Source organism: Pyrus communis, chromosome 15 (assembly GCF_041283825.1).
Source record: "Pyrus communis isolate YQ-2024b chromosome 15, ASM4128382v1, whole genome shotgun sequence".
Lineage (NCBI taxonomy): Eukaryota > Viridiplantae > Streptophyta > Magnoliopsida > Rosales > Rosaceae > Pyrus > Pyrus communis.
The window spans coordinates 38,127,503-38,265,627 of NC_142579.1; the positions used below are offsets into that span (position 1 = coordinate 38,127,503).

The 138,125-nt window shown below is 36.7% G+C and overlaps 18 protein-coding genes, 1 long non-coding RNA gene and 3 pseudogenes across 46 annotated transcripts in view; 14 read left to right on the forward strand and 8 right to left on the reverse strand.

Moving 5' to 3' along the window:
- Window positions 1–1,580, forward strand: part of LOC137712126 (patatin-like protein 2) — a 2,561-nt gene extending 981 nt beyond the window's left edge. The window contains exons 3-7 of the mRNA XM_068451271.2: window positions 1–109; window positions 243–404; window positions 559–861; window positions 980–1,152; window positions 1,253–1,580. The exon at window positions 1–109 is cut by the window's left edge and continues 75 nt beyond it. Coding sequence (XP_068307372.1) covers window positions 1–109; window positions 243–404; window positions 559–861; window positions 980–1,152; window positions 1,253–1,334 — 829 coding nt within the window. The 3' untranslated portion in view covers window positions 1,335–1,580. The remainder of the gene's footprint in view (window positions 110–242; window positions 405–558; window positions 862–979; window positions 1,153–1,252) is intronic.
- A 9,706-nt stretch (window positions 1,581–11,286) lies between these two features.
- On the forward strand, window positions 11,287–13,712 carry LOC137715087 (patatin-like protein 2). Its single transcript, XM_068454312.2, has 7 exons — window positions 11,287–11,504; window positions 11,914–12,095; window positions 12,187–12,376; window positions 12,502–12,663; window positions 12,751–13,053; window positions 13,174–13,346; window positions 13,457–13,712. The coding sequence occupies exons 1-7, from the start codon at window positions 11,370–11,372 to the stop codon at window positions 13,515–13,517; spliced, it is 1,206 nt and encodes a 401-aa protein (XP_068310413.1). The 5' UTR covers window positions 11,287–11,369; the 3' UTR covers window positions 13,518–13,712.
- Window positions 13,713–16,199: 2,487 nt separating this feature from the next.
- LOC137741356 (patatin-like protein 2) lies at window positions 16,200–20,086 on the forward strand. The gene is made up of 7 exons (XM_068481080.2): window positions 16,200–16,446; window positions 16,573–16,754; window positions 16,882–17,071; window positions 17,168–17,329; window positions 17,431–17,733; window positions 18,656–18,828; window positions 18,926–20,086. The coding sequence occupies exons 1-7, from the start codon at window positions 16,312–16,314 to the stop codon at window positions 19,002–19,004; spliced, it is 1,224 nt and encodes a 407-aa protein (XP_068337181.1). The 5' UTR covers window positions 16,200–16,311; the 3' UTR covers window positions 19,005–20,086.
- Window positions 20,087–23,663: 3,577 nt separating this feature from the next.
- LOC137715466 (patatin-like protein 2) lies at window positions 23,664–25,807 on the forward strand (annotated as a pseudogene).
- Window positions 25,808–27,687: 1,880 nt separating this feature from the next.
- Window positions 27,688–30,476, reverse strand: LOC137742684 (patatin-like protein 2). Of its 2 annotated transcripts, XM_068482618.2 has the most exons (7): window positions 30,129–30,476; window positions 29,813–29,994; window positions 29,227–29,416; window positions 28,966–29,127; window positions 28,441–28,746; window positions 28,138–28,310; window positions 27,688–27,995 (listed from the first exon to the last, which is right to left on the reverse strand). In XM_068482618.2, the coding sequence occupies exons 1-7, from the start codon at window positions 30,276–30,278 to the stop codon at window positions 27,911–27,913; spliced, it is 1,248 nt and encodes a 415-aa protein (XP_068338719.1). In that variant the 5' UTR covers window positions 30,279–30,476; the 3' UTR covers window positions 27,688–27,910. The 2 variants fall into 2 exon arrangements, with proteins under 2 accessions (XP_068338719.1, XP_088543052.1); XM_088686926.1 differs by lacking the exon at window positions 27,688–27,995 and having other exon boundaries at window positions 28,134–28,310; window positions 30,129–30,398.
- Window positions 30,477–37,685: 7,209 nt separating this feature from the next.
- On the reverse strand, window positions 37,686–40,624 carry LOC137710126 (uncharacterized). The gene is made up of 5 exons (XM_088686752.1): window positions 40,221–40,624; window positions 39,395–39,628; window positions 39,136–39,228; window positions 38,902–39,003; window positions 37,686–38,556 (listed from the first exon to the last, which is right to left on the reverse strand). The coding sequence occupies exons 1-5, from the start codon at window positions 40,581–40,583 to the stop codon at window positions 37,924–37,926; spliced, it is 1,425 nt and encodes a 474-aa protein (XP_088542878.1). The 5' UTR covers window positions 40,584–40,624; the 3' UTR covers window positions 37,686–37,923.
- Window positions 40,625–44,521: 3,897 nt separating this feature from the next.
- Window positions 44,522–45,677, reverse strand: LOC137709056 (uncharacterized). The gene is made up of 3 exons (XM_088685063.1): window positions 45,460–45,677; window positions 45,255–45,357; window positions 44,522–45,160 (listed from the first exon to the last, which is right to left on the reverse strand). Exons 1-3 carry the CDS (start codon window positions 45,666–45,668, stop codon window positions 44,522–44,524), a joined length of 951 nt encoding a protein of 316 aa, XP_088541189.1. The 5' UTR covers window positions 45,669–45,677.
- An 8,976-nt stretch (window positions 45,678–54,653) lies between these two features.
- Window positions 54,654–56,840, reverse strand: LOC137715314 (patatin-like protein 2; annotated as a pseudogene).
- A 3,158-nt stretch (window positions 56,841–59,998) lies between these two features.
- On the forward strand, window positions 59,999–63,251 carry LOC137741811 (26S proteasome non-ATPase regulatory subunit 14 homolog). Its single transcript, XM_068481531.2, has 6 exons — window positions 59,999–60,215; window positions 60,490–60,667; window positions 61,171–61,252; window positions 61,799–61,975; window positions 62,053–62,220; window positions 62,879–63,251. Exons 1-6 carry the CDS (start codon window positions 60,074–60,076, stop codon window positions 63,068–63,070), a joined length of 939 nt encoding a protein of 312 aa, XP_068337632.1. The 5' UTR covers window positions 59,999–60,073; the 3' UTR covers window positions 63,071–63,251.
- Window positions 63,252–65,935: 2,684 nt separating this feature from the next.
- On the reverse strand, window positions 65,936–67,194 carry LOC137714392 (putative carboxylesterase 2). Its single transcript, XM_068453621.2, has one exon. The coding sequence runs from the start codon at window positions 67,150–67,152 to the stop codon at window positions 66,196–66,198; it is 957 nt and encodes a 318-aa protein (XP_068309722.2). The 5' UTR covers window positions 67,153–67,194; the 3' UTR covers window positions 65,936–66,195.
- Window positions 67,195–71,072: 3,878 nt separating this feature from the next.
- Window positions 71,073–72,902, forward strand: LOC137744554 (succinate dehydrogenase subunit 5, mitochondrial). Its single transcript, XM_068484341.2, has 4 exons — window positions 71,073–71,352; window positions 71,566–71,879; window positions 71,966–72,151; window positions 72,616–72,902. The coding sequence occupies exons 1-4, from the start codon at window positions 71,178–71,180 to the stop codon at window positions 72,670–72,672; spliced, it is 732 nt and encodes a 243-aa protein (XP_068340442.1). The 5' UTR covers window positions 71,073–71,177; the 3' UTR covers window positions 72,673–72,902.
- A 2,282-nt stretch (window positions 72,903–75,184) lies between these two features.
- Window positions 75,185–76,457, reverse strand: LOC137714797 (uncharacterized). Its single transcript, XM_068453935.2, has 2 exons — window positions 75,971–76,457; window positions 75,185–75,855 (listed from the first exon to the last, which is right to left on the reverse strand). The coding sequence occupies exons 1-2, from the start codon at window positions 76,235–76,237 to the stop codon at window positions 75,412–75,414; spliced, it is 711 nt and encodes a 236-aa protein (XP_068310036.1). The 5' UTR covers window positions 76,238–76,457; the 3' UTR covers window positions 75,185–75,411.
- A 2,239-nt stretch (window positions 76,458–78,696) lies between these two features.
- Window positions 78,697–80,415, reverse strand: LOC137715838 (uncharacterized). The gene is made up of 2 exons (XM_068455191.2): window positions 80,230–80,415; window positions 78,697–79,470 (listed from the first exon to the last, which is right to left on the reverse strand). Exon 2 carries the CDS (start codon window positions 79,443–79,445, stop codon window positions 78,912–78,914), a length of 534 nt encoding a protein of 177 aa, XP_068311292.1. The 5' UTR covers window positions 79,446–79,470; window positions 80,230–80,415; the 3' UTR covers window positions 78,697–78,911.
- Window positions 80,416–81,258: 843 nt separating this feature from the next.
- LOC137739428 (uncharacterized) lies at window positions 81,259–85,388 on the reverse strand. Its single transcript, XM_068478996.2, has 7 exons — window positions 84,750–85,388; window positions 84,437–84,525; window positions 84,182–84,317; window positions 82,662–82,760; window positions 82,400–82,525; window positions 81,946–82,208; window positions 81,259–81,847 (listed from the first exon to the last, which is right to left on the reverse strand). The coding sequence occupies exons 1-7, from the start codon at window positions 84,916–84,918 to the stop codon at window positions 81,734–81,736; spliced, it is 996 nt and encodes a 331-aa protein (XP_068335097.1). The 5' UTR covers window positions 84,919–85,388; the 3' UTR covers window positions 81,259–81,733.
- Window positions 85,389–87,596: 2,208 nt separating this feature from the next.
- LOC137718610 (origin of replication complex subunit 2-like) lies at window positions 87,597–89,985 on the forward strand (annotated as a pseudogene). The gene is made up of 6 exons (XR_015956484.1): window positions 87,597–87,826; window positions 87,903–88,002; window positions 88,653–88,785; window positions 88,882–89,173; window positions 89,373–89,600; window positions 89,691–89,985. The product of XR_015956484.1 is annotated as an origin of replication complex subunit 2-like (transcript).
- A 1,499-nt stretch (window positions 89,986–91,484) lies between these two features.
- Window positions 91,485–95,402, forward strand: LOC137728655 (uncharacterized). Its single transcript, XR_011067931.2, has 5 exons — window positions 91,485–91,756; window positions 93,609–94,372; window positions 94,486–94,584; window positions 94,671–94,750; window positions 94,852–95,402. It is a non-coding gene; the product is annotated as an uncharacterized LOC137728655 (long non-coding RNA).
- Window positions 95,403–97,140: 1,738 nt separating this feature from the next.
- Window positions 97,141–100,648, forward strand: LOC137738316 (uncharacterized). Its single transcript, XM_068477956.2, has 7 exons — window positions 97,141–97,746; window positions 98,270–98,327; window positions 98,450–98,530; window positions 98,666–98,701; window positions 98,980–99,219; window positions 99,305–99,446; window positions 99,897–100,648. Exons 1-7 carry the CDS (start codon window positions 97,565–97,567, stop codon window positions 100,406–100,408), a joined length of 1,251 nt encoding a protein of 416 aa, XP_068334057.1. The 5' UTR covers window positions 97,141–97,564; the 3' UTR covers window positions 100,409–100,648.
- Window positions 100,649–101,524: 876 nt separating this feature from the next.
- On the forward strand, window positions 101,525–104,224 carry LOC137713729 (B3 domain-containing protein At3g19184). Of its 2 annotated transcripts, none has more exons than XM_088685957.1 (6): window positions 101,525–101,725; window positions 101,815–101,913; window positions 102,014–102,214; window positions 102,753–102,959; window positions 103,229–103,317; window positions 104,000–104,224. In XM_088685957.1, exons 1-5 carry the CDS (start codon window positions 101,588–101,590, stop codon window positions 103,259–103,261), a joined length of 678 nt encoding a protein of 225 aa, XP_088542083.1. In that variant the 5' UTR covers window positions 101,525–101,587; the 3' UTR covers window positions 103,262–103,317; window positions 104,000–104,224. The 2 variants fall into 2 exon arrangements, with proteins under 2 accessions (XP_088542083.1, XP_068309176.1); XM_068453075.2 differs by having other exon boundaries at window positions 101,527–101,725; window positions 102,011–102,214.
- Window positions 104,225–104,643: 419 nt separating this feature from the next.
- On the forward strand, window positions 104,644–107,525 carry LOC137713720 (B3 domain-containing protein At5g42700). 2 transcript variants are annotated; one of them, XM_068453065.2, is made up of 6 exons: window positions 104,644–104,874; window positions 105,011–105,109; window positions 105,247–105,450; window positions 105,873–106,079; window positions 106,205–106,261; window positions 107,322–107,525. In XM_068453065.2, the coding sequence occupies exons 1-5, from the start codon at window positions 104,731–104,733 to the stop codon at window positions 106,259–106,261; spliced, it is 711 nt and encodes a 236-aa protein (XP_068309166.1). In that variant the 5' UTR covers window positions 104,644–104,730; the 3' UTR covers window positions 107,322–107,525. The 2 variants fall into 2 exon arrangements, with proteins under 2 accessions (XP_068309166.1, XP_088542084.1); XM_088685958.1 differs by lacking the exon at window positions 107,322–107,525 and adding an exon at window positions 106,555–106,965.
- A 2,142-nt stretch (window positions 107,526–109,667) lies between these two features.
- Window positions 109,668–114,586, forward strand: LOC137740361 (putative protein phosphatase 2C 12). 2 transcript variants are annotated; one of them, XM_068480235.2, is made up of 10 exons: window positions 109,668–109,924; window positions 110,207–110,534; window positions 111,049–111,220; window positions 111,920–112,073; window positions 112,154–112,217; window positions 112,430–112,537; window positions 112,805–112,930; window positions 113,108–113,346; window positions 113,560–113,762; window positions 113,878–114,586. In XM_068480235.2, exons 2-10 carry the CDS (start codon window positions 110,334–110,336, stop codon window positions 113,901–113,903), a joined length of 1,293 nt encoding a protein of 430 aa, XP_068336336.1. In that variant the 5' UTR covers window positions 109,668–109,924; window positions 110,207–110,333; the 3' UTR covers window positions 113,904–114,586. The 2 variants fall into 2 exon arrangements, with proteins under 2 accessions (XP_068336336.1, XP_088541949.1); XM_088685823.1 differs by having other exon boundaries at window positions 109,734–109,924; window positions 111,134–111,220.
- Window positions 114,587–119,700: 5,114 nt separating this feature from the next.
- On the forward strand, window positions 119,701–121,061 carry LOC137714636 (BRI1 kinase inhibitor 1-like). Its single transcript, XM_068453800.2, has one exon. The coding sequence runs from the start codon at window positions 119,910–119,912 to the stop codon at window positions 120,879–120,881; it is 972 nt and encodes a 323-aa protein (XP_068309901.1). The 5' UTR covers window positions 119,701–119,909; the 3' UTR covers window positions 120,882–121,061.
- Window positions 121,062–125,388: 4,327 nt separating this feature from the next.
- The window catches only part of LOC137749388 (phosphatidate phosphatase PAH2), a 16,153-nt gene continuing 3,416 nt past the window's right edge, over window positions 125,389–138,125 (forward strand). Inside the window, exons 1-13 of one of the 23 annotated variants that reach the window (XR_015956701.1) lie at window positions 125,389–125,657; window positions 126,127–127,334; window positions 127,549–128,434; window positions 129,013–129,320; window positions 129,420–129,493; window positions 129,714–129,798; window positions 130,192–130,278; window positions 130,379–130,451; window positions 130,790–130,833; window positions 130,988–131,116; window positions 131,215–131,313; window positions 131,456–131,605; window positions 131,707–132,047. Coding sequence is in view for 7 of the 23 variants with exons in the window: in XM_068489483.2 (XP_068345584.1) it covers window positions 126,288–127,334; window positions 127,522–128,434; window positions 129,013–129,320; window positions 129,420–129,493; window positions 129,714–129,798; window positions 130,192–130,278; window positions 130,379–130,451; window positions 130,790–130,833; window positions 130,988–131,116; window positions 131,215–131,313; window positions 131,456–131,512 (2,916 nt within the window). In the remaining 16 variants the exon portion in view is untranslated. Of the gene's footprint in view, window positions 125,658–125,764; window positions 127,335–127,521; window positions 128,435–129,012; window positions 129,321–129,419; window positions 129,494–129,713; window positions 129,799–130,191; window positions 130,279–130,378; window positions 130,452–130,789; window positions 130,834–130,987; window positions 131,117–131,214; window positions 131,314–131,455; window positions 132,048–132,481; window positions 132,622–132,980; window positions 133,073–134,711; window positions 134,823–138,125 lie in introns of those variants that run through there. The other 22 variants (XR_015956697.1, XR_015956698.1, XR_015956702.1 and 19 more) reach the window with 22 other exon arrangements.

The window sequence follows — 138,125 nt, forward strand, 5'->3', positions numbered from 1 at the left end:
GATCAGGCAAAAATTAGGCAACAACAAGTTGCACAACACATTGACTAATGTTGTCATTCCCACATTCGACATTCGGAATCTCCAGCCAGTTGTCTTCTCCAGCTGCAGGGTTTGTACTTGATCACCTTCTTCTATCTGGAAATTTCACTTCTTCATCATCTCCAAAGAAATAGTTCAGAAAATTACTAAAAATATGTAGTTGATATCTAATACGCATGGGCATTTATGTGGTTTTTTACCAGGTGGAAAAGAAGCCGTGCACCGATGCCTTACTCTCTGACATATGCATTGCAACCTCAGCAGCACCAACTTACCTTCCAGCTCATTATTTTGAAACCAAGTATGCTGCAGGAACAGTTAGAGAATATAACCTTATAGATGGCGGCGTGGCTGCAAATAATCCGGTAAATATTATAGCACGATTCAAACCCCTATTTTCTGTTATATTATTTTTATTATAGATTGCAGACAAGAGAATGTTGTACTGTATATCTAAGATTTCATTTATAATAAACTTGGTTTAATTAGAAAATAGCATAAACATTTTTTACCTTGCAGACATTTGTTGCTATTTGTGAAGTGGTAAACGAAATAGAGAAGGAGAATTCAGATATCATTCCTGTAAAACGTGTGGACTATGGACGATTTCTAGTAATATCATTAGGAACTGGCTCATCAAAAGCTGAACGGGAATACCATGCATCTGCTGCAGCCAAATGGGGCCTCTTGAATTGGTTAACCAGTGGTGGTTCCACCCCGATCATTGACGTTTTCAGTCAAGCAAGCGCCGATATGGTTGATCTTCACCTTTCTGGCGTTTTTCAAGCCTTTAATTCTGAAGAAAACTATCTTCGAATTCAGGTAATGAAATCATCATCTGAAATGTATTTTATCCATGGCTGCTAGTCTAATTTGTCTAGTAATATGGTTTAGACACACAAAACAACATTTCTGATACCCTTCGTGGAAACAAATGCAGGATGATACCCTTCACGGGACAATATCTTCTGTAGATGTAGCAACAAAGAAAAATTTGGCCAATCTTGTGAAAGTTGGTGAAGGGTTATTGAAACAACCAGTTTCCAGGGTTAATTTGGACAGTGGCAGGTTTGAGGCTTCTAAGCATGAGACTAATGCAGAGGCTCTTACAAGGTACATAACATAATTATTATTCACATATATAATACACATGTATATATTGTAATGATTATTTATTAATGAAAATTTGGAACTTAATTAATTATGATTTCAGGTTTGCTAAACTTCTCTCCGAAGAGAAACTGCTTCGCCAAGCAAGCAGGTCAACTAATGAGCCTGCTGGAAATACCTACTGATATATATTACCCTATGATTGATGAAGTCATGATTCTTTAATTTAGTAGTGTTTGGATTTGTAAATTGTAAAAAGTTATTGATGGTTCAAGAGTACGTGGGCAAATGCCATCAGACTCCATTCTTTTAATATTTGTTCGTGTTCGATTAATCCCAGTTGGGATATCACTGTAACAGATTTATAACATATACATTCTTTCTTTTATTTGTTGTTCAATTATCAATAAAATTAAGCTTTGATTTTCTTACTTGTAAATTTCTGTTATTAGTATTCTATTTGGGGTAAATAGAGCTCAAGTGTATTCATTTAATAGTCATGGTAGTAATGGTGTATATGTTGCCCTTGTGAATAGGTCAGCCAATTGGTCATGGCTTCGAGTAAAGTGAGTTTGGATGATGTGGGATTGAACTGGAGCTCGGATGAAATGGCAATCCACCTTTATGTGCTTGGTTCTTTCATGAAAGACATGATTGGCTGCGATGTGCATGGCATCTTGATTATCCCACATGAGGGACATGGGAGCTTTACTTGAGAACCCTAAATCTGAAACAGGGCTTTTAAGCCAAATTAATTCATTTGCAGTGGCTGCCATTGCTCGATACCTAGCTTTAGCACTGGACCGAGCAATAACTTGTTGTTTCTTACTCTTCCATGTCACAAGATTAACCACAACAAAGGTGCAATATCCTGTAGTGAATTTTCTGTCAATGGGATTACTTGCCCAGTCTGCATCTGTGTAGGCATTGATTTCAGTGGACTGATATTTTGATATAAGAACGCCTCTATCCATTTAACATTTGAGATAGTGTAGAATGCGTTTGACAAGTTGAAGGTGTTGCATTGTGGGACCATGCATGAACTAACTGACTAGGCTAACAACATAGGTAATGTCGGGGCGTGCAATAGTGAGATATATAAGCTTGCCAACCAATCTTTGGTAGTACCTTATATTGTTAAGAGGTTCTCTAGTCAAGTCAATCTTCATTTTACTGTCAAGAGGTATGATGGCAGGCTTGCAATCAGAGAACTCAGCTTTATTAAGCCGATCAACAACATACTTTCTTTGATTGAGAAATAACCCTTTGTGAGATGTGGCCATCTCAATACCCAGAAAGTACTTTAATCTCCCAATTTCCTTTATGGAAAATGTCTGGTGTAAAGAGTGTTTCAACGCATCAATTTCACCATCATTGTCACTAGTGATGATAAGATCATCAACATAAATACGAACCAAAAGTTTGCCACTTGAACTATTTCGAATAAATAAGGAGGAATCAACATTGCTTCTTGTGAATCCTACTTATTCTAACACAAAACTTAGCTTGGCTTACCAAGCCTGTGAAGACTACTTCAATCCATAATTCGCCTTGTGTAGCTTGCAAACCATTCCATTTTTCACTTGAGTATAACCCAGTGGAGGTTGCATGTAGACTTATTCTTGAAGTTCTCCGTAGAGGAAAACATTTTTTTACGTCCTTTTGTTACAAAGACCAACCACAATTGACTACAATTAATAGCAACACCTTTACAATATTCATCTTAGCTACAGGGACAAAAGTTTTCTTGTAATCAACCCCAAATTTCTGAGTGAAACCACGAGCCACAAATCTGGCTTTGTGTCTCTCTATGGAACCATCAGCCTTTAGCTTAGTTTTGCAAATCCATTTACTTCCAACTGCCTTCTTTCCTAGAGGCAACTTGACAATGCTCCAGGTGTTGTTTTCCTCCAAGACGTTTAGCTCTTTAACCATATCATGCTTCCAATGTGGCAAGAAGGTGTTTTTTGAAATGTTCTTGGTTCCACAATCTTAAAGACTTCTGGCACCCGAGTCAATTATCTAACAATCATAATTAACACTAGTTTATAGTGTAGTTGACAATGCTTTGAGGATACCTAGGGCTTTGTCTCGTGAAACATGCTCATGATCAGCTAGGAATCCTGCAAACTATCCAAGAAGTGCGGTGTGGTTGTCTTCTTCATTCTTCGGTATTAGTGTAGCTTATCCATGCCTTTTACTTAGCAAATAAGTTGCAAACTCATTGATAAGGACCGCATGATTAGCAGTGAAGTCTACTGTGCCATGAGTAAGCGAGCTGGATGCATGATTGGCAACATGTTGGGCCTTGAAAGAAACAACTAATGAATGTTTTTGAGTCAGCATCCTGTTGCCTTTAAACTTGGGCTTTAGTTCAGGGTGTAGCTCCCATCACCTTTTTTTCTGTGTGTCCAACAACATTGCAATACTTACACTTCAAGTGAGGGTTTTTTCCTTTGTACACCTTGGAGTCATGCTGCCTGTGGTTTACAGTATAGCTTCGAGCCTCTGGTAACTTGAGATTAGACTCCATATTCATCACCCTCATTCTTGCTTCTTCACGCTGCACTGTAGCACAAACAGTCTTGAATGGTGGTAATTTCATACTCATTAAGATGTGGCTCCTGAGATCCTCATATTCTGAGTTAAAACTTGCAAGCAGGTGATAGATCTTGTCTTCTTCAGCTCTTTCAAGAAGAATAGTAGGATTTGTGGTGTGAGGGAGGTACACGTCCAACTCATTCCACATAGTCTTCAAACTGCCAAGATGTTGGACAAAAGATTTTCTTTCTTGCTGAAGGCAAGCAATATCCTTTTTCAACTAGAATACCCGAGCATAATCATTCTGGTTTCCATACATATCCTTCATAGATTTCCACAAATCTTGTGAGGATTCAGAGTAATTGAATATCTCAACAACATGTTTCTCCATAGTGTTGAGCAACAAAGACATGACGAATTGATCCTCGCACAACCATGCTTTATAGGTTGAGGAAGAAGAATCTGGAGCTTTAGCACTTCCATTAATGAACCCTAACTTTCCCTTTCCTCCTAAGGCAAGTGAAACTCCCCTAGACCATGGAAGGTAATTTAGTTCATTCAACAGGACTAAACATAGAAGTTGGTTGGTATTGACCTCTACCTCTAAGAAACTCAAAAGGGATGCCTAAGAGCTATCTTCCTCAAGGTTAACTGAGCTTTCTTCAGCCATTACTGGAGCTCAAAAAGAACAACAGCGGAAACAAAATGGGCAGAGACAAGTCAAGGATGACACTGCTCTGATACCATATAGAAATTTAGGTTCAAAGTGTATTTCTATTTCATAAAAAGAGTCTGAATGTAAAAGGGCATATATGTAGGAGAAGGAAGTAAATGGTTACAAGCAACCATCTTTACATGAAACCCTAGAGACCGGGTAAACCTAGGACACATACTTTCCTTAATTTAAGGTGATTTACACCAAACACAAGACTAAGAAGTAATCAACAAGTTAAAGGCCTTGAATCAAGGAAAATAAGAAAGGCTGGCATTGACATTATGTAACCATGATTACTTGTGATACGAAGTGACTTGCTAGGGTTTAGTGACTGGTTTCCAACAAATGGCAATGCGATGGTCATGGCGGGGGATAGGGGTGCAACTTGGGTTGGACCAACTCGAACCCGCCCATGTCCAACCCGACTTTAAACCTGAACAAGTGGGTTTTTTTTAGTTATAACCCGCTCGTTGGGTTGATCATTTTCCCAACCCAACTCGATTAACCAAACCTGATTGGGTTGAGCTGTGCAACATGCTTCTCAATGACCTTTGCACCTTCGTGGAGGATTCACTAGTGACTTTTGATAGATTATGATAGAAAAATGCATGGAGTTGTGGAAAGCAATTGCTTTTCTGGCAGCCACACTTTGATTTTTGCTTGAAGGAGGCTTGTAATCTATGTCCGGTTGGGTACTAGCTTTGTTTTTCTGCAGGAGCTTCAACAAGACTTGAGTTGGGTACTAGCTTTGGACAATGAAGTGTTTTTTTTTTTTTTTTTTTTTTTCTTTTGGTACTAGCTTTGGTATTTCTTGTATTTTAATTCAAACTTTGCATGAACCCGATTAAAACTTGAAAAAGTTGGGCAACCCGGACCCAACCCAAGTAAACCTAAACCCAATTAAATTTGAGCCCGAATGAATCATATTAAAACCCAACCCGAACCCAATCCCGAATTGTAAAAGTTGAATTAGGATTGGGTTGACCTTCCAACCCACCAACACGTCCGAGTTGCACCCCTAGCGGGGGATAATGGTAAAGCACGTTGTCTTGGTCAGCTGAGTTAATCTACATATGTATACATATTTCTATACTACATTTGACATCTATATATACAACTCCTAAGTTGTGATTAAATCATCAGTATCTCGTGAACAAATTTGTCATGTGATACAAATTATGATTAAAATAACTTCTCATATTGATTAGTTAAAATTAAATTTATTTTTGTAGATGTTTGATTTCGATTGACAACCAAATAGTACATGCCAATGCTTCAAGGAAAGATGCCTAAAAAGAAATTTAATAAAAAATACATAAAATCTCTCCGATGCATATTGTAATTGCATAGAGTATCGCATAAGGGTAACGTATAAGAGTTCCGCATAAGAAGTCATTCCGCCAAAACATCATCAGGGCTCCCCACAACTTTTATCTCTTCTTCTATCATTCAATTACACAGAAACCTGCATTTTTCTTCAAACCATATCAAAATCCACGAAACCAGTTTAAGTACTAATGATACAAAATTCCGAGTTTTCTCGTGCCATACATATTTGCCAAAAATCAAATTGGGCTGACACGATATTTACTTTTAGTTTGCAGTTTTTTGTTTCAAATGCCGCTCGCAAATATGTCCGTATCTTTTCATTAGTTTTGTGGGTGGTACATTTAAAGGGGAGCAGAGGAATTTGTGGAAGTCGAAGTACTGGTAAGGGCTCATCTGTTGACAAGTTGTTGAAGTCTGTACTCATACAACCAGATGCTTGACAAGAAACCACGGTTTACAATTAAGCTATGTATCACTTACAATTTTATGTTTATGTTTCAATCTTATTTCTGATTTCTTATTTCCATTGCTGATACTTCATTTCTTTTTTCCGTTGCTTAAGATGCACCATTTTCAAGTATATGTCATTCTCCTTTATCTTATTGTTGTTGTTAAGCCGAACAATGCAGTCCCGCAATTTTGGTCCTCTATTGTAGAAAGTTAGGATTCCGTCATAAAATCAACTGACAATATAAAAAGTAGCCAAATTACTTATAAACAGATGTAAGGTCCCTCCTTTCCCTAATGGGGGATTCACTCTCAACACGTCTCCTCATGTGTGGAGAATTTTCAAGTCTAACACCTGAACATACAAATCGGGTGACGTGAAGCAAATGTGTCCGTTGAGCATACATGAGACAACCCGTTCTGATACTATGAAGAAAGTTAAGGTTCCACCATAATACTAATTGACAATATGAAGAATAACCCAATTACTTATACGCACATATACAAGGTCCACCTTTCCTTGATGTGAGATTCACTCTCAATGTCTATTACGTTTTCTTTTATTACCGCACATTCGACCTTTTAGGAGTTTCAAAGTGGAACAATGCAATAATGCAAGGCTTCTTTTATTACCGCACATTCGACCTTTTAGGAGTTTCAAAGTGGAATAATGCAATAATGCAAGGCAAAACACTATTTTGAGTTCGAAGGTACACTCAACTACCCTTTTCTGATTTCTTTGATGGCATAATTACAGAATAGTAGGTAGTATATGACCTGTCGATAAAATGTCTGTTTATTGCTCTTCACTGATGTTTTTTTTAATAATTTAATCTAGTCTAAAATATGAATTTTGAAAATTTGGATTGTTTTCTGTCAATGAGTTAATCTTAAACCGAATCACCGTTTTTTCTTCTTTTTTTCTTTTCTTTACACAACATTTGATTTGGATTGTATAGAAGACACATACGAATGGTGTTCTGCCATGTTTTCTCACTTTAGTTATGTTTTTAAAAGTATAATTTGAGAGGCAAAACTCAATTTTCCCAGAAAATCGTGTATGCTGGAACGATGCGACAAGGATTAAGTATATCATTTTATGAAATTTCATTCATTTTATGTTCTAACTCTTGATGCTTGGTATTTCAGAGTTTTGTTGGCCCTGTCTCCTCTGATACATGTTTTACTAATTGGATCTACTCCAAAAGCATGCCAATTTGTTTTGCTTGGGAAAACAACATATAAATACATGTTACAAGTGCCGATATTTTTACGAATCTGGATTTTTTTCAGTCGATTTTTCTAGCCACTCATATTTGCATGCATTTCTTCATTCATACTACAGGTAGGAAATTAAAAATATAAGTGCAGCTTGGAAAGACAAACGAATTTACAGGTGAAACTAGGAAATGCAACATGTCAAGAAAAATATCAGATTAGAGTCTTAAGGAGAGAAACCCTTCTTAGATTTCTACAAATTTTATTAGCTATTACAGATGAGGAGAAACTGAGGAAAGTAATGAATTGAGTTGCTAGAGTACCAACATTACTAGAACATTAGAGACACATATTTTCATTATTTCTTGTATTCTCTACAAACTACAATTCTTCTCAACAGCTATGGATGAGAAATTATTTGGGAGAAAAGTTTCAGTACTAACTTTGTAAATCTCGGTTTTTGTAAATCATGTATTTCCTGATTACACCCCAACAAAACATACCCCATATCATATAGTTTCTCATAATTATGGAAATCGTTAATATCCTGATTACAGTACAACAAAACACCCTACAAGACACCCTTCTATGCACACTTATGGACGTCGGTGCCTTTTCAAGCTTTGCATTCACCAATGTTCGTCATTAATTAGTGGCCTTCAAATTTGGGAAACTAACAAATTAACGGTGTGGCTTACACAAATTTGATTTACAATTGGGATTATATGAATTGGACGCGAAGTACGTATAGTGCGGATGAAGCAGAGCCAGATATGGGGAGTGCTTGGGTAGTTACTAAATGACCATTCTATTTCTACCCCATTAGTAGATGTATTAACTCGAGCAAGTGTAGATATCAATTTCGTATGTCTGTAGTTATCCCTAGCATCTGAATTTTTTGTTACCTTCCTTGGAATTCAGGTATCAACTGCTCAATCAGTCATCTATTATCAATCCGTAGCTTCATTTTATTATGTATTATTCAGCCTAGTTAGTAAATGGAATGGCTGAAATAAGTATAAAATGTAATCTTGGTAGATGCTAGTTGATGTTTCCACCAAGAAGAACTTGGAAAATCTTGCAAAGATGAGACTAATGAACAGGCTCGTATAAATTGTGTGAAATTATTAATTCTAGCTTGTTGATTATAAACCTCTGTCCTATGATAAATTTTATTTGAACAGTATGCAGGTCGACAAATAAGCTGCTTTCGCAAGAGAAGCACCTTCGTGATCAACCCTCATCATCGAGGAAACCAGTAGCATATTAAGTATGACTTGTATCAAATTGTGAATACTTTGTGATGCATGTTAGTATGAATAAAAGTATCACAAATAAATCACTTTGAGGCAGCTTTGATGACATGAAAATAAAAACTAATGCAACAAAATCTAATTGAGATAGAATTAGAAGGCAGACCAAATTTGTAGGACAGCAAACTCTCAAATTAATAATAATCATATATGCCACAGGCCCCTTTCATACAGTAAGAGTTTTGGATTCTATATGTTATAAGTACCTATACTGGATGGTTTGAAACTTTATTTTCTTATGTTTTGGGCACAAGAAAAAGTTATTCAATAAATGATGCTGGCGATGGCTTAATTTTTCTGCATGTTTAGAATTTTCCAGCTTCGTTACAAAACTTGTTGGATTGCTACCAACATTTGACGACGATAACTTGCAGTTCAAGAACTAAGACTAGTCGTCCTATATGATTTTCTTCTATGGCTGCTATGTATGTTTGAGAAGAGAGCAACTTCAGTAAAAACTCAGTATATTTTATTTCTTTCTCGAACTCAAACTCATAAGAATATAGAAGGAAAAGTTATAGTTTTGAATATTAGTATCGTGCACGTACGCAATGGAATATGTCACCAACTTGTAACTAAGAACCCCAGCGCTGCCAGTTCAATTTTTTTATGACTTGACAAAGAAAAAGACAAAAAAAAAGTTTTTTAATCTCAAACGAATTAATTGTCAAACATTTTCCATGGACTGGGAATTCTGAGTTTGATATTTCATGTACAGTGTGATACGTATTTTTTCCTCGGCATGGCGATCCACCTGGAGAAAAAAATATGTTCCTCAGTAGTATATTATTGCAGACTCAGTTAACCATGCCATAATCTTAATTATGGCATTTTTGCATCTGCGCATCCTTTTTTTATTCTCAGTTCATTCATCATGCATGATGATTGTCTGACACTTACAAAAAAATTTGAACAAGCTTGCACTAATTTGGACTGCATATATGTACAAATCTTGAATTTAGCATTTCAGCATATCGTTCTTATATCTTCCGGTTACCCTAGGGCAAATAATTAAGTTACAGCTGTTTTCATATGCGGAAAAAAATGATGAGAAGGCCAAAATCTTGAATGAGACTTAATTTAGAAAAGAAATATTTGTTAGTTATGCAAGAGTATTTAATACAATTACAAGATACCGCCATCCTATTTACACAGCGCACTAGAAGAAGGATTACAGTAACTTTGTTGTATCCGGATAAGATTAGAAACGCAGTGAATTCTTAATCGATGAGGAACTGAGGTGGAGGGATTAGCTTCAGCTAGCCTCTGACAGCTAATTACCTCTCTGATATAGTTTGCTTGCAAACCATGCTCAGTTAAAAACTTTAGCTTACGGAATGTGCCAGGAAATGAATGACCAGTAAACGTATGAAAAATTCCAAATTTATAGTCAGGGGAAAAACTAGTACATATGGTATGGGAAAATAAGAAGTGAAGCAAAATGTTTTTCTTCTCCTATTTATAGAATACTGTGTATTGAAGAAGACGATGCAGTGATGATCCGGATCCAAATGTTGACAATATAATAGAGTGCGAGATAGGTTATAGATAAATAACTTCTATCCTACCCAAGGCACAGAGAAACATATGACCATAGAATAAGTAAATTGTGAACATTTCCTTGAGATACCATACATCTTTTTATTACATCTTGCATGATAAAGCGATACATAGGTAGACCATTATTCTTGGTTTCGTGTGAGTACTGTAGACTAATATGTGCCACTGTTATTCATCCTAATTGGCTTATAAACCTGCTATGCCCCAGTTGATCATCGCCGCCTTTTGCGAATCAAACTAATTGTAGCACGTTATATGATATGATTTTCTACTAAACCTTTGAATGCAGCATCAATCTTATCATGATTCCTTCATAGAATGCTGTCCGCACAAAAGAAACGGATTTAGTAACCTGTTGATCATTGCCGCCTTTTGCGAATCAAACTAATTGTAGCACGTTATATGATATGATTTTCTACTAAACCTTTGAATGCAGCATCAATCTTATCATGATTCCTTCATAGAATGCTGTCCGTTCAAAAGAAACGGATTTAGTAATTAAAAATCTAGAGCAGTTGTAGTTTTCTTGATGGAGGTTCCTTTGGAGGTGAGGCAAATTTCATTAGCAGAGGTTTGGTCTAACAAGCTGTTTCCTGTATGTTTGCTAACCTCAACTGTTTCACCTAATCACTCTTACCTACAATTCTCCTGGAGTCTCACCTACAATTCTTGAATTCTCAAATATGTTTGTCCGTGACCTAGATAGGAGGGCAATGAACATTTTTTTTTCTTTAGCACAGGGCATTGCTGGACTACATATGAACAATTATTTAATTATATATCCTTTTGTTGTTTAGAAAACATGCCGTGTTCAGCTAAAACCATATCCAAGAAATATACAAACCGGGTCAATTTTGAATCGCATACATCCATTGACATTCTTGTTTATTAAATCACTTTTTTGGGGGGGCATGTGATCTATTAACTTGGATGAATCTTGGAGTGTAATAGGGAGTCTATAAATACCTATAGTTATCTCAAAGGAAAATTCGCCAAAGAACTCTAGCTAGCTATTTGTCTAAAAGCCTTTACTAGTTCAGACTCTTTCTCTTCAGCTCTCTTATACACACAGCAGCAGTTCAAAACTCTTAGGTGTCATGGAAAGAACCACTAGCATTCCCCTTCAGCCCCCAACTTATGGAAACCTGATCACTGTTCTAAGCATTGATGGGGGTGGAATAAGAGGACTTATCCCAGGAACCATCCTTGTTTTCCTAGAATCCGAGCTTCAGGTAGAATATGAATATCTTAGGTTATCTTATGCGGGGAGTATATGGATATAAATGTTATACGACCTTCATTTCACAAGATACAAACTCATGTGCAAATCATGCATCCAGTATGCATTGCTAGTTTTTGAGGATATATACATAACCTCACTGTGTGTTTTTAAGCCTTGCATCACAAGACATAAAATTCAAGACTTCTCAATCAAACGTTACCATTCAATTTTGAGTCTGATGCTCCAACTTTAACATGCATGTGCTAGTATACATAGCATAATTATCCAGTTCACATGTTAACCATCTGTATTATAATGTTAGTACTCTCTACTTTTTATTAAGAACTGTTGCAAAAGGATCTAATGTCGTATATCAATTTAATTACTTATCTATATTTATGTTGTGGATCATGTTGCAGAAGCTGGATGGTGAGGATGCAAGACTTGCCGACTATTTTGATGTGATTTCAGGAACAAGTACTGGTGGTCTTGTGACTGCCATGCTAACTACTCCAGATGAGAATAACCGTCCTTTATTTGCTGCCAAAGATATAAAGGACTTCTACCTTACTGAGAGCCCTAAAATATTCCCCCAAGAAACGTAATGTTTACATACTAATTTGCATATTGCAACATTTTTGGATATAAATACTTCCTGGTTACTAATCTTAGTTTAATGTTTCAATTGATAGTCGTTCGTTGTTTCCTCATATTGCAAAGATTATCAAACGTCTAACAGGACCAAAGTACAATGGGAAGTATCTACATAGCTTGGTTAGGCAAAAGCTTGGTGAAAAAAAGCTGCACCAGACATTGACTAATGTTGTCATTCCTACATTCGACATAAAAAATCTCCAGCCAACAATATTTTCTAGCTTTGAGGTTCACTTTCTCCTCTTCACCGCTTTAGTTTCTTCTCAAGGTTTAATTTTACCTTTACATGCCTTGCTGTACATATATGTTTGTTGCTGAGTTATAACATGCACTTTTCTTGGGTGCTCGATCAGGCGAAACATAAGCCACCTTTTGATGCCTTAGTCTCAGACATATGCATTGCAACCTCAGCAGCACCAACTTATCTTCCAGCTCATTATTTTGAAACCAAAGACCACAACGGAAATGTTAGAGAATTCAACCTTATCGACGGTGGGGTGGCTGCAAATAATCCGGTACATATTATAAATGCATCAAATAACGAATATTAATTTCTTTTATAATAATATTGTTCAGCAAAATAACTTCAAGACAATTTTCAGACTTTAGTTGCTATTGGTGAAGTGACAAAGCAAATAATCAAGGGGAGCCCGGACTTCTTTCCTATCAAACCTATGGACTATGGACGATATCTAGTCATATCATTAGGAACTGGCTCATCAAAAGTTGAATTGAAATATAGTGCACATAATGCAGCTAAATGGGGCGTATTGAATTGGTTAACCAGCGGAGGCTCAACACCGATCATCGATGTTTTCAGTCAAGGAAGTGCTGATATGGTTGATCTTAACCTTTCTGTGGTTTTCCAAGCCCTTCACTCTGAGAAAAACTACCTTCGAATTCAGGTATACTTTAATTCTCTCTATTCGACTAATAACATGATAAAATAATGGAGTCGAGACTAAGATTGAAGGTTCAGATTTATTAACAAATTACATTTAAATGATAATAATAATAATATGCAGGATGACAAGCTGCGTGGGGACGTATCTTCTGTAGATATAGCAACAGAGAGGAATTTGGACAATCTTGTGAAAGTTGGTGAAGGCCTATTGAAACAACCTGTTTCTAGGGTTAATTTAGATACGGGCAAATTTGAAGCTTGTAATCATGAGACTAATGAAGAAGCTCTTATAAAGTATACAGATCATATATTAATCATAATATATATTTCCACAATCTATATGCTAAATTTTTCCGTTTTATAACTCATCCACATTTTAAATATTGTGACTTATGATTTTGCAGGTTTGCAAAACTACTCTCTGAAGAGAAGTGGCTTCGTCTTGCAAAGTCGCCACATGGTTAATGTACTGCAAAACCCAACTGTTCATCAAAAACACATTTTAATCTTTGTGTACACAGCTAATGATCCTTTGATCCAACATACTAGATTCTTTAATATTCTTTATGTAATCGAATAAATCCCCTATTGTGGGGTGGCAAATGTATTCCTTAGTTCATCTATTATTATGTAGTGATTCATTAATAAAATTCAAAGTATTCCAAGTAAAAAAAAAATTCTGAGTCCACTTGCCAATATTTCTGTTTTATATTATGCACATCCATGTACCCAGACCGGCCTCTTGGAGATCTTTCGATAAAAACAGCCATAAATTCACCAACTCTTCTTAGTTTATTTCTAGATATAGTGATTAATTACAACATTCAACTTTAAGAACTTTTCTCGTTTGGCACTTTGTTGCTTGTTGTTTAAACAAAAGGGTTGAGGGTTTTTTTTTTTTTTTTCTTTCTGTAAAGGGAATGTTGCATGGGCAGAATAGTAGATGCATCACTGTTGAACACGTTGTCACAAATTAGCTTGACTATTTGGTCAGTTGGAATGAGACAGTTTTAATATAATTTTGTATTAGTCAAGTTGGAATGTGACTTTTACCAACAAGTCCACAAACTTAGTTTAACTGTGCAGAGACTTCAAAAATTAAGTGAATCATATTATATATTTAGAGCATTTTTTATAGTACCATGAACAATCCCATGGGATGAAGAACTGGTTTTTCTTGGCATCAATATATACGAAGCAGTCAGTCAGAAAGTACAGGCTTCCTTTATTGTTTCAAATGAACGCCCCCAAAGCACAGCATCTGACATGAACAAAAATTAATCAGTTAGACATAATGATCAAGAAAACATTGAACATGGAGCACTAGGGATGGACTTCTTTTTGTTTTTTTAACAGCATTTTTAAAGCATTGTAGATGAATCACTAGGGATGGCTTTCCTTTTGGTTCTTAAACAAAACCTGCAGTTTCAGAGAGGCGGGTCAGCACTACTTACAACACCGATATTGTCCTTAAATTAACCACATGGCTTGTACAGTCCGGCAAGTGTGAGTTTTCAGTACAAGTAGTAGTGGAACCACTTGAGATAAGTTGAAAATTATTTTGAAAGATTTCTGACGTGGGACTTCATATTATTCAACACCTGCCGCATCATGACTCATGAGCAGCAGTACAAATCAAGGCCTGCAATGTGAGGCTAGTTGCAGCTTATTCTAAAGGTCAGCTTTCTAACCAATTAACTGTCTTAGAATTTGTTACATCAGGAGTCTTGTCGATCCGTTTTCTTCATTGAATTTCAGTTTTTCCCTGATCTGCACATAGTTGGGTCTTGTTTTTTCTTCAGTAAATGATTGGAGTATAGCTAACAAAACAGCTTATATGTTGGAGCAGACTCATCAATCTTATGAACATACTGCAATCTTATGATTTATTTTTGCATCCTTCAATCTTGTCGAACAAATCCTCTAATAGAGTCATTGTGATTCTTCGCTCTTCAATATTTTCTTTATAAAATTCACTGAACTCACTGCGGCATAGTGTGCTTATATACACAATGGTTTTAAATACTTATGAACCACTGGAAGTTCTACCACTCACAACATCTAGTTTTGAATCATCACTTCAGCAAGTTCAGAAAAAATTAACTGGTAAGTGAATTTTCGCTTCAGTTATATTGGCGCCAAACTTAGGTATACCAGTCATGTGGTATGCTAAAAGAGAAGCATATGCCTCCAAGTTACTGCAGGGCACATTTAATCAAGCTGGATAATTTTTTGGAAAATTTTATTTTCTGAGAGTGATACATGGTATGAAAAAACAGATACCAAAATATTTTCCTCTTCCTTGTTGACAGGAGCATTAGAATCATACAATGATTCTGGTATTACTGAAGTATAAGGTTACTGACAGGACAACAAAATACTACAACTCCCTTAATCAAAGTACAAGAAAAACTCATGAAAATATACAACTTGATTAAATTATGCAGCATCACTTTACCATCAAGTTGAAGTTATATGCAGACATAATTGAATGGTAGACCAATTTTTTATTTCTTACAAGTGCTTTGCATTTGGCCAATAGATCAAACCACAATAGCAACTTTTGGCCTTCGAATTGACCTTCTTAAGTTACTGCTAATGTGCATCGCCGCCTTATACGAATCAAATTATATATAACGCGTAAATTTTTTCTAGCTAGTGGCCCTTTGACAAGGAATATTACATCATGTGGCTTCATTGTACGAAGCCGCACAGAAGAACTTGGTAATCTTAATAATAAGCTTGAAGTATTTAGCTGCATGCTTAATGGAGGTTTGCTTTAAGGGTAGGCGGCTCATGAGCGTATCATGGGGTTTCGATTTGGCCAAACTCAGTGCCTTGTTTATTAACCCTCCAATATGGCTTCACATTATAACCAACTAGTCTCTTGCTTGGAGTCTCACCTACTATTCTGCAATTATTTCACAGAGGTTAGTCAACAATTTATGACTAAATACGAACCAACTTTGTCCAACTTGATGAGCTGTATCCAAGAAGCTACTCTAAAGTTTTTGAATAATCAAATTCTTATCCACTAACATTGTACTTGTTTGGTGCATGCATGCATATGATCCAGTAACTTGGTTGATATTCTTGGAAACTTAATGAAGAGGAGTCTATAAGTACCCCGGTACCCTCAAAGGCTAACTCACCAAAACAGTCAGGCTATATATTTGCTTAAAGCCTCTTCTAGAATCCATCTCTCTCTCTCTCTCTCTCTTTCTCTCTCTTTCTCTCTTTCTCTATCTCTGAAAGTCTCATGGACAGAACCAAGAGTATACCATTACAGGCCCCAACTTACGGAAACTTAATAACGATTCTCAGCATTGATGGGGGTGGAATAAGAGGACTTATCCCAGGAACCGTTCTTGGTTACCTTGAATCTGAGCTTCAGGTAGCTAGGATATTCAATCTCGTCTTCATATGCATCCTTATTAATTGCATGTCATAGAATAGTTGCTAAATTATACAATGTTTCACATTAAGTACTAAATGTCGAATTTCATTGATCATGTTGCAGAAGTTGGATGGTGAGGGTGCAAGAATCGCCGACTATTTTGATGTGATTGCAGGAACAAGCACTGGTGGTCTTGTGACTGCAATGCTTGCTACCCCAGATGACAACAACCGCCCTGTGTTTGCTGCCAAGGATATTAAGGATTTCTACCTCACTCACTGCCCCAAAATCTTTCCCCAGAAACAGTAATGTTCACATCTTTATGTCAAATTTTTAGAATATTGACACAGAGCATATTGTTCTTAACAAAGAAAATAATTCTCTTCCTGCATATATAGTTTCTAATATGAACATTAATGTTTTAAACAACAGTTGTCCGTTGTTTCCGAAAATGACAAAGATTATCAAAGCCCTATCAGGGCCAAAATATGATGGGAAGTATCTGCATGACTTGGTTGGGCAGAAACTTGGTTCTAAAAAACTGCATCAGACATTGACTAATGTTGTCATTCCCACATTTGACATAAAACAGCTCCAGCCAACTATATTTTCCAGCTATGAGGTAGGTTTGTTACTTTGTTATTTTTCCCCCTGTTTATAGCAAAAAAGAAAAGGATATATATAGTTGAATTAATATCTGCTTTTCTTGGGTGCTTAGGTGAAAAGTAAACCATCCTTTGATGCTTTACTCTCAGACATATGCATTGCAACCTCAGCTGCACCTACTTATCTACCAGCTCACTATTTTGAAACAATTGACCCAGAAGGGAATGTAAAAGACTTTAACCTTATAGATGGCGGTGTGGCTGCGAATAATCCGGTATATATAAGAATTAATTCGAACTTAAGACTTTTTCTGATAGGTTAAATGTTATTTGGTTGATTTAATGACTTCCAACATTATTTTTGGTCATATTCCAGACTTTACTTGCAATTGGTGAAGTGACAAAGACAATAATAAGCGGGAGTGAAGATTTCTTCCCCATAAAGCCCATGGACTACGGGCGATTTCTAGTGATATCTCTAGGAACTGGCTCGGCAAAAGCTGAGTTCAAATACCGTGCGCATTCTGCAGCCAAGTGGGGTTTATTAGATTGGTTAACCAGCGGTGGTGGAACCCCAATAATTGATGTTTTCAGTCAATCAAGTTCTGATATGGTCGATTATCATCTTTCTGTGGTTTTCCAAGCCCTTCATTCGGAGAATAATTACCTTCGAATTCAGGTACATTAATTAATTTTACCAGTTATTAGTTATTACTTATTGAGAATAAATCTCACATTGATGGAAGAAGAAACATTGCATATATTTAAGTAGTTGGGCAATTTCTATATTGCTAATTGGTTTTATTGGAGGGACCTTGCACATGCTTTACGTCACCCCATTCCATTTACTATTTTTTGTTGATTTTTTTAAGTAAATAGAGTATTAAGATATATTATCTCCTAGACAAATTTAAACCACATTATTGTTATCTCATTATGAGGCTTAGCCTACCTCCTCCCTCTTCGTATAGATAATATCATTTGTTCAATAAAAATACAATATGTTATCTCATTTTATTAACACGGTGTAGGATGCATAGCATTTACTCTCAAACCTTCACCTGTCCTACACTCTCTAAGAGCCTGGCGCCTCTTCCCCCTCTCTTATATTCTAATAAATAGAGAAAGACATAGAACTAGAGGGGTACATAAATAAAACCAAAAGGAGGGCATGAACCCCACCAATGAACATCGTATTGATCAGCAGCACCATGCCAAACAGTCAGCAACTTTCTTGTCTTTATATAAAAATGCGAAATTTGAATCTACATATAGTCGATCACATTTACTAATTACATTGTTGACTACCTTAATTATCAATAAAAGTGATACAAAAAACACTACATTAATTAGGCGCATTTGGAATTTCTTTTGTAAGAATTGCTTTTGCTCATGAAGCAGTTTTATTATTAGGGTGTTTGTTACAAATATGTTAAAATTTCTGTTAAAAATTCAATTACTTCTTCAGAAAGCGTTTGTTTGACCCATATCCATGTTTTTTTTTGGCCAAACACTATTATAAGCGTTTTTAGTTACCAAGAGTCCAAGAAGGGCTCCTAATCTAATTGTAATAACACAATTAAATGGAAACAAAAATGCAGGATGACACATTAACTGGACAAGTATCTTCTGTGGACATAGCCGATAAGAAGAATTTGGATGATCTTCTCAAAGTGGGTGAAGGCCTGTTGAAAAAACCAGTTTCTAGGGTTAATTTGGAGACTGGCAGGGTCGAGCCTTCAAAACACGAGTCCAATGAAGAGGCTCTCACTAGGTACACCATATCAATTACCCAAACCAGATTTAAATTTCCACAATTTCTGTGGTAAATTTTTTGTAGTAATAGAAAGTTGTTACTTGCTATTTTGCAGGTTTGCAAAATTATTATCTGAAGAGAAGTGGCTTCGCCTCGCAAAGTCGCCTGTTGGACATGCCGCAAGGCCTAATTAAACAATGACCAGACTAGCCAAGATTCTTTCGTTTTTGATTTTTTTTTTTTTTTGATAAAAATCATAACTCTTTTGTTTTGGTAATTAATTTAAATGATAATTACATTGTTGTAATAAAAGTTGGGGGCAAATGATCCATCATACTGTTTATTGTGAGCTGTTTTAGAAGTAAGCCTTTTCCTAAATTGTTTATTATGAGCTCCTCCTAGACAAATCATCTCAATCCATTGGATCCACCCGCCAATTGGTAGATATAAAATCAATACAGATGGGAGTTGTAAGGACCCATTTAGGCACATAAGTGCTGGAGGTTTGATTCGCAATTCTGAAGGGGATTGGATTAAGGGATTTGCTGCTAATTTGGGCAGAGGAACCATCATGGAAGCTGAGCTTTGGAGTGTTTTCATGGGCCTTTCTATAGCTTGGGATGAGGGATGCAGGGATGTAATCCTTGAATGTGATTCCTGGGATGCTGTTACTTTGATCCAAAAACCTATTCTGGATTCGCACCCGCTCTACAACCTCATTATTGACTGCAAAGAAGCCATCGGAAAAAATTGGAGATGTGAAGTCACTCATATCTATAGAGAAATGAATGCCTCAGCTGATCACATGGCTGAATTGGGTCATGGGCTATCTCTTGGCCTTCATGTTTTTGTTTCTCCTCCTACCACTGCTAGTAATTGTCTAGTTTCTGACTCTATTGGCAGGGCCTTTCCTAGGGCTGTTCTTGCCTGATTCTTTTTGTTTTGCTTGCCGGGCTTTGCCCTCCGTTGTACCAAAAAAACAAAAAAAAAAAGAAATAAGCCTTTTCCTAAATTGTGTATTCACTTAGTCTAGAATATTGACAAGTGTAAGGCAAAGTGATGTAAGACTATGAATGCTATGTGTGAGAATCCTAGGTTATGATCGAATGAGAGGCTGAGATCATTTGGTTGTAATTGTGAAAATTCCAGCTGTGTAACTAACTGGGATACCGAGCATATATTGTTGCAGCCTCATGTTTTCAGTGTGAATGAAATGTAAAAATTCCTCTGCTAATTTGCAGAGAAGAGAATATCAAAATCAGTCTTTTGCAAACCACTCCTATCTTCTTCTTCTTCTTAGATCATCATTCCTTCTTTGAATTGGAAGTTTACATCTCAGAATTTTCAAGAACAATAACATAGATTATTCTTTTAGGTTCTTTTTTGTGTTGGAATAAGTTTTCTTCCGGGTGTTGGATATGCTAACTTAATGACTTTTCCAAAATAATTGTAAGCCGCTGAAAGAAAAAAAACTCTCTCTATGTTTGGATGAGGGGAAAAAACTTGGAATAATGCCGCTAAATTGGCCTTATTGAATTGGTTAACCAGCGGAGGCTCGACACCGATCATCGATGTTTCCAGTCAAGGAAGTGCTGATACGGTTGATCTTAACCGTTCTGTGGTTTTCCAAGCCCTTCACTCTGAGAAAAACTACCTTCGAATTCAGGTATTAATTAATTCTCTCTACTCGACTAAGATCATCATAAAATAATGGAGTTGAGACTAAGATTGAAGGTTCAGATTTATTAACAAATACATTTGAATGAAAAAAATAATAATAATATGCAGGTGACAAGCTGCATGGGGACGTATCTTCTGTAGATATAGCAACAGAGAAGAATTTGGACAATCTTGTGAATGTTGGTGAAGGCCTATTGAAACAACCTGTTTCTACTTTCTAGGGTTAATTTAGAGACGGGGAAATTTGAAGCTTGTAATCATGAGACTAATGAAGAAACTCTTATAAGGTATACAGATCATATATTAATCATAATATATATCTCCACAATCTATATGCTAATATTGCTCTGATTTATAACTTATCCACCTTTTATACATTGTCACTTAATGCTTTTGCGGGTTTGCAAAACTACTCTCTGAAGAGAAGAGGCTTCGGCTTGCAAAGTCGCCACATGGTCAATGTACTGCAAAACCCAACTGATCATCAAAAACACATTTTAATCTTTGTGCACACAGCTAATGATCCTTTGATCCAACATACTAGATTCTTTAATATTCTTTATGTAATCGAATAAATCCCCCGTCGGGTGGCAAATGTATTCCTTAGTTCAACTATTATTATGTTGTGATTCATCATTAAACTTCAAAGTATTCCAAGGAAAAAAAAAATTCTGAGTCAACTTGCCAATATTTCTGTTTATATTATGCACATACATGTGGCCAGACCGGCCTCTTGGACATCTTTCGATAAAAACAGCCGTTACTTCGCCAACTTTTTTTAGTTTATTTCTAGATATAGTGATATTAATTATAACATTCAACTTTAAGAACTTTTCTCGTTTGGCACTTTGTTGCTTGTTGGTTGAGGGGTTTTTTCTGTAAAGGGGGCAGAATAGTATGCATCACCGTTGAAAACGTTGTGACAAATTAGCTTGACTATTTGGTCAGTTGGAATGACACAGCACCAATATAATTTTGTATTACTAAAGTTCGAATGTGACTTTTACTAACCAGTCCACAAGTATAGTTTAACTGTGCAGAGACTTTAAAGATTAAGTGAATCATATTATATTTGGTAAAAGAAGAATGTTGGCCACCATTTATCTTGGCCTCTAGGGTTTGCACTAACTAATTTAGAGCATTTTTTATAGTACATGAACAATCCCATGGGAGGAAGAACTGGTTTTTCTTGGCATCAATATATATGAAGCAGTCAGTCAGAAAGCACAGGCTTCCTTTTTTGTTTCAAATGAACACCCCCAAATTAAGCACGGCATCTGACATGAACAAAACTTAAATCATTTAAACATAATGATCAGTAAAACATTGAACATGGAGCACTAGGGATGGCCTTCTTTTTGTTTTTTAACAGCATTTTTAAAGCATTGTAGATGAGTCACTAACGATGGTTTTCCTATTGGTTCTTAACAAAACCTGCAGTTTCAGAGAGGCGGGTCAGCGACCCACTACTAATCAACATCAATATTGTCCTTAACTTAACCACATGGCTTGTACAGTCCAGCAGGTGTTAGTTTTCAGTACAAGTAGTAGTGGAACCACTTGAGATAAATTGAAAATTATTTTGAAAGATTTCTGACGTGGGACTTTATATTATTCAACACCTGCCGCATCATAACTCGTGAGCAGCAGTACAAATCAAGGTCAGCAATGTGAGGCTAGTTGCAGCTTATTCTTAAGCTCAGCTTTCTATCCAATTGACTGTCTTAGAATTTGTTACATCGGAGTCTTGTCGATCCGTTTTAGTCATTGAATTTCAGTTTTTCACTGATCTGCGCATAGTTGCACTTTTTTTTTTCTTCAGTAAATGATTGGAGTACAGCAAACAAAACAGCTTATATGTTGGAGAAATATTGCAGACTCATCAATCTTATGAACATACTGCAATCTTATGATTTATTTTTGCATCCTTCAAATCTTGTCGAACAAATCCTCTAACAGAGTCATTGTGATTCTTTGCTCTTCAATATTTTCTTTATAAAGTTCATCCAACTCACTGCGGTGTAGTGTGCTTATATACACAATGGTTTTAAATATGTATGTACAGTATATGCTCTAAAAACAACTGAAATTTCTACCACTCACAACTTGTAGTTTTGAACCACCACTTCAGTAAGTTCAGAAAAAATTAACTGGTAAGTTAATTTTCGCTTCAGTTATATTGGAGCCAAATTTAGGTACCAGTCATGTGGTATACTAAAAGAGAAGCATATACCTCCAAGTTACTGCAGGGCACATTTAATTATGCGGGATAATTTTGTGGAAAATTTTATTTTCTGAAATGTGATACATGGTATGAAAAAACTGAACTAAAATATCTTCCTCTTCCTTGTTGACAGGAGCATTAGAATCAAACAATGATTCTGGTATTACTGAAGTATAAGGTTACTGACAGGACAACAAAATACTACATACGCCCTTGATCAAAGTACACGAAAAACTCATGACAATATACAACTTGATTAAAGTATGCAGCATTCACTTTACCATCAAGTTGAAGTTATATGCAGACATAATTGAATGGTAGACCAATTTTTTATTTCTTACAAGTGCTTTGCATTTGGTCAATAGATCAATCACACCAGCAACTTTTGGCCTTCAAATTGACCTTCTTAAGTTACTGCTAATGTGCGTCGCCGCCTTATACGAATCAAATTATATATAACGCGTGCAGTTTTTTCTAGCTAGTGGCCCTTTGACAAGGAATATTACATCATGTGGCTTCATTGTACGCAGCCGCACAGAAGAGCTTGATAATCTTAATAATAAGCTTAAAGTATTAGCTGCATATGCTTGATGGAGGTTTGCTTTAAGGGTATGCAGTTCATGAGCATATCACGGGGTTTGGCTTTGGCCAAACTTAGTGCCTTGTTTATTAACCCTCCAATATGGCTTCACATTATAACCAACTAGTCTCATGCTTGGAGTCTCACCTACCATTTTGCAATTATTTCACAGAGATTAGTAAACAATTTATGGCTAAATACGAACCGACTTTGTCCAACTTTATGAGCTCTATCCAAGAAGCTAGTACACAGTTTTTGAATCAAATTCTTATGCACTGACATTGTACTTGTTTGGGTGCATGCATATAGTCCACAGTTTCTAATATGAACATTAATGTTTTAAACAACAGTTGTCCGCTGTTTCTGAAAATGTCAAAGATTATCAAAGCCCTATCAGGGCCAAAATATGATGGGAAGTATCTGCATGACTTGGTTGGGCAGAAACTTGGTTCTAAAAAACTGCATCAGACATTGACTAATGTTGTCATTCTCACATTGGACATAAAACAGCTCCGGCCAACTACATTTTCCAGCTATGAGGTTGGTTTTGCTATTTTTACCCCTGTTTATAGCTAAAAGGAAAAGGATATATATAGTTGAATTAATATCTGCTTTTCTTGGGTGCTTAGGTGAAAAGCAAACCATCCTTTGATGCTTTACTCTCTGACGTATGCATTGCAACTTCAGCTGCACCTACTTATATCCCAGCTTACTATTTTGAAACAATTGACCCAGAAGGGAATGTGAAAGATTTTAACCTTAATAGACCCGCGTGTGGCTGCGAATAATCCGGTATATATAAGAATTAATTCGAACTTAAGACATAGGTTAAATTTTATTTGGTTGATTTAGTGACTTCCAACATTATTTTTGGTCTTATTCCAGACCAGACTTGCAATTGGTGAAGTGACAAAGACAATAATAAGTGGGAGTGAAGATTTCTTCCCTATAAAGCCCATGAACTACGGGCGATTTCTAGTGATATCTCTAGGAACTGGCTCGCCAAAAGCTGAGTTCAAATACCGTGCGCATTCTGCTGCCAAGTGGGGTTTATTAGATTGGTTAACCAGCGGTGGTGGAACCCCAGTAATTGATGTTTTCAGTCAATCAAGTTCTGATATGGTCGATTATCATCTTCATGTGGTTTTCCAAGCCCTTCATTCGGAGAATAATTACCTTCGAATTCAGGTACATTAATTAATTTTACCAGTTATTAGTTATTATTTGTTGAGAATAAATCTTACATTGATGGGTTCGACAAAAAAATAAAAAAAATCTCACATTGATGGGAGAAGGGACGTTACATATGCTTATAAGTAGTTGGGCAATTTCTATATTGCCAATTGGTTTTTATTGGAGGGACATTGCACGTGCTTTACGTCACCCTATTACATTTCATTTACTATTTTTCATTGATTTTTTTAATTAAATAGAGTATTAAGATATATTATCTCCTAAACAAATTTGAACCACATTATTGTTATTCCACTATGAGGCTTAGCCTACCTCCCCTCTCCCTTAGTGCAGATAACATCATTTGTTCAATAAAAAAACAATATATTATCTCTTTATCTCCTTTTAATATATAACACGGTGTAGAATGCATAGCGTCTAACTCTCAAACCTAAAGGTTAAGGTACCTACACTCTCTAAGAGCCTGGCGCCTCTTCCCCCTTTCTTATTCAAATAAATAGAGAAAGACATAGAACTAGAGGGGAACATATATAAAACCAAAAGGAGGGCATGAACCCCACCAATGAACATTGAACACCATATTGATCAACACCATGCTAAACAGTCAGCAACTTTCTTATCTTTATATAAATATGAGAAATCTGAATCTACATTTAGGGGATCACATTTACCTACTACATTGTTGACTACTTAATTATCAATAAAAGTGATACAAAAAACACTATGTTAATTAGGCGCATTTGGAATTTCTTTTGTAAGAATAGCTTTTGCTCATGAAGCAATTTTATTAGAGGTGTTTTTGTTACAAATATGTTAAAATTTCTGTTAAAAATTCAACAACTTCTTTAGAAAGCGTTTGTTTGACCCATATCCATGTTTTTCTGCCAAACACTATTCTAGTTTTTAGTTGCCAAGAGTCCAATACAGGCTCCTAATCTAATTGTAATAACACAATTAAATGCAATAAACAAAAATGCAGGATGACACATTAACTGGACAAGTATCTTCTGTGGACATAGCCGACAAGAAGAATTTGGATGATCTTCTCAAAGTGGGTGAAGGCCTCTTGAAAAAACCAGTTTCTAGGGTTAATTTGGAGACTGGCAGGGTTGAGCCTTCAAAACACGAGTCCAATGAAGAGGCTCTCACTAGGTACACCATATCAATTACCAAAACCAGATATAAATTTTTACAGTTTCTGTGGTAAAATTTTTGTAGTAATAGAAAATTGTTATTTGTGATTGTGCAGGTTTGCAAAACTATTATCTGAAGAGAAGTGGCTTCGCCTTGCAAAGTCGCCTGTTGCAAAGCCTAACTGATATATCACCCTTTGAGTCTATGACCAAACTAGCCAAGATTCTTTCGTTTTTGTTTTTTGGATAAAAATCGTGACTCTTTTCTTTTGGTAATTCATTTGAATGATAATTAAATTGCTGTAATAACGTCAAGTTGGGGGCAAGTGATCCATCATACTGTTGATATTATTCTTTTAGATTCTTTTTTGTGTTGGAATAAGTTTTCTTCCGGGTGTTGTATATGCCAACTTAATGACTTTTCCAAAATAATTGTAAGTTGCCGAAAGAGAAAATAAAAAAATAAAAAATAAAAAAAACTTATACTATGTTTGGATGAGGAAAATAAAATTGAAATTTTGACAAAAGATATAAATTTATAATTTGACATGCACTAATTTCCTTATTTGAATCATAAACATATAAATTTAGAATTTCTGTGTGAAAAAAATAATTTGAATTTGGGACCTCCATTTGTCAAGTTTGAAATCCATGTAAATAGGTGTCACTTCCAAATTTCTTTGAGTGAGAGTTTAAAAATAAAAAATAAAATTCATATTCAAGTGTCATTGTTCTTCTAGGTTAACCAAACAAAAAAATTTACAAATTCTAAAAAATAAAATTTCGTCATTTCTATTTATATCATTTTAAAATTACCTAATAATCTTAGTAATTATAAATTTCCTTATTCAAACAAAGTATTAGTCAATAACCAATTGCGGCTTAAAACTATATATGATCAATTGATCTAATTAAATACTTTCAACAAAATTTAAAATATAATTTTCTTTTGAAATGCAAAAACTCCTCATCCCTCTTGCTACACACACACACATACATATATATCACAAGATTGCTACATAATTGTCTTTCTTATGAAAGCAAGGTTAATTATATTTTTTTTCACTCATATGTGGTTCAATTTAAGCATGCCTAACCACTCTCGCCGATAAAATTCGATTCGTAAAGAAAGTTTTGAAAAGTTGGATGTGACATACGTGAGCGTTTGGAACGGTTGGAGGAGCATGCATATTTGACCAAATCACAAGATTGCTCCGTAATTGTCTTTCTTATGAAAGCAAGGTTAATTATATTTTTTTTCACTCGTATGTGGTTTAATTTAATCATGCCTAGCCACTCTCGCCGATAAAATTCGATTCGTAAAGAAAGTTTTGAAAAGTTGGATGTGACATACGTGAGCGTTTGGAACGGTTGGAGGAGCATGCATATTTGACCATTTGGTCAAGCTATGGTCCATGCTTGATGAGTCTGTCGTATAATGACTCTTACCAGCAAAATCCACAATTATAAGTAAAATGCTCTTAATTAATTATTGTTTAGATAAAGAACACGTGAGCTATCTATCATACGAGTCTGACTGCTTTATGGAAGTGGAGTCATTTCGTGATGGAACTTGTTTCTCAAAGACCCGCGAAAGAGACTTTAAAGATTGATTTTTCGTTCCAGCAAGCAACAAAACCAATGAAACAAAAACATAAAAGTCTGAGAATATTACGTAACAGAAAAGGAAATTTACACTTTGGTCGGAACTGTTCAAACTTTAGTCAATTGGCAATGTTGGGGATAGTTAATTAAACTCTGCATAATTTGGTTATATATGGCTCTTAGCCATATTGTTGTTTCAACTTTTTTAATTATATATAATATTATTATTGTTAGGAGTTGATTTTCACACACTTTTTTTAGTGTCCTGCACATTTTTATTTACAGTGTGAAAGGCTAAAAAAAATTAATTAAACAGGGTGAGTATTTATTTTTTATTTTTTTCTTTTCGGAAGAGAGTTAAGCGGACTGAGAAAAAAAAAAAAAAAGGAAGGAATACAAAACCTTGATAACTGTCGAAGAAAAAAATTCATAACCGAATCAAAAATTACAAGATGAAAAAATAATCAAAACCAAGAAGTTGAGCGGTATTTATTGGGGGAGAAAATAATGAATTTCAGTACTGAATTACAAGAGTAACTAATTAGCAATAATTTCACCATATGGTTAATTATTTTTCTATATAGTGCTTTATTTTATCTCAAATGACTTGATTAATCTTCCAAATAAAAATTGAATTTTATTAAAGGGAATACTAAGTGTTTGTGAGAGAAAGCAGCTTGATCATCAGTTGGACTTGTTGGTTACGGCCTTTCCATGTGGTGATTGCGTTTCACGGACCTTCCTCTCCCGAGACAGAATTCCAGCAATCCTGCAGCACGTGAAGATTAATTATTAGTCAAGAAAACAAATAGTAATTAGCAATTTTTAATCAATAGTATTACATATATGATCATGCTAAAATACGTATATAGTGGAAATATGTGGTGAATGATGATTAAATTATATATTACCTTACGAGAGCCTCTTCATTTGTAGATTGATGGGCAGGTTCAAAGACACCGGTATCCATATTCACCCTTGAAACAGGCTTTTTCAGCAATTTCTCTCCGACTTTCACAAGATTATCCAAGTTTTCCTTCGTAGCAATGTCTACTGAAGACACTGTCTTTTCCAATGTATCATCCTACAAACATAAATTTTACTCACGTAAATATTTTTTTAGCATATAATTGATTTATATAGCAATATAAGTATGCTCTGTTGTCAAAGTGTAAGTATTTTAAACATACATAGAAAGATCGATGTATATATACCTGGATTCGAAGATAACTTTTCTCACAGTTAAGAGCTTGGAAAACAGTGGCAAGGTGAAAATCAACCATGTCACTGCTGGCTTGGGTAAATACATCGGTGAGTGGACAAGAACCTCCGCTTGTCAACCATGCCAAAAGACCCCATTTAGCTACGTCATTGGCATGGTACTTCTCCTCACATTTTGCAGAACCAGTTCCCAACGATACAACTAAGAACCGACCATACCCAGTTGGTCTCGTGGAAAAGTTGAAGTCGGAATTTCCCTGGTGGATTTCCTTCGTGACTTCGTTTATGGCAACCAATGCCTGAGAAATGAACAAATTTAATTAGAGGAAATCGAAGTGCTAGTTGGTAATTATATTGTCATGAATAGCTAAATATATCTTTTACATAAAATATAGGTGTTTAGATTGGATTCCTAGATAGGTATTCCCATGAAAATTCAAAATTCTAACACTCGAGTTTTTAATAACAAATTAGTCTTATCCATATTTTAACTATGGAAACTACGTATTAATGTTTACCGGGTTATTAGCAGCGACACCACCATCAATGAGATGGAACTCTCTTGTTTCACCAGTGGAAGTTTTGGTTTCAAAATGATGTGCTGGAAGGTAGGTTGGTGCTGCTGAAGTTGCAATACATATGTCCGAGAGTAAAGCATCTACGCAACTCTTCTTCTTGGCCTAAAATCAACAACATACACACATTAAATATATATGTAGAGAAAGAGCAAACTTTTTCACAAAATTATTCCAAGAGAGAGTATTAAAAAATTAACCAACCTCATAGCTGGAAAAGATGGTTGGTTGGAGCCGCTTTATATCAAAAGTTGGGATTATAACGTTAGTCAATGTGTCGTTCAATCGTTTGTCTCCTAATTTTTCCTTCACTATATTATGTAAATATTTCCCATCATATTTTGGTCCTGTCAAATTTTTAACCATATCCACGGCTTCACCAATTAGTGGAGCGCTGAAGAAAAAAAGAAAAAAGATTATCTGATTGTTAGCAAGTGTAGACTTGTGAAATATAGGAAGGAAAAGAAGCAGAAAGAAAGGATTAACGAATGAAAAAGGTCGATAAGCTTATAAGAAGCAATTGAAAAAAGTTGTGATTTCATTATAAAATCAATTGGCAATATGGAGTGACTTAATTTAATTACTTATAAGTTCATGCAAGATCCTTCCTCCTACTCTGATGAAAAAAAAATTGGGTTCTACTATAAAATTAATTGGCAATATAGTGAGTAGCCCAGCTCACTTAAAACCTAGGCAAGGTGTCTTCTCCCATCATTGTAGAATTCATTCTCAACGCATGCAAGGTCCATTTCAAACAGATTTCAAGTTAAGATTGTAATTAAGTAGGTACCTGCCCTGGGGGAAGATTTTCGGGCAGTGTTCGAGGTAGAAAGCGTTAATATCTTTAGCAGAAAACAAGGGACGATTATTTTCATCTGGGGTAGTAAGCATGGCAGTCACAAGTCCACCTGTGCTAGTCCCTGTAATTACATCAAAGTAATCTGCCAGCCTTGCATCTTCACCATCCAGCTTCTGCATATGGCCAACAAATTAAAGTAAAGGTTAGTTCGAATGTGCAAGCATATGTTGTGCTTGAGATTAAATTAAAGTGACGTTTAACATTTTTAATTTGAAGTTAAATTATGGATTTAAATTGATATTTATACCTGAAGCTCAGACTCTAGGAAGCTGAGTATAGTTCCGGGGATAATCCCTCGGATACCACCTCCGTCAATGCTAAGGACAGTGACGAGGTTTCCATAAGTGGGAGACTGAAGAAATGATCTTGCTCTTTCCATTTGAGAAAACGAAGGCATATTATGAATGATAGTCGGCACAGGGAAGGGTACGTAGGAACGAAACGGTAAGTACTATTATGAACCGGAAACAAATGCAGAAAGCAAACTTGGGTGATGACAATTAATCTGGGGGATGACAAGATTAATTGAGTGTAAGAACTTTGAGTACCTATCTACGCCTTATATAGAGATCTTTTCCCCTCCAACTTTGACCCTAAGCTTATAGGTATGTATCCAAAACAAGTTTTAGTTGGACCATTATCTATTCCTGACTTTTCAAATTAGGTATTGCATTCTTGTGGACATGGTTGGTTAATCAAAATGACAGATGAATCTTCTAGGTGATTACACTATCAAGCATAACAGTCCACTTTAAATCTTATTTAAATTAGGGACTTTTGAATTTTAATCCTTGAAGAAGATTAAAATTTAATAAAAATTTTAGTCATTTAATATGTACTTAATTCAAATTCATATTATATTTTTGTTTTCATATTTAATAGATATCTTATTTTCTCAAAAAAAAAAAAAAAATTCTTATTTAATGTCTCTACATTAAATTTTAAATTTTAAATTTATTATTATACACATTTTAATTCTTTATGTCACATCCCACCCCGGAGCGGATCACTTCCCAGGCCCGCTCCATCACCGTAGCACGATATTGTCCGCTTTGGGCTTACCATTCCCTCACGATTTTGTTTTTAGGAACTCACGAGCAACTTCCCAGTGGGTCACCCATCATGGGATTGCTCTAGCCCCTTCTCGCTTAACTCCGGAGTTCCTACGAAACCCGAAGTCAGTGAGCTCCCAAAAGGCCTCGTGCTAGGTAGGGATGGGAATATACATATAAGGATCACTCCCCTGGGCGATATGGGATGTCACAATCCACCCCCCTTAGGGGTCCGACGTCCTCGTCGGCACACACGCGGCCAGGGTTAGGTTCTGATACCAAATTGTCGCATCCCAGCCCGGGGTGGATCACTTCCCGGGCCCGCTCCACCACCGTAGCATGATATTGTCTGCTTTGGGCTTACCATTCCCTCACGGTTTTGTTTTTGGGAACTCATGAGCAACTTCCCAGTGGGTCACCCATTATGGGATTGCTCTAGCCCCTTCTCGCTTAACTTCGGAGTTCCTACGGAACCTGAAGCCAGTGAGCTCCCAAAAGGCCTCATGCTAGGTAGAAATGGGAATATACATTTAAGGATCACTCCCTTAGGCAATGTGGGATGTCACACTTTAATTTTATTTAACTTCCTTTTTAGTGTACCTAAACGTCTGTACCATAATATATTTTACTAAACTAGTGAAATGAAATGTTCGCACCTAAATTGTGAAATCCCGTTCCTGGATTTCATTGTTCTAATCTACGTATTTGTATTATTGAGATTTTATATTATTTCTCGAGAATTTATTTTAAATTGTTTGAATTTAGATTTTAACTAAACTAGTTACAGTGAAGTTTGGAAAGTTATTATTTACTCATTGAGTTTGTCCGAGAGAAAGTCCAAGCTCTCCTTCTGCTCGGTGTTGGGAGAACTAGCAATGGATTGGTTTTTGGGAGTGTAGGCGAAAACTGTTTGCGAGTCCGGATTATAACGGTATAGTTACGAACATTTGAAGTTGTGATACTATAGATTTTAGGAATTAATTAATTCTCACTTTGTGGGTAAGAGGGCAATCAGATATTTGGGTTAAGGAGCCAATTAGTTACAAGAAGGAGGGGACAAATGAGATGTTTTTTTTTTTGTGGGGGGGGGGGGGGGGGGGGGGGGGGAGGGAGGGGAGGGAGGGATAGGCAGCAGCCAATGGAAAGAAAAAAGAAAAAGAAAAGAAAAAAAAAAAAAAAAAGGGGGGGGGGGGAGAGGGACCTTCCTCTTCTCGTCGACAAAACCGGTTTCGACCCAGTTCTAATTCCGGCCAATTTCTGCCATTTTTCAGGGGAAATTCACCCATCCAACACCTGAAAACTACTCCATAACCTCCCCTCTACCACCTCCACCGAAATTTGAGGGTTTTTAGGCCCAAAATCATAAGGAACTCCACTGGAGCACCGGAGGTGCTCGACGGTGATTCCGCCGTTCGGGTGAGTTTCACCACCCACTACCACCACCCGTAGTCAACTCCCCTTGGACCTAGGAACAAGACCCAACAGGTTGTGGGGGTGTTGGAACATCAAGGAGGTCGAATTGAAGAACACCCATCTTAGGGTTCCCGTTGTGTGACATTCAATTTATGAAAATGTTGTTAGTTGAATATATTATCGATAAGGTCTGCCACTTGATTATTCTAACAATTGACGATCTTATCATTGAATTGACACTAAATTTTAGTATGCTATGGTACATATTGTTTAAGGACCTTAGGAACTTACTAGTGAAAATCTAATGATTGGATCTTACGGAGCAATTGACGTAAGATCATGGATCCTACCGCAGAACAACGGTTCGATCCCTCATTAAATGTTGTTGTGGGAGACATATGAGAGTTTTTAAGTATGTAATATGGTTATTACCTTGATTTCTTATATTGGTATCATCTGTGAATATGACTTGGTTTTATAATGTGATTTCTATTGAAATGTGATTATATATATATATATATATATATATTTAGCCAGACCTATGTTATTAAACATGATTTGGCTTGTGTACTGATGTTGATAATGATATGTGATTGATATGCATATTCGAAAGGTGGTTGATGTGCATAGATGGTATGATATAATGAAATGTTAGTGACTTTAATATATGTGAATATGAAATGGTTTTATAATTATGTTTCTTATAAATTGTAAATTTTTACATTTAGCCATCAATGTAGTCATATGAAGTGGGATTTGACATGCATATTGGAAATATAGTTTGTTTTGTATGATTGGCTTGATTTAATGAAAGGTGAGGGCTACTAGTGGACCGTTAACTCATTGTCATGGGGTTTGTTGCTTCGAAACATGTGTCAACGCTCGTGTCATTATTTCATTCTCGTTCGTTGAGTCTTTGTAACTTGAGTAACTTGATTCATGTGTTGTTTCATTGATTGGTTGTTATGCATTGTGCTCCACGATTCCGTTGAGTGATGGTCTGGAGTCGTGTCCTGGTTTTGATTCCGTTGAGTGATGGTCCGGGATCCTTCCTACTCCACTTCGTGATTCCATTGAGTGATGGTCCGGAATCGTATCCTGGTTTGGATTCCGTTGAGTGATGGTCCGGAATCCCTCTTACTCTACAATTCCGTTTGAGTGATGGTCCGGGATCGCATCTCCCTTGGATTTCATTGAGTTTGGATTGAGATAACTTCAAGGATGTAGACTTCGGCTAAACTGTGTCGCTCTAACCCTACTTTCCATTGTGTGTATGAGAATATGGTTGCGAGATGTTGTGATTGTTTCAGACGAACCGTTGGATGGTTGGGTGACTTCCTCGGAGTTTTCAAAAGTTTGGTATTGATTTCTTATGAATGATTTATATTCAAGGTTTATAAATTGTGATTGATGGCTGGTTTTATTATTGTATCACATGCTTATATTATTGTCACAACCCTGAGCCTCGTAGCATATATGAGTGCCTGATTTGCCAGTGCACCAATCTCATAATGTAGGCATTGACTTTACATATGACAGGTCTGGGTAGATTACAAGAAACCGCTTGATATTTTGGTTCCGTTGAATGGTTTGGAACCCAATGTTGTTGGATTTCATTGAGTGGTTCGGAATCCTTGCTCTTGTTCATTTCCTTAAGGTGATCTTAGAATTCTAAATTCGAGTGGATGGGAATTACCCACAATAGATATTGTGAATATAAATTGGAATTACCATGTTTATTACTCATAATCCAAGTGGGGAATTATATAGAGTTCCTTGGTTAATTCGTGAGATGTTTTGTTATCGCATTGCTTGATTAACGTAATTAAATGCTAAGATTGTGCATCTTGATTCACGTATTGATTAATTGACGGGATTGTGGAATGACGTTGGATATGAGTGTTGTTATTATGATTATGTTAGTTGATTAATATTTCTAGAGAATAATAAGGTGCTTTGTCAATTCTTTAATACGTTACACGCTATGAATTGTGATTTCATGTGGGAACGTGATGATTTATGTGATAGATGAAGTGGAAATAGTATTCGTCTTATAGGATTATTACGTTGGATATCATTGTTATGGTTATGACTAAACGTGTTGATAAATATGGCGAGAGAATATGATTGTGCTTCGTCGTTTGTTCTTTGAAGGATTGCATGCTATACATTGTGATATTTTGTTGGGACATAACGACTTATGTGATGAATGTTCGAGTATAGTGAAATGGTGAACTACGAAGGGCTTGATCCCTGTTGAGGATACGTAGGCAGTCTAACGAGGAGGTTAGATGCAGCCATAAAATATTTGGAAATTACTATGCAATTTGGACCTTGAATGGTGATTTATTCATATCCCGGAGGCGGGGTATGTTAGATATACAAGTATTTGGTGGCGTCACGTGTTGAGATCGGGGCATGACATAAATATATTTTAATGAATTAATGGCATATACGAAAATATACAAAAACATAGGTGTACCGAAAAGTATGTACCTAAATAGATTACACTAAATTAGTGTATCGAAATGTCCGTACCTAAATATATTATACCAATCTAGTGTACCGAAATGTCCGTACCTAAACATATTATACTAAAACTAGTGTACCAAAATGTCCGTACCTAAATATATTGTAATGAATTAGTGGCACATAAGAAAATATGCAAAAACATAAGTATATTGAAAAGTTTGTACCAAAATTATTTCTTTGTTATATAAGATATTTACAATAAATTGGTGATGGAAAATGTCAACAAATAAGGCTAATTCATTTTAATTTCAAATGAAATTAAAATTTACAATATTTTACATAAAATGTAATTCATGGACACCATAAAATTATAAATATAAAAAGAAATTGAATGCATATGATGACATTAAATAGAATCTAGGGGACTAAAATCAATATTTAATCTTATATAAGACATTTTTCTAAACTTCATCTTATTTAAGAATTAAAATTTAGTTTTCTATTTAAATTATAGGCTTATTTATTGTTATGCTCCTGAAATTCAATTTCAATTTCATTTTGCCCCCTGAAACTCAGAAGCCACTACTTTATTCCATGAAACTCGATTTTGATCTCATTTTACCTCTTGAAACTCAAAAAGTGCTACTTTATACCCTGGAATTGATTTTGATCCCACTTTGCCCTTTGAAATTCAAAAGTTGTCATTTTACTTATTGAAACTCAATATGCACTCCACTTTTTGTTTTTTTTTTCTACCCCCCCCCCCCCAAAAAAACACCTTCTTCGTATGTTTTTAATGGCGGTGGCTGGTGAAAGAGATACGATGGTTTTTATTTTTTTGTTCTTTTTTACTATGCATTTATTTCAAGGTGAATTTTGGCATCTTACTAATTATAAATTTTGAAGGGATGAACTTATTTAAAAAAAATAAAAACAAGGCAATGTAAAATGAATTTTGAATTTCAGGGAGTAAGGTGACGATCTTTGAGTTTCAGAAAGCAAAGTAAGATCAAAATCTAGTTTCAGAGAGTAAATTGACGATTTTTAATTTTCAATGGACAAAGTGGGATCAAAATTAAATTTCAAAGAGTAAAGTGGTAACTTTTGAGTTTCAAATGGTAAAGTGGGATCGAAATTGAATTACAGGGAATGTGATAAAAAAATAAGCCTAAATTATACAAGGAAGATAATTACACATACAATGAACAGATCATTAAGCGTGTGAACGTGTTTTGGTGAATAAAGTTGGTGATTTTCAGCATTGTTGATTACATGCTATGTTCTCGCATGTATGAATGGGGAAGAAAATTCATTCAAACGAGTAATAATCTTATTAGTGATGATATTTAAACATACAAAATTGAAACTATTGATGATTAACTCTATAAAGTACTTGAGTTCCACATACAATCATGAAAGGTTCACGTTTTTATAGAGTGCTAATAATGATGTCGATCTTGTTTGTCAAAGCGTTATTGTAATAGTGCATGGCATGGGCACATACTTATAAACATACCCTTTATTATTCTTCATTTAAAAGTTTAAAATACAACCTATGCTATTATGCATGTCAATGTTTCAGAGAGCCCGATTAACGCTCATTCATAACTATATCAATAGTATCTCTAACTTGTATCTTAATTATCGGCTGGACAACACAACATGTGTGAACGTTTTAACACAAGAAGTCTTGATAGTAATAAAAGTGCAATCATTATTCATTATATATTATAATTTATTGGCCTTACGTGCAGCCAATTTCACAAGTAGCAAGATATTAAACTTGGTAATTCGGAAAGGGCAAGCTAAAGACACTATTAGGGCCTACATTAAACTCGATGGTGCAAGGTAAGGGCTCAGTCACAAAACTCAGTTTGATATCATGTCAAAATTTGAAGGAGACGGACAACTGTTCAATTCTAATCATACTGATATTGTTTTCGAACTTAGATTTTACTATGTGTATGTAAAATTTTATCATGAAAACCTGCACTAGAACGGAAACCATTTATCATATCTTGTAGTTTATTTCGCTAATTTTTCGATGTTTGATTCGTTTAAATCTTCAACATGACAAACTTTCTTGATTTTAATTATCCTTAACTGTTCTGAATTGTTGTTCAGCCAAACAAATAGACATACAATCGCGAGCCAAGTCAACTACAAGTCTACGAGAATTGGTCAGACTTTATGTGGCGTCTTAAAAAGTCATTACCTAGACGACTAAGTATAATTTTCAAAACACACTACTGGACTTTTATTTCTGAATGATTCAGTTCGAATCCAACACGACAATTCCAATAGAGCACTTGCATCTTAAAATAATTAACTATTAAATACCCACTACTAGAAATTTGGCTATAAGCCACTCTTTTCATTCGGTGGCTATTGTCAAGTGTTGCCACTCATATTGGTGGCAAACCTGTATGGCCACTAAGCACCCACTAAACTAGAGAGTGTGGCCTATGTAGAGGACTATATTGTTACAATAGCTACCAATATTACATTGGTGGGTATGTGAATAGTACAACATTTTTATATTTTATAATTATTTCTAAATTTCAAAGCATGTCATTGTCTCTCTTATTAGTGGCTAGGTTTGAGACTAACATTGGTGGCTTTTATACTCATACACCCACCAATCCTATGTGTCTCTATTAGGATTAGTGGCTTTTAAAGTTAGGCACCAACACTGGTGTGAATCTATAGCATTCCAAATGTCCGGTAGGTTGGAATTGTATTACATGCATTTTAGTAATAGCTATGTACTCTATTAAAACTCAGCTTCTTAATATAGAATTGGCAAGAAATTTAAATTTTCAAAAGGATTCACATTGACAACCAACCACACTTTATATCCCCATACATTTATCAATAACAAGGTTTGTCTCTATTAAAGACACCATATTACATTCAAGTCTGTTGTCCAACACATCCAAGTACCCAAGGATGATGACATTACATTTTGTTTCACCTATGTACCTATGCACATCCACCAACAACAAACTGAACAAACAACTCCACCCACTTGGATCTATGCCTTCCCTATGGCATTTGTATATATACATGAAGCAAAATTCACAAAAACGTATCACAGTTAGCTTATCACTTACTGAAGCCAGTGACATTCACCATGCATGGACGATACCCAAGCTCATCATCTGTGCCATTATTCTGTACCACAACAAAACCCTCATCTTCAACTTCTCCACTTGCTTGGATCTCCATACCATTCCCTTGTTCAATTCTATTGACACAAACTTGAGGCACATCAATGTGATTTGGTTCCACCATGCCTCCATCAGCAGCCCTCTTCAGCGCGAACATAATTTCAGCCCTCATTTCACGCTTCATATTCTCCACTTCCAATTCCACCTGTCTATTGTGTGCCACCATTGACTCGGCATATTCTTTCCTCAATTGTGCAACCACATTTGCTGCCTCAATCCTTTGCCTTTCTTCTCTCTCACTTGCCTCCATCTTAAGTTTCTCAATTTCAAAGTTAGCAGCTTTTCTTTGCTCCTCATACGATGCTTTAATTGCTTCAACCTCTCTACAAATTCCCCTTTTCTCAGTTATAATACCTGGCACATCAGACCACACAACCCCTGTCCCAAACCCTCTTACACGGTTGTCTCTCTCAGGCCCCAATACATTAGCGTACACAATATGCCGAACCTCATCAGTTATGATCTCATTCCTATCCTCGTACAACTTCAGGTTTGTATTGAATTCATCCTGCAAGTTGTTTCCAAAATTAATTACCAATGTATTTGCACTGTATATACATTTGAAAGCCTTCTAAATCAAAGATATTCCAACCATGTTTCTCAAAAAAACTAGTACTATTAGTTATTGTTCTGTTCTTCAGACTACAGTGCCTACCAATAAACTCATATGCATCAGAATCTTTCATTACTTCACTGTATTCACTAATGCAAGCTGCTGTTGCCTTATGCTCTTTGTTTCACTGACATTAAATAGCACATAATCTAATACACCTGATTGTTCACATTCCACAAACCTTTTATATATCTCACCTACAGATAAATTGTAGCAGCCGGTAATTGATGGCATACTTACAATTATTGCAGCTGATCGAGCATCCACTGGTTCCCCATTCTTCCGAGTATGTGTTAGCGTAAAGAATGTGATGCGGTCTGGTTTGCTTCCATTCGCTTGTTCCTGTTAACAGAAATTGTCAAACAACTAATTGACGAGTAATTTCATAACATTGTTTTCGACCGGCACCTTCATTCCATGTGCACTAACATGTAGTTAAGTTACCATAACACAGAACTCACGGCAGAGCCTTACATGTTCGTGTCTGAATTGCGCAAAAGACTTGGTTCCAGTCGTGTGATTTATTTGTAGCGCTTTCCTGTTCTTTCTACATGATGTAGCACGCTTCTACAGATGCCAAGTTTAGCATGCATTATTAGGGCTATGTGAAAGGAAATTCATCCTAATTTCCAATACATACAATCCATACATTTATCATCCACATTATGTCATAACTAAATAAAGCATATATGGTGCATAAAAAAGGAAGAACTTTGATCATTGTGTGTACTACCTGAGCATCTACAGTGTCCCATAGCTGTACTAACAATTTCCATTGGCCTTGGTTGACACGGCCATCATGACAATGGAACCTCTCCGCTAACGGTGAGTGCAGGCATGGCGTATAGTATGCCTTCTTCAGGTTTGCCTTGTAATCCTTCCATCTATCATTCAACTTCTTCTCACAAACCCGCCGAATTTTGGGCTCCAATTCGAGTGTTATACCATCTGTCCAATCAAGAGTCCCCTGCCCATGTACATATACATGATGTTGTTAATTATGCACCATCATTTAATACATGAATTATGAATTTGTATAGTGAACCCGTAATACCCATCCAGTAGGTTTGAAATATTTGTGTAATCGTACAAATTAAATTTACAGCAGACAAAGTTAAAAGAAGCCTCATTGCGCATCACCAATCTGCATAGATGCTGCCTTTTAGTGGTGTATAATGTGCTATACACCGTATTGTAATTGTCTATGGAGCCTCTTACGACATAATTGGTGCATCTCATTTCAAATATATCACAATGAACCCCAATTTATTGTATTGCTACTTTCTAAGTCACCAACTGCAAAATAATTGACATGGCCAATTATTTGTTAAACTTGTGTATGGATAACAGCAGTTCAGGTCAAAGTAGGTTTCGAATGCATTAATCATAATTAAAAGCCTAAGGCTTCAACCCTGCTTGTTGAGTAAGTCAATAATAGGCCATGTGATGCCATTATGTGGTTTTTTTTTTTTCCAGGGTTACAACTAAAAAGCAATGAAATAACTAGCTATATATATAGGAAAACCAACCAACCATTAATGCCTTTACTGTTGATTTACCTTAATCCTCTGCCAAGCACGATCCATGTTTGAAGCCCTGTAGAAATGCCTCCAATCAACTACATTAATTGGAAAATATGATGCTTCTTGAGCTAGCATTCCTAAGAACCTAGAAAATCTAGCAACGGTATGAGGAGGCTCTACCGGCTGCCCTTGCTCATTAAATTTCATCAGCTCCTTTGTACCATTTGGTGCCCATCGTGGCCTATTTATTCCCCTACTCGCCTGCACTGAACGGGTTATACGTTGACGTTCATCCACGATGCCTTCGACATTATTTGGAATTGTGAATTGCTGTATGTGGTCATGTTCCATCAGGTTGAATGCCAATGGTTGAGTTTCGATGCCTTCGTCAATCGACATTGATGCAACTGAGTTATTCTTGCTGACCCACAGCACCTTCGTAATAACTTTTCATGTAAACACAACACAAGAGTGTTTAATTAACATTTGTAAACAAAAGCATTTCAATTTAACACCTCAATTAATTTCCTAGTAAGAAGAGAAGAGTGGTAGATACCTGCTGCAATGGCTTTAATGTAACCTCTCTGCCTGAAGATAATTTCTTCTTTGAGTTGATAACTTGATGCATCTAAACAGCTAAAGTGAATAAAGTTAATTAAATGAATCCACACACGTTTCCTATTTGAGAGCAGCAAATTGAAAATTTGGCAGATACTTAACTTGAGCGGGAAATCCTCCCGCCCAGTAATCCCTAGGAAAACAATTATTTAATTCATACACACTTATGGAGGTCAGCAGGTAGCCACAAAAAATGGCCAGGTGTTGCTATTACCAAATAAAATAATTGGCAACCCATTAAATAATTGATCAGTCTGTGAGGTGGCAGATGGTTGATGAGATTGGCATATGCATTGTGTGGTCAAATTTGAGTGCTTTTGTAAGAAGAATCCCGGAACTATTAATTTTCCACACCCTAATTAAATGTTAATCCACTAAGTGGGTGTGAACTTACAATTAAGTGCCCTGCCCTCCATTCTAATCTCAATTATAAATATCAACCTTGAAGAGGTTTTTGGACGTACAGCAGTTTCAACTTCGTCTGAAATTTACACCTAATCACCAATGTCGCCTTTATTCCCAAATGCTCGCAGACAGCTATTTTGTAACAGAAGTGAAGACCTTTTTCCTACAATGGATCATGAAGTGCTTAGTCCCACGATGCGTGCCCCAACCAATAACATTGCAACCCCAGTTCCCACCCAAGAAAACCTTGTCCCTGTGCTCACTGCCAATCATGAAGATCCTGATTTTTGGCGTTACCTAGAAGCTAACTTTCACATTCAATTCGAGTACGAGCAAAACCCCACACTGGATTCAGGTGCTAACCAGCAGTTCAAATCCCCTGCAAAGACAACTACTGCTTCGGGTGAATGGAACGACTTCTCGCATGGCTCTAACATGCCTATTTACCCTCCTCAATCACCCAATCCCTTGATCAATATTTATTGTCCTCGTTATGATGAGGCAGCGAAAAATGTGATCTTGAAAGATGAGCACTTTCCATCTGATCTTCCAGGTTTCGGTGTGAATGTGATTCCTCCCTGGTCCAACGAAATCGGCTACATGAAGCATGGTAGCAGTGGAAAACATCCTTGCATCAATGGTGATATTGACAAATTAATGAGTAGTGGAAAGCAACCTTCCATCAGTGGTGACACAGTGAAAATAATATCATCTTTTTTCCCGGGTGATTCATACCGCTTTGATCCTATTGAGATTTGCAATGCTGTACATTTCGATTCTGATTCTGATTGTACCAGTACTGCGAGGACTCGTCATCCTCAAAAAAGGTACAAGGCAGTTAAGGAGTGTGCTGCGTGCGAATATGTGGGTGGTCAAGAACATTGTGATTGGATGAATCGTGCTACAGGTCAAGCAAAACAGGAAGTCATCCCCAAAGATATGCAGAATGCAAAATCACCATCCGATGATGCTTATGGTAAGAAGAGTTGAACCTGTTTGGGAATGGATGTTATATTATGCTATTAGTATTCACGTATGTCTAGTGCAATGCAAGATATCAACCTTTACAAAACAAATCTCTAGTCTTTTGCTCTATGTAAACATTCATACTCAGATTGTACCTCCGTACAAGATATGGATGTTTATCTTATGAACCTATGCAGTTGGTAACTATATAGACCGTTATGTTATTTTTGTTTCTGTATGGATGGTTTCTGGAATCAATATCATGTATGACTACTCTATGTATTTTGCAATTATAATAATGTGTAGTAGTTTGATTTATACGTATTCAGCTACAGTTGCGCTCATTAAATAGCATGACAGAAAAACAAAGAAATCTGAAGACAAAATATATAGTCAAGTAATGCTTACATCTTCCAGAGCAGATGAATGGTTAGAAACTTCAAAGTTTAGAGGAGAAAACGTTGGTTGCGAATTTCCTTCAAGATCCCTAGCTATACCATGTAGAGCTTTAATAGTACAACCAAACATGTTTTTAAGCTTTCCTAATCTTCCTCGTAGTTCTTCAATAGCTTTCAAAATTAAGCCAAATTAATAATGAAGTTGTATATAGACTGACAATTCAATCTCAGGAATGCATGCAAAGACAATCATCTTCTTATCTAGACCTTACCTCCGCCATCGTTGATACAAAGGACTGCATGTCCTCTTCCATATATTTTAATTGCTGCTCCTGTTGTGTCACTGCAAATGCCACAATGTTATGCAAGACTTCAAGGTGCTGAGTTAATGTGGACTGAAATTTCTTGACTAGTATCCGGTTTTCATCTTCAATTTTGTCATTCCACTCTACAAAACCATCCATGGTCATAATCATAAATAACCCGAAGTTGTGAGGGAGATCTGATGCAGCATTCTCTAGCTCTGCTCTAATTAGCTCAAATGCACGCCCAACGAGTGATTTCTCTGAAAGTTAACAATGGAATAATAGTAAGAAAAGGGCATTTAAATGTACCTTCCAGCTTTAAATTAATATATGCATAAATATAAACATGAACTAGTGTAGAATAATCCCGAATGTCGACTGTATAACTTTAAAGTAAGATGAAATGGAGAGAATCTATCTATGGTCTAAAAATGCAGATGGTGGCACGACAATTTGTTTTAGCAGCCAACTTTGCTCACCCAATTGGAGGAGATTGACTATCAGAAATTCCTTCTCTTTCATGGTCGCATTTGCTTGTCAACGCTTGTCGTCAAGATTATATAGTTCATGTCCAGTTTCCTCAAGCATTATCTGAATATAAAGTGTTTAATTATCTCAGAACAAGAGCAGAAAGAACAAAATGAGACTCTGTAAGTCCATATTACAAATGTATTACCTCAGTTTTTCCAAGTTTATCATTCAATTGTACAACCAAAAGTTGTTGACAACTGTAAAGTTCCTGAAGCTCCAGCAATTGCTGCTCTTAGGCCAACGTAACGTTTATATTAGTTCCCACCTTGTAGTCAATATTATTCAAAACGAAAGGAATGAAATCTTGACGGAGATACCTTGTCTTTTGAATCATAATAAAGTTCAATCCGCTCTATCTTTTCAGCCACTGCATACAGTAAATAAAGAGTTAATGAAGTTAATAACCAGTCAATTGTGAATGTAGGAAAAGCAGTCCATAATTCATTTAAATGACAAGAATAAGACCTTCTTCTCTGCTTCTTCACTAACATAACGATCTCATGGTATATATATTCCATTCTTCTCTCTGGCAGCATATACCTCTGCATGAACATAAGAAACATGTCATACAATTTAGCTTGCAGCACAGTAACACTAAAGAATCATTAAATAACCTGTGAAACAAAAAAAAAATCTCTGGACAGAGAGATTGAGAGCACATCAACGCTGGAATCAGTTAACAACCTTGCTTGAACATACGATCAATCTCAGAATACAAATCGTTGATCAAAGCAGACTTCATCATTTTTTGATTGACCTGAAACATTAACCAACAACAAACCATAACAAGGGTTAGAATGAAAGACATTTGAACTATATAATTTGTGAGAACAGGGATGGTGCAAACTTTTCACCTCTGGTTTGTTCTTTATATTTTTGGCACGGTGTGCATAGTCGAACGTGTTGAGTGTTTCTTCCAAACACTACATGAAGCTGCCACTTAAAGACACCAATTAAATATATTGCATATAATACGAAATCAAAAAACTAATAGTCAGGGCAATGCTTGGTTCAGGAATGAATGTCAAAATGTACAAATATTTCCATATCCTACAACACTGTCAGCGAATCAATACTTCGTATAACTAGTACGTTCATCAAAAGTGAGATGCTTTTACAAGCAATCTTCAAAGTCTTGGGCGTCTACATCGATTCTAACTCGAACCTCATCATTATCACCAATTGCATGTTCGACATCTTGTCCATCGCACGGATCATCATCATGTGTTGAGGACATATCAAAGAAATCACGTGGTCTTGTTTTGATTGCAACATGCCATTCTATATCTGTTGGGTCTTGTACATAGAACACTTGTAGTGCTTGTGATGCGAGAATGAATGGGTCACTTGTAGACGAAATCTTATTGAAGTTAACCAATCTAAAGCCATATCTGTCTGATTTTACTCCCTCACCTGTATTTCTGGAAGTGCCATCAAACCAGTTGCACTTGAATAATACCACTGTCCGTTCCATATGGTACTTGATTTCAAATACATCTGTTAGAACCCCATAGTAGTCTACCAAACCGGTAACAGGGTTCCGGTCACGTGGGCCAGCATAACTTGGAACATTAGACTGTAGGAAAACACCATAGTTTTGGTAATTCCCATTGGATTGTGTGCCTATTACTTTGAACCTGAACCCATTACATACAAAAATCTTATATCTCCGACACCATTTACTAGGTCCATTAGCAAGCGCTACTAAGTCGTCAGTTGCCCTTGGGTCACTTGATTGTTGCAATTGATTAACCTACACAATTTACACCCACGTTCATATGCATAGTTAAGAATAGGAAGCTAAATAGGAAACCAGTACACGCAGAATCAACTTATTCCGTACTAACATGTTTTTCAAACCAATCTGGGAAGGATTTAATAGCTTCTTTCTCTGCTTGTAGCATGGTTACACGCCTCCCTCGAGTTTTTTGAGCATTCTCCACGTAACTTCTGTATGTGAAAATAAAGTCATTCTCACTCTGTATAACCAAAAGGAGAGATTCAGAAGTTGGTGCCATTTAACTGCAATATATAAGATTTAAGTGTAATCACCTCCTATATGCCATTGACTTATCACAATTGGCTAAAACATACGATCGTGCAATCTCCCAATCGTGGTTGTCAAGATGATAATCTTCCCGCATACCAAGTGAATGCCCAGTGGCACAAAATATGTCAAAGTCACCCTCATAGTCAGGACGTATTCTATCTGCATTTCGGCTTGGACGGTTCAAACGTGTCTCCACGCCTTCCAAATACATCCCACAAAAAGACAAGCACTCCTCAGCCAGATATCCTTGGGTCATGTTTCCCTCTGGTCGATTTTTATTTCGAACATACTTCTTCAACGTCAGCAGGAACCTAATTTAAATAGGACAACATCAAATTTGTTGTTCTAAATTGTATGATGCACAGATGTAATAACCATACAAATATATTAAAAGTTAAGGAATACCTCTCAATTGGGTACATCCATCTGTAGTGCACCGGACCTGCAAGTGCAGCTTCCTCGGCAAGATGTATTGTGAGGTGAAGACTGACGACAAAGAATGCAGGCGGTAATATCCTTTCCAATTGGCATAGGATCATAACTATTTTGGGTGTGAGTTTGCGAAAGCATTCCACTGACCCTTTTTTAGTACACAAATGTCTGAAGAATGCACTTAGTTCCAATAATATCTGTGCAGTCGCAGTTGGGAGGCATTTACGTATGGCAATTGGAAGGAATTGCTGCATTAAAACATGCCAATCATGACTTTTAAGTCCCCTTACGATCTTTTCCTTTGTATGCACAAGTCGTGAAATATTGGACGAGTAATTGTCAGGCACTTGTATTGAGGCTAAAACCTTGCAAAACAATTCCTTCTCTAATGGTTTCATAGTATATACACCGGGAGGCATCTTTGGCTTTCCATTGACAAATTTTCTGTGCAACTCCGGTTTCATGCCCATCAATTCCAGATCCAACCTTGCATTCAAGTTATCCTTGCTTTTCCCAACAATACCCAGCAGAGTTGCAACCAAACTTTCAGTGACATTTTTTTCAATGTGTATGACATCAAGGCAATGTCGAAGCACAAGATGTTCCCAATACGGCAACTTGAAGAAAATACTATGTTTCTTCCATGGCCCAACTGTTGCTCTAGGTAGTGGTCTTTTTTCTCCAACCATTTTCCGTGGGGTCTTACCATATTTGAACCGTAAAATGGACAACTGTCGACGACATTCACATCCGGTCAAGGGGGAAGGTGCTTGCTCTCTCTCGTCAAAAAGATTAAAGGCTTTCCTCTGTCGACGAAAAACATGTGACATGGGCAAGAAACGACGGTGACCCATATAACAATATTTCCTACCCTTTTTAAGATATGTCGACTCAGTCTTGTAGTTGCAACAAGGACATGCTAATTTCCCATGTGTGCTCCAACCGGACAAGTTCCCATAGGCGGGGAAGTCGCTAATAGTCCATAAAACAGCTGCTCGTAAGGTGAAGGTCTCTTGCCTAAATGTATCATAAGTGGGAACCCCTGAGGTCCACAATACTTTCAGCTCGTCTATTAATGGTTCAAGGTATACGTCAATATCATTTCCCGGAGATTCTTTTCCCGGTATTAACAAAGCCATCAATATGAACGGTGCTTTCATACACAACCAAGGTGGTAAATTGTAGACAGTCAACAATACTGGCCAGATGCTATAGTCGGAGCTGCATTTTCCGAAGGGGTTGAATCCGTCACTTGCCAACCCAAGACGTACATTGCGCATTTCATCACCAAATGTTGGAAATTTCAAATCTAATTGCTTCCATGCAAAGGAATCAGCTGGATGTCTTAAGAAGCCATCCTCGGGGCGAGAAAGCCCATGTCAACACATATCTTCACTGGTGTGTCGAGACATGTAAAGCCTTTGTAAGCGAGGTGTAATAGGAAAATATCTTAGCACCTTCCGAGGTATTCTCTTTTTACTGCTTCGTGATGTCTCATCAACCTCGGTTGTATATCTGGACACACCACATGTTTGACAAGCATCTAAACCACTGTTATGTTTCCAATACAACATGCAGTCATTTTCACATGCATGGATCTTTTGGTGAGGCAACATGAAATTTTTCAGCAATCCCTTTGTACTCATCACGTTATTTGGTAAAGAATGACCATTTGGGAGTATATGTTTCAAAAGCTGAAGATTAGCTTGCACTGCACTTTCGCTGCACCCATATAAACACTTGTTTTGAAATACTCGTATTAGGAAGTCCATTTTCTTCATACCACAACCCGGATATAATTCTGCGTTGCCGTCTTGCACCATGGCTTCAAACTTACGTGCATATGCAGGTATCACAGTTTCCTGCCCGCTGTGATTATTAATAGGCATGCCACCCATTACACTGGGACGAGAGAAAATATCTTCAAGCAAGGGGCCTAGTTCACAATAAGGATTAGTAACAGTAGCACTTTGTTGTGCAGCTTGGCTACTTGCAATAGGGTCACCAAATGTCTCTCCATGCCATACCCACGAGCCTTCCAAGTATGAACGGTCCATACCTTCAACAATTAGATGTGCTTCAACTTCATTCTTACTCAACCAGAACCTATTCAAGCATTTAGCACATGGACATTTGATGTTGCCATCAAGAGAAGAAACTTGCAATGAGTTTGAGATAAATTTTGCTAGCCCTGTTCTGTAATCCTCTGTAAACGGATTCAAACTGGCCCAACTTTTGTCCATCATTACTGAATATAATCAATAGTTTGCAGAATTGGAACAATAAGGTGCCTAAAAATGAATGCACCCACCCTCTCTCTCTCTGTCTCTTTCCTTGTAATTGCGCACCCAAACCCTATGGAAAATCCAACAGTCAGAAAAGGAATTGAATGGGAAATCCAACAGTGAGATAAGGAATTCTAACCTATATTCATATTAGAGATAAGCATAAATGTAGGAAAAGATTTATAACATATTCGAAAAGTGTAGAGAAATGGGATTTGAAGAACCATTTTAATGAAAACAGAAAGGAAGGAATATGCAATTTTTAACACCCCAACCACCATTATCACTTTTACACCCTGTTGTGGTTTCATAAGCTTCTCATTTTCTTAGTATGAAGCTCTCTTTGTGGGCCAAAATTATAATAATAATAACAATACTAATTCAAACAGTAATGGAGATTACCAAGGAAATGAGTTTTAGGTTCTGAATGGTTTACTAATTCGCATCCATTTGGTGTGAAGACTTTCTTTGTTTCATGTTAGGTGACGCACAAAATCTCACAAATGGTGGTTCGACAACTGACCTTGCTCCTAACAAACTGCAAGAACAGAAATTAAATCATATGAAAATAGTAAAAAATTATTCTTTCATCGTAAGTCATAAGGCTCGAAATTTTCTATCAAACTAATTCAGAACCTCAAACAGAAAACAAAACTTCAACATTCACAGTAACAACCCTGAACAATGAACGAAACATTAAACTGAAATCAAATCATGTCATACCTTTTTAGGTGATGCCCCTATCAGAACATCAGATAATGTACCTCAAAATGGACTGAAAAGTGGCAATGAGAAGAAAACCAAGCAATAAATAGAAGCAAATACTTCATGATAAAAACTGTGTTCCAATGTACGACAAAAAATTGTAGTGCTTAGACAACTGGCTCAGGTGAGAGCACCAAAAGGGAGACCCCAACAGTCATTGATAAAGAGAATGTGTTTGTGCCAATAAAAGCCTCCTTGAAGTTAGAGAGAGATATGAAGTACTACTATACCGCTCTTTGATTATAACTTCTAGATTTTATTAGATCATCTACGTCATCTATGGAGGAATAGACCATATGGGTTTGCTCACCCCCCGCAAGTGGTTAAAAAAAACAATGCAGGCTCAAGCTAAAGATGTCTGCATCTGCTAAACAAAGAAGTCAATGCCTACAAGCAGTTAGTAGGCAAACCTGGAATATGAAGACTCAGACTGTCAAACAGAACCATTACAGATGCTTACTTTGACCTTAAGCTGGTTCTTTACATATAAGATGGTAGTAATACCTTTTCATGGAACACGAACACACTGAAAAAAATATATCCAAAATTAGAGTGTGTTGTTTTTAGCAGGTGCTTCTAAAATTTTACAGTATGATTGTCGGACGGCCATGTGATATTATGTTTATATTTCATATAAATAATACATATCTAATTAATGTATATCAACTGTTATTCACTCATAATTTAGCTAATGAATATGCGTAACTATGTGACTGAAGAAAGACACAGCTCTTTAGTAAAGCTGTGTCCAGCAACCCATGGGATTATGGAATGTTAATCCATCACTCTTGGAGAGCGGTGGAAAAGCTCTAATAAGGGAAAATCGCATAGTTATATCTATTGACGAGACAAAATGAATGCACGTAGGTAAACAGCAGGGAGTTGTCCAACAGAGGTCATGTCGCTTCCTCGTCCACTAATAATAACATCGTTTTGAAGGTGTAGACCACATAACGAAGCATGGAATGTAGCTTAACTATTAGTTCTCATGCAGTGGTAGTAGGTATCAGCTAAAAAGCATACCAAAACTTAAAAACAGACAAATTATCATATGCAAGTTCGTTCATAGCCATGTTTCAATAAGCCACTTTCTCTACCAAAGTCTTTTTTTGTGTTTATGATGTTTACAGAACATACACAGAAAATGCGATATCCGTATAGCATAAGCTTAACCAACAGTGGAACTTTACATTGACATTTCTACTTATATCCCTTTTCTTTTAGTTTGTACAAGCTGTAAGGATAGTAGTTTGTAAAAAAAACGTAGTTGCGATTGCCTAACTCGTCCTTTCGTTGAAACAGTAAACGAATTCATATATTTATATAACAAGAAATGAACACCTAGCTTATATCTCCAAGAACAATAATAAGCTTAAACCCTATATGGTTTGCAGTTTGATCCAACTTGAACAGATAGAAGAAGCACTTCAAACCCAACCTTTAAAAACTCCAAAGATTCGAAGACTTAATAAACAAATTGAAAAGTTAGATCTTAAAAATGCTGAAATTAAATATAAGAAACACAAAATTACCTGTTTTTACTCCCTAAAAGCAATTCAAGGTGATGCAGCCCCAAATTAATTGTAAGAAACCCAAGCGAACATAAATAATGAACCGAGCAGCTTAATCTGATGAGAAATTGAAAGGGCGATGTATGAGAAACAGATAACCAGCATCGCGGGAGTGGAGCTTCCGCTGCCCACGCCCGTCGCCAACTAAACGAGGCTGCTCACAGTCTTGACAGCTACGCCCTGTCCGCATCGTGGGAGTGCAACTGGTTCACGGAACTACCCGACTTCATCATCGATGCAATAATGGCCGAGAGATGCGATTAGGGTCCAACGCTCTGTCCTTTTATGGGTTTTGGCCTCTCTATCTCCCTTTAGTAAGTCATCATAGGTTTTGAGAACCAATCAATATATATCCCTGCTTTGAAAACCAAAAAATTAACCAGCACCAGGTCCGAACAAAATAATAATGTAATAAAAAAGTAGAAGAAAAGTAAATTTAAGAAATAAAGTTAGCTAACTGATACCAATATTGGTGGCTGATTTTTAAGGCCACTGATATCAGTGGAATCCCACTGTTTAGCCACCAAAAAATAGTAAGAGTAGCAACTTTATATCCATGGCCACCAATTGCAAAGGGTGGGCAAAAAATGGTGTGTAATGAGCATATTTCTAGTAGTGACCATGAAAACTTAAAAACTGTGTCGAAACTTTTGACCCATATTCCTCATCCATAATAGCACGAAAGTGTACAGTAAATAAATAATTCCCTAATTCAATCACCTTGGGTGAGTCTAACCTAACCCTAAGCCTCTCTAGCCGAACCCTTGTTGGTTACGTAAATACATAAGGGCTGCAAAGTGCCATCTTGGCATTAGAATTGTCTACCAAATCCAAATATGCATGTTGTCTCTTTGACGCTACTCTGAATTTATTTTTTTGCATGAACATTTTTTACTAGAAGAATCTAGTCTGAACAATTTATTAGAGAAGAGGCATTAATCCAAGTCATAAAAAAAATCAACAAATACAGAACGCGTTGTCAAATCATGGTTTACCGCGTACTGGTGTTTGTTTTTCTTTGTGAGATTTCCCAGTTGATTATAATTCATCCTTTTGGCTCATAGAGACTAGTTGGGCATGCTCAAGTACCGTTTCTTATAGCTCTTTTGACTGGTTCTTGTTTTCTTTTCGACAAATTCTTGTTGTTTGACTACCCTGCCTTGGTGTATGGTTTTTCTAATCTAATTCTTCATTACCTTAGCTGCTGTCGCCAAAAAAAAAAAAGAACAGAAGAAATGTTATCTGTGGTTATAAATTTTCAACTAGCTAGAAGGTAATGAACTATTACATCCAAAAATATCTGCGACTATTAGAGCATGTCTAGCGGTGATCCAAAAGCCATGGCAATTGAATCAAATTGCCCTCGCTTCAAAAATTGTTGGTCTACCGGTGAAAAATTTTGGCTGGCGATTGGTGGGCTCCAGCAATCCTGTTGGACTGCCCTTGCAAGAATTGCAAGGGATTTGGATCCTCGGATCCCCTCCCTGAGGATCATAAGGATCAACGAACACAGACCGTTTATCAAAAATCGTGCAGTCACAATTTTTTTCTTTTGTTTATTTTTTACGCAAAACGATGGTGTTTTACTTTTAAAAATATAAAAAGCATTTAATTAGAACCACACGATTTTTTATCAACAGTCAGTGTCTGGCGAGGATCCAAATCCAATTACAAGGCCTTACTCCCACTGGCAATGGTGACGTCAGCCTTGCAACAGGGTGGGGTCCACCCACGTGTTGTACCTGGAGCCAAACGGGTCCAATTTTTGCGCGCCACAACTGTTGAATTTTTAACAGTCTGTTGATCAAGATCGTTGAATTTCCAACGGTAAAGAAAAATTGAAAAATATGTTGATGTGCCACATCATGTGACATCATTTGGCTTATTTGATTTATAAAAAAAAAAATATGAAAATCAACGGCTAGGGTTAGCCTACAGTTAAAAAATCGACAAAATACAAAAATATAAAAAACTTACAAAGTTTTTATACTTAAAACAATCTTACAAAGTTCACGATTAAAGAAACGTTCAATACACTTAAAAAAAAATTGAACAAACGATATTATCTACACTAAAGAGGTGGGGGAGTAGACTAAGACAACCTAAGATCTCTCACTTACAAATGAAGAGGAAAACCATTAGATAGTAGTACTAAGTGATAGTACTTGCAAATTAAACATACTGTCTAGAGTGAATAGTAATTGCCCTTACCTTTTCTCTTCCTAAACGGGTGGACTTACACAAAGGCAATTATGGTTTAAAGTGAATAGTAAGGACAATTTCATTGCCCTTGCCCTTGCCTTCTCTTTGTCCTCCTAAAATGAGTGGACTTGCTCTTAACATCAACAATTCAAGCATAAAAGTCTTAAGATGGGGATCGCTCAACAAAAAGAAAAGTCTAAGCCAAAGAAAGTTGAGGTTTAGACTTATAAGCACATGGGACAACCTGATCTAATATCATGAAGAAAGTTAAGGTTCCACCATAAATCAATTGGTAATATAGAGAATAACTCAATTATTTATAAGCACATACAAAATTTTTTTTTTTTCACCATGTGAAATTAATACTCTCAACGTAAGACAGAGATGATTTGAGAAGTATATGTAGATGCTTCTTTCTTTACAAGTTCGTAGTATCTTAAGAAAGTTTTCCTAAAGAAATACAAATGTGAACCACAAATTAGTCAAGGGTGAAATCTGTAGTCATTATTCAGTTTAATTAGTATTTGTATCTAGAAAGAATTTTTCCAAACATATAAGAAAATTTTGCAGCTTGTCTTGCAGGTTTTTACCTTTTAGGTTTAATGGAGGGGTTTGGGGTCTATGTCTACCCAATCTTTTTTTTTTTTGTATTTTCTTTTTCAAGAGGGCTAAGGTCTATGCCCCCCCCCCCCCTTTCTTTTTCTTGTCTTGCAAGTTCTTACCTTTTAGGTTTATGGAGGGGTTTGGAGCCTATGTCTACCCAATTTTTTTTTTGTATTTTCTTTTTCAAGGGTAAGGTCTATGCCCCCCTTCTTTTTCTTGTATTCTTTTTCAAAATGGGTAAGGTGTATGTTCTCCCCCGCCCCCGCCCCCCCCCCCCCCTCTCTCTTTTCTTGTATTTTTCATTTTTCTTGCTCTATGAGGGGTAAGGTTTATGTCCCCACTAATTAGGTGTAACTTCTTTTTTTATATCAATAAATTTCTCTCTACTGACAAGGTTTTCCTAAAAGACAAAATATAAATAAATAAAAAGTCACAATGACAAGGTCTTCCATGGATACACGAGGCAGATTTTATTGGATCTCACCTAATCATGAGTTGAAATTCTATACAGAGGAAAGATTTTTTTGTTTCGGAAGTGATCCTCTACCACAATGGTGGAGATGAGTATTGCTTTAAAACCATAGTGTGGGTTCGAAACTCATGAGATCGTGTATGACAAAAAAAAAATAGAAGACTTTTTCGTTTCACACAAAAAAATTCAAATGTCCGGAATTCTTTTTCTTGGCTCAAACCGTCAAAGTCCAGAATAATAAATTGGCTACCGATGTGTGAGTATTCTCCGCAAAGTAGAAGTTTCGTTTTCTTTATGAATAACATTTTTGTTTCTTTTTTACGATTAGTTCCTTAATAATTCATGCATGGCTCGGTTACACCATATACGTACCAAAATCCAGTTTTTGCCGTACTGTTCTTTATTTGGCTCAACTCCGATCGAGCTGGTCTGTTTCAATTAATTATTTGGGATATCCATGTTACGTTTCTAATTCATGGGATTGCCTTAGAAGGAAAAGGAAAACTTATGCTAAAATAAAATACTTGGGTAGTATATATAACCTTTCAAATAAAGAATAAAGAAACTTAACTTAGGTTAGCTAGAGCTAGCAGTATGCTCTACCTCGATTATCACATGAATAAAAAATGAAGGGCACAATGCTAATATCAGAACCAACATGTATTTATTGAGAGAAAATAAGTTCAGTACTGAATTACAAGACAAATAATTGTTTAGCTATCATTTCATCATGGCTTTATGATAGCTTTTTTGTTTTTCATAAACAAATAACTGAATGAAGGGGATAAATTCAATAGTATATAATCGTATACATGTAGAAGTGTATATACGGTCAGTATTGTATTTTGCCCTGGAATATATAAAGATCAGTTGGATGCTGCGTCCTTTCCATTTGGTGATGATGATTTCAGTTCATGAACTTTGCTCCTTTCAGCCCTCTCCCTTGAGAGAACTCCGGCCACCCTGCACATGGAAATCAATTTTTGAAAGAAGAAATAGTCAGTGAAATTTGATATACACATATAGTTCTACAACTTAAAATTAATTTTGGATTTGGTGATGTGCGTATGCAGTATTCAATACCTTATGAGAGCCTCTTGATTTGTAATTTCAGGATGAACAGGCTTTGCTTTTCCAGTATCGAAGTCAACTCTTGAAACTGGTTTGTTTAACAATTTCTCCCCAACTTTTACGAGATCATTTAAGTTTCCCGAAGTAGCAATATCCACAGAAGCCAGAGTTCCACTCAGTGTGTCATCCTGCAGTAATTTTTCACTTTCACGCATTAATTTTTATACATATCTTACTAGCTAGGTTAATTCGCTATGTTAAAATTAATCATTTAGTCTAGTAATATTTTCTTCACTTTACTGAATCAAATTGTTATTGGATCATAAAAAGATTGTGCTCATGCGTACCTGAATTCGAAGATAATTGTCGGGAGACTCAAGAGCTTGAAAAACGGTAGCAAGGTGGAAATCAACCATGTCACTACTCGCTTGACTGAATATGTCTACCAGAGGAGCTGAAAAATTAGATCCAATCAACCATCCCAAAGCACCCCACTCAGATGCTTCCTTGGCATCGTACTTCTCCTCAGATGTTGTACCGGTACCCAGAGATATAACTAGGAACCGCTCATACAAATTTTCATTTACACCCAAAGGAACGAAATCAGGGTTACCCTTGTGGATTTGTTTTGTAACTTCGCTCATAGCAACCAAAGCCTAAAACAAAAGAACAAAAAATAATTAATACTTAAAATTAATGAACAGACACGTGTGTTCATAGTGAAAATTAATTAAGTTTTCGGATCAATACCGGGTTATTAGCAGCCACGCCACCATCAGTGAGATTGAATTCTCTTGTTTAACCAGTTGGATTAGTCGATTTAAATTGATATGCTGGAAGGTAGTATGGAGCTGCTGAAGTTCCGATACATATATCCGATAGCAAAACATCTAGGCTATTGTTCTTTTTCAACTAAAATCACGACAGAAATGCATATACAAAATCAAGAACCATTGCAAGGAGCAGAATATAAGAACATAAACAAGAAAGTTTTGGCAGTATATGAGATTTTTATATTGTCAGAATTTGAACATGAACTTTTGATCAGATTGATTTTTGAGGGTACGAGAGATTCACAGTTTAGCAATGCAATAGCAGACTCTCAGTAAGAAAATATTGACCCATATATATGTATATATATTGTTCGAATTAAGAGAGAAACAAACCTGATAGCTGGAGAAGATAACTGGTTGGAGCCGCTTTATATCAAAAGTTGGGATTACAACGTTAGTTAAGGTGTGGCGCAAGTGCTTGTCTCCTAACTTTCTTTTACTACGGAATGTAAATACTTCCCATCATATTTTGGTCTTCCTAAAACTTTCAAGTTCTTAGCGAGGTTATCAACAATAGAACTGTTGTTAAAAGGAAAATAGCTAGGTTATTTTTCAGTTAATATATAGTCACCGTATAACATTAATTAACAAATTTAAGAGCTAATATATCTGACAATATATATACCTGTCTTGGGGAAAAATTTTAGGGCAGTTTTCAAGATAAAAAGCGTTAATATCTTTAGCAGCATACAAGGGACGATTGTTTTCATCTGGGGTGGTAAGCATGGCAGTTACAAGGCCACCTGTGCTAGTCCCTGTAATCACATCAAAATAATCTGCAAGCCTTGCATCCTTGCCATCCAGTTTCTGCATAGCCAACATAACTTTGTGTTATTATATCAATCTACCAGAATTAAAACACATGTATATACATTTCTTGATACTACAACTCCGAAGTTTTAAATTCGCCGCCCATCATGTGTTACGGTTGAATCGTATTAGTAACAATATAACATGATGTTAGGATAATAAGCCTAAGTAATAAGCATATATATATGAGTTCTCATGCATTGGTCAATTTACCTGAAGCTCGGACTCCAGAAAACTGAGTATAGTTCCAGGAATAATCCCTCTTATTCCACCTCCATCAATGCTAAGAACAGTGATGAGGCTTCCCTTAGTGGGAGAGTGAAGACATGATTTTGCCATGAATGGTATTGGAAGAGATCAAGGTGATGCACAGGACTTAATATTTTGAAAGTAAAACTGAGGGAATAAGTAGAGGTTTTAAGAATCTAAAAGGAAGGCCGTTGATCAGGAGGAATGCAGGTATGTCATGAACCTGAAGTTGTAGGCTTTATATAGTGAAAATTTCAGTCCAATTTTAAAAATTCCTGACAGATATTTTGTTTAGGATTGTATTAAGGAAATTAAAAGTGCACAAATTCTTGTTCTACAAGGATTAGGAAAAAATTAAGTTTCTTTGTACAAATTAAGAATCCTATAAGCCTAATTGGAAAAAGAAAGAAAGTGTACTTTCTTATTAGAATAGGAAATAACACTTTCTTTCCTATTCCATATAGAATAGGAAAATAGGCTTTTTGGGGACGATTGTTCACATGAACAACAGAGTGAAACACTTGGAGAGTGCGAGATATAAAGACCTAGGGTTTGTGACAGCAAAGGAGGTTTTTCTTGTAAATCAAAGGGGTTTCATACTAGTGAAATATCTCGGTAATCCACGGAGTGGACGTAGGAGTTTTGACAAAACCGTTCTTTGTGTTCATGGCGCGTGCGTTTTATTTTGTGTGGTGTTTTGGTTGTTTGTTTATTCTTTGTGCTTAGTTAATTGTGCGATGATAGTTTGTCAATAACAAGATCATGGAGAAAGCATGTTTGTACTTCAATACCAACATGTATATATACTAATTCGACGTCAATTTCACGTACTTAGAAATATTATATACTGTTTATCCATAACATGTAAAATATACCATGTTGGTATATATTTCACATATAGCAACGTACTGATCTCGCAAGTAGTCACATAAAATTTTCGGATGCAAATAATTTTCAAAATAGCACTGTACTTCGAAAATTTTATATGCATTTTTGCCGTGGAAAATTCATGAATCATATCCACAACTAGGAAACATTTTTTTGCTTATCCGAATACATGCGACATGGCATGTGGTTCAATATCCTAGTGGACAAAGTGATGAGTTTCTACACATGCGTTCCGGGGGTTCGAAACTCTCCCCTCCCTAAATTTTAAAAGAATGGAATTTAAAATAATATGGTTAGAGACTACATATAACTCGTCAAACTTTTTTTTTTCAACAAACGATATTATCTACACTATGGGGAGAGGGTGAGCGTAGTCTCACAATGGGATAGCAATAATATGGTTCAAAATCGTTTTTTACGATAATCGAACCTAAGACCTCTTACAAATGAAGATAAATACCACTAGACCGTATACAAAGTGACATAATTTGTCACCTTGAGACTTCTATTGTAGACTGATTCAGAACGTTCACTAATATTCCTAAACGCGTACGTTTTTCAACATGTATTAATATTGGTATCGGAAAATTCCAGTATTTAACGTCTGGAAATTCATTAATTTGTGGCCATTGCTGTCCTTATCATCACCAACTTACAACTTGTTCAGTCTTTCGCCTCCATTAGCATTAGGCATTTTGATTTTGATCGTTTCATTGTACGTTGTGTGCTCATGATAGCTGTAAGTCTGCAACTACAGGCCACACGCTGTTACATTCTTCTAGTATACAAAGAAATTTCAGATATCAAGGAACTTGAACGTCGTGTTTTCTTAGTGGTATTTGGTTCATATGAAACATTTAAGGTGCATTAAATTGTATTGACATTTCGTTGTTACAGCTGGAAAACTAATTGACAATATGAGAAGTAGCCTGATTACTTAAACATGCAATTTTCCTACTTATTGAATGTTGGATTCATACTCTCAACAAAACAATCCTCTTTTCAAAGTAAATTTGAATGAAGTTTCATACCCATTATTCGGATTAATGATTAATTCCAGTCCAACCCTTTGAATTAATAATTGCCAAAAGTGAGAGAAGAATGGTTGGTAATCAACCACTAATCAACCAAGAGATATATTGTGAGTGTTTTAATGATTTTTTTTAAAGCAATAATAATATTATTTAGACACATAGAAATCATTAATAATATTCTCTAATATATGTGAGAGTATTTAGTGGTGTGGTTAATTGTGTAAATCACCATAGCTAAACAATAATTTTAGTTAAAATATGTTGTGGGACTCAATTTTGTATAGGAAGCTAACATGGTATATATAAGATTTTTTTTTATTTTTAAAAATGGGGACAGCTGGTGGCAAGCCACGTTTATCCACTCATTTCTGGGGCCGGTAAGACTCACAAAGGCATTTCAGCCTCCTCCTAGCCACAGTCAAGCAAAGTCACCAACTTGGAGTTTCGAACTCAGAATCTTCTTGTTTTTTTGTATTTTAAAAGCCAGAATATGTGCCCTTACCACTGGGGCATTTACTATGATTATGGTATATATAAGATATGAATGCCGCTACTTTTTCAATTGTCATATGTTTTGCCACATTTTCAATTGCCACAAGTATTATCCTTAAATTTTTACCTTTAATATGACTTACATCCTTTTTTACTTTACCTTTTAATCCTGTCAAATTTTTATTATACGAGTAGTGTTTGTTTATATACCACGGTTTTGTAATGAAGCAGCGCACTTAGTTGCATCTTAATTTTTGTAGAAATGGTGGTTACCATGAATAGGAATGGTTTTATATGCTCTTGCTAAGTTTATAAACGTTTCCATTCGTATCTAATAAAATTATTTTACCTCTTGAGAAAAATGTTTATAATATAAGTAGATGACAGACTTACATTTCAAATTATGGCACTAATTGATAAAATCATGTTACAAACTGCACTATTAAAACCACAGTGTAGTTTAATAGTTACATTGAAAAACTTCTCATGTGAAAAATGAAATAGCATTGCAAGTGCCCCTCTATCACAGTGGTGGAGAGGAGTGTTACCCTTGCACTACGGCGTGTGTTCGAATCCGGTCGGCTTCCTAATCTAACATCTAAATTTTACAAATCTATCATTTGACCCAAAAAAAAAAAAAAAAAAAAAAGATGAATTAGCAGTGTCCTCATATTTGTCTGTAGTTTGGGCTGAAAATGTTTGTATTTCATCGTAGGCTCAGCCCACTAGTCATAAGCAGCCCAAACTATTAACTGGACCAATCAAATAACGGCCTATCAGATAATATTAAACAAATTTTAATATAAAGAGGATTTTTCCGAATATTTATTTATAAACGAGAGCAGAGCTGTCTTGCTAGAAAAGAAAAGCAGAGAGCTCCCCAAACCCAACACACTGAAAGCGAAGAGAATGTCTGGCATGGAGAGGCTTCAGAGGATGTTCGCCGGCGCCGGAGGAGCTTTGGGCCACCCTCCTCCAGATTCCCCCACCCTAGATTCCTCCGAGCAGGTTTACATCTCCTCCCTTGCCCTCCTCAAGATGCTCAAGCACGGTGAAGCTCTCTCCTTCCTCTTTCTGTCTTCCAGTAATTTACGTCTTCTCGAATCAGCTTGAATTTCGAATCTCGAAATTGGGGTTTAGGGATTTGATGCTTTCTGGACATTGGATTTGGGATTTGTTTTTTGGATTTCAAAACCCAAAATAGGCTAGTATGTTAGTAAATCATGTGTAAATTATTCATTTGGGATCGTAATTAGGGTTTCTGGAGTTCTTATATGTAGTTAAATTTTTTTCTTACTCGTGCTTTGGGACTTGATAATTAATAGGAAGGGCGGGAGTCCCCATGGAAGTGATGGGATTGATGCTCGGTGAGTTTGTGGATGAGTACACTGTTCGAGTTGTCGATGTCTTTGCGATGCCGCAGAGTGGTACTGGTGTTAGTGTCGAAGCTGTTGACCATGTTTTCCAGACTAACATGCTTGATATGCTGAAGCAGACTGGAAGGTATCCACTCTTCCACTTTGATTAATGAAATTTTGGGTAGTTGTTGAAAATGCTTTCCACAAGTTCCGTTTTCCGAGTTTTAAGTGATAAACATGTCATTGCTTCTTCTGGCTTGCACATATATTACATTCAGTCGTTTTTTTTTCTTTTCGGAAAACCACTAAGTTAATAAGAACTGTATGATTCAGTTGGAGAATTTTATTGTAGAAGGCGCTCGTGCATGGATTTCCAATGTAGCTCTGAGTTTTAAATTTTTCGTTTCCGTTTGTGAGAAGCTTGATAATCGTGGATTTTCGTGAAGATGAGTGCAATGTGAAGTTTGTGTTAGATGATAAGTTAGAATAGCTTATTAGAACCTGCATTGTTAACTTGTATAATACTTATACAATTGTGTCATGGTTTCACTCTGTGTTCTGCTGCTTCTGCACTTTTGTTGTTATGAATGACGGTCTAGTTATGCTGATTCCCTATCATAATATATGTTCTACTGATTGGCAATGCAGACCGGAGATGGTGGTAGGGTGGTACCACTCGCATCCTGGATTTGGCTGTTGGCTATCTGGTGTGGACATTAATACACAGCAGGTTGGTTTGATTCATACTTTATATTTCATTGAGCTCAATTCATTTTTTTTGTTGAGATAACACAAACTTCTAACCATGCATAGAAATTTTTTTATCAGTTATTAGTTTCTCTTAATGTTAGATGTTATATTTATTTGTGGACATCAATGCATGTTGATGTCTTTGTTATGAAGAAAATAGTTGGTTTTTAGGCTCATTGGCATTGTTCTGTATTGGCTATTAACTTCTGTCTATTTTGTTGTTACAGTCTTCCTCTTTGGACCCCAAATATGAGGATTTCCTCTAGGCTTAAATTTCTCTGGGTCCAATTCTACATATTTATTTTTAGTTGCCACTGACATTGAATCTTTGATGTGTTTAAATTCCTAATAGTTTACCGAGATCATATGTGTGTTCATGTAAAACATGCTTTGGTCCTTTTTTTTTATCAACTAAGATTGAGTAATGGTATACCATTACCAGCGGTGATGCCCTTGATTAGAAACTTGATTGTTGGTTGGTGTAGGAGGGCTGTGGTAAGTAATTGTTATGCTTTTATTCTTGCAGAGCTTTGAAGCTTTGAATCAACGTGCTGTGGCTGTGGTGGTTGATCCCATCCAGAGCGTGAAGGGAAAGGTCGTCATAGATGCCTTCCGTCTCATTAACCCACAAACAATGATGCTCGGCCAAGAACCACGGCAGACAACTTCAAATCTTGGGCATCTTAATAAGCCATCCATTCAAGTAAGTCCTAAACAAGTAATTTTAATCTCCATTCTTTGTGATCACCACTTTTTGACTTAATGCAATTTCCTCTTCAGGCATTGATCCATGGTTTGAACCGGCATTATTACTCTATAGCTATTAATTACAGAAAGAATGAGCTTGAGGAGAAAATGCTGCTTAACCTCCACAAGAAGAAATGGACAGATGGGCTGACACTTAGGCGATTTGATAATCATTCGAAGACAAATGAGCAAACTGTGGAGGTAAGCAAGGTTTTGTGAACCTTAAGTGTGGTGGTTTGGGCTATTGAATTTTTATGTTGAATTGGGTGTCTATCGCTCAAGTACATGTTAGTGATATTTACCCATGGAACCAAGTTAGTCTATTAGCATCACGTGCACTTTGCTTTCTTGATCAGTATGAGGTCATCCGTTGGTAATGGTTTCTATTGAAGGTGAGTAGTAGGTGGTGGATGATAAGGAAAGCAATTTAGGGCCACCGTATGCCTGATAATCTGCCGTAACAACTTTCATGTGGTAGAATGTTCATAGGAGTAGTTTATGCAAGTTTTAAACCATGAAATCTGGTTGTCTGCTAGGCAGGTCAAGATATTTCTTTGACTGTCCAAAAATCTAGGATTGTAGTTTAAGAAAAAACCAATGGAGACCTGTCTCAGTGTTGTGTGCCTGGTTAGGGGTCCATGTCCTCACAGAATAAAAACTATAAGGACCTGCCAGAATTAATTTTCGAAAAGGTTTGAGGTTACCCTTTGTACTATAGGTCCATCCTCTCTTGCTAGAGGGACTGTTGGAATGTTTTGTTCAGGAAATTCAAAGTGTGAGCTGGTTTGCATTGATTATAGGTCCTCTAAAATTTAATCGCCCAAAGTCACGATGAACTTTTTTCTTTTGGCTTCTGCAGGAGATGAAGAACTTGGCTGTCAAATACAACAAAGCAGTTCAAGAGGAGGATGAGTTACCACCCGAGAAGCTTGCAATTGCCAATGTAGGAAGGCAGGATGCGAAGAAGCATCTCGAAGAACATGTCTCCAACCTGATGTCCTCCAACATCGTTCAGACCCTGGGAACAATGCTCGACACTGTCGTGTTCTAGAGAGTTGTGAGTGTGAAACGAGTCTTCACTGTTTCAGAAGGCATTGAATAGTTTTCATTGCTTTGAACAATGGGCGTATGTAAGACTAGTTTCATAAAACTTGCTGCATCTAGATGCGTCTGTTATATTTGGAGAATTTTCTACTTTCAATTAAAACCGTTACCATGTTGGTTTAAATTTACTGATGGATTGTGTTCATAGTACATGAAAAGGGTGTTCCATCTGTCTCCTTTGCTTCATGCCTTCCTATTTATTTTGTGAAACACATCGCCTCGTACGTACTACATCAAAAAGCGCCACTCCTATCGTGGTATCCCGTTTCAATGCAGTAATAATATGTTTGAATTTCAATCCTCATGGTGTTATGTTATTGGATCGGAATATCCGGTGACATTGAACATATTTCATATAGGCCACTCTCCGTGAGCAATGCCATCCCAAAGAAACGCCTTTTAAACTGTCCACGTTACGCACGTCTTTCTGTCGGGAACAGGTTGTCCTCTATAAACAAAGCCAAGGTTTAATTTGATATATTTACTTTTTGGCTGAGCATCTCCAATAAAGATTAAGTGAGTAGTCAAATCTTATTTCCATAAGTCACGCAGGCAAATATAAAAGTAAAGGTTAAAGATGAAAGAAAATAATAATTTGTTTAGACAATTGAACATACAGCATGACACGTTAGTTTTTATAGTACAGTTTTACTTATTTTGTTTGCCTACCCCATTAGAGACGCCTAAAGCTAAGGTTTTATTTAGACTTAATTCAAGGATTATGCAATAACACAAGAAAATTTATAACTCAGCTGATAATTCACCTTTATACTTAAAAGGGTTATTATACAAAATGGCCCTTGAGATTTGCATGATCAATAGAAATGGTTTCTGAGATTGAAAATCAATAGAAATGGTCCCTGAGATTGTCCACCGTCCGTGATTTTGGTCCTTCTGTTAAAAACGATTTTGGGCAATTTTCAAAGCTTTGTAACTCAATCGTTTCTTTACCAAATTCGACCCATAATATATCAAAATGAATATAGGAAAGTGTAGAATAAGATTATACATATTTGGAAGCACAATGGTTGCCGGAGATGGCCGAAAAATGCTTGAAAGGTGACTGATCCGCAGAAAAACTGGAAAACTCGCTGGAAACTGGGTAAACTTTAAACGTTCATAACTTCTTCAATACTCAACCAAATCAAGTGATTCAAAAACGAAAATAATACTTCTTGACGAAACGAAGATAATGGTACCTTTTTCGAAGGCTAACTCGCCGTGGTTTGGTCAAACAACGGCTCGAAAGTGCCTAACCATTTTCGAGTTAGCCACTTTCGAGCAGTTTTCTGGCCAAACCATGGCGATTTAGTAGTACAGAAAGATATCATTCTCTTCGTCTCGTTGAGAAGTATGATTTTTATTTTTGAATTACTCGATTTGGTTGAGTATTGAAGAAGTTATGAACGTTTAAAGCTTACCCAGTTTCCAGAGAGTTTTCCAATTTTCCAGTGGACTAGTCACCTTTCAGGCTATTTTCCGGCTACCTCCGGCAATCATTGGGTTTCTAAACAGGTATAATATTGTTCTACACTTTTTTATCTTCATTTTGATATATTATGAGTAGAATTTGGTTAAGAATTGATTGATTTACGAAGTTTTGAAAATTGCTCAAAGAGTTTTTAACGGAATGACCAAAATCATGGATGGTGGACAATCTCAGTGACCGTTTCTATTGATTTTCAATCTCATGAACCATTTCTATTGATTTTCAATCTCATGAACCGTTTCTATTGATTATGCAAATCTCATGAACCATTTTGTATAATAACCCTACTTAAAAATTCTTTGTTTGATCTCCTCTTTCTCTTTCGATGAGATTCCGAGTTCTTTTCTCCTCATTCTATGAGATTCCGCATTCGTTTCTCCCTTTTCAATTATTATGTTGCCCCCAACCCCATTAATAGATCACACTAGTACAATCCTTTTTTTCTTTTTTCTTTATTTTTGAACGAGAAGTACAATCATATTGCAAGTAGCTTTTATTTATTTCATTGCATCTATCCGAAAGGGATATTCTTCAGATCTTTTTCATCAAATCCATCAAATTCATCAATTTAGGTTTTTAAAATTTGATCTAACGATTAAAGTTATTATAATTTTTAAAATGAGCCCATGTTTTTAACTGTTTAATCAAATTTTAAATACCCATATTAGTTAATTAAGTGGATTTGATTGAAGGGATTCAGAGATGATCCATTTCCGCATCTATCAACAAGGCGAATCACCTTACAAATGAAACAAAGACAACTGCAACAACAACAACAATGAATGACAAACATTGACAAAAGTACATTTTTCATTTTTTTTGAACGAGAAGTACAATCATATTGCAAGTAGCTTTTATTTATTTCATTGCATCTATCCGAAAGGGATATTCTTTAGATCTTTTTCATCAAATCCATCAAATTCATCAATTTAGGTTTTTAAAATTTAATCTAACGACTAAAGTTATTATAATTTTAAAAATGAGCCCATGTTTTTAACTATTTAATCAAATTTTAAATACCCATATTAGTTAATTAAGTGGATTTGATTGAAGGGATCCAGAAATGATCCCTTTCCGCATCTATCAACAAGGCGAATCACCTTACAAATGAAACAAAGACAACTGCAACAACAACAACAATGAATGACAAACATTGACAAAAGTACAATCCTATTGAAAGTAGCTTTTATTTATTTTATTGCAAATGGATCTACTTCGGATTCCTTCCATCAAATTCATTAAATTCATCAATTCGAACCCTTAAATTTTGATCCAACGATTAAAATTATTATAACTTCTAAAATGAGTTCCTGTTTTTAGCCGTTTGATCAAATTTTAAAAATCTGAATTATTGATTAGATAAATTTAATGAAAAGGATCCGGAGGGCACGATCCCTTTCGCATCTGTCAACAAGCAAATCACCTTACAAAGAAAACAAAGACAACTGCAGCAACAATAACAATGAATGACAAACATTGACAAAGGAATCCCACCATTGAAAATGGTCTTCACCTTGTCATTTTCCCACGTAACAAGATTTCCCACAAACTAAAACAAATGCTTCCAATCCATTCCACCTCCACTAATCTTGATTAACGAACTTACCCAAATCCCTAATCAAGATCTTAGCCTTGTCGCAATTGGGATTAAAGATATGAAAATCATGATCCTCCCCTCGTGTTTCAATCAACTCCTTCCTCCCTCCCCATTTGCTCTTCACCAATTCCTCATAGTAAAGCCTCCCTCTATCCCTCAATATATCTTTTTCTGCCACCATAACAAGCACTTTCCCACAAGCCAACCCCTCCAACCCCGGCGCTCCGTCCAGAAACGGGTTGATAAGCGGGTCATCGCCGCCTTTCTCCGACGGACAAACGAAATTCCACCACGTGTCCACCATTGACTTCCTCACCAAATCCCCCACCTCCCCGCCAATTGGCTTCTTCCCCCAAAAGTAAGGATTAACCATACCAATCCCGGCAATTTTCAACTTCGGATCCGGGTCGGAGTCCTTGATCCGTAAGGCCAAGTGGTGTGCAATGTTGGCTCCTGCGCTGTCTCCGACCAAAAACACGCGCCCGAAATCGACGTGGTCCTTGACCCACGAATCACGATCTTCGCCGCCGTTAAAAACCCAGTTGAGGGCGGCCCAGCAGTCTTCATAGGCGGTGGGGAGCGGGTACTCAGGGGCTAATCTGTAATTTACTGAAACTGCGATGGCGTTGGCTTCTGCAACAAGATTGTTGAGGCTGGTGTGGTAACACGGGTCGGCGGCTGAGGATATGCAGAAGGCGCCACCGTGGAGGTATACAACCAGGGGGAGTTTTGTGCCAGGTTTGGCGGTGTTGGGTCGGTAGAGTCGGGCTGAGACGCCGGTTTGGGGTAAGATGACGATGTCTTTGGATAAAACTCCAGTTTCGGGGTCTAAGCCTGGAGGAGCAACTTGGGTTCCGGCGACTCTGTCAATTGTGCCGTCTTTGAGGACTCGGAGGTATGGAAAGACTTCGAGTAACACCTCTGGTGAGGTTATTGCAGCCATTTGTACGAAAGAGAAATAAGGAGAGAAGGAGGGTGAGGAGGAGGAGCAGGAGGGGAGGAGGAGAGAGAGAGAGAGGCTTTGGACTTTGGAGTATGACTTGAATAATAGTGACAGGAGATTGTGAAGGATTTTATGCGATGACATGCATTTTATCTTATGGAGGGGGGATGCGATGAGGTGAGGGAATGGAATTGTACATAAATATAGTATTTTAAAGGAAGAAGCTAGATTAGGTTAGTTGAATAAGACAGTATTATGTGCGGTTTAGTTTAATTTTTTTGTTTTTTAAAGGGGTGCGAGTCTCGGTTATCTATCATTTTCAGGAGTTAAAAAAACTCATATTGGCATTTCAACCTTTCCTAACCAGAAGTTTAACTTTCACACAAGCAACGGATAGAAAATAAAAGCATTTATAGTTCCTTGGTTGAAAATCTTCAATGCTTCTCCTTCTTGCCTTCTTGGTAGTAGAAATGATTTTGGGGAATCACTGTGTCAAATGTCTGTCATGTGTTTCTTCATAACGACAAGGATTGTCTGCCCTCCCACTTTCGGTGCCCTTCCATGCTCTCCTATTTTGTGTGGTCACGATTAAGCCACATCAACATTTTATATTGTTTTTTTATAAAAATAATAAGACAAAAATAGATAGTAATATAAAATGTTTGACGTGGCTTAATCGTGACCACACAAACAGAAGGACACGGGAGGGCACCGAAAATGGAAGGACAGACAATCCTTGTCCTCTTCATAAATGCATTTTGACATGTTGTTTAAAAAGCAAGCACTTTAATTTTTTAATAAAATTTAAGTGCATTTCAAATTAAAGCACTTCTTTTTTAGTTGAGCGAGATAACGTTAGTAAGATGAATATTAGATTAGTCACTGATAGAGTTTAAATTCATGTCATCATGCAATGATACAACATCTTTCCATCACTGTGTTAAAATGACACTTGCAAATTAAAACACTTCTAGCATAACTGCATAAGTGTTTATAAGCATAAATGATTTTAAGACAAGCGGCTCTTATTATAAAATATAAAACATTACTGCAATAACAAATTTTTTAAACTTCTTTTAAGCCCCACAAAGTTCTTCTTCTTGTTTTTTTTTTAACAAACAAATATTATCTATATTAAAGGAATAGAAAGTGAACTAAGCTTTACAGTGAACTACCCATAATAATGTAGTTTGAATTCATTTTTGACGAGAATTGAACCTAAGATCTCTCACTTACAAATGAAGATGAATATCATTATACCATAATACAAAATGACCACGACGTTCTATTTTAAAAGGTGAGAGAATTGGATTAAGCCCTACCATGTGCTAACCATGTCACAATGTCACACGTTTAAGTCTTGTATTAAAAACGTTATCTACTCTTTAAGCTAAAGTGTATATGTATATAGACGTTTTTGTGGGTAGTAACTTACCAGCAATTTGTAATAATCAGACAAAAAGAAATACGTTTCTGTGTGTAAAAGAATTATAAAATTAAAACAAAATATTAAGAAAAAAAGAATTACAAACAAAGTTCCAGCCCATTCCATATGGCGAAGCAGCCAGCTTAACCAAAAATATAAGAAGCAACCACCAACTGTTGAAAAGACTGGTGGGTAATGAATGCCCACAGTACATTGGCAGAATTTTTTCAGCATTGGTAGAAGTTTTCAATGCTCATGCAAAGTAAAATTAAATTTGTAAATGCATGGAGATTGTATTGTCAAAGGAAGTGTTGTAAACTTTAATGAGCAGTTATTGCATCAGTTTAGAGTTGGTCTATAAATACAGCACTCCCTATGTTTTCAAGTGACAGAGAAATATACAGACAGAAAGAGAAAAAGATCAATAACATCATCTATTCCTTTGTATTTATTTGTTATCCTCTTGTGCTATGGTTTTAGTGTGACATTTTACATCTGCCTCGCACCTACCATTAAAAGGTTACCTCTCTAACTTTGACTTATTTATAACACGTTATCATCATGAGTCTCTAAATATAATTATTCTCTCATCTCTTTTTGCCGAACGAAAGAAAGAAAAAATGTTTCCTCTAAGGTTTTTACTGTTCATTTTCTTCCTCTGCCTCAACTGCGCGATGTATCAGGGAGAGATACATATTAGGAGGAGCATCCATGATACATGCTTGTTGTACTCTTTTTCCTTTGATTAGGATTTTTCCCACTAGGTTTTTCATATCAAGGTTTTAACGAGGCAACATAAGCATACTTGACACTACATCAACGATCCAGGAAAAGTTGTACTCTTTTTCCTTCGCTATGGTTTTTTCCCACTGGGTTTTTCCAAGCAAGGTTTTAACGAGACAACTCATGTTGATATGTGGGCATCCAAGAGGGAGTGTTGAAAAGACTGGTGGGTAATGAATGCCCAAAGTACATTGACAGAATTTTTCCAGCATTGGTAGAAGTTTTCAATGCCCATGCAAAGTAAAATTGAATTTGTAAATGCATGGAGATTGTATTGTCAAAGGAAGTGTTGTAAACTTCAATGAGCAGTTAATGCATCAGTTTGGAGTTGCTCTATAAATACAGCACTCTCTATGTTTTCAAGTGACAGAGAAATATACAGACAGAAAGAGAGAAAGATCAATAACATCATCTATTCCTCTGTATTTATTTGTTATCATCTTGTGCTATAGTTTTAGTGTAACATTTTACATATGTCTCGCATCTACCATTAAAAGATTACCTCACTAACTTTGACCTATTTATAACACAAACAACATTGTTGATTGGACATCAATTAGTTTTCTAAAAGTGGTCAAATTTCGAAATTAAATAAACAAAAGAAAAAGCTAAATAATGAAAGACGTGTTTCTTTCTGGAACATGAAAATGGGACAAAGCAAGGTCTAATAATTTGATCTACAGGCTTCAAGATTTCAGCTATCTTTTTTTTATAAAGAGTGCATTTTTGCTCAACATCATTTAATGTGATGTATATTCATCATCTTATTTATCACAGTTAGATGAATTTGAATTTTGAGATTTGTGCTTATCTACAATTCGAATCTCGAAATTCAAACTCATTTAACGGTGATAAATAAGATGATGAGAATACACCACACTAAATGATGATGAGCAAAAATGATCTCTTTTATAAAATATTTTATTATTAAAGAAAGTGTAAAATATTATAAACTATTATAATAATGTTAAAAAGTGGAAATTACGAATTCGAGACGTGGATAGAAATACAAACGCAAGATTTCAGCTACCTGCGTTGAAAAAAAAGCGTGAAAATGTGTGTTTGCGTGGGCAATGAGGACATTAAAATGTCCAACAATTTTGACTTCACAGTTTGAAATTTGAAGATTGTTGCATTCACATTATTTTTTCTCCTCACTTTGCCATCATACACTTAAAAATCAACATTTCTTTAATTAATCTTGTATCAATGTTGGGAAGTGATTCTAGAAGGGATAAAGCATTTTATAACAAATCAATAACGTTAAAAATGTTTGTGGATCGTAAAAGCAACCCTAATACTATAAATAGTTGAACAACAAATTTACATCGTATTTTATTTTGTGTTTCTTATGTTGGATTTTTACATGCTTCAACAAACTAAACTCGGAGTTGGACGGAGGTTGCACGAACGAGCTGAACCCTAAAGGAGCCATCTAGCAAAATAAATATGGATGGACTAAAGCAGTCTTGCTCGACCCACTGCTCACGCCAAAGTCGTTAATATTTTGGCTCACCATGCGCAAGTGGTGGTGAGCATCACCACTGAACGAATTCCGTTTTAATAAATTTAAATTTCGAAAAATATTATCAAACTGCAACTAATGCGATCGTAAGAAAAAATATGCACTCTCACAAATTCAGGTATCCAGCCCAATACTATAGGCCGAAACCCAACATAAAAGCCCAAAAGTAATTTCCACCTGAGACGCTAATTGTTGTGCAAAGGTGTCAACAAATCCACTTGCCGTTCTGCGACCCGTCTCTCCTTTCCCAGTTTTCCCTGCCCATCGATTTTCTTGTAAACGTCCGTAATAATGGAGAAGATGATAGCTTTGAGATCGCTCTACCGCTCAGTCTCTTCCAGATCTTATCGAATAGCCGCCGCTAACCAGCAGCTACTACGCCACTCTCAGCCTCTCCACTCTTCCGCCGCTGCTGCGCGAACCCTCTTCAGTGCCTCATCCCCCCTCGCCAAGGACCTCTCTTCCGGTGCGTCCCCCTTCTTTATTCGACTTCAATTTCTTGTTTCAATGAATTTTTTTTTTATAGATACGAAGCAAATTTGAAATGGGTTATTGTTGCAATCTGATTTTCTACATAAAAACTGCGTATTTGAGCTTCGTGTGATGCAAAATGATCTGGGTTTTGTAAATTTTTTTATTTTCTGCTGAAATTTCATGTGGGTATGTTGCAAATCCGCAGATGATTACAAGTCCCCGTTTTCGAGGGGGTTGGGAAGTAGGAAATTTTATAGTGATGATGTGAGTCACTTGCCTGCCATTAAAGACCCTGCGCTGCTCAATGTTTTCAAGGATTTGCTGGCTGCTAGTTGGGATGAATTGCCCAATAGTGTCGTCCATGAAGCGAAGGCGGCATTGTCTCAGAATACTGATGACCAGACCGGCAAAGAGGTTGTCACAAATGTTTTCCGGGCAGCGGAGGCTGTTGAGGAGTTCGGCGGGATGATTACTAATTTGAAGATGGAACTTGATGACAGTGTTGGTATGAGCGGAGAGGTATTATAATCATTAGGGACTTTGTGGTTTCACTGTCGTCTGTCTATGCAATTCTCTTGATTTTTGTGTTTTCGTATTGTCTGTAGAATGTCAAGCCATTGTCAGATGAGTATGTGAATGCAGTGAAGACCATTTTCAGTCGCTACATTACCTATTTGGATGCATTCGGGCCTGAGGAGACCTATTTGAGGAAGAAGGTTGAGACAGAGTTGGGAACTAAGCTGATATACTTGAAGATGAGATGCAGTGGCATCGGTTCTGAGTGGGGAAAGGTATTAATATAAAGATGATTAAAGTTATAGCTAGATAAGATTTTCGGTCAATAACTTTTATAATTCATGATTATTACCTTTTGAGAAAGCCATATCAAATCATAGGTACAGTTATTTGGTACTTTTCTTATCCGTATGAGCAGCATTGAAGCAAAATTATCGTACTCATTTAGCTCACTTAGGAGAATAGAAGATCAAAATTGACATGTTTGAGGATATATATTTTAGGTCTGGTAATGATACTCGGCCCCTTATTTTCTTTCGCTCTTCCCGTGGGAACTGGAAAGGGGTCTTTCAACATAAACAATGCTTAGGCATCAAGCTTTTCATTTCGGCATTTGTGGTACATGGTTTGTTATTATCCCGCAGTGCAGGGACTCCTGTTTGGCATATCCACCTGTAGTGTGCAAATCAATGCGAATCTATTTGTAGACTTGCTCATATGATTTTGTATTCTGTTGCAGATCTCTGTTCTGGGAACTTCTGGACTTTCCGGGTCATATATTGAGCAAAGAGCTTAATCCCAGCATTTCAGAGAATGTTACCGTAATTGGAAGCTTTCCGGTTTTTGGAATCGCGTTTGTTGGATATTTGGAAACAGGCCAGATGTTCAGCTTCTGATGACAGTTAATAAAGAGAATATCTTTCTTGATCTATTAATGGAATACTGTTGCATCCTGTTCTTTCATCTGTGATGGTGTATAACGTTGTAAGTTTGTTTCGTCAAGTAATTTCCGTTTGATTTGTTTCATTTGCTTCTGTTGAGTTGATAATATTGATGATGGAACAATTGCCAACAATATGCAACGATAATACGTCATTACGTTTTATTGGAAATCATGGTGTCACATTATTAATGACATATTGACGGTCCATTTTTTACACATTGGTTCCATAGACACGGACTAAACAAAAGAACGTTCAATTTATTTGGTTAAATAGGGAACTGCAATGGTACTCTAAAATGTTGTCGTGTACTCAACAGACATCGTTATGTTTCGGACTGGACACATGTGAAAGCAAGTAAATATAGGGTCTAGTCACGAATTAGTTCGAGCTGGTTTTGGATATGGGAATCCACGTTGGCCGAAATAAACTACCCGAATTCGACCTACATCTCCGATCAAATGTATTGAATTAGTCGTCCTAGATTTTCTCCCACTGCAAGACTACATACACATTTGAATGGTGAACGATGCACAAGTTGAAAATAACAGGTTTAGGAAAAATTTGGATTTTTCTACAATCTCATAGTTCTTTGTAACAACTTCAATTTAGAATTCATCTCCAATCAAATGTATTGAATTAGTCGTCCTAGATTTTATCATATGCTCCTGTGAGAATCTCATACGGCGTTAATCTCTGTATGTGTGTTACAAGTGTAACACAAACCGTCTCCAGTCTAATTGTCGCCTTTCTCCACATAGTTCTGTGGCAAGTTAAGTTCTACCATATGTTTTTCAAGCAATCAAAACCTCGTGATTGTTGTCCCTCGATTCTTCTCTCTTTTCACCGGAACTATTTTGTTTGTCCGATGGTCAACTCTTCTACCTCTGCTTCTGTCGCCCGGTCTGTTCTTCCCTCACGTCATCACCGTCAAGCTCGATTCCAGTAATTACCCTATTTGGTTGTCCCAAATTGTTCCTTTGCTTAAGAGTCATAACCTCATGTGTTTTGTGGATGGTTCTTCTCCCTGCCCTCCTTAGTTTCTCTCCGACGATGCTGGAAACAAAACCGACAGTGACAGCCGTGATTTTAAAGATTGGGTTGAAAAGGACCAGCTTGTTCTCTCCTGTATCAATGCCTCCATAAGCCATTATGCGCTTGGTGACACCGCTCACCGGTACCATACCGCTCGCGAAACTTGGCAAGCTTTGGAGAAACGATTTGCCTCTTCGCATCAGAAATATATCTCAGAGCTCCGTAGTCGTCTTCATCGCACTACTCGCGGTTTCTCATCGATTACTGAATTTCTTCAACGCGTCGGCACTATTACGCATAAGCTAACGTTAGCTGGTTCTCCTGTTCCTGAGACCGAGGTCATTGAAGTCGTCATCAACAATGTCGGCTCCCGTTTTGACAATGTCACTTCTAAGGTTCGCGGAAAACCAATTACTAACGACGAATTAAAGGCTCTCCTCCTCAAATCTGAACATGGTAAGGATGACGTTGACGCATGCTTTTGCAAGGGGGTTCTCGCGGTGACATTGCTAATGCTGTTTTCCATGTTGTTTGCCGTGACTTGAGCGATAACAAGAAGCACAAAGGTCGAAGCTAAAAGGTTTCGTCTACTCGGTCGTCATCTCCAAGCTTTCTGTGCTCGTCGCTCGAACGCCCTGCTCGAATCTGAAGGACTCGCCGTTTAGTTCTAGTTTCTTGTGTAGGGGTGTTCGTCTTGTGCTCCGGGTTTAGCTTCTGGGGTTCTTTAGATTTCTGTATGGCTTGTACTTTTTAATTGTTTTTGTTTTGTCTCTCTTCTGTTTAAGGTTGTTTTGTTTCTCACAAATAAACTTTATTCTAGTTGTCCATTTTATTCAATCTATTCAATCATCTAGACTCAATCTCATTAAAGCTGCAATTGCGGAACAAAATGATCTGTATCTTAATTTATCATAGATTATGTTTACAAGAAATTAGACAAATTAAAAACCATCAAAACATCTGATTGTAGAGAAGAGACATAGTAAGTAATTGGTGTAAAAAACATTAAAATGACCAAAAGCACTCTATTAAAGGTCAACGTATGTATTCAATGACAGTTTTTTGTCTTCTTCTTTCTTTTTTTTTTTCTTTTTTTTTTTTTTCGGGTAATTTCATGGGTTTCCTTATTTAAGTGTCCAATAATTTTCATTTATTTGTTTACCTTTTGCATTAACAATTTATTGTAAGTAACTTGTATAAGAAATTTTTAGGTATGAAATTTTTTGTGCACTTACGGATTTTGCATAATTTCTTCTGTGTTACCAATATATTTAAATATAGACGTTTCGTTACACTAAATCATTATAATATGTCAAGGTAAGAACATTTAAGTATACTAATTTGTTATAACACATTTAAATAGAGACATTTTGGTCCAGTTGTGCATTTGCATATATGATAGCTTTACTTATCACAAAGTATAACATTACCATTTCAACTAAAACTTTATTCTAATTGAATTATATTCCATCCATTTAATCATCTAGACACGAAATAACTTTGAATAACTTGAACTTTGAACCTCCTTTGTTGGTGGTGGGGGTGGAGGAGCTACGACTTTAAACCATCTTAACGAACTTAGTGCCTTTTTTCCACAACCACGACTCAGAGGGCGACTTTGGCAGCGGTGGAAGCAACACAGCCTTCCGGCAAAGCCCAAACGGCCAGCCATCACAATGACGGAACTGCTGAATTATGGACTGCCTTGGAAAATCTCTAAACTCGATCCCATTAAGGCTCGAACAGCGCGACAAGCTTGTCTTGACAGAAAGAAACACGTCTCTACTTGCAGCGTCGCTTGAGCAGCAAGAAAGGCAGCTTGCAACCGATAAAAAATCTGCTTTCTCATCGTCTTCATGATCCTCCTGCTTTTCCACTCCTTTCTGTGTTATGAATAAATCACCCGATTTTGAAGAGTAGACGAAAGAAAAGCTATCTGAGAAGCTGCGCGGCTTGCGCCTCAGCTTTTCCATAGCACGGCTTCGAATCGCAGACACAATAACCTGATGGAGAAAAAACAAGTAACAAAAAATGATAAAACAACCTGTAAAACACTCATAGATTAATGAAAACATGAAAATTTTGTATGGAAAATCTTTGTTCGGGTACATAGCTTACTTCCTGTTCCTCATCAAAGTCGCTTGTCAAGCACTCCTCCGCACGGCTCGAAACCGAAAGCTTTCTGCCGGTATGGCAATTCGCAAACGCATCGGTGAGACAAGCAGCAAGAAATTTGCATCTTTTGGAAGGATTTGGTGATTGTTCATCTTCGTGATAAAAGATGCTCATGTTGGAGTGAAAAAAAAAAAGTGCTTTGGGTTTGTAAGCTGTAAGCCAGAGGTGCTTTGAGATACCTACAAAACTAGTGCTTTTGGTGTGTGTCATTCTTACTCGACATGATGTTCGGATTAGACCTTCACCTGCTTTTTTTGACAGCGGCTTCTCAGCTTATTGGAAAATGGAGAAGATTGGTTTCTATTCTTTGGGTTAAAGACAAAGCTAAAAAAGCATATTAGACGTTTTAACAAAAGCTAAAACTCCTCCCCTTGAGGTTGAAAATGCTTTTGCTTATCTCACGGCCATTAATATTATTCCCATTGAAGAAGACCTGTAACTTCAATCCGTTTCTTCGGTTTTTTTTTTTCCTTTATTTAGTGCTGCTCCTGTAGTCTTCATGTTCATGCTTTAAGTTGAAGTCATGGGAATTAGGACATGATACCAAACCTAATCTTGACATATTTGTTTTTTTTTTACAAGACAGTATTCTAATCACTTTAAATTATAAGAAGAACAACTCGAACTTGAGTGCTAAAAGCAGACACACTGGGCCTAACTGGCCTAACCCACGCTTACGAAGCTATTTGTTGAATTTTCCTAAAGTGAGAGTGCCCTCAAAATGTTGTCTCAACTGAAGAAAATCTTGACACAACACATAAATTTGGCATCTTTCCCCAATTTCATTTTCATTGAAAGACAATGGAAACTAGTTGAAATTAATGTGGTGTCCCAACATAAAGGTAAACTAATTAGAAATTTCTTGGCCGTTAAATTCTAGGAAACATCATAACAAAGAAAGATCATGAGTCTGAGATCTCTTGAGCAATATCTTTGATTTTATTTTCTCTAGTCTCCCTAGACACCGAGTTCATATAAAACCCTAGATGTGAAAATGGATTGCGACTTAACTACACCACGTATGCCAGTGCGGGTCCCAAACTAATAATGAGTTGCCAAGTAGAAAAAGAAAAACAACACATAACAATGTGTGTCGCTTGTTTTGGTGTACTGTTAGGTTGAAAGTATTAGACGAGTCTTCCTTGACAACTAAATACACAGTTGCATACAATCGGTAATAAGTCAGATTTGCTCGTTAACGGCACCAATCATATCTAAATTAATAGAAAAAAAACCCAAAATTTAGAAAAGAAGAGAGGAAATTCTGTACTAATGATTAACCATGGTTAAATACATCATTCATATCTCAACTGATCAAACAATCAACCAAGTGTTTAGACCTTTAGGCAAGAGCAAAGGAAAATCCTGTACCTATACAACTATACAAGTACTCAAACCTTATCTTTATCTGTAAGGCTTTAAAGCATCATCTCCATCACCAACCACCCTCGTGAAATCTGCTCCGGACACTAACGTCTACATCTCCCCTGTTCCCCAATTGATTGATCATTAAATAGCTCCAAATTATTGTTGCCGACCTCCAAATCCGCATGAACAGAGCATGGAAAGTTGGAATCAAACATCCCAAATTTTGATGTCATAATAAACTCCGCTGCACTCGAGATCCTGAGTTCGATTCCTCCTTCCCCACCATGGCTTGCATTAATTATAAAGGGCAAGATAAACTCAGCTGGTGGACTTATGGAGCTGCCGAGATGTGAGAGAGATCAAAGAGTGGAGCTTGGTCACGGCAGAGGTCTGATCAGGCGGGCACATAGAGAGAGAAGTGTTCAGAGAGAGAAGGGCCTCGTCGAGTTTCCCAGCTGCCAAGGCTGCGCAGCCTGCCTTGTAGGCTTGGTCCGCCATTCGTGCACTGTATTCCGGTTGATCAGGGATCTCCGTTTTCCCCGTCGAAGACGAAGAAGACGGAGAGTCGACAAGAGCGGTGGCGCGTGCGTACTCGAGATTGCAGATTGCTGTGTTGATCTCCGCCATTAGAGCTTCCGGCATTGCTTTGATGGTCTTCAGCTTCACGCCGTCGAACACGCTCCGCCACTGAGAGCTTTTTTCTGAAGAACCCATCTCCTGTTTCCGATTTATGAGAAACCCGATTGGGAATTTTAGTTTAAAATACCCAAAAACACAATCTTTGATGAAAATCAAATTTCTTTCATTTCACAGGAAGAACAGTGCCCTAATTTATTTAATTTTTTGTAAAATTACCAAAAAGGAGGAAAATATCGTACCTGGGAATAAAGAATTAGGATTTCAACCTTATCGGATCGATTGGAAAATCAGCAACTGATCGGATGCTGAGAATCGTAGACCCAATTTAGATTTTGTTTCTTCAGGACGTGACTTTCATTTTTATTTTTTTGTCATTGAGAAAAAAATAATAATAACAGAGTAATGGGTTCCTGATGCAACCAAACTCGTACAAGGGCCCATACAAGTGTTGGGCCGCTATTCAGCTCCAAAAATTCCACTTCGATTTTCGAATTTCAATTGTCGCGATTTAAGTTATGTAATTTGTTAATCGTACCATTTAAAGAATAAGAACTCATTTCCGTCAAATCTTCGGATTAAAAATATATATAAACAGCGCAAATGCTTATCCATTGCAAATTCCGTGTATCAAAAACAAAAAATTGCAAATTCTACGGAAAAAATCACGAAATTAGTACGTTCTTATATTGAATCAACTAGTAAACTACAAAACAAAAATCGCGACAACCGAATCTACAGGACCGAAGTACAGCTTGTCCCATTTTCTATCGTCCAACTTGTCCCATTTTCTATGAAATTTCAACATGAAACGCACAAGGCTCCCGTCATTTTAAGCTGTTGAAACTAAAATCTTGAAACGAAAGCCTTCGTCCCCCATTCAATGGTTATCAACAATCGTAATAAAATCATCTGAATTGATCAATATCCGAACTTTCAAAGAACAAGACCCGCAGGGGATGACAAGCGATGCTGGCAATGCGTTTTGTGCCTCGAAAGATATTTTCCTTCCATCTCTTAACAAACCATATCCCATCTTCTCCAACTCCAAAGAATCAACGAAGAAATAGTCACCACACCGGCACTGGTAAAAGAGCTGAATGGCCTCTCCCGCATCTTCAGCCATCACATCTTTTAAGCTGATATCTTCTGCAACCATAGCATCAAGACTCGAAGCTCGCAGTGCGCTATCATAAAGTGTGCGAGACCTTGAATCGCCAAGGATTTCCCAAGCCTTTTGCACCTTCAGGAATCTATCTCCCGATCCAGAGGTACTTTGTGATTTATCAGGATGACTATCAAGGATGGCAGATCGGTAGCTTGCTCGGATATCTTCATAGCTTGCATCTTGTTTCACGGAAAGTATTTCATAGTGAGTTTCCTGAATGGAGTTGTTGCAAAGAACCATACTCATAGCTACTTGCTATCGATTAGCTTCACTGCATATGAAATGAAAAAAATTCTGTAATTTCTTTATAGGCAAATCTAAAGAACCATCAAATGCGATGCGTGATTTCAAATTGCAAACACCCCTACGCGCCACAAAGTTAAGGTTTTCGATATGTTCTAAAAAAATAATCGGACCAAACACATAAGACATCTGGATCGACCATTCAAGCTTCTATCGCTAATAAGATTGCTATTGCAAACAAGGAAATTAACATCAAGCACGAAAATACAACGGCATTCAAGTATTTTACTAATTATCTCTGCAGCTCAATAAACCCTAACCCTTGTCCATCGTTCTCGATGTCCACCGGAATGCAGTCCCTCTTTTGGGTTCCTCCGGTCAAGCGCATAAACCAAAACATAAAAAAAAGGTTTGAGCTTGATTCATTAATTTTCTAATAAAATCTGTGACAGGAGACAGCAAGTGCTTGAACCCATCTGGGAATCGAAAACCCAAATTGAAATTCAACTAAACCAGATAGGTATATAATCTGCAGATCAAGTATAGAACACAAACTAAATTTTCAATTTCAAAGAAGCACAACTTGAAATCAGAGGTAAAACTGGGGCTACAGACTGACAGGAATTTCAGAATTCTTAACAAGAACAATGATTTCAAAGTGCAAAAGAAAAAATTAGAGAATTAAATCCAACCGGATTGTTGGTTTTTCGGAACCAAGTAAAGATCGGATTATGCACAAATTCAACCAAAATACGAAGAACAAAGGGAAACGTAGAGATTAAGTTACCTTCGCGGGCCGAGTCAGCTCCAATCTCTCGCGCGATGACATCAATAATGGCGGGCGGCGAAGAGCGGGGCTTGGAATCGCTTAAACTCTCACAGTTTGTAGCGACGATGAGAGGCAGCGGCTCTTAAAGTCTGGTATAGCTGGTAGAGCACGGACAAAACACAAAATACATTTTATATGACTCCATCCCATTATTAGGGACGCAAAGATGAAAATCTTAACGTTACGTCTACTATCACGTGCTTTTATGATTGCATTTAATAATAAAAAAATTACGGCTAGTTTAAAACTGCTTTCAAAATGATTTGAAAGCACTTTTAGTTCACAAAAGCACGTATTTTCAAACAAGTATCAATTATATGCTTTTTACAAAAAACACTTTAAATATTTTTTTCAAGATTCACTTATATTTTACTAAAAACTAGTTCAAAAACCACCTTTATGAAAAATGTTTTCACTTATTTTAAAAACACTTTCTAAAAGTACTTATAGATATATAAAAATACTTTCTAAAAACAGCACATGTCAACTGATTCTTTGACGAAACACTATTAAATACTTTACCGTTTTATGATAAAACCTCTGCTAACATAAACCCTTTTTTTTCTTATGAACATAACATAAACCCTTATTAGCAAAAGTGTTTGTTTAGTAGGGTGGTCCCAATTTACTCAAACTATCCTCACTAATCATCCACCCACCTTCACTATAAACACCCAATTCCCCATCCTAAAGTTACCTTGTTGGTAGAAGTAAGTTTTGCTCTCTAATTAATAAAATTGTTCAACCTCCCCCGTATCATCGAGGTTTTCTCAAAAGATAATTCGTAGCTCTCTCGTACCGTCGAGATTCTCTCAAAAGATAATGCATACCGTTGCGGTTCTCTCAATTCGGAACTGTACTTTATCCTTTATACAGCCGATGAGCATTAGAAAAACATAAATGTTGAATGCTTACATATCACTTCTCAAAGGTACAAGCTAAACGATACTTGAGCAACAAGAACTGAAAATTTCGTACTCTGTCTCCTTGTAAGGATAGAGAGCATTATGTAGTTATCCAAAGAATTAGAGAGTAATACACAATGTTCAGAGACAGAAATTCATATTCCCCATTCGTTACCGATGCACGGGGAGAGTTTCAACGTCTAACAACAAAGCTCACTATGCCTCCGACCAGGACTTCTTTATCTTGAATCATCGGCGCCAAACACCATGACAGACCGTATTACAAAAATGACTTGTGAACAAACAAGCAGCATGGAGCGCATCCTGAACCTTACAGTCACTCCATCTCCCTCTCTTCGAAAACTCTTCCTATTTTCCTCTATTTTTCACAGAACAATTAACGGAACAAAAGTATATAAACCCAGGGAGACCATGATTACGTATTCCAGTGAAGGGTACCTTCGTGTGTTTTGTGATGTTTCCAGAATATGGTAAGCCTTTGCAGGTCAAGTTACAATGACAAGGGTTTGTCCTTTTCTGCTGGGAGTGGCGAAATCCTATCGTGCGCCAACAATGCCAGAGGCCCAAGGAACAACGAGTGGTGCTGATGGATGGCGGTTTCTATATGATTCAGGATACTTGTCCTTGAAATTAAGTTTAGGCGTTTCTGCCTGCATTTTGATGATTGAAGACAAGAAATATTAGGCTCAACTGGATCAACATAATCACGAATATATAAATTATAACGAAACGGTTATTTAGTTCTTACGTATTTAAGCCAGCACTCTCCAAGTTTATGCTCATAGATATCTGGAGAATGGCAACCAGTTTCCGACGGGCAATAAACCCATATATTACATCTCTTTTCATTAGGCTTAGCACGTTTAGCTTGATCCAAGCAAGCCTGACAACAGTCAGCTGCACTATCTTTGTGGTGGTTAAGCCCCCATCTTACAGCAGCACCATCATAATCTGTATGAACTTCTGCATGGCATTCAGGAGGAAGCGGCCTGCCGGGCAAAATTTGATCGTCTACAGAAAATCAAAGGAATACGTACATCAACACATGGAATAAGTTTCTACTATCTAAATGAGTAAACTTCTCAAAACTACCAGACAAGGATCGTGACATTTTCTTTTTATTTTGTAAAGGAAAATAAAAGATGATTTTTTTTTAATGATAGAACGAAGAGAAGGGCATGGAGCCGAAATTGATGAAGTACCTAACTCCTCTTCTTCACCCTCAGGTTTATCATGATGTTCCGTGTTACGAATTTCAGGAGGAATCCAAAGGCCCAAATCTTCCAACAGCCAAGTGGAATCAGATTCCAAAGCTTTTACTAGCATTTCTATAGAAAACAAAATCAGAACAGTAAACACCAGAGTTTGTCAAAACAATTGTACTACCATTCATAGACTGCTGCATCATATAAGCTATTGAATCCTAAAAAGAAACCACACATAGTTCACAAATAATGACCATACCTGCTTCCTCATGAAGGACTGTTGAATTTGAAGCCTCGGTCTCAATTGCCAACTGCTTAGCTTCTTTTAGTTTTTCCTTGCACCATCTTTCAACTACTTCTGTTTATTTAAGCAACCACCATCAACATGATAACTTAATTACTACAAGTAATGAGAAATAATAAACTGAATTATATAACACATATTTTGTATCCTTTAGCTCATCACACTAATCATAGTTGGTCAGTTTAATTATTAGCAGCTGATAAGTGTTTGTAAAGAACTTAGTGTAGCCATGGGAATTTAAACAAATTCAAATTTATATATCCAAATGGGTCAAATTGATTAATGGGAACAACACTTTACAAAGGTTGGTGGTTTACATGCAATTGAATTCCGGTATGAGCTGGGGTAACCTTTTGGCATCTTTTCATCGTTAAGCGAATATGTTGTAAACTTGTAATGTACGAGTGAAAGAAGCACTCAAAACTTGAACAAGGTGGAAGCACTTTATACTTAACTGGAACATATCTAGGTACTAAAACACACAAGGTACTCACATATCTGAACTATGGCCACTCTTACTAAAAAGACAATCAGTATCGACCCCACTTAAGTCACATGATAAATTGAGAATTCCATAGTTAACTGAAAAGCAATTATCCAGGGAAAAAAAAACAACAATTATCCAAGTCATCATGCACCACCTACCCAAAGAGACAAAAATGGCACAGAAAACAGAAAAAGCTACGTTAGACTATAAGTTTTTGAGTGGTTACAGAAATACAGAGAAATGCCTAAAGCAATCCCTTCCTTACAAAGATCTGGTTTGTCATAAAATCAAGAGAAAATTTACATGCTACCAGAATATCAGGAAGCAATTTGTTCCTCGAGACAAAACAGACAATCTTCTATATCCTTTCACGTGAAACCTACCTAAACTTCCCTTTAACGCGTGTTCTCGCCTTCACTCCTAAATATGCTATTTCTGAATATGTAACGGATAATTTCCTTCAGAAAGCTGAACAAGTAGTTGGAATATTGAAAGCAGGAAATCTACCATACGATGATACAATATCATAAAGAAATAGATAACGGGAAAGCATGCACAAACAGAAAATGAACTTATAGAAAAACATAAAAAGCCTAATGATTAGGGATTTAAACTAAAGCTACGAAATCTTTGGATTGTCTCCCTTACCAAAACTTGTACAGTTGCTCAAGAAAACGACACTTCATTCAACCTTAATGTGACAGTATCAAAGAACCACTCAATGGTTATTAGAATTTGTTATCAATGTCGATAATTTTAATTTCAGATACAAAAACTGAAATCAACAAAGATAAAACATAAATTCATAATCATATCTATTTCAAGACAGAGTTGAAAATCACGGAATGATGAATTATGTTTTAAACCATTTATACAAGATTTGATATTGCATGGCTATTAATTATTCTAGTCCAACATAAAAGATTTGCTTGAAATGCAGATAACAAAAAGAGATAAGCTAAAGAAAATAAAATTGAGCTGCACTGACCTCTCTGCTCAGTAATATTTGCTTTGGGCCTCAAGGTTCTCAACCTATCAATTATCTCATTAGTCATCTTCAGTTTCAAAGGCTGCGGCAATTCAACCGCTACCTCTCTGTAAAGCTCCTTCTTCAGTGCCTTTACCTTTTGCGCACAACAGAATAGTCCTCCATTAAATTAAAAGGACTCGCAGCATATCGCTCTACCGATTCAATCAAACGGATCTACCTACCACCACAGAAAACTCATAATGCATATCTTACCAATCTAATTAGCTCAACCGGTTCAGCTGCTTTTCGAATCCGAACTGATTCCTCCATCTTCCTAATCTGATCCGGAGTGTACTCAAACGCTGAACCAATTCACAAACAAAACATTTCCTCAAAATTCCCAACTGGGTTTTCTGAAAAACGCCTCAAACAGCTAGTGGATAATCCAAAGCAACAAAATTTAAAGAAAACTCATCAAACATGAAGCTAAATTCCCAACTGGGTTTTACCAGAAACACCTCAAACAGCTAGTGGATCATTCAAAGAACCAAGATTTACAGAAGCTAGAAGAGAGAGAGAAACGTACTGGGGCGTGTATCTCTATCGGAGTAGATGTAGAGAGAACCGTAGAGAGAGCGAAGAACATAGAGAGCAACAACGATGTTAATGGAGCAAACGAGGAGAGTGGTCTTCTTGTACGAAAAACCCCAAATCCCTCTACCTTTAAATCCCCATTCTCCTCCTACCCGAGCCATGCCTTCGTCTCTTCTCCTTCATCCCACCATATCTGCCGACCTCACAGATCGATCAGAGCCAGACCCAGATCAAAAACCCAAAAGCCCACAACTTTCGAAGCCTCCCCTCTTCCGACGACAGACCCAGGTTGTCCCTTGCTCCAAGGCAGCAGTGGAATGAGTGCTTTTGGCTTTTGGCTTCTGGGTTTTTCCTGTCTTGCCTTATTTGCTACGATTTTGTGAGATACACGCAAAGCCGTCGTCGTAATTAGGATAGAGAAAGGGATTAAATGATAATGATTAAGATTAATGAAGAATAAGTGGCCTGGTCTGCGCGGGGGATTAATGAAGAATGATTATGGTGTTTTCTCAGATGATTCCGTGATTGTTGGTGTTTGCTCGGTAGTGGTGAAACAGCTTAATCAACCTATTTGCCTTGTCTCCTCTGCCTTGCACTAACATGCGCCGTGGGTGGATCACGTCCTAATCCTATGTTATATTTTGGGAGAACTAATTTTTATTTTGTTTTATTTTTGCAATACTAATTTGCCTCCATTTCTTCCTTTAGATTTGTTTGTTCCAATATCTATAATCGTACAAAAATTAGTTTGAAAACGTTTTTAAAAAAAATAGTACTAAGTGACAGGCACAATCATATTTGAATATGACATTAACAAAATTTTAACGTTTTTAGATGCTACCGACATAACTTGAAATATTACACATCGATTGTAAGCAAGTAAATGTCACTCAACTAAATTTAATTTGAATCTAGGAACCTCAAAATTTTGACACCATAGCAAAATAATCATTTTTGTTGTTGGAACCAAACCTAATTTTAACCCAGTAGATTTGACAATTTTTTAACTAATTGATTTAGACCTGATTTGGTACTGAGGTAATTCTGAAAAAAACTGATATAAAAAAAAGCTGGGAGTTGTTTTTGTGTTTGGTAAACATTCAGCTTCAGCTTTTTTTCACAGTTTTGGGTGAAAAGAAAGCCAAAAACAAGAAGTTGCAAAACCCAGCTTTGAAAAATCGGCTTTTTTTCATATCTGTTTTACATAAAAGTTTACCAAACACTATAATACTGTTTTTTTTTTTTTTTTTCAAAAGCACATTTACAAAAAAGTTTACCAAATACTCTGCTGCTTTATTTCACAGCCGCTTATTCTCACAGCACAGCAGAATCAGTTTTTTTTCAAAGCACAGCAATACCAAACCAACCCTTAAACTTTAATTGTGTAAAATTTCAAGTAAACTTTTCACCATCCAACACAAATTTGGCAGAAAATGCCTTAAGTTTGAATTCATGTCTGCTGTTAGTAACAAATATTTAATGATTATACTCACTTATCAAGTATATCAAAAATTTAGTGAGCAAATATATTTTACTTAAATTGTGATCAGTATCCAATTAAATAATAATATATATATATATTTTTTAATTTGTGATATATACCTAATCAAGCTAGTCATACGTGCATATATTTCATTTTATACAACAATAGAAAGATGTGATGTGCCATAGTTTTATTTTTTTAATTTATTAGGAGGATGTGACACGTATAATTGTCGGCACACTAAACATAATTTATTTCTTCTCCTAGTTGCCACGTGTCGAGAATTGAGGACAATTTATTTAATTCGAATATCTTAATCAACTTTGGATTAATTATCGGATTAATTGTAGGAAACCGAGAGTTTGATGGAAGGGATCCGGAGATGATCTCTTTCTTTACTTGTAAACTCTAGGCTCACTTGGAAATTATAGCATATAATATTTATTGGGACAGTTCTGTGTCACTATCATTTTACACAATTGTCAACACACATTTTTATGAGGTACACTTCGTCATGTATTTTAACTATTTAAACCGTTTATCATTAAAGTCTTCCCTTAAATATCATGTCTATCAAAAATCACCCAAATCTGAACAACTAAGGGTTTAAAGTTTCTTTGTAGAATCGCATGTGTTCATTTTCTTCACTACATATATTCTAAAAAGTAAACGATTCAAATTATTAAAATACATTATAAAGTAGTATTCACATAAACACTGTTAAAAGTTGTGTAAAACAATTGAACCCCACGTCCGCCCCCAATATTAAATAACGTGAAACTATGAAATTGGTAAGACCACAACAAACGAATTTTTTTTTTCTTGTTTTTTTTTTTTTTTTTTTTTGGAGAACACGAATTTGCTTCACTTAAGGTAAACGTTCCTTTGTAAGAAGTCAACTATCACATTCTAATTAAGAATTTGATTTAATTTCGTGTTGTCTAATTTTATTTTTTTGTTCATAAGATATTGCTGGTTACCGTGTTTTGCTCAATTCTAATGTGGTTATTATGTTTAATTTGTTAGCAATAGTACGGATTGTTTGAGACAACTTTTGAATTACAAAGTAACGTTCCTAACTAAGTGTTGCACCAAAATTTTAAAATGTTTATGAGGCATACAAATACTTTCCAATAAAAACTTGGAAGTTTTAATTAAAAAATTAACGTGCTTATAGTAAAATCACTTATTGCAAAAACGCCGTAAATGCTTTTTCAAAAGTAGTTTTAAACAAGCCGTTAGACAAGTGACTAAAAAAGAATGGGGCTTACAAGGGAAAACAGTAAAAGTGGCCCAATAGTCCAGACTCGGCCCATGTCCAGTTACTCAAAAGAACAGGAGAAAAATCGCGGGAAAATCAAGAACTGCAAAAAGCAGCTTTACTAGGGCACACGTCCTCTGAGACTTGGAGTGATTTGGGGGCTGCAATCAAGTCGAAATCAAAGCCATGGAGATGAACGACGGCGAGAACGAAAAGTTTGGGTTCTCCAGAAACTACTTTCTGGCAAAGGAGCTCCGCGGTTCCGGCAAGAAATCGCAGTCGAAGATCTCAGATATCGATATCGTCGACGAACAGGTAATGCTGGGTCGCCTTCAATTCCTTCAAAATTTCCAAATTTTTTTGTTAATTTTGTTAAATCTTGAAACTTTGGCCGGAACTAGTTGCGGCGGCGGCTCAAATCGAACCCAAACACGAGAAAGAGGTGAAGGATGTGATGAATAGTTATAAGAGTTCGTACCCAGAATGGGCTTTTGAGCTTTGGTATTCCTCTAGCTTGTAGATTGATTAGAAATGTTTGAAATGCTGTTATTTCAATTGGGTTTTTAGATTTCTTTGTTTCTATTTCGGCATTCAGGTTTCGTTTGTGTCTAGGATTGGATAACTCGTATGGTTAGGTGTACAACGAAATGAGAAATGAAAATAGAGGTGAAGGAATTTTCATTTTCTAGGGATTAGAAGGGATAAGTTACGAGGCCTCGATATCCCACTAGTTTATTGCGATTGCAAGTGATAAGTTTTCATCATGACTTGTCCATGAACATGCCTTGAATATAGTGAGTTATTCAATTCATGCCAATCCTGGGCACCAAACGAGCCCGTAATGTTCTCATCCAGATGGACTTGCAAATTGTTTGCCAAAAGAGAACGTATTGATCATTCTGGCTGCATATGCCACAAATTATAGTGCTTTTTTGTACTTGAGTATATAATTGACCACAACTGCTTTGATGCATTCATTCTATAGGCAATATCTACTAATATTTTCTTACAACAAGGAGTTGCGTTATATTCTTTTAACAAATGATTTAGTTGTGGACTTGATGCCTTCCATTTCGAATCAGTTTTTCCGTAGATTATAGTTGAAAGGTTCTGCTAATGTGTGTTCTTATTCACCCTTTTTTAATGTGTAGATGTGGTCTTGGCCTTCTTATGTATGGATTTGGATCTAAGAAGGCCTTGCTTGTAGATTTTGCTTCAACATCGTTAACCGAGTATTCTGTGGTTGTTGTCAATGGATATCTGCAGGGAACAAATATAAAACAGGTAATATATTTTGGATACGGTTCCAAAGCATTTTGTTATCGTTCTACATTTACCAATTGTATGGCTTTACCGGGCTACCAAATGTTTGCAATGTAGGTTGTGGTAGCCTTAGCTGAACTTCTGTGGGATCAATTGAAAACCAAAAGGAGTCCTTCCAGGAGCTCGTCCAAAGCGCAACAGCCATTTAATTCCAGATCCATGGATGATCTTCTTGCATTTTTGGATGGATCGGAAGATACCACAAACGAATGTGTAGTATGTGTCGTCATTCACAACATTGATGGACCTGGATCAAGGGACTTGGAAAACCAACAGTGTCTTGCACAAGTTGCTTCTTGTTCTCATATTCGCATTATGGCCTCTATTGATCATGTGAATGCACCTCTTTGTAAGTCTTTTCTTGTTATAACTTGTTATATCGGTTTACTTAGGACCTCTGAATTCTGAGTCTCTGACTCATGTTGGTTCCTGAAACTTTGCGTCTCTGTCTTCATAAACATAAAACTAAAGAAACCGTTTTTTGTTACTCTGCAAAACAACAATATCATATGCCATCAACTTAATCACACCTTCTTTTCCTTTAATAGTGTGGGACAAGAAGATGGTTCACACACAGTTCAACTGGTGCTGGCATCACGTTCCTACCTTTGCACCATACAAGGTCGAAGGAATGCTCATTCCGCTGATCCTTGCACATGGAAATACCACCCAAAGTGCCAAAGGTGCTACAATAGTTTTGCAGAGTTTCACATCCAATGCTCAGAGCGTGTTCAAAGTTCTTGCAGAATATCAACTATCCCACTCGAACGAAGAAGGTAAGTAGCTATAAAGACTATATTAACTCTTGGAGCTTTAACCTCTATAATCCATTCCATCCGTTATCTGATAACTTCCGTATTGTTCAGGGATGCCGATTGATAATCTCTACGCAACCTGTCGAGAGCGGTTCCTTGTGAGCAGCCAGCTTACCCTTAACTCCCATATGACAGAATTCAAAGATCATGAGTTGGTGAAGACCGAAAGGAATTCTGACGGCCAGGATTGCTTGCACATCCCTCTCACGAATGAGGCACTTGAAACACTGCTAGCGGATCTGAGTCAATGACTTGTAATTAAACTACTCAGTCCTTCAAAATTATGTAGATTTTATGTCCTGATACAAGTGGCAATAATCCAAAATTTTCACTCCCGGCTTAAAAATTGACGATGTATTGAAGTGTGCACTAATCTCCTCGTGCTCCAATCATGTAGAAAAATTGACAAATTTGAATGTAGGGGGTCAAATTTGAACGTTTAAAAAAATAAATGGCTCAAATTCAAATTAAGAGTCGAAAAAGCAAAAAAAAATTTGACTGGTATTTAAATGGTTTATTTATGCAAATGCAATCATTCAGGGCAATGGTTTATCTCATAAGCGGGTGCGTTGAACGCGTAGTTGAAATGAAAAAGACAAATTAGATGGACTAGGATTTGAGTCAATAGAATAGCAGCCAAACACACCTGCGTAGTTGAAATGAAAATGACAAATTAGATGGACTAGAATTTGAGTCAATAGAATTGAAAATGACAAATTAGATGGACTAGAATTTGAATCAATAGAATAACAGCCAATTTGAATGAAGGTGGAAACAGTGCAAGAAAACGACAAAGTTATCAAACAACGTTACTACACGGACTAATCTTCCCCCAAAAAATCAAACGCAAAAAAGGGCGATAAAAAAATAACTCACAAAATTAGCAACTCTTTGGCGTACGGGTCTATGTCTATCCAGCGTGCTGACACCTCCATTCAATAAAACACCACCACGTGTGAAGTAAGCGTATTTCCATGATTAAAGGCTCAAACTTACAGGATTTGGCACGCTTTTTTGGTGGCGAAGTGTGGAGAGAATTTTTGGTGTGCTGCAACGGTTTAGTATAATAAATATCATGAGAAGTTGTTGAATATTTTCAATGCACCGAAAAATACGACAGTTTGGACAAATCAGAGCAAAGTTATCTGTCCCACCGCACCTACCTCCCTCCCTCTCAAAATCTTTATACATACGTCGTACAAGGTTTTTTTATACTTTATTAACATTTGGAGTTTATTTATACTTTCATTAAGTATAACATAAGATTTTATAGTATCCACTTGTGTAAATATTTTAAATTGACGATCGAATTAGTTCTTGTATTCATATAGGATCCAAGAGTGTAGCTATAAAAAATCATCAAAATCGGAGTTAAAACTATTGTTAAATGGAGATTTTTCGTTTATAACCGTTGAAAAGGTTTGTCCCATTACTTGTGTATGCAATCTCGAAGCATATACAAACAAGTTTGACGGTTGGATCTTTGAAACTAGTTTCGTACAATGTGTTTCCCATCAAGTTCAATGGTATATATATTTACTAAGTATATTTTAATTTATTTATTTTGTACTTATAACACTTAAGAAATTGAATGATATATATGTAAAAAAAAATTATTGTGGGTTTTTGTTAGAAAAAATATATTATTGTAGGGTTTAAGTAAAAAAATTGAATTTGAAAGGAGGAAAGTCATATTTTCAGTATTTTTTATAATTTTTTTTTTTAAATAATACCTTGCGAGACACCTTAATGTGATCGTCGCGTAAAACCACTTTGTGCGACGTCAAATTGTATACTTATGTCATGCCAGTTGTGATAATTTTGGTGGTGCAATACTGAAAAATAGGCGTTTTTTTTTCAAGTTTCCAAGTTTGGACCCCAACTATTTCTTTCCCGTAGACCTCACGTTTCCCTCTCGCTCATTTCTCCCCCTCTCTCTTTCCCGTAGACCACTCTCTCCTCTTCTTCGCAAGCTTCAACCCCAAATCTTGAACCCAAACATGTCTTTCCTCTTCACAATCTCAAATCCAACCACCACCACCACTACTCTGTCGGTTGTCTCTCTCCCTCTCGTTCTAAACAACGGCCCGCCACGCGAATCAAGTCCCAAAATAAAGGTAAGGGTTTCTGTTTTTTTATGGGTTTTTGTTATTTAGGGCTTAGGCTCAAATTGCATGTCGATTTTTGAGTACTTTGTCGAAATCTCCAGATAAAATTGGATGTTGGTTCTGGTTTAGGGTCAGATTGCTTTTTTCGTGATGTGATTCGAGTTGATTGTCTGAAGTTTTTGCAATTTTGTTGATCTGTATATGTGTTTTGTGTATGAACATGGAGGTGTTCTTGGTGGACTAGGGAGGAAGGAAGGTTTAGGCGATTGAGGAACTTGGATATTGATTAAAGTGAATCTTGTCTGCAGGTTATTTGCTTAAATCGTATATTTTTTTTGTTTGAGGAAATTGAATATTTGGATGTGAATTGAGCATTGGATAGTGATTTGATATTGGTAGGGACGATAAGAGTAATGAAGTCCAACATGTGTTTTTGTACATTTGGTTTTCCTGTGTCTTTACTTCATGGCGCAAGAATATATTCACTTTTATCGTTTCAAAACCCTAGCTAATGTGATTATAATTCCGGACCCATTTTGCCATCTTGGCATTTTTTCATCTCACCTAGTTTAAGTGATACGTTAGAAATGTAAATGCTTGCAGATGGAAGGATAGTATGGTAAGAGTGATTGGCCGGCTGTCGAATATTAGGTTGTATGTTGAATAATTTGTTCATGGTTTATGTCGTTAGTCTGTTGGCAATTCGTGTTAGGAAAAAGAAAAACACAGGGGTCTACCATTTCAATATCTCTTCCAGGAGTGCATAAGCTTATTCCATCATTAATTCCTTGAGCGTGAGATGAAGGATTTAGGTTGCAAATAGCAAATTTAACTTTTTTTCCTTAAGGGTAAATGATCAAATTTAGCAAAAGCTATTACTTCGTAATGCTGCAATTATTTCTTTGTAATGGTCATGGATATGCAAAAGTAACTTTAATTTCCTCATGTCAGTTTTTTTTTTTTAAAGTATTGTATTGAAATGTTTTACCTTTCCTACTTAACACTCTCCAATTATAATGCGAAACGGGAAAATTCATTCCTATTTATATGTCAATCACAATTGTTGTATTTTTTCACCGCAGTTTGATTAGATGCTAACAATTTAATCTCACCATAGACAAGAAGGAAAATGCTCTCCTTTCATCCCCAAAGGTCAACTGCTGCATGTTAATGCATGCAGTGTGTACTTTTTGTTTTTCCTAAAATTCCAAAGTTGGTTTATTTGTTCAGTTTTCTTTACTTTTTTCTTCTAGTTTCAAACGCAAGGAAGGATTAGTTTTCTTTGTTTAAATTGTCTATTTTTTTTGTTTGAGGAAATTGGATATTTGGATGTGAATTGAGCATTGGATAGTGATCTGATATTGTCTTAAGTCGATCTTCATGTGTACATAGAATTGAGTTCTTGATAAGTAGAGGTACTAACTTTGACTGGCTCTGTTTGCAAAGGATTATGGATTTGGTAATTTGTTTTCTTTAGTCGTTTCGATTAGTAATTTTTGTGATTAAACACACTAAGCTTGGGAGATCAAATTATATGTAGTAAAAAAAAAAACAGTCCATCGTGCTACCTTCGATTAGTAATTGTTGTGATTAAACACACTAAGCCTAGGAGATCAAATTATAGAAAGTTGGGTTGGTGTTTGATAGATTAGGATAGGTCTCTTGGTTTAGGTTTAACTTTTTTTAATCAATCGTGCTGCCTTGGATTCATTACACTTTTTAATCTTCGGTTAATGTTTGTTCAGTTTTCTTTGCTTTCTTCACACATGGTTTATTTGTTCAGTTTTCTTTGCTTTTTTCTTCTAATTTCAAATGCAAGAAATGATTAGTTTCTAATGTTATATTTTTATTGTTCAAAAAGTGTATAGATGTCGCAGTTGATCACTCATCGTCGGAGTGTGACCAATGCGCCTCCCGCATTATCAGCATTTACTACTCCAGGCGTGAGTGCTCCATTGATTGGGGAGCCTACACCCCTTAATGAGGCTACTCCTACGGTGTCTCAGGTGCCCGTCTCATTGACGTCATTAGTGTTGGTTTAGCCGCTCAGTGCACGGCGGCCTCATCGGCGCCGCCGCGAGCAGGAGTCTTTGCGGGTTGTGAATTACTGTTATTTTACTATTTTAAGGTTTTGGGAAATACTATACTATCAGGAGAAGTTGTGTCGATTTTTTTGTACAAATTTAAGCTTAGGGTTTTCACCATTTAAGTATTTTTGGCTAGCTAAAAAAAAATCAGGGGGTCTAGTTGAATGCTGAAGTAGGTACATAGCGTACGTCAGGCCGCCTCCAAGATCAAGATTGCGTATGACCCGCGACATCGTGAAGCGGCTACCTCACAGCAACATAGCAGCGTCGTTAGTAGATGTGGTGTTGTTATTCGACAAAATTGTCCTTTTTATATTCGTAGGTCATTTATGATCTTCAGGACATATCCCCCGAGGCCATGGCCTACTTAGAGGAGTCTTTAGCAACCTGGTACAAATAGTGCAAGAACAGTTTTCACACGTATTTTAAGCGATGGAATGATCCGGAGATTGCTCGCCTATATGTTCCAATCGAGTTGCAGGACCGACCGGAGGATTGGGAGTGGCTCTGCAAACATTTTACAGACCCAAAATTTGTGGTATGTACATAATATTTTAATAATAATTTATTATTGTTTTAGTTATTTTTTAAGCTTTTATTATTATTTTATTTCAAATAGTTGCACTAACATGTATATTGTGTGTTTAACAGAAGAAATCTATTGCTAGCAAGAAAGCTCGGGAGTCAAAGACACTTCTCCACCATTTCGGTTCGAAACCCTTTTCGTATAGGCTTGAGGCACGACATCAGGTAAAAGTATATTAACTTTGAAATTTTATACAATTTATTTATTATTATTGATTAATAAAATTTTCTTAATGTTTTTTTTCTTCAAGATGGTTATAAGTTTTTAGAGATCGACCTGTTCGAGGAGGTTTACGTTCGACCTGGTGATGAGACCACGGATCAGTTTCATGTAAGTATATGTAATTCTTATTATTCTTATATGTATGAATCGTTCAAATATTATTTATATTTTGTTATTAAACATTATATGTTTTTTCTTTATTATTACAGGTTGTTATGGTGGAAAAGAGCACTGCTGTTCTCTAAGAAGCAACATCGCAGCTTCCCCTAGAGACCCCGATCGAGGATGTCACGGTACTCGAGGATGTAGGTTTTCAGATCCTGACTTATGTCTTGGATCAAAACTTCAGTCGTCATCATGACAAGGTTGTTCGGTGTATGGGTAAAGCGCGGGTTCATGAGACATGTGCCTCTTCTTCCATATTTAACACAGCAGAGGTCAATGCATTAAAGGAGGAAGTGACAACCCTAAAAGGTTAGCTTGCGGTCCAGGGTGAGGAGATAAAGGCCCAGCGAGGAGATGAGGACCTATGCCTGGACGGTGAGAGACCTTGTACGAGCCATATAGATGTCCGACCTCCAAATCTCGCTACCAGCACTTGATCTTACTCTACCTTTGACCTCAGAGCTACCTCGCCCTGCTGATACCCAGTAGCTTGATGTATCAAACCTAGAAGACTAATTGTAGTTTTTTTTTTTGTTCGGACATCTTGTATGTACAATTTCATATATTTTATAACTAAATACTTTTGCTTGGTTAATTAATTATTGTTTAGAATTTAATTACAATATTTATTAAAAAAAATTAAATTTTTTTTTTTGACATAAACAAAAAAAAAAAAGGGTTTGCATGATGCATGCCTACGTCGCTCAAAGCCACTAAGCCACTTGGCGCAACACATGTCCTATGTCGCGCAAAGCCACCTAAATCACTTTGCGCGACGGACTCCCTGCGTCGCACAAATTGTCATTAAGCGACGTGTGTTTCCTCTTCGTTGCGCAAATCCTATTGTCACTGCCTTTGCACGATGAAGGTTTTGTTGTGCTATTTTTCAGGCAACGATTTTTGACTTTGCACGACGAAGGTACCTACGTCGCTCAAAGTGATTTTTCTACTAGTGGATTAAGGCTTAAACTTACAGAATCTGGCACGCGTTTGGTGGCGAAGTGTGGAAAGAATTTTTAGTGTGCTACGGCACGGTTTAATATAATAAATGTTATGAGAAGTGGTTCAATATTTGAAAAAAGAAAATATAATTATTTATATTATGATTCTTGATGTACTCAATTGTGTTCCAGGTATTACAAGTATAACTTTGTACAAATCAGACCAAATGTCCTAATATGTCGAGCATAAAAAAGAATTTTTTTTTCAATGTGCTCACACAACAAGTACATCAAATATAATAATACAATTAATTAAAAACTTAAAAAAAATTAATCAATTATATTTTGACCCTTTATATATCTATATAGGGATAAGATTCAGAAACAAAAATTTTTACAAATGCTTTTACACTCTTTTTAAGCCTTTTGATTACATGACATCTAAGAGTTCTTATTTATTTATTAAATGACATGGATGCTTATGTGAATTTTAATTACTATTAAAGATAAAAAAAAACATAAAATCTGGAAAATAAAAAATATAATTAAAAAAGAAAGATAATTTAAGTGAAATTGGTTCTCTAATTCCTATTTCGATCAAGACTTGGATTCAGACTTTGAACCCTAATAAAAATATCATGAAACTTCTTCTTTAAATTCATATGCTTGTGCAATCAAACACATGCCTGATTTCACCCATGTATTGAAAGGTTCTCGCAAACAGACCTGATATTATCAGAGAAGATTATATGAACGAACTGTGCATTCTTCAAGATGACGTTCCTCCCTTCCCCAATAAGGTAGAATCTCAATTTACCAAAAAGTTATTGGTTCCAGTTGCTTGCATTTGTGATGAGACACTTCTACTTTGTGGGGTTTGCTTAATTTATTATAGCATATGGCATGCATTGATTCAGGCTGCCTTCGAGATAACACAAGAAGAAATGGGGCGACCCCTCGAAGCTGTTTTCAGTAAAGTTTCATGATTTTTTTTGAAAAGTGTTGTTGGTACTTCAAAAATCTCATTCTATACTCTTTATAAGTGTATTTTTCTTACCAAATATAGAAAGTTTGGAGTGTAGAATAACATTTTTGAAGTGCTAATAGCAATTCTCTTTTTTTATTAGATTCGAAGTCTGAATCCAAGTTTTGATTGAAATAGAAACGAGAGAACCAATTTCAGTTAAATTACCTTCCTTTTTTAATTATATTTTTTATTTTTCAGATTTTATGTTTTTTTCAGTTTTATTTTATGTTTAATACTAGTTAAAATCAATATAAGCATCTATGTCATTTAATGAATAAATAAGAACCATTGGATATCATATAATCAAAAGGCTTGAAAAAAATGTAAAAGTATTTATAAAAATATTTGTTACTTGATTCTATCCCATATATATATATATATATATATGTACACACACATATATATATTCAGTGCACCCAAAAATATGACAGTTTGGACAAATCAGAGCAAAGTTATCTGTCCGACCTCCCCTCCCTCCCACCCTCTCCTCTCTCTCTCTCTCTCTCTCTCTCTCTCTCTCTCGCTCTCTCAAAATCAGCAGAAAGTCCAAAAAGTCCAAAGCTGGAAAAACGCCCATTCCCCTGCCCGAAAGATGCAAGCTTTTTACTTGGGATGGAAACCAGATAATCACACCCTCCATCTCTTCATCCGTTTGATCGAATTGAACTCCAACCCAATAATTATCTGCAGTTCCTAGAGAAACCCAATTCGAAAAGTCAGCGTTTTTCAGCTCGAGTTCTGAGAATTCTGCAGAAAGAAAGAGTTGGGTTGCTGGGAGCGGCGGAGGAGATGTGGGGGTTCGGGGGTCGGTGTTATTGGGGAAGGAAGCAGCGGCGGAGCGATGGGGTTGAAGGGATAGTGGTGTTGTTTGCGTGGATGTCGAGCCAGGAGAGGCAGCTGAAGAGCTTCGTGGAGCTCTACTCGTCTTTGGGTTGGAACTCTTTGGTCTGCCACTCTCAATTTCTCAATATGTAAGTTGTTGTTCGGATATTTTCGCTGAATTGGTGATGTTTTTCCTATCAAGTTTCTGCTTTTACTTTCGTTCCCAATCGGGTTTGACTTGTTTTGATGAATACGTAAATTTGTGGAGGAGAAATATTATTTCGATGGCTTGCAACTTATTTATACTAGTTGGCGGCGTTTAGGGAAACATTCCTGGCAGCAGGCATGTTACAGAGAAAGGAAGGACTGCCTTTAATTGACGGAATTATTCTTTTGTACATGAATGTTTCAAGAAGATTACTAAGTACATCGTTGTTTATATTCTTCCTCCCAGTGATGATATAATTCGCCTTAAAATTCAATCTTTAAATGTTTCAAAGCTCAAAATAACTTGCAGAACTTGCAGAACTTGAGCTATTATGTTTGGATCTGTCTGTTTTTGTGGCTGCAATCAATCATTTATGTATAATTGCTACTTGTAGAATGACATGGGGCGGTTTGCACGCATCATTTTGATTTTGGACTAACGTTTGATATGCATGATTTCTGCAGGTTCTTCCCTGAGAAGGCTACAACTATAGCAACGGATATTCTAAATGAACTTGTTGAGGTCAGTTGTAACTTATACCACAGTTATATATTAATAGGTTCAGAGATACTAAAGAACCTGTTTAATTGATTTTCCTGAGTAAAGTTGACCAATTACCGCTTTCCTTTTTATATGAAATACAGGAGTTGAAGATTAAGCCTTGCCCAGTGGTCTTCGCTTCTTTTTCTGGTGGTCCAAAAGCCTGTATGCTCAAAGTTCTTCAGGTAAACTCCTTTCAGTTCTGAATGCTCCATATTTTTTCGTACTTTCAATGTCAAAAGGATTTCACTGGTCATGTAAAGTAGCAAGCATCCAATTGATTGAGGATAAGTATTGACTGCATCTTTCATTTTGTGCAGATAATTGAGGGAACTTGTGAAGAAAAACTGAGTCTGGTATACTCTTTTATTCCTTTGAATTTCATTAGTGACTGACTTGACTTATAAAAAATAATGTAATTTTTGTATTTAAAAGACGTTGAGGCGTCACATAAGGGGACCAATGAAGAAAACGACTGCCAATCTCATTTATCACTGAAATATTTTAGGTGATCATTGGTATTTTTTATGTTAGGGGCAATATGGGGTGGAACGTTCCATTTGGACTGATTCTTACAGTTTTGAGAGTTCTATTATCCGTAATCTTATTAATCTTCATCTTTTTGACCGTGAAGGATGATTGCCGACTGGTTAAAGACTGTATTTCTGGCCACATCTTTGATTCCTGTCCAGTGGACTTTACTAGTGATCTGGGTGCTAAATTCGTTCTTCACCCAAGTGTCCTGAAAATATCTAAGCCACCAAGATTTGCATCCTGGATGGCGCAGAGCATTGCATCTGGGCTCGATGCGCTCTTTCTTAACAGGTTTGAGTCACAACGTGCTGAGTATTGGCAGACTCTCTACTCCACAATTGTGAGTAACTAAGTATACTCCAGGCTGTCCTCTATCTAAAATGTCATTTTGTTCTCTTCATTTATTCTTTATGATTCTTATGCAGGGCATGCAGGCGCCGTATCTCATCTTATGCTCGGAGAATGACGATCTTGCCCCCTATCAAGTTATCTATAATTTTTCGCAACGCTTACGAGAACTTGGGGCTGATGTTAAACTAGTAAAATGGAATGGCTCTCCTCACGTAGGTATGCTTCTAAACTTAAACTCAAAGGCTATTTATTGAGAAAGTTGAGGTTCTCCCATAAAACTTATTGGTAATATGGGGAGTAGCCCAACTTATAAGCCGATGCAAGGTTCCTCCTCCCATCAATATGAGATTTATTCCCCCTCACGTGTGATGGTGGAGCATGTGTGGCTGTTGGGCATCATATCTGGGACAACTGCTCTAATAATAGGAAGAAGTTGGGGTTTCACCATATTGCCATTGATTTTACAGTAGAACCTCAACTTTCTTCATGGTATAAGAGCAGGTTAGCCTGCATGTGAAGTCCAATGACCACATGTGCTCCACGTCAGCCAGTTCTTATTTATTTCCTTTCTTTCCAAATTCTTATTTATTTACTTTCTTCTCTCTTATCGATAGCATATGTGAATATACTAAAATCCTACAACTTGATTCATTGTTTCACTCACAGGTCATTACAAGCATTATCCAGTTGACTACAAGGCTGCCATAACCGAACTCCTTGGTAAAGCAACCAGAGTTTATTCCCTAAGAATTAGACGGCTGGAAGGGGAAACAATTGGCATGCAGGCAACACAAGATGAGATCGTTGACAATGAACCAATGAATAGCCTTAGAAAAGCTGCAGGAGGCTCAAATGGGTTTCGAGGAGTCACTCTGGCCTCAAGTGATCACTTCTTCACGCCCGGCTCAATGGAGTACGAGGGAGGTAGAGATGTTGGGTCCATGCAAGACGAGCGCAAGGAAGGGATAATTCACCTGCCTAACCCGCCAACTCCAAGCATGAATGCCCACGGGGTTCTTGGTCAGATCCTTTTCGACGTCTGTGTTCCAAAGACTGTTGAGGATTGGGATATAAAGTCGTCATCAGGTTCTTTGAACGGGAAAGGCAGCTCAATCGCTTCAAGAAGACGACATGCCCCCTTTAATCCAATCAAGTGCATACGTCGCTCAAGATTATAATTTGGCACAAGACAAGAGAGATGAAGTTTGTTATCTTTACTTTTTCATTTCTTGCTTTGTTTCTGGAATAAGGAGGATAAGGTACATTCGGAGGCGGTAAGCCGACGATGATCTCATTCTCCGGCATAAAACATGTACTGGCACTGAAGAAACTTTAGGTGGGTGATGAGAATCGTTGTAATGAATATTAGAGGAAGCTGTAAATGTAGAAAAGAAATGAATCGTATGAGTTTGGCAAAATATTAATGTTTTTTATTTTATTTTATTTATTTATTTATTTAACAAACGATATTATCTATATATAGGTAAAGTCTCACGATAGGTTAGTCTTAAAGTTTCTTATACCAAAATAAATCTTAAGAAAATATGAGTTTGGTCATACTTTGTCCAACGAAAGTCAACTTATGTCATTTTGAACTTGAAACTCAATTTCGTCTTACTTTGTTTCTTTTTATGAAAAATCAATCAAATCATTCATGTGTACAAAATAACACTAAAAATATTTAATATTTTCAAAATAGTAATGAATATACAATCATGTATCTCATTTAGAGTTTAAACAATGAAATCTTGATAAACATTAATCAAATGATAAATTTAATTTTTTTTCATTTCTAATGTTAGGTAGATTGAATTTATAATTAAATGATGTGGCATTAACAAAAAATAAGTACGGTAATCAACATTAAATTAATAATCCAATAATAATGTTAGGAAGACTAAATTTGTAGACAAAATTTACAAACTAAATGATATGTCACAAATACATATGAGCATGTCTATCAATACTTAAATCATAATCCAATTACAAACTTTCATGTTATTTAATATACAAAATTTAATTTACGCACTTGGTCTTTATTAGCATTACCCTTATTCCGTTTATCTCAAGTAAACACGCCCTTAAGAACCATTGGGTAACTAGGATTGCAAGTGGTAAATTTTGAAAATTCGAATCTCAACCGTTGGATCGATTTGACGCTAATTGGTTGAGAAAGGAATAGACTATTCAGCTTAAATTCAAAGTTGAGTGCTGACCAATCAGCTTTACCTGTGACGCATCAATTACTCAACGCAGTGGGGAACTTAGCAGTCGACTACCACTGGGTTTTCAAATTTACAATTTCCCACGAGGGAGAGAGCCCAAGAAAATTTTCTGTTTGTTTCTCGGGAAAAAAAATGGTGGCGCCTAAGTTATCGTACGAGGAGTCTCGCCGGCAGCGAATGGAGGAAAACAAGAAGAGAATGGAAGCTCTGAATCTGCCTATGCTTGCTCAATCTCTTAAAAAAAACTCAAATTCTCCAAAACCCTCCCCTGTAATCCCTAAAACCCTCGACCCCTCCTTCTCTCACACAAAAAAAAAAGAAAAAAAAGCTCTCATTCTTAATTTCTCTTTTATTCGCAGATGAAGCGCGCGAAGGCCCGCACGGTGGAGAAGCAGTTGGTGGAGGTGAGGAGGTCCTCCCGGGTGGCAAATCTTCCGACCCCAGTCTACAAAGAAGTGGTGGGTATTTTGATTTTTCCTCTGATTGATCATATGCTTCTTTCTTTTTGTTTTCGAATTGGAAAGTTGAAATCTTTAATGATTTTATGGTTTGTAGAAGGTTGTGGTGGATCGGGAGATGAGGCCCAGAAGGTATTCTACTAATAGACATAGGGATTTGTCGAACCGGGTTTATGCTTCGGATGAGGCCAGAGATGACGCCACTGCGAGAGCTGAGGCATTAGAGTCCGGTTTGGGATCCAGTTACCCGACCATGGTGAAACCGATGCTGCAATCCCATGTCACCGGTGGATTCTGGCTGGTAAATTAGTCTGCTTCATATGATATATATTTCACATTTTCATTGTATGTTTCTTCTGTATTCTATATACTGTTGGTTGGTTGTTAAAAAGCTTGCGAACTTTGTACATTATCTCAACTGATTCAAGAACTGAGACATTGTTCGATTGACGTTCTGTTTGATGTGAAATTTGGCTCTAGGATTGGATTGAAATGGCTAACCCACTATATTCAAGGTATATTGAAGGCAAGGCAATCGATTTTTTATTTTGAGGGAATTAGACATGAAAAGAACTTATCCCTTCTAATCCTACCATTTTAGGGTATCCGCGGATAAGTTTCCTTAATGAGTAATCTATCTTCCACCTGCAAGTTGGACACAATTTTTGCATTCCTTCTTTCAGTATACCTTGAATATAGTGGGTTATCCATTTCAGTCTAATCCTAGACGCTAAACGAGGCCTACGTGTGTTATCAATTATCTTCAGTATCCTACTTCATAATGTGTAAGTATAGGCGTACTTGCACTCATTCTGTTTAATGTCTGCAAACTGCAACAGGGTCTTCCAAAATATTTCTGCAGCAAGAACCTCCCGAAACGTGATGATATTGTGACTTTGATAGATGAGGATGAGGATGAGTGCGAGGTTATATACTTGGCTGAGAAAAGAGGACTCAGTGGTGGATGGAGAGGGTTCGCAATTGATCATGGTTTGGTGGATGGGGATGCATTGGTCTTTCAACGAATTCGGCCTAAAACACTCAAGGTTTGGTTACAGGTTTCTTGACAAAGTTGAACTGAAATTACAACAGTTTAGTTCACAAGCTGCATAAAAGTTTTAGTATTTTACACTTGGTTTGGTTAAATGAGGCTGATTCTTTGTTAAGCTCCAGAATAAGTATATTACCTTTAATAGATACCAATTAATTAAACTAGATAAGTTCTCTACATATGTCCATTTGCTGTATGAGACCACCCTATCATCCTGGTTTCAGTGTGCGTTTTTTGTTTCATGTACTCGCATTGTCATTTCAGGTGTACATTATAAGGGTGGAAAGAGCTGAATAGGGCTACAAGCTTTAACTAATGTCAATGTTGGGTTTTTTGTGGTCATTGTTGCTGAGGTAAAGTTTTAAGTATTTTTCTCTTGCCCTTTCAGCTATGCATTGACAAATGGTTGAACAATATGTCATCTGATTTCTACCGCTTCCTCGTCATCTAAGACTGCTAGTGATGTTTTCTACGATTTGTAAATGCACATTTCATATGTAGCCTCTTGACCAAGTCATACATTTACTCATTTGCTTATGGTTTCCCAAGTTCTTCAACATATCAAGCCCAATGTTTGTTCTGCTGCGAGAAAACCTACAAAGCTGTGATTTAATGAACTTTAAGCTAGTTTCAGAGTTGATTCTTCATATGCAAACACTACGCAAGGCAGTTGTTTGCATTTATTTAGTTAGAATAAAGACTTCTCGAAAGTTCAAGACTCGAAAAATTTATCACATCATTGAAGTTACATAAGCTTGCATGATGCATCTGTCTGTGTTATACGTAGAAACGATGTATCTTCTAAATTCTAATGCCCCAAGTTGCTTGAATGGCATACTACGATGCATGTACCCGAAGTTGCCTTCAGTTTTCCCGTAACTGAACGAATGGCGTTCTTCCTTGTTTGCCTCTTGGACTAGGTTGCTTTCTGAATAATGTTGTTGGCAGTTTTTACCTCATTAGCGTTCAAGCGATTTTGTTCGTCTTAATTCTCCTGTCTTCTCCCTCACGCAGCTCTTTTACTTACTATTGCAGGTAAAAAGGATTTTGACAGACTCTGTTCAGCGACGAGCTTTATTTGTTTCGAGAAAATTACATGTTTTTTTGTGTGTAATAGAAACCACCAAGGGAGCCTTGTAGGGTTAGCGATGAAGCAATCGTCTGCAATCATATTTTTGAATGTTCTCCGGTGTCCCTTTAAGACTTGTATGAAGAACCCATGAAACGAACAAATATGAATGAACATCCGAGTTACTCTTATCTTTCACGTTTCTCTGCTTCTATATTTCACTCAAGATTTTCTTTAACATGGACACGCGACAAGCGATGACTAAACTAAAACCTCCAGTTGTTTGATTGTTGCATCGAGATAAACTTAGTTAGATTTAAATATCCTTGTGTTAGTATATCAATCTAATCGTATGTGACCCAACATGTGACAAAAATGCTGCTGCATTTCACCAGATTTACAGTCACTAGACCGATGGTAAATTTGAAAGTTTGAATTCACCACTTTAATATTAATTTTAATGGAGGTAAAAACAAAATATTTACGAACTCGAAAAAAAAAAAAAAAAAGAATAAATATTTACTGCTGGGTGCAGACCATTTCTCAAGGCAGTGGGAACCCAACGGTCGACTAGCAACGACTCTTTTAAATATTCACACTGTTGCCACCATTTCGCTTCATCCTTCCACCCAAAAACCAAAAAAACCAGAGAGAGACAGAGAAAGTCCGAGAAAATTTTCTGTTTGGTTCTCGGAAAATGGTGATGGCAAAGTCTAAATTGTCGTACGAGGAGTCTCGCCAGCAGCGATTGGTGGAAAACAAAAAGAGAATGGAAGCTCTCAATCTGCCTATGCTTGCTCAAGCTCTTAACAAAACCCCAAATTCTCCCAAACCCTCCCCTGTAATCCCTACAACTCTCTCTCTCTCTCTCTCTCTCTCTCTCTACACACACACACACACACACACACACACATATATATATATATATTTCTCTGTAAACACACTTCACATTCTGCCTATTCTTCCTGTATTTTCAGATGAAGCGCGCTGGGAAGCCTCGCACGTATGAGGTGCAGATGGTGGAGGTGAGGAGGTCCACCCGGGTTGCAAATCGACCTGCACCCGATTACAAAGAAGTGGGTCATTAAATTTTCCCTCTACTTGCTCAAAGCTTCAGTCTTTGGCTTTTGAATGTGTATTTTTGAGTAGGGTTCTTCTGGGCCTCTGGCATTGTATGTAAAGTTTCAATTTTTTATGTCATGGTTTGTGACAGGTTGTGGCGGAGCGAGTAATGATTCCGAGAAGGAGCTACGCTACTAATCGGCATAGGGATGTGGCGAACCGGGTGTATGCTTCCGATGAAGCCAGAGCCGCCGCGATGGTGAAAGCCGACGAATTAGAGGCCAGTTTGGGATCCGATCACCCGACACTTGTGAAAACAATGCTCCAATCACATGTCACCGGTGGATTCTGGCTGGTAAACATTAGTCTCATCCTTTCACTGTATGCCGTTTGTCTGGTATGGAATTGTTTGTTAAGAAAGAAACCAACTGTTTTGAACAACATTTTCAGTTTATTTGTGTTTTATATGTTAGAAGAATGTAAAGTCTCATATCGAAAACCCGACAAAGTAAAATACTACATAGAATGAATGGTTTCACTACCAGTCGCACCGAGTTTTTTTTGTATAAAACCCCACACCCGTTGCACTGTGCATGTGATTAAGTTGGTGTGAACCGTAGTGAAACGTATATCCCTCTCCGAAATCTTAAATATTGGAGCAGTCGCTGGACAATGTAGCAATGTGCTGTCGATGAAGAAAGTTGTATTTGCTCAGTATATGTCCGAAGTGCTGCTTCATATTGTGTATGCAATCGTATCTTGTGTAATTGGCAACAGGGTCTTCATGTCAGCTTCTGCAAGAACCACCTCCCAAAGGGTGATGAAGTTATGACACTGATCGATGAAGATGGCGACGAGTACCCGACCATATACTTGGCCCGAAAAACAGGACTCAGCGGCGGATGGAAAGGATTTGCAGTTGCTCATGATCTGGTGGATGGTGATGCATTGGTTTTTCAATTGATCCGGCCTACGACGTTCAAGGTAATTGACAAAGCTGCATAAAAACCTTCCGTATTTTGCACTTGAACTTCCGATAAGTCAAGTAATCTTCTTTGTTTCCAGACCAGTTTTGTTTAATGTCTAATGCACTTGTATAATCTTCTCAGGTGTACATTATACGGGTGGAAAGACCCGGACAGGCAAGCTCAGAAGTATCAACTTAGGTAATTTAATTCTGATCATTCTTGTTGCCGTCGAATTTACTTATTCACGTGTTATAATATACCAATCTACGAGTTATAGCATGATTAGACAATATAGTTGATATTTCATCCGCTAATGGTATACATGATGTATACTTGGAAATGTGTGACTCTATTCCTTTTGTCAAGTTGGTCAGTAAAATCGTTAATTTGAATAACGTGAACTGATATGGTGTAAGAATATTAATTTAACAAATAGATACACGTGTTATAAAATCTACGTATTCCTTAGTTCATTTGTGATGTCTTTATAGGAACACCAGATGGAGGGGGCAGTTAGTACATATAAATGAAACAAGTTGCATATGCGAAAGGACCACAAATGTGATGCAACTGTCGGTGTTTATATAGAAACCATGTGACCTTCACGCAAGTTATTCAATTTATTATGGTTTAAATTGTCCCTTTCAAACATTCATACATGTATCCTATTTTTGTCTTCCGATGGCTTTCCTTGTAGAGATTTTACTCATCTTAATCCTCTTATTTTCGAGAAATTTGTAACTATCTTTGGTTGTATATATGTATTGTTTATCTCTCTTATTTAGTAATGAGAGATTGGTAAAAATAGATATACAACCGGTTACAAGATAGATTCTCTATTTGTACTCACGATTTCTAATCCTATTAGTTAAACAAAAACGAATATACAATCAGTTGCAAAACGAATATATGCAAGTTATTCAATTTATTATGGTTTAACTTTTCTCTTTCAAACATCCATATATGTATCCTATTTTTGTCTTCCAATGGCTTTCCTTGTAGAGATTTTACTCATCTTAATCCTCTTATATTCGAGAGATTTGTAATTATCTTTGGTTGTATATATGTATTTTTTATCTCTCTTATTTAGTAATGAGAGATTGGTAAAAATAGATATACAACCGATTCCAAGATAGATTCTCTATTTATACTCGCGATTTCTAATCCTATTAATTAAACAAAAACGAATATACAATTAGTTACAAAACAAATTCTCTTTGCTTTTCACTTTCTCACTCTATCCTTTTACTTTTTGCAGGTAAAAGAGTTAGGGGATTGGAATGTGGAGAGTTTTATATGTAAAATTTGCAATGAGCTCCGTTTGTTGCTTTTTGTGTAGCAGAGAGAGTCGTAGTTTCTGCAGATGAGTCAATCATATCTGCTGTTCATCGAGAGATATATATGAACCCCATGATCATGATGACCCAAATATGAATGGACAGGATCATTTTCTTATCTGTAATTCCCTTCTTTCTCCATATATATACACACTTGATAAAGAAAGACAGCTATATTGCATGTTATGGGCACGTGGGGGTTCAGAGCCTATGAAAACTTTTCCATGGCAATTGGCAATCAATTGAAGCTGTTGACTTCATTGCCAATCACACCACAACCCCAATAAAACTTTTCCATGGCAAATGGCAATCAATTACTTTAGAGAACTTTAAAGTAGAAGGATTTTCGCACGTCTTTTTCTTCTTCTAGTTACTATGTACTCACGAGAGTATACGTACGGAAATAAAATCATTCTTCTTGATTGATTATATCAGTAAAAACATTATATAATCAAATTACAAGAAAAATTGCTCATCTAAAATTTAACAGTAGATAAATGCAATAACGATTTGGATTCAGAGTTTTTCCTTCAAAACGAGACTATTTGGCATAAAACCAAGTTATTTTCATTTAATTGTTTTGCAATTTCTTCAACATGGGCAGGCAAGCAAAAGACCATATTTAATTTAATTTAATTTGCTAGGCCGAAAAGCTTTGGGCATTTCCAGCTTGCAAACAAAAAAAAACAAATGCAAATAAATCAAACATGCCTCTGCGTCCGCGCAACATGTGTGAATGATGGAGCTGTGATCGTGTACAGCCGGATTCACTGAACGAAGCCGAATGAGCCACTGGAATCCCAAGCTCCTCAAGCTTTTGAGCCGATCATTATTCATTATTAATGTAAAAAATAATATTATGTATTGGCGTGCCTGATTAATTGACTTGCCTTTACGCGGAGTTGGTTGTTAACTGGCGCCGAGAATTCCGGACCTTCCAGGTGGAGGGCGGGACAAGCGGTTAGGTTTTTTCCAAGCGAAAAATAAATGTTCCTGTGGGGTCCCTTAAGGCCCCATGGGTCCCACACTTGATCACAATCTTTGAACTACGTGACATCAACGTTGTGTTATGATGAATCATTAACATTAATCTGAAACAAAAAAATGTTTATCATTATGTCTCAACTTTGTGGATGCTTAAAAGTGAAAAAAAAAAAAAAAAAGAAGAAGACAAAATTTGCCTAGTCAAATTGACACCTAGCCGTCCTGTGAGGCCAAACTAGCCTCAGTGCTAGTCCTGAGAGGGCGGGACCCATTATAACAAAAAAAATCGATAAGTATATAATCGTTTTGAGTGGCTAGATTTTGCATCTAGCCTCCAGCACTTGCTTGACACGTTAACTCGAAATTTGTATTCTCTTAGGATGACGTCTGTTTTGATTGGAGGCTTGAGAAGAAGTTTGTGATAATTCTACTTACAGTTTTTTCTTTCTTTCTTTGAGTGATATGAAGACATAAATTTAAACTTAGATATCAGGTTTACAAGCACCTTGCATTATCTATGTGGTTGGTAAACACATTTTTAAGATGTGATACTTGTTACATGATTATCAACTCATCGTGAAAGAATAATCTAATGGTCTTTCGTCTAGTTAAGAAATGCTTTCAGCTACTTACATAAGCATTTACGCATATCTTATCTACTTTACCATTATTGGAAATTTAATGAATCTCGTGCAAGTATAATATACTGGAAAATGAACCACATTACTTCCTAAACCAAGTATCGGCATAAGACAAGATAATGATTGATGATTTCATTTTTAGATGACTTCTTCAACAAATCAAATACCACTTAAATCCAAAACTAGTAACAAGTAAATGAAAAAACATTAATTATAGTAACCGGCTAAAACGGTCATTGTGTAAGAATTTGATATTGTGATTAGTGTTTTGTGAGGGGTTTACTTTTCTTGACCGAGTCCTTGTCGAGTTTTTGAGTCTTCTTTGCTAAAAAGAAAAAAAAAATACAAAAAAAAACAAATCACATAGTTTGTCTTAATTGGTCGACTTCAGATTCCTCACACGCAAGGGCCCCACCGGAGCCCACCCTCCCCCTGGGCCCACACAGAACTATAGAGCGAGAGGCAGATAGATCCACGAAGAAGTCGCGAAGCAAATCCTTTTCGCTCGACTCTAGCGCGGCACACAAGTCAAACGGCGCGTCAGAGACGCGGCTCGGAGCGCCGAATTTAAGAAACAGCGCCATTTCCTGCCACGTCAGCGCCAGTAAATATTTATTAATTAATATTTTCTCTCTAATTTTATTTTTCTTTATTTTATTTCATTTAATTTTGTTTTTGTTAAAAGAAGAAAGGAAAGGAGAAGAACATGTTCATTTCATTTGTGCTTTTTCCATCTCATTATTCGCTCTCTCGAAAGAGAATGGAATTTCCGCAGTGCGCCGGGATCCACGTTTCTCGATCACACCAACCCGCCACCGTCGTCGCTTCCGCCGCGCCTCGCTCTCGTCTCCTTCGCGCGTAATCGTCATTGCTGTTTGCTGATCGGTCCTTCTCTTCCTGTAATTTTTCTCCTCATTTTCTCGGATTCGTGTTCATATCCGCATTGCGGTTTCTTTGCATTTGTTCATAAAATTTACAGCTTTTGAGACGGTGAAAATCGTCCGATTCGTTTTTGTGAGTGCCCTTTCGTTTGAAGATCTCGGTGATTTGTTGACGTTTTAGCTGCTGATATTGACCATTTTTTTTGGGAAAGGATTTAGATTTGTGATTAGATTTGAGAATGCTCGAAACAGTGCGTTTGATTGACGCGCGTATGTGCTGGTTTTTGTTTTGTTTTGCAGGATTTGGATTGAGAATCGGCGATGGAGGAATAGAGTTAGGAGGAGGGGAGAGAGAGAGAGAGAGAGAGAGAGAGAGAGAGAGAGAGAGAGAGAAGCTGTGTGTGGAGGTGTTTGAATTTGGGGAACAATGTCCACTAAGAGCGAAAATCATCAAACTGTTCCGCTTTCGGTGCTGCTCAAGCGTGAATTGGCCAATGAGAAGATTGAGAGACCGGAGATTATACACGGTCAGGCGAGTCAGAGCAAGAAAGGAGAGGATTTCACGTTGGTAAAGACGGAATGTCAAAGAATTGTGGGAGATGGAGTTTCTACGTATTCAGTTTTCGGGGTATTATTCTTTCATTGTTTGTTTCCTTTTGTTTTCCGATTGTCTACCATTTGTATTGACAAAAATGTAGAAATAGCTAACTTTGATGTTCATCAAATTGGTAAACTTTTTGACCAAATGGTATGCTTAAAAATGTTGATCACCTAGTTTAGGTGTGTGGTTGTTCATGACTTCCTTCTTTGTGTTTTGATATGTGATCTTTTGGTGTTTACGATGCATAATATTTACATAAACTAGATGTATCTGAGTATGTAGTTGATTGCTGTGATGGTTTGACTAGCCATGTGCGATTTGGTGGTTGTGCTGGGAATTTCAAACTTGTGCCCATGTTTGATAAACAATCAAGTTCTTTTAAGCCATTTTAAGGATTATGTAGATTATAAACATTGTTAGTCCTTTTTGCTCCTACCTAATCTAGGGAACTCGGTTTTATTTATTTTTCAAATTTTATCAAGACTGGAAAACCCATTATTGAAGAAGCCTGGATATATTCTTACTGGACTATTTCTTGCAGCTATTTGATGGGCATAATGGGTCAGCAGCCGCTATTTACTCCAAGGAGAATCTTCTAACTAATGTTTTGGCTGCTATCCCTTCAGATCTAAACAGAGATGAATGGGTAGCAGCATTGCCAAGGGCTTTTGTAGCAGGCTTTGTCAAAACAGACAAAGAATTCCAAGAGAGAGGTATGGATGATTTTAATCTGTTTTTAATTTTAGCTCTTGCTCTACCTTAATATCGACCAACACTGAATGGTATTTCCTTCAGTAAAATTCCTATCATAAATATTGATATGTGGGTATTTTTGTATAGTTTGAAACTGGATTACCTTTGTAACCTGTGCATGCTATGGAAACTAGAGTTAATAAGTAGCTGGTTCGGCGGTGCCTTGGTCATAAGGGGAGATGCATAATATTATCCCTTGTTAGAGAAAGCATCTCAAATCCACACCGTTTATGAAATTGCTCATATATCCAACTTATACTGCATGTTAATCATACTTTGGTTTATATAAGATTATAAGTTAACTGTATGCCTATTGCTACTTTTTTCCAGTTATAGAGCCACTCAATCCCCATGTATATTTTTCACTTTCTTAGCTTAACTTACCCTAACTTAAACTCCCAAAACATGCACATGCAATGTACATGAGATCCTTAAAAAATGTGTGTATAAATTTTTCTTCTTGTTTATGTGTTATCAAAATGTTTTCGTCCATTTTGGAGAGCATGCATGCTTAAGGATATCAACGAATAAGTTAATTGTTGTATTTGAGGGTTACCAGTTGTACATTTGATTTTGTAATTTTTATGAGTTTTAGTATAATAGTTAATTTCTTGTTTTGTTGTGTGCATGATTTCATGCATTTTATTGCCATCTTTCAGCTCAAACGTCAGGAACAACTGTCACGTTTGTGATTATTGAAGGATGGGTCATATCTGTTGCATCTGTCGGCGATTCTCGTTGCATAGTTGAACCTGCTGAAGGTGGAGTTTACTATTTATCAGCAGATCATAGGCTTGAAATCAATGAAGAGGAGTAAGTTCTCTGTATAATATATTTTATGACTCACTTAACTATCTGTAACCTTTATTAACCCTCCAACTAAATTTTAATAGGAGACAGCGTATCACCTCAAGTGGGGGCGAGGTTGGTCGGCTTAATACTGGTGGGGGGGCAGAGGTAACTTTTATTCATGCCTTACTTAAGTGTATTGTTCACGAAGTTTTCTGTACAAACACAAATTAAGATCTTAAGAAAGGCATATTAATTCCTGGTGGATGAGACACGTGCGCCTAAGGATAGGTTGAATATATGTAGGACCCTGATGTTGATAAGATTAATCTTGAAAATGCACAGACAAACTAATTTGGATATTTTTTTTTTCCTTGAAGATCGGTCCTTTGAGGTGTTGGCCTGGTGGCTTGTGTCTGTCACGATCCATTGGTGATATGGACGTGGGGGAGTTCATTGTTCCTGTTCCTTATGTAAAGCAAATCAAGGTTTGTTTCTAGTCTTGTTATATTTTAGTGCCCTTGTTTTGATTTCCATGTGCATGATTCCCTCTTATATTGTGATGCCAAAAGATTCCGCAGACATTCATAGAAGCAACTATTGTATTACTTTGAACCTTTGAAATAATTGCCCTTATATTATTATGATTGGTTGAAATAATCACCTGTTACTTTTCATTGTTGAAACTACAGTATTCTTTCGGGCTTCATTTGATATGATTGTCTTACACAAAATGTTGTACTTTTTCCCCGTAGTTGTCAACCGCAGGTGGCAGACTTATCATATCAAGTGATGGTGTCTGGGATGCTTTGTCTGCAGAAGAAGCTCTTGATTGTTGCCGTGGGATGCCACCGGACGCTGCAGCTGCACAAATTGTAAAGGTATGATAGCAGCTATATGTCTCAGTTTTCTGTATAATGGTAGATTTTTTATATATTCCATAGCTTTGGCGCCTTGACCCATGCTTTAGATGCTTTGCCAGAACTATTGTGCTGGCTGGGAGGAATCTTGCTTTCTTACTTCAATACTATGTTTTAAACTTTTTGTTCTATTTCCAGGATGCTGTAGGGCATAAGGGACTTCGGGATGATACAACCTGCATTGTGATCGATATTTTACCACAAGAGAAGCCACAAGTTTCATTACCCCAACCAAAGAGGCAGGGAAAAGGAGTGTTGTTTAAATCCATGTTTAAGAAAAAATCCTCTGAATCATCTTCTAGTGTTGAAAAAGAATATATTGAGCCAGACGAGGTGGAGGAGTTATTTGAGGAAGGTTCTGCTTCGCTTTCCGAAAGGTTTGTGCTTAAGAAACATCTTCATAAGAGTGTAGACTAAACTTTATTTTGATCTTCGCGTCAGGCGTCATGTGAAGTGTTGTATTTTTGTTTGGAAGTTTTGTTAACACTTGAACTTTCTATCGTGGAGTTGTTTCATTTCAGTATGACTTTGTCTGGTGGGGGTTTATGTCGATATTCTGGCTTCTGATAGGATTATTGTGTGGAATGCAGGTTAGATACAAAATACCCGCTCTGCAACATGTTCAAATTGTTTATGTGTGCAGTTTGTCAAGTAGAAATTAAACCAGGAGAGGGTATTTCGATACACACTGGATCATCGAACCCAGGAAAATTGCGACCTTGGGATGGGCCCTTCCTCTGCTCGAGTTGCCAAGGGAAAAAAGAGGCTATGGAGGGGAAAAGACCATCAGGAAGTATGACAAACTTTCCCCCGTCTCTTTCAATTTTTATTATATTTTATTCATTTATTTTTGTTGTTTTTCAAATTTATGGCACATCCTCTAATTTATTTCGGTTTGTTTCTTTCAGGAAGACATGATAGCGATAGTGATTAGCCAACCTTCCTCAGCATTATTTTCATTCGAGAGCACTAACAAAATTACTTTGAGGTTGTTGATGAATGGGAAGGTGGTGCATCTATTGATGCTATTTCCCTTCAATATCTCACGGGGATTTACAAGAACAAGATCCGTTTTGGCACTCAACTTAGAAACCCTATCTGAATCTATCTCATGTTCTCATGTTTCAAGTCGGAAGATCCCAGATAGAGCTGCATGCTTTCTTTAAGATCCCTTTTTTTGACTTCAGAGCCACGTAAACAGCCGTGCTAAAGCTGGAAGGGCAAGCATAAATATGCATCGGAGGTACTTTCTCTCTGGATCCATACCCTTCTATTTTACAGAGCTAACTTTGAATCAAAACACTCTTCGGTGTAATATTATTATATAGGTGAACTTGATGAGACCTCAGACAGATTCCTTACACAGTAGGGGGAAAATTGACGATGAATTTTTATTTTTCCTTGCCTTACGAAAGATGTCTTTTCATTCTTTTCTACTGATGTCTCTCCTTTCCCTCTTTGTAAATTCCCTGGTTTCCAGCCATTGTTCTTCAAATGGTCAAAAGGGTTGCTGTAATTGTAATTTATAAATGAACCAAAAAGGGAATCATTTGATAGGTTTTTTTTTCATGGATTCGCAATGTGCACTTGAATCTACTGAATTATTTTGTTCATCAATTTCGTTTGCTGTCAAGTTCGGTTGTTTGGAGTCGTCGTCGTCATTTGGTAGTGTAGTGACCTTGAGCGCGGCTGTGCTTGTCATTAATCCGCTTTACAAGTTTTTCGTACCGAGGGTCTCAATCCCTCTCTTTCGTGTTATTTTGAGGTTAAGGCTGGCAGCAAGTAGCAGGGACCATTTGGCATGTTGGTTTAAAGGAGCCACGTTACATGTGAGCTTTGCTAGTTTGTTGATTGGAGTTTCGATTTTCATGTCTTGTTTTGATTTGTTAATATATGTTATGCGAGGATGAATTTTTTACTTTTATTTTTTGTTTAAATGCACAACTAACTGTCAGTAGAGATTCTAATATATAACTGGTTGTAAATCCCCGTATTAGTAATTCTTTCTTTACGTAAAATGTGACGCAACTGGTTGCACCTCACTAAGATGTATCCTTGTTGTGTGTGAGATAGAACTATAGTCCAGCCCTATTTTGGATACGTTAGGGTATTAAACTCTTTGAAATAAATGGTTGGTACCATTTTCGTTAATTTTCTTTAAAGAAAAAACATTACATGTTCCACACAAGGGACCTTTTTGTGACAACTAGAGGGAGAGATTTTTCAGTGTGACGGGTACACGAAATGGTACATGATATGTCATTATACAAATGGTGGGATATGTGTGTTAAAAAGTTAGTAACTTAAACAAAAAATTTTCCCACCACTCCTATTAAAACACGTGGTATACCACTTGTGTTCTCGTCACAGTTAAAAATTTCTCCATCTTGAGGTAAGAAATGGAAGCTCGTCGGCACAATAGAATTGGTTGACTTTATTTGACTGTTGTTGTGCTAACGATCCTTGAAACTTCTGAGATTGAACCTGCTTTTGCGGGTTTGGTTTGGCTCGAAAAATCGAACCAAACCGGACCATTTGGTAGGGTCTGCCAGCTCACCGTTTAATTTGCGCCCTAATGTACAAAACCTCACACGCTGGCGTTTGTTTGGTAGTTGTCACCTTTTTTGCTTCTCGATGGCTTTAGGGTTTCCTTTGACCTGGTAATCCTCTGAAAAAAGTAGAAAGAATAAGAATATGAGTGGCTACTGGCTAAAGCAAAAAGGAAGAAGGGCAAACTTTACAGACTCTCTATTAAGATATCCCCTATGGAGTGAGTGCGAAATCTTTGTTTTATGCCATGTTTTCTTCTTCCTCTCTCTCTCAACTGGTCTATTTTTGCAATGTACATGTAACATCATCGGATAACGTTATTATTCAACTCAAATTGTAATAGGCAGACATGTTTATTTATAAGGAATGAGAATTAAAATCATTTCTATTTTTTAGTTCCCTAATTTTACTAAAATAGAGGAATGAAAACCAATTCAGTTCCAAACTTTCCCTTATGTTTACTAACACGAAGGGAATCAAAATCAGATCAACTAGCACTGATTTTCTTTCCATACTTTTCCTATTTCTAAGTTCTCTCATTGCTTTCTTATTCCATTTCTGTTAAATAAACATGTCATATATTTGTCTTTTAATAGTATACTAAAATCAGGACATATATGTGAACTACATCGTTCACACTTACTATAAAACGTGAAATAATAAACCATGTTGCTTGTATTCTCGGGGGAAAATTCCACCTTTTAAGTAAGTATAATCTTATCCTTTAGAGAAATGAGAAATTAGAATATGAGAATTTGAATGGTGTAAGAAGTGGCCAAGATGGGTTGAGTTAGTCGACCACATCCACAATAATTGGTACATGATTGAGATGTTGAGCTTAACCATACGAACAAAATTCCTCTACTATGGATGATGCCTCATGGACCACTGCGTGCTCGTGTGTTTGGGTCTACCATCACTCACACACCTAACTTTACAATTTTGTTTTTCACCTGCAAAATTTGCCACCCCATTATTTAGTTGTATATTCATCACCCCTCTCATGTATTAGGGTTGCTCACATCATCATATGATAAAGGACATACTTTTTGTCTCTTTTTACACACATTTATTTGTTATTTGTATTGGTTGAGATTGATTTAATCTAAAGCGGTTTGCGTAAATTACTTTTTATTTTGTAGAAAAATAAAACCTTCTTACAAAGAAGTTCTTGTTGTATACGACTAATCAACTATCATTCACACTGTGTGCATTTGATCATATACAGTCACGTGATTCATAATGTGCATTATTGATGAGTCACGTGAATCTATTCATTGTATGACATGTCATGAGAGACTGGTTGTATACAACCAATAAAATAACACACAATGTGAGATTTTAAACAATCATGTATTTATTTCTTTCGTTATGTAACTTTACAACATGAGTTTGTCTCATCATTTGACACGTGACAAGAGAAAAAAAGTCGTTGTTTATACAATTAGTGATAAAGAAATTAAGACCGTTCTAATTGGCTTCTCACACGTTCATGTGGAAAACCTTACTCCCAAAACAATTCTTGTACACAAACATCTTATATAATCTTCATTTTGATAAAACAAAATTGGACTCAAATATGCAACTAGTTGTATGCAATTAAACTTTTATCTCTTCTCACGTGATCGAGCAATGACTGCAAAAAATTTTCTCCACCCTTCACGTGATCTTTTGTTGTGGTAAGGTGACTGCACACAATAATTTTTCTTCCCCAGGACCTCCTCCGATGTCATGCATCAAATGTTTCAAAACTGTTTGATGGGTGAACCATATGAATCCAATCTTGGTCTTCATGGTTAATCTTATGACAAAATATCATGATATGGGCCCTTCTCTCTCCGACGTTGAATCATCAATCATTTGCATTTAATTATTTTAGGCAGTTTACACAGATGTATATATTATATACAAAGACCACGGACCACGGTTGTGTTCTGTCTCCCTACGCAACTTGCGTTAGACAATGGGATCGTTTTACAGAGATTAGGATATGAAGATATCTCAGTGTCAACTGGAAGTAGACAACTTTGACATATTAGATGATCAAGATATGAGCCCGTGAGGTTTAAGATTTGAGAATCACAATCGTCGAGAAGATGGTTTGAAACTTTAATCCAAGCTTCACGTTACTCAATAGAAAATGAGAGGTGTTCTTAGTTTTTTATTTATTTTTTTATTTTAATTATACAAAGGAATATATTGCACAAGGAGAAAGTTGTAACAAATTTACTTATTTGAAAAGAGAAAATTGTGGACCAAGAAAGTGAGGAATACGAAAGAAAATAAGAGAGAAAGAGAATTGGATTAACCTTTTTCCCCTAATCAATTTAAGTCTTGAATTTTCAAGTATAGATTACAAATTATAATGTGAGAGTTATTGCCACATCATTTTTAACTTCATACATGAGAAGTAAAAAATCAAAATAAGTTTCTGCATTTTTAACTGCAAATTATGCGACTTAATTTAACGGAAAATTGTATAGAATAATTTCAGATCTAATACTAGGGATGTAATTGTCAGATTTTAATTAGTTTAAGAACTGATTTTTAAAAATAAAAATAAAATGTTTAAGGACCTAACTTTCACTTAGGTAATAATTGAGAAACTAAATTTGCACATTGATCTAATTTTAATACGCAAATGTTAGTAAACACATTAAGTCATCCCTTCAGTCGAAGATTAGTGGCAGGCGAACGCACAATAGCTTTCCTTCATGCATGGTGGAACAGTGATGCTTTAGGATTCCAATGTATTGCCTTGTACTAACATGTTTATACCAAGATTCTAGAGTTGTACATTACAAGCGAGGTTGCATTAGGTTACATTTTGCCTCGTCCTCAAGTTCATTCCAAAGAACGTCTTAGAAAACTTCAGAGAGGGTAAAAAAGGAAAGCGTCCGTGGAGAATTTATGATGTGCCCCTCAAATATTTTTTGCGTTTAATTGAAGCTTGCTAGTGGAGTCATACATTGTGACTCCTTGTCCCTTCACACTCCGATATTGTTCTAATGTAAATACCTGCATAGTCTAATAAATACTAAAATTCCAGAATTGTATTCTTAAACGAGTTAGTTATTTAAAATTTAACATTAGGGTTATTCTGATTTATAACTTTCCTTACTTATTTTGTATATGAAGTCGACAAATGATGAGTTAAGTTCATGTTACAGCATGTAATCCAAATTATCTTTAATTCATGACTTCCCAATCTCATTTCTAAAATAAATAAATAAATAATCATGCCATACGTGTATCCGGTGTTTTGCTTGGTTTGAAATCTTATCTTCTCGATCAAAAGGCCTTCAACTCCCACGAGTGCCATCTGACATCACACACAACATACATAGATTATAGATATACTAGAAATCTGAAACAGTACAAACACCTTCCCCAACGTTGTTGTAGTGGCGCATATAGTAAAAGCGAAAGGCAGGAGCAAATAAGTGCCTTTGGTTTATAAAACTTGAAGATTCTCTTGATAATACGGGGCAGTAATAAACCCTAGCCAGCTAGGGTTTTGCATTTTTACCGTGTACGGTGTACGTGAGAGAGAAAACATGAGAGGACGAGGGAGGACCAGTCCTCAGTGGCAAAACAGTTAAATACAAAGACTTAAACCCGAAACAAAGTGTTGCCTCGCCATTCTCCTCTCCCTTTTTAGAGCAAGTTTGGATGTTTCTGACCCTAAGTTCGCAAATCCTTCTCAGTAGCTGTTAGATTTCGACAAGGACCCACCAACCTATAGAAATACAGCTAAATTTATCATCTCATCCCATTCTACTATGTATAATGAAAAATGCTTGGTTACTTCTCAGAAAGGAATCGTTGCTCGTTTCAACGAATCACTGTTTAATAATAATATTAAACGAAAAATTTATACACAGATGTTAGACTGTGACAGGATTATAGAAATTCTTAGTGAAGTATTTTCCGGATTTGGATCCTCTCCGGAGCCTAAGGAGAGGATCCTCCTGACCAACATATGTGAGCCGTTAGATTTTTATTCAACAGATACAAATAGGGGGTCCCTTTAAAGTTATAATAATTATAGCAGTTGGATGAAAATCTAACGGTCCACATGTGTTGATCAGGAGGATCCTCTCCTTGGGCTCCGGAGAGGATCCAAATCCGTATTTCCATCTATAAAGCCATTATTCATAAAAAAGAATTAATAATGCATGGAAATATGGATTATTCTGCATAAAAGACAATGGAAGCCCAACTATTTCTCTCTCCCGTCTCCTCTCTCTCCACTGCTTCCTGATCTTCTTATCTCTCCCCCGAAAGGTTTGGTACTATTCAAAGAACCAAAATCTTTTAGAGAAAAAAAAAAAATCAGAAATTGGGGTTTTGATCCTTTTTTCAAATTTTCAACAAAATCATTTGAGTTATGGCCACGCATCAGCTGGAAAAAACCAGAGAAATGGCTCTGGACACCTTCAGCAGGCATGAAGAAGAAAGGTTAAAACCGTTGCCAAAAACTGCCCCTGCCTCACCACCTTCATCTTCCTCCTCCCCCTCCCATGAATTCTCCTTCACTCTCTCGCTCCACACTTCTTCTTCCACATCAAACCCTAATCACCAATCCAAATCCAAAACCACCACCCCACCTTCTTTCGCCATTGATTTGTCCCCCGCAGACGAAATATTCTTCCACGGCCACCTCCTTCCTCTCCAGTTTCTCTCTCACCTGCCCGTCTCTCCTCGCTCCTCCACCAACTCCCTCGACAGCTTCACCCTCCCCATCAAAGAGCCGCTAGAAGATCAAAAACCAGCCAGGGAAACCGCTACCACCTATGCCGAAAACTGCATTCGAAACCGAAACATCCTAAACAACAAGAACAACAGCTGCAGCAGCATTGACAAGAGAATCCCACGTCAGGGAAGCAAACACGAGACCAGGGGAGGAACAAAGTCCAAGTCCTTTTCAATTTTCGGGCTTCCCAGATGGCGAAAAAATTGTGAAAATGATGAAAAGGAGGAGAACAAGGAGATGAAGAACAAGAGGAAGGTGAAGTTTGATATTAGTCAAATGCTGAAGAGGTACGTGAGAATGGTGAGGCCGCTGTTGTTGTTTAGAGGGAGGAGAGAGAAGGGGCAGTTACGACGGCAACCCTATTCGTTTTCAGGGAATTTGAGTATGTTAACCAAGCATGAGTTGAAAGGTGGGAGGGGGGAGTTTTCGGCTCCGGCATCGATAAGGACGTCTCCAACGAATAGCGGGCATCTTGTTGCAACTGCTGCCACTAAAGTTCCTTGTTCTACAAGTGACAGCACCATGGAAGAGTTGCAGGCTGCAATTCAAGCTGCAATTGCTCACTGCAAGAACTCCAATGCCACAGAAGAGAAGCCCAAATGTTGAAGAAAATTAGATAGCTAGAGCCTAGGAAGGTAAAAATCAGGGGAAATTTTATATTCGTATTTTATTTGTTATTTGCATATATAGGGGATTTTCATATATATAATAGCATATATGATGATGGTGTATGTATTAAATGAGTTAAACAATTTTGTTCAGTAGATTACTCCATCTGCATTCAAATGGGTTCAGGATCCAAACATGGCCAATTCATGAGAGTAGATGCATTTTTTTTTATTGTTACACAAGTAGCTAGACTCGTTTTTCAGGGCACACTGATTTTGAAGCCCTTATTTTTGTCTCTTGATTCTTTTTTTTTTTTTAATTATTATTTAATTCAATCTAAAGGTTAAAAAAAAATAAATATAGAGAGAGAAAAAGGGAGTTTAAAAATCATTTCCCTCTTTAGTATTTATCTCTAGGAAGTTTCTTGTGACCAACTGATTTTTTCATGTAACGTACATAGTTAACTGCGGTCTAAAGTTTCCATCAAGATCTCCATTTTCCAAAGTTTTAGAAAAACTATAAACTATGAGAGTATAAAATCATCACACAAAGAATACGCACATGAGAATGAAATTTTTTCATGTTTTCAGTTGTGTAAAATTAGATATATATATATCTCTATCATCACATGATGAAAGAGACATGTACAAAGTTGTATACAATCGGTAATTTACCCACACAAGCATGTCATGAAAAGAAACAATTGAACTTTAATGTGTTCCTAGTCCCTACAAAACGAGGTACTGAGAAAAAACTAGAACCTTTACCTATCAAAAGCGTAAGGGGCTGTAAAAAAGAGAAGGTGGTACCAACAGAACACAATGTGATTGTGGGTCAAATGGGGTTGACAGCCGCAGGATTTAGAAAAAGAAAGCAAATTCACAAGTACAATTATCATTCGAGTTAACAATAATGCACAAGGTAATACAAATCAAAACACATACGAGCAAATCAGATGGCTCTAATTGAATCATACTTTGTGATTAAAGATGTGGTGCAGAAGTGATTGAATGACTCATTACTTTTTGTGGTGTCATCTTCTATGTTTGTTATAGTGTCACATAGCATTCACAATCCCACCAAACCGAAAAAAAAACCACCCAATTCCTTGAATGTGCATGTCTTTTGTTCCTTTTAATCATTTAAGGGTACAAAAAGAGAAAGGGGGCTCCCAACAAAAACCCTTTTTCTTCCAATTGGACTTTACACTCCTAAAACACTAGGGATAGTGCCTTGTGTGTCGGTGCTCACTATGACTGGAGCTCGTTGGCCTTAGCTACGAGAGAAACTTCCATAAAACATGTTGCTCATCTTCTCTCTGTATCTCTCTTTTTCACACGACCTGTGATAAGAGATATAAAGAAAATGAGTATATACAATGTGTGATAGTAAGCTTTTCTCCTCACCTGTAGCTGCATATATATATATATATATATATATATATATATGTGACAGTTTTCCAAAGCATTAGATGGTGACCAACATAATAAAAGTTTGTTGCTGCTTGGCTCAAGGACATCTTACAACTCATGATTAATTTTGCATATTTTCCCAAAGAACTTTTTATCAAGCCAATAAAATCTCAAAGCCTATTAAGGGTTGGGACTGAAAAATGAGATCTCAGATGCATTTTACCCTACCTAATATAAGAATACAACTAAATTGGAAAACTAGCATTTTTACTAACACATTAAACACTTTCAGGCTGCATTCTTAAAAATCTAGAAATATATCCACCCGAGCCCCCTCAAACAGTTCTGGATCCCCTCGAGTTGTGCTTGAACCTCCATTGGCTATGCTCGAGACCCTTAAGAGTGGTTAAACGTCCAAACGTCCAATAAATTAGGCTGAACTGAACGCATTAAACATATCCAAAATTTAGCTCCGTTAACAAATTTCTCATTGCTCCCTTGTAATTCTAAGAAGACCACCCAACAAAAAAAGGGAGGAGAATCGGTTTTTCATTAGAAATGGACATGAAGCCTGTTTGTTGGCAAGCTCATTATTCGAGTCACGCCCATGGGCATGGTGAAAGCTCAACACGACTCAGCCCAATGTGTATGCCCTTGATCTACCAACCCAAAGCCCAAGTTGCCCACATGAACCAAATATGAGCAAGCAAGGGTTTTCAATTCATTTTGCTCGTCATTGATAATGTTGGGTAGTGTTATTTACACGGTCATCTTTATTTTCTTCTTTCTTGTGTTAATTTTTATCTATTAATCTTCTTCAATTCATTCAATCAAATGGCCGAAAATTGAGAATAATATGTGAAAAGGCAAAAATTTTTGTGTGAATTAAGTAAAAAATCTTAGGTTCGATTAAATTGGATTTTGAATAATTCTTAATGATGGCCTTAGTAAGTGATTAACTGAAATGCCCCAATCTATTAAAATAGAGTACCGTTTGTATCCAAAAATTTATTTGTTGATATTGGCTCAGGATTGTTTTACAACATCAAAGACTCTTGGTACATTTTGTTTATATGCACAATTTTAGTGACTGGTGCATAAATCATGATTGAAAGCAAGAGACGTATAACTTCATCTATTTACCTCGTTACGACGGTTGCATATTTTATGCAACTTTAAAACCCGCAGCATCGTGAATCACCTTCATTCCTTTTTATAATTGAAAACTGGAAAGAAATATCCTATAAATGTATGCGGATATTTCATATGATATGCCCCACTTGCTTGCATGTTGTGCAACTCCATGAGTCTGGATCCTCGTTATATCTTCTTTTTGAAGATTTGAAAATTCGTGAATCGTGTCCATTTATTGTATATCGTGCGGTAAGAAATCATTTTAAATATTTTTATTTAAAAATAAACATAAACAGTACTTGACAAAAACTGACAGTATTATGTACGATGAACGAACATGATTCAAGGATCCCTAGGATCCTCATCAAAAGAATTAAGAGAGGATCTTGTTGGCAACTCCATGGTCAACACCCAACTACCAGCCGTTAATGAATTCCATCGTAGTTTTAAATAACTGACTAGGACACTAACTCATAATCTCATATGATCATGTCTATATATATAGAACAGTACTTAGCTTTACAAAAGTTGTCAATTTTTTATTTCAAAATAATTTAATAGTCGATTCATAGGACTTTGTACTAATGATTCAATCTATTCATATTATATATATGCGAGATCAATTAGTCATCTAACATAAAAACATTTTGTCGAAATTGATAAATTAGCTCAAATTGCTTATGGCGGGTTACTGTAATGACAAAAAATAATAGTGTTTATGCACTATAATACCGGTTTGATCCTCATTGATATTTTCTCTCACTAACAACTAACAATTTAAGTCAACAGTAACTATCGCTTGTCAAACACAGTTTAACTGCTCATCTCGAGTGTTGATGACGCAAACTCGAAGCTGCTTTGATTCCATATCTATATCCTTATTTGATGAGTAGAGCAAATGGGCATCAAAGTATAGGCAATTTTGTACCATTTGATTTAATATGCGGTCAATTGCTGAATCAAGTTGATGACCAACTTGAATTGTGTCACAGCAGTCATTGCAGTTGTATCCCTATGCACGTACGTGATGTGGAACAGATAACGAAGCAGACAAACAACAATTTAAAAAGAACAAAATCGACAACAAAACCATTTCAAATCTGGGTTATGAGCTTCCGTGCTAGAGTCAAATCCACTGCAAAAGATGTGATCTATGGATTTTAAGTTTATAATGTCCAATTCGATTTTAAGTTTTGAAGATATTTTTCAAAGTTTGCTATTTCTTAGATTTTGTTTCCGATTTTGATTCCAACATTACTAATATTTCAAATTATTGTTTAATTTTCTTTCTTATCGCATTGCGTCACAATCAACACAACAGCGTAAAATAAATCATAATGAAAATCACCGTGCTATCATGACAAATCGAAAGTAAGAATGATCCAATCACGAATGGTACTTTTGTTGGTTGAAGCTTAAAAATTGGAGATTTCAAAGTTTTTGAGTTTTTTTTTTTTTTTTCCCAAAAATGTTTTTGAGTTAAATAGATTAGCATTCATATTTTGATTAGGTGATATATAGGTAGATTTCACTGGCGATATGGTTGTCAACTTTATTTTATTTTGGTACAACAAAGAAAAAGTTGGACATATTTCCACATGGCGGCAAAAGGTTACTTGGACCCCACTTAATCAATTGTCTACCTAACTCAAGTCAATGCCACGCCACCTATAACCCCATGCGTCTCCTAGATAACAGATTTTTTTCTAGTAAAATCGCACCGCTAAACACAAAATCATGCCGTTTGAGTTCAGTTTTTTTTTTTTGTTTTGTTTTGTTTTCAATAAGTTTTTTTATTATTTATTGTTAGTCACACATATAGCTGAAGTCTCGTGATATTCATATATGATTTTTTTTTATTTTTTTTAAGGTTTATACCCCGTTATAAAAGAAAATGTAAGAGAAATTAGTATTGAAGCAAAAAAAATATAAGAGCACAATTGAAGAATAGAATTCACGTTTCACTTAATTATAATAAGTGATGAACCACCATGAGATTTCTTAATAATTTTTTATAAATTTCAAGTTCGTATTTTATACGGCACATCTTAACTGGTCTTTTTTTTTGAAAAAAAATAATTATAACAAGCGGTGTTCGTGGACATATAAAATCCCTCCACTTGAATGATCTCTCATATGCTTACGTGCAACAACTCGAGATTGCCAAGAAAACAACACTCTCTCTTTCCGTAGAGATAGCACTCTTTCTTTCTCATCCTCGTTTCAGGTCAGTTTCATTTCTCCAACCCTTTTATTTATTTAGTTTAGATTAATTCCTCTTCTTTTTTTCTGGGTTTTTTTTTTCTTATTTATTGAATCCATCATCGCTGCTAGTCAGAAGAATAAGGGGAAGAAGAAAAAAAGAAAAAGAAAAATGCGGTGCCTTTATATATTTGTTGGAATTTGAACGATGATTGAAGGCTGGGCACATTGGAATAACTAAGACGGAATATGCTTTCATCACCATAACTTCCTTTGGCGGTTCCACAGAGCTTGGTCTTCCATTGAATTTGATGCTCTTTCTTGTTTGTTTCTTGATTTCGAGCTGTTTGTGGGGGATTCTGATTAAAAAAAGGGACCCTTGAGAGGGATTTTGTTCTTTTTCTGATGCATGCAGTAACTGATTTGGAGCTAAAACTGTGGGAAGTTGTTAAATTTTGGGTTTTGATCAATTGGGTTGTTATATTGTAATGCAGTCTTGGTAAATTGGTCGTCTGGGTTGTCTCAGAATTCAATTTTTGGATTAAAAGTTGGTTGCTTTGAAGGTTTTTCCTGAGGAAATCGACCGGGTGTGTGTAAATTATGATTGAGTTTTGAGATTTTGGTGTCCTGAGAAATTTGATAGGGGAGGAATAGGATGTATGCGGTTGGGAGGCTAGGGAGTTATATATCCCGAGGCGTTGTACAGGCCTCCGGCCCGTTCCACCCGTTTGGTGGAGCTGTGGATATAATTGTAGTTGAACAACAAGATGGGAGCTTCAAATCGTCGGCGTGGAATGTGAAATTTGGGAAGTTTCAAGGGGTTTTGAAGACAAAGGAGAAGGTGGTAAACATTAATGTCAATGGGGAGGATGCTAGTTGCCATATGTATTTGGATCATAAAGGGGAAGCTTATTTTCTTAGGGAGGTTGATGCAGAGGAAGGGGAAGCTGTGTTGTATCCTTCGTCTTCAAGTGATGAGACGGATGAGCAATGTCGAGAAAACGGGCAGCCATTGAAGTCCATGAGTTGCAATTATGATGCTGAGAATTTGACACCAGTTGGTCAGATTGAAACGCCTAATGGGAAGATTTTGTCCAGGACTAACTCCCGGAGGTCAAGAATTTTAGGGTTATTTGGGAGCAGGTCGATGAAGGAGCGCAAGAGTAAGGAGGAAGAGGGGGTTGATAGCGGGGTGAGTAGGGTGGATTCGTTGGAGCGGGCGGAGTTTGCAGCAAACCTTTTGGAAGTGAACTGGTCCACTAGTCTTGCCATTAAGAAAACTGGGAAGGACAATGCTTCCCGTTTTTCATCTCCTAATATGTTGGTTAATGAAGATATGCAGATTGATGCCAAGCAAAGCCAGTTGAGCTCGTCTCTGCCTGTGTCTAGAGTATCTAGCGACGTTGATGAATCTATTATTGCGGCAACTGAACATGATGGGAATGCAATGGCTGTCATATCCAATGCCACATGTTCTGATCCGGAAATTCAAAGTTTGGTTGACCTAGAAGCTTGCCCTGGCAAGCATTTGGATGAGAAAGATGTTGTATTACCTGGCTGTGGAATTTCTCATACAGCTGGTGGGATAGATCAAGTCCAACCCTTTATTTGTTGTGAAACATTGTACATTGCCAGAGAAGGAAGTGGGCAAGTTCATGTTCATGCTGAAACAGTGCATGCCAGAACTGAGCTGCTGTCTAAGGTAATCTTTCTATCAAATCTGTTGCAATAGAAACCAAAATTTTAAAGTTATTTAGGAATTTTCAGATGCAGTGTTTTCTATGACTTATTTACCAACTCAAATACGCTCAGTTAGGAAACAGAATTTGGTTATAAATGATCAATTAGCTAACATTATTCTTAATTATGTATACACCTGGATGCTTCAGACTGAGGTATTTAGTGTTCTTCATCAGGATTCAGTTACTGGGCAACATGCTGATAATACTTCTGTGAAGGTACAATTAGTGGAGGCTCCTGAAATTTGTTTACAAGAGACAGATACACATTCATGCACAGACTGTATTGCGGGCCCTGAAGGGCCAGCAATAGTTCAACCATGCAATAGTCAAACAGTCCAGGAAAATTCATTACCTGATTCAGTTCAAAAAGTTGAGTCACAGAGCATGTCTAGTTTAAGCACCTCTTGTGATCGAGTTCAAGAGGAGGAAAATATAGAAGAGGAAGATGTCGCATCATGTGATTTACAAACCCCTTATAAGTCCGTTAATGGCCATGTTGTGACAGAAGCAGCAAGTGTGTTGCCAGTGAGACTAGAGGAAGAACAATTCCTCTTCAGTGATGATGAAATCAGAGTCACTGAGGTTCAGTGCACGGAGTCACATTTTCCATCATGTGTAGGCGGAGAAAATAGTCTCTTGTGCAGTCCAAAAGACGGTACAAATTATGAATCATATTCATCTCTGGAAAAGTTTATTCCAGAAGATCCCTCAACTGATTTTCAGAAATCAACTGGAAAACTGAAGGCAGCATCAGCTGCAGTTGGTATTCCGAGATATCATACGGCTGCTGCTGGCAAGGAAGTTGGGAGGCTGGTCGAATCATTGCCTATTATGTGGCCTCAGACTGACAAGTTGACTGCACTTGATCTTCATTATCCATTAAGCCATTCTCTGGACTCAAATGTCCATCCCTTGAAGTCGATATGGCAATGTAAAGATGATTTGAGCTTTAGAAAGTTTGACAGAGAAGAAGAGCAACAATTAGCACTGGAAACACCAGATAGCGAGAATGCTTCAGGTTCAGCGGAGCTCAAAGATGGTCCTGCCTGTTCTGCAGTTGGTGAGAAACTTGGATATTTGCTTGTATGATATTTTACAAACGAGGATTTCCCGCACTGAATGTTGAAAAAATTCTATTTGCTTTCTTGTCGGTAGTGTGTACATAATTACAGTACACTATTAAGAATTGATATATTCCAAGTCAGTGAAATATGACTAATATGACCATTTTTTCACTTTATTTTTTGTTTGACTTATTGCCAGAATTTTCTTACTATTCTTTTTTCACTTTATGTTTTGTTCGACTTATTTGCCAGAATTTTCTCTGTGACGAAAATTGGAAGGGCCTCATTTTTTTTTTCAGGAACAAAATAATCCTTAAGTGGTAAAATGTAGAAAGTGACATAAATTTTGCTTTATGCAAAGCTCTCGTTGCAAACACTTCTTATATGTACTGCTTGTCAAACATTTTCTGAAAAATTGGATCTTGATATATGTACTAATTGATGGACTTATTACCTGAATTCTTAGTTGTTTTCATGGGATATAGCTGCTTTAGGATGATTTTACTTGGGAAAGTGCAAATATTTGATCTCAAGGGCATATTAGCTGTCCACTGAGTTGAGAAAACTATTACAGGAGATCCATCCAAAGCAAATGTTGCCGCCAGTGGAAGTTGGAAACTCTGGCCCTTCGGTTTTAGGGGATCAAATTCCAGGACAGCAATGCAGCCAGATGTGAATGGCAGTAAAAGTCCTGAAGCTGAGAATGCTTCAGAGAGCACCGTTGGCACAGATGGACATAAGAATATGCTTACACCCAAGGGGATGAAGAAAATGGAAAGGGCACTCGCTCCAACGTCTGAGCAGCTGGCTTCCTTGAAACTGAAGGAAGGGAAGAATACAGTAACCTTCACATTCTTTACTGCAATGCTGGGGAAGCAGCAGGTTGTTTATTGTTGTGATTTTTATTTTCGTTCTCATTCTGGCTGTTTGTTTTTCAGATATAGTTACTGTCCTTTTCTTATAGTTCTTGTTGCTCAACAGGTTGATGCCAGAATTTATTTGTGGAAATGGAACACACGCATAGTGATCTCAGATGTGGATGGGACAATCACAAAGTAAGTCTGTTCTTTAAAAAAAAAAAAAAATCTTTGGTACATTGTATTTTGACAAATTTTTTCTGGATAAATAATGAACTACAGTGGTTTTTTAGATATATTTATCAAATATGAGTAACAGTAGGTTTTCTATAACGGTTCAGTTCTTTATGCATTCACTTGTTGATTACTGGGGATTCTCTTGGTCTGATCCCGCTTGGTTTACAACTTTGTTTTACAGGTCAGATGTTCTAGGTCAATTCATGCCCTTGGTTGGGGTAGATTGGTCACATGTAGGTGTTACACATTTGTTTTCAGCCATTAAGGTTTGTTTGTCTTGTCCTTTAATATTCTAGTGCTCATGATGATTATTGTTTTGAAATCATGTTTATTTAGTGATGGCAATTTTCACATTGCATTCATCACTCCTTACCATGTATTTTGAGCACTCTGCTGGGTTGGCCTGTAGCCAACATATGTAGACGAAAACACATTGGGTCTCACAAACCTGATATGTTGGCCCGTCTGTGACCCACTTCTTCAGTCATATGATGTCATCACCTTACAAATTATAGTCTTGATTACCTTTATAATGTGCCGTCTCTCATCTCCTGTTGGCCCGTCTGTGACCCACTTATTACGTTTTATGTATGAATTACTTATATAACTACACTGAAGTTGCATCTTAAAAGGAATTGGTTATTATTTCTATGGTGCAGGAAAATGGATTTCAATTGCTTTTTTTGAGTGCACGTGCCATTTCTCAAGCCTCTCTCACCAGACATTTTTTATTCAACCTTAAGCAGGTGTCATATGCTTAACTCATGCTAAATCCGTGATTTGCATTTTCAAATAAAAGTGACCAAAATACCGTGTTTATTTATTTCTTTGCTTTGAAATATGCAGGATGGGAAGGCTTTGCCAGATGGTCCCGTTGTTATTTCCCCAGATGGACTTTTTCCTTCTCTCTTTCGCGAAGGTAAGTGATGTGGGTGCACTTCTTTTTCTAGAACTTCAACAGATGTTTAATTTAAATTGCTAAAGTGTCCCATTTAGTTTTTCAGGCATGTTATAAGTTCGGTTCATTGCCCTTTTTTTGCACTTATCCCGATAAAACTGAAATGGTAAACTGCGTTTCATAGAGAGGAAGAGCATCATTTCCTTGCTGAATAATGCATTTGTTGAGAAAAAGATTTTAGTGGCTAACAGAGCGGAATGTAAATTACCTTTACTTAGATCACTAGACATCACATGCAATTTTCTTTTTACTAAGTTGTATGTAGTTTCTAATGCATAGACCGACACTGTTTTCCTCAGTTATCAGGAGAGCTCCTCATGAATTCAAGATCGCATGCTTAGAGGTTAGTGTATAGGGTTTATCTTGACCTATTCACTTGTTTTACTGCGTGTTTTATCATGTTCCTGATGTTAAATAATTTGTTTCATAGGATACGTCCAAACAATATTATGGGTTCAAATATTCTTTTAAATATCTTACATTTTCCTATTTTTCAGGATATCAAATCATTGTTCCCTTCTGATTGTAATCCATTCTATGCTGGCTTTGGAAACAGAGATACCGATGAGTTCAGCTACCTTAAGGTTGGAATCCCGAAAGGAAAAATATTCATTATTAATCCCAAGGTAATTATGATGTTCATGATAATTTAGCAGCAATCCATATATCTGTAATTGAGTAATGTCAAATGCCTACTTTTCCTTTTGATGATTTGGGTATGCAGGGTGAGGTTGCTGTGAACCGCCGAGTTGACACAAAGTCATATAGCTCTCTTCATGCTCTAGTGAATGGCATGTTTCCATCCACGAACTCATCTGAGCAGGTTTTGATTTTTCAACTTTAAATATTCATAGAGGCCTTATTTTGATAAAAAAGGCCTTTTTCTTTCCCCACCGTCCTCTCTTTCCTTTGTGGTCACTAACCATTTGAGCATGCTTTTTGTTTTTTTTCCCTGTTGATTGCAGGAGGACTTTAATACGTGGAATTTCTGGAAACTCCCCCTGCCCGATATCAATGTCTGAGGTGTTGAAGGGAGTTCATTGCTTTCTGTAGCTAGCCTCCTCTAGATATGGAGACAGATAAATTTCGCCATGCCTGTGTTTAGAACCGCTGAGGTAAATCCCAATTTCTCATTCACTTAATCTGTCAGAAGCTGTGCATGGAGTTTTTGGTTGTAGAATGACAATGCTAACTTTATCAAGACATTTTAGGACAGTGTGTAGCTAGGAATTATTGTCTAAATGTCTACATTTACCCGGCTGACTGATTTATTGGCGACCTGAAACAATATATTGAAGATAGGCGCACGTAGAAGAGTTGGATCAGTCCCACCTCCATGCTGCTGCTTCATTTTTTTTCCCCTCTTTTTCTGTTCAATCTAATTTTGTATAGTCTGTTCATATATATTCCGTGACCACTTCAAGTTGTAACTATTCTTTAGAAGTCAAATGGGTAAATAGGCATTCACATGTATCTTTATCTGTAAAGTTATTGTTTCCAAATGCATATTGATTTCTCATGTGGATTCAAGTATGTAGTTTTGGTCCTTCTGTGGAACCCCTGTTGTTTTTCCCGTACTCACATTTTGCGAGATGTTAAAATGAGTACGTTAAAGATTTTCTAGGCCGGACTTGCATGTCTTCATGAAAACATCTAACCTTATTTCAGCCTCGGCCTAGAAAATCTTTAGCGTATCCTTTTTTGCGGTCTTCGGTGATGTTTTGGCGTTTCTTCCGCGGCGTAGAGGGGTATAGAGACTAGTTGAGGTGTATAGGTTTTTGCATTTACCTCCCTTAGTAATTAGTATTAGGAACTTGTGTAAAATTGGGCGTATTCCTGTGTGTGCTCACGTAATGTAGGAATAGTTAGTCAAATAATACATGATTTGCGGACTTTTATTTGGTAAATGTATTAAGAAAATTTTACGTCAACTCATTAGTTTGGTCTTTTAAGTTTAAAAGTTACCAATTTTGTTTCTTGTCTATTACCAGGTCATCAATGTAGTCATTGCCGTTTATGTTAAAAATATGTTTCAAAGTTATCAGGTGATGACACCTAGATGAACCCAATTCTGTTTAATTAATTTAATCTTTTTAGGCCTATTTTTGGCAATGGCTCTTATTCTCTTCAACAAGTCTCAATTTACCCTTACACTCTATTGTGTCTCATTTTACCACGTGTGTTCTTGTTTTGTGTTTCAGTTTGACAGGTTCCGTTAATTCCGTCAATAAAATCGTTAAGTAGCTGGTGTAGCATGAACATTTAATAAATTTCTTAACTAAAAAGAAAATTAGAAGAAAATAATCAACCCACACGTGTCTCCTCCCTTCAGTCCCTTTTTCTTTCTCTTTCTCTTCCATTTCTTCAGGCATCTTTTGTATCTCAGTCTCAAAAAGTAGAAGGAAAAAATATCTATGCGAAGATATACGAAAATGGAAGGGACAAAACGGGCATTCACGCTTGCCGAATAACCTGTACACAAACCAATAGCTACAACAAATGCCACCATCAACACAACACCCCCAACTAGAAAGATGAAGGAAACTGTAATTCTTAAAAACAAGATGAATAGATGGCTGAGGTTTTTTTTTTTTTCTTTGTTTTAATTTTCTTTTCAATTTCATAAACAGTATTTGATTAACCTTCACGAGATAGCTCAATGGTTGAGGACGAATATCAGATCCCTATTTCATACGGCATGTCTTGGGTTCAATTTCTAACGTTAGTGAATTGCATGATAGTAACTAAGAAGAGAATGAAATACCACCAGCTGGTCCCCTTTGCCAGAAAAAGGATAAGCTGTATTTCACTTTAATTGATAAATTTCTCATATGTCTATGCCCCGTCAGCTACTAAACAGTTTTGTTGACAGGAATCAATGGATAGGGCAAATTGGAACACGAAATAAGAGCACAGGTGGTAATTTAGATCTTCGTACAGTCAAAATTCACAATAGTGACAATTTAGATGTTCGTTTTTCTCCTGCTACTTAGATTTCAGAAGAATATTTTACCTCTACCTTGCCTTCCCCGTTGCTGCCATATGCATTGTGTGTGTGTGTAGGGAATTGTTATTAGCATTCTAAAAATCTCATTCTACCCTCCAAACTTTCTATATTAAGAAAGAAAAATATATTTGTGAGAAGTGTAGAATGAGATTTTTGGAATGTCAATAATACTTATATATATATATATATATATATATATTTATAGCTACAGCTACTCATATGTAATTCAAGACTACGTACTATACATACACACAGATGCATACATACGAGGAGACATAAATTATATTATCAGAGACTCCTTAATACTATAAGTACACAGATATATATATATATATATATATAGAGAGAGAGAGAGAGAGAGAGAGAGAGAGAGCTACAGCTACTCATATGTAATTAAAGACTACGTACCATACACACACACCATACACACACACACACAGATGCATACATATGAGGAGACATATATTACATTATCAGAGACTCCTTAATACTATAAGTACACAGATAGAACTAGAACAAACCCTGTACTTCAGCTTAATTTACAGTTTATACCCACATTTTAGGGCATAACTGGTAAGTTCTCCGATCTCGTCGTCAATAGAAATAAAGCCGTCCTTGTTGGCATCTGCATGCCATAGTGCTGTCCAAGCTCTGAAGGAGCTCCAACGCGACTCAAATTTCTTGAAGGCTGCCTTCAGCTCTTCCTTTGAAAGCCTGCCGTCTCCATCCTTGTCAAAACTTTTAAACACTTCCATAATCTGCTCCTTCGTCCACGGAATTATTTGGACCTTCTTATCGACAACTGTAGGCTCCTTGGTATTCCAGCACGGAACCCGGATCTCTCTAACCATATTAATCTTCAAATTCTAAGCCTCTGACTGATTTGCTCACTTTCTACAGGAAGTACAAGAAAGGACATATATATATATATATGTATGTATGTATGTAAGTAGAGGGTTAGTGGCTTTTATGTATAGCACTATGTGCTTGTGGGGGTACCCTAAACCCTAGCCTTATGTTCGAGAATTAAATAATATTTAATTCCCATCAATTAAACTGAAATATTATGCTTCATCCAAATCTTCCCAAACAATAGCATCTAAATAATTGGTATATGTGATATTTTTTTGGTTTGTTTTTGTGCGTGTACGTAAAGCATGGAACTTTGCAAAGTGATGGATAATTTATATATATAGGTTATTCTTGTTGATTAGGTCACATGGGTTTGCGATGAGCTAGCTTTGACTTTTCCAGCAGTTTCATTTTGATCTCTACAAGTGAGTGATGAAATGCCGAAAGCTACAATGGATCACAACAAAATTATGCATATCTGACAACAGTTCACAGAGATTGAAAATAACAAATCAACTTTTTAAGGTTTGGGAAGCATCTGTTCTCATTTTCTTTCTTTGGACACGTAGAGACAATTATTTAAATTAGTTAGGCATATAGATAGTTGCAGAACGCATGATATGAACGAACTAAATCAAATTATTAATATTTCATTGTTGCATTCATCAAACAGTTGACCTATTATTTGGGGTTGGAGAGAATCAGAATACACCACGGTGATAGAATTGATGAGATTATGAGTGCATAGGATTATGACAAGTGTCTATGTGTTATTGGTAGTGGTCTTAGTTAGTAAAAAGGTGTCTCACTAATGTATAAATATCAATAGTTGTAATTATTCTAAACAAGTTGAACGAAAGAAAATATTCAGTTTTAACAAACTTTCTTTCTTTTATTTCTCTCTCTAGTTTACTTAGTTCTTAAGCTTTTACGTTGTTGACATGGTATCATTGCCGGGAGTGGCTCACTCCTCCCGTTCACGATCCTTTGTGCTTCCGCTACTCTTCTCCAGTTGTGATTAGTGTTAGGTGACATCTCCGATCATTAGTTTTTTGTCTTCTCTTATTGTGTATCGGTGTTTGGTGTTCGCACTGTGCTATCTGTGATTTGTTGATCGATGTTTCAGTCGGTTGAATTGTTGGTTTCTTGATCATCGTCGTACATCATGTTCTGTTGATTCTTTCGTTTCTTTCAGCCCATCCGTGTTTGATCTGTGAATTGTTTACAGCTTTCTAATAATTTGTAACCCTAAGATTTGGGGGTTTCTTGTTTTGTATTCACAAGATTGTTGATTTCTGCAATTACTGGCTTATTGTTGTTGTTGGTGGGTTCAATTGAATTTGTGTGCTGTTCTTGAGGATTAAAATTGTCTCAAGATTGTTGAAGTATGACACACAAATTGATGAAAGCTATGGTGAATTCTATTCAATTAGCGCTTACACAATCTCTTATTTCGTCTTTAATTCCGAGTGTTAGGAATATTGCAACGGTGAAACTCTATGATTCCAACTATGTTACATGGAACTTTCAAATAGATCTATTGTTGGAAGGAAATGGAATTGTTTGTCTTGTGAATCATTATATTCCATGTCCTTCTAAATTTGAGGATTTTGATTCTGAGGAAGATACTGTTGATAACAATCACCATGTCTCTGATGCGTACAAAGTATGGAAGATTCATGACAAAGCTTTGATGACTTTGATTTTTGCTACATTGTCTCCTTCTGCTTTGTCTTGTATTATTGGCTATTAGAGTTCCAAAGAGATGTGGATGAATCTTGGAGAATGGTTTTGTAGTGTTACTAGAACAAGTATTGTTCAAGTCAAGATTGACTTGCAGAAAATCAAGAAAGAACCTGAATGTGTTGATGCATATCTTCAGAGGATCAAGGAGTCTAGAGATCAGCTAGCTGCTGCTGGTGTAACCATTTCCGATGAGGACATTGTAATTGTTGCACTGAAAGGTCTGCCAAGTGAGTATAATACAATTAAATCAGTTATACGTGGAATGGAGAACCTTGTTTCACTCAAAGAATTACGATCTCAATTGAAGGCAGAAGAAAACTCTGGATGAAGCTACTAAACAGATTCATTTGATGTCTACCATGTTCACTTAAACATCTAGATCTGGTTTTGATCATGATGGTTCATCAGGAATAAAGTCTGCATCAACAATGAATCAAGGTTTTGTTGGTACTCTTAATGCTTCACTGCCATTTATGCCAATGTCACCCATGCCACTCCAAGGTTTTCAGCAGGTGCCTCAAGGTTTTTAGCAATTGCCTATGCCATATATGACTAATGTTCCTATGGCTTTTGTCACTCAACATGGTTTTGGTTCATACAACAATTTTAGGGGCAATAATTACAAAGGCAAAGGAAAATGAAGAAATTTTATGGGAATAATTCTGGAGGACAGCATAATGGTTCTATTACTCAGTTTTATCCTCAAGGAGGTTATACTCAGTCTAAGTTCTATGATGTATCCAACACTTCTCAGAATAATGGAACACAACAGTCAATGTCTCAGCCTTATAATCCAAATCAAATATGCCAAATCTATGATCGCAAAGGCCACTCTGCATTGAACTGTTTTCAACATGGGTGTCAGATATGTCACAGAGTTGGTCATGTTGCTGCTACATGCTTTGATAGGAATAAGACTTATCCAGGATTTCCAGGACATTCTTCTCAGGGTTTTTCTTCATCTATGCCTGCTCAAATGACTAATGGACAATATGGTCAAGCTCATGTGTGGAATCTATTTGGATTTTCTCAAGGCATGTTCCTACAGTCCTAAGGTTCACTATTTCAACCTTCTATCATACCACGTATGTATCACCCCAATATGACTCAGTCACATACTCCTCTTGCTATGTAAGCACAAACTACCTCAGTAACTTCACAAGATTTCTGGCTACTTGACTCTGGAACAACCAATCATATATGACTTCCAACTTATCAAACTTGCACATGGCAACAACTTATCCATCCAATGATATTGTGACTAGTGCTAGTGGTGAATGTTTAGCTATCAAATGTATTGGTTCATCTTCTCTTTCCACTAAGTCACATAAGTTTAAGTTGAATTCTGTGTTTCATGTCCCAAAATTGTCTCAACACTTACTATTCATGAATCAGTTGTGCAAAGATAATAAGTGTTGATGTATAGTTGATGATGTTTTTCTCTGTATACATGACAAGTTCACTGGGAGAATGCTATTCCAAGAGCTGAGTAATAATGTTATTTATCCTCTTCCCATACTCAAGCTACAGAGGTTTATATCTGACTTTTCTTCTCCAGTAGCTTATGTGGGTCAAAGGGTTTCTTTTGCATTATGGCATTACAGATTAGGACATCCTACACATTTTGTAGTTGATGCATCACTTAGTAAATCTCGTATATCTTTTCCTTGTAACTCTCAGTTTCATACATGTAAAGCTTGCTTACAAGGCAAGTTTACAAAATTACCTTTTCCTGTAATTGCTTCAAAGTCTAATACACCTTTTGAAGTAATTCACACTAATGTTTGGGTTCCCTCACCTAGTATGTCTATAGAAGGTTACAAGTATTATGTTTCCTTTATAGATGAATGTACAAGATATACCTGGATTTTTTCACTGAATAATAAAGCTGCAGTGTCCACTGTTTTTGTCAACTTTCTTACCTTTGTTTCAAATTACTTTGCTGCTCATGTGAAAATATTGCAAAGTGATGGTGATGGGGAATACATTAGTACTCAGTTTAAGCAATTTCTTCTTACCAAAGGCATTGC

What these genes read in the sequence shown, in the direction of transcription:
- LOC137715087 (XM_068454312.2), top strand. Translation starts at nt 11,370, where the DNA reads ATGGAAAGAACCACTAGCATTCCCCTTCAGCCCCCAACTTATGGAAAC. An exon ending in CAATATTTTCTAGCTTTGAG is followed by an intron (nt 12,377 to 12,501) that starts GTTCACTTTCTC and finishes GTGCTCGATCAG; the next exon opens with GCGAAACATAAGCCACCTTT. An exon ending in GGGTGGCTGCAAATAATCCG is followed by an intron (nt 12,664 to 12,750) that starts GTACATATTATA and finishes GACAATTTTCAG; the next exon opens with ACTTTAGTTGCTATTGGTGA.
- LOC137741356 (XM_068481080.2), top strand. Translation starts at nt 16,312, where the DNA reads ATGGACAGAACCAAGAGTATACCATTACAGGCCCCAACTTACGGAAAC. An exon ending in ATAATTACCTTCGAATTCAG is followed by an intron (nt 17,734 to 18,655) that starts GTACATTAATTA and finishes ACAAAAATGCAG; the next exon opens with GATGACACATTAACTGGACA. An exon ending in AATGAAGAGGCTCTCACTAG is followed by an intron (nt 18,829 to 18,925) that starts GTACACCATATC and finishes GCTATTTTGCAG; the next exon opens with GTTTGCAAAATTATTATCTG.
- LOC137742684 (XM_068482618.2), bottom strand. Translation starts at nt 30,278, where the DNA reads ATGCCTTCGTTTTCTCAAATGGAAAGAGCAAGATCATTTCTTCAGTCT. An exon ending in CCATCTTTTCCAGCTATGAG is followed by an intron (nt 29,128 to 29,226) that starts GTTGGTTAATTT and finishes TGTTGATTTTAG; the next exon opens with GCCAAGAAGAAGAGTTGCGT. An exon ending in GTGTCGCTGCTAATAACCCG is followed by an intron (nt 28,747 to 28,965) that starts GTAAACATTAAT and finishes TTCATTTCTCAG; the next exon opens with GCATTGGTTGCCATAAACGA.
- LOC137710126 (XM_088686752.1), bottom strand. Translation starts at nt 40,583, where the DNA reads ATGTCGATTGACGAAGGCATCGAAACTCAACCATTGGCATTCAACCTG. An exon ending in GGGACACTGTAGATGCTCAG is followed by an intron (nt 39,229 to 39,394) that starts GTAGTACACACA and finishes TGGCATCTGTAG; the next exon opens with AAGCGTGCTACATCATGTAG. An exon ending in CGCAATTCAGACACGAACAT is followed by an intron (nt 39,004 to 39,135) that starts GTAAGGCTCTGC and finishes TTCTGTTAACAG; the next exon opens with GAACAAGCGAATGGAAGCAA.
- LOC137709056 (XM_088685063.1), bottom strand. Translation starts at nt 45,668, where the DNA reads ATGTATTTGGAAGGCGTGGAGACACGTTTGAACCGTCCAAGCCGAAAT. An exon ending in AAGTCAATGGCATATAGGAG is followed by an intron (nt 45,358 to 45,459) that starts GTGATTACACTT and finishes TTTCACATACAG; the next exon opens with AAGTTACGTGGAGAATGCTC. An exon ending in CAGATTGGTTTGAAAAACAT is followed by an intron (nt 45,161 to 45,254) that starts GTTAGTACGGAA and finishes TAAATTGTGTAG; the next exon opens with GTTAATCAATTGCAACAATC.
- LOC137741811 (XM_068481531.2), top strand. Translation starts at nt 60,074, where the DNA reads ATGTCTGGCATGGAGAGGCTTCAGAGGATGTTCGCCGGCGCCGGAGGA. An exon ending in CCTCAAGATGCTCAAGCACG is followed by an intron (nt 60,216 to 60,489) that starts GTGAAGCTCTCT and finishes GATAATTAATAG; the next exon opens with GAAGGGCGGGAGTCCCCATG. An exon ending in TGGACATTAATACACAGCAG is followed by an intron (nt 61,253 to 61,798) that starts GTTGGTTTGATT and finishes TTATTCTTGCAG; the next exon opens with AGCTTTGAAGCTTTGAATCA.
- LOC137714392 (XM_068453621.2), bottom strand. Translation starts at nt 67,152, where the DNA reads ATGGCTGCAATAACCTCACCAGAGGTGTTACTCGAAGTCTTTCCATAC.
- LOC137744554 (XM_068484341.2), top strand. Translation starts at nt 71,178, where the DNA reads ATGGAGAAGATGATAGCTTTGAGATCGCTCTACCGCTCAGTCTCTTCC. An exon ending in CGCCAAGGACCTCTCTTCCG is followed by an intron (nt 71,353 to 71,565) that starts GTGCGTCCCCCT and finishes GCAAATCCGCAG; the next exon opens with ATGATTACAAGTCCCCGTTT. An exon ending in GTGTTGGTATGAGCGGAGAG is followed by an intron (nt 71,880 to 71,965) that starts GTATTATAATCA and finishes TATTGTCTGTAG; the next exon opens with AATGTCAAGCCATTGTCAGA.
- LOC137714797 (XM_068453935.2), bottom strand. Translation starts at nt 76,237, where the DNA reads ATGACACACACCAAAAGCACTAGTTTTGTAGGTATCTCAAAGCACCTC. An exon ending in ACTTTGATGAGGAACAGGAA is followed by an intron (nt 75,856 to 75,970) that starts GTAAGCTATGTA and finishes TTTCTCCATCAG; the next exon opens with GTTATTGTGTCTGCGATTCG.
- LOC137715838 (XM_068455191.2), bottom strand. Translation starts at nt 79,445, where the DNA reads ATGAGTATGGTTCTTTGCAACAACTCCATTCAGGAAACTCACTATGAA.
- LOC137739428 (XM_068478996.2), bottom strand. Translation starts at nt 84,918, where the DNA reads ATGGCTCGGGTAGGAGGAGAATGGGGATTTAAAGGTAGAGGGATTTGG. An exon ending in AAATATTACTGAGCAGAGAG is followed by an intron (nt 82,761 to 84,181) that starts GTCAGTGCAGCT and finishes TTAAATAAACAG; the next exon opens with AAGTAGTTGAAAGATGGTGC. An exon ending in AGTCCTTCATGAGGAAGCAG is followed by an intron (nt 82,526 to 82,661) that starts GTATGGTCATTA and finishes TGTTTTCTATAG; the next exon opens with AAATGCTAGTAAAAGCTTTG.
- LOC137738316 (XM_068477956.2), top strand. Translation starts at nt 97,565, where the DNA reads ATGTGGGGGTTCGGGGGTCGGTGTTATTGGGGAAGGAAGCAGCGGCGG. An exon ending in CACTCTCAATTTCTCAATAT is followed by an intron (nt 97,747 to 98,269) that starts GTAAGTTGTTGT and finishes TGATTTCTGCAG; the next exon opens with GTTCTTCCCTGAGAAGGCTA. An exon ending in TTCTAAATGAACTTGTTGAG is followed by an intron (nt 98,328 to 98,449) that starts GTCAGTTGTAAC and finishes TATGAAATACAG; the next exon opens with GAGTTGAAGATTAAGCCTTG.
- LOC137713729 (XM_068453075.2), top strand. Translation starts at nt 101,588, where the DNA reads ATGGTGGCGCCTAAGTTATCGTACGAGGAGTCTCGCCGGCAGCGAATG. An exon ending in ATTCTCCAAAACCCTCCCCT is followed by an intron (nt 101,726 to 101,814) that starts GTAATCCCTAAA and finishes TTTTATTCGCAG; the next exon opens with ATGAAGCGCGCGAAGGCCCG. An exon ending in TTCGGCCTAAAACACTCAAG is followed by an intron (nt 102,960 to 103,228) that starts GTTTGGTTACAG and finishes TTGTCATTTCAG; the next exon opens with GTGTACATTATAAGGGTGGA.
- LOC137713720 (XM_068453065.2), top strand. Translation starts at nt 104,731, where the DNA reads ATGGTGATGGCAAAGTCTAAATTGTCGTACGAGGAGTCTCGCCAGCAG. An exon ending in ATTCTCCCAAACCCTCCCCT is followed by an intron (nt 104,875 to 105,010) that starts GTAATCCCTACA and finishes CTGTATTTTCAG; the next exon opens with ATGAAGCGCGCTGGGAAGCC. An exon ending in TCACCGGTGGATTCTGGCTG is followed by an intron (nt 105,451 to 105,872) that starts GTAAACATTAGT and finishes AATTGGCAACAG; the next exon opens with GGTCTTCATGTCAGCTTCTG.
- LOC137740361 (XM_068480235.2), top strand. Translation starts at nt 110,334, where the DNA reads ATGTCCACTAAGAGCGAAAATCATCAAACTGTTCCGCTTTCGGTGCTG. An exon ending in CTACGTATTCAGTTTTCGGG is followed by an intron (nt 110,535 to 111,048) that starts GTATTATTCTTT and finishes TATTTCTTGCAG; the next exon opens with CTATTTGATGGGCATAATGG. An exon ending in CAAAGAATTCCAAGAGAGAG is followed by an intron (nt 111,221 to 111,919) that starts GTATGGATGATT and finishes GCCATCTTTCAG; the next exon opens with CTCAAACGTCAGGAACAACT.
- LOC137714636 (XM_068453800.2), top strand. Translation starts at nt 119,910, where the DNA reads ATGGCCACGCATCAGCTGGAAAAAACCAGAGAAATGGCTCTGGACACC.